General features: G+C 50.1%; 1 protein-coding gene and 1 long non-coding RNA gene across 4 annotated transcripts; both read left to right on the plus strand.

Moving 5' to 3' along the window:
* The first annotated feature begins 5,732 nt into the window (after positions 1-5,732).
* LOC119975251 lies at positions 5,733-13,317 on the plus strand. The gene is made up of 3 exons (XR_005462696.1): positions 5,733-5,774; positions 6,599-6,695; positions 12,205-13,317. It is a non-coding gene; the product is annotated as an uncharacterized LOC119975251 (long non-coding RNA).
* A 39,658-nt stretch (positions 13,318-52,975) lies between these two features.
* On the plus strand, positions 52,976-117,848 carry LOC119975151 (ICOS ligand-like). Of its 3 annotated transcripts, none has more exons than XM_038814730.1 (5): positions 52,976-53,148; positions 60,076-60,144; positions 66,210-66,542; positions 113,459-113,561; positions 116,326-117,847. In XM_038814730.1, the coding sequence occupies exons 2-5, from the start codon at positions 60,078-60,080 to the stop codon at positions 116,501-116,503; spliced, it is 681 nt and encodes a 226-aa protein (XP_038670658.1). In that variant the 5' UTR covers positions 52,976-53,148; positions 60,076-60,077; the 3' UTR covers positions 116,504-117,847. The 3 variants fall into 3 exon arrangements, with proteins under 3 accessions (XP_038670658.1, XP_038670657.1, XP_038670659.1); XM_038814729.1 differs by lacking the exon at positions 52,976-53,148 and adding an exon at positions 53,177-53,415 and having other exon boundaries at positions 116,326-117,848; XM_038814731.1 differs by lacking the exons at positions 52,976-53,148; positions 113,459-113,561; positions 116,326-117,847 and adding exons at positions 53,197-53,415; positions 80,959-81,067; positions 83,293-83,481.
* The last annotated feature ends 510 nt before the right edge of the window (positions 117,849-118,358 follow it).

The following is a 118,358-nucleotide window of genomic DNA, read 5'->3' on the forward strand; positions in this document are numbered from 1 at the left end:
CTCCTCCCTCCCTTTCCTTCCCCCCTTCCTTCCTCCCCCCCTTCCTTCCCCTTCCCCCCCCCCTTCCTTCCTCCTCCCCCTTCTCCTCTCCCTACCCCTTCCCCTTCCTCCCCCCTTCATTCCCTCCCTCTCCCCCCCTTCCTTCCTCCCTCCTCCCCCCCCTTCCTCCTTCCTCCCTCCTCCCCCCCCCCCCCCCCCTCCCCCCCCCCCCCCCCCCCCTTCCTTCCTCCTCCTCTCCTCCCGCCGGTACCCGTCCTCTCTCTCTCAACGCGCCACTTCTGCAGGGCATTAAAATGACGCGTATCGCGTCGGTCCGATGCTAGCCCCTCCGGGAACGGAGATTGGCGGCCTAAAAGAAGGCCCCGACGCCGGAGTCATCTGCACCACTTTTGCTCGCCGGAAATCGGCGTCACGACGGTCCGCGGAGAATTTCGCCCCACATTTGGAAAGGTTGCCTGAAAACCATCACTTAAGTTTAAAAAGAGTTGGATCTGTGTCCTCCTCCTGGAAGAATTCACTTATTTTCTTATTCCAGTGGCTTTTAGCATTCTCATGCAAACTTCTGTCGAAAAGCATGCTAAATAAATCAACCGTTTTCTTCAGAGATTAATTTCTACTCTGCAATTGCACTATTATTGTGTTACAAATAACAGTGATAGCTTCAACGATGATCTCCTCTTTTCCTAACTTCCAGTGCTTTGTATCCTTCTCATCATCGGAAGGACCTGAACTTTTTTGTGAATGTTAGGGCCTCTGCTTCCACTGAGATATAGTCATTTCGGATTTCCATGACCAATGTTTGTGCATTAATTATTTGGAATTAATTATTTGAAGTAAATGGTTGCAGAAACAGCAATATTGTATTTTTAAACCTCCTCTGCTAAAAAGTTTGATTCAGCTTTCACACATGGTTTTTCTGAATTTGTGGCTGTCTGATAAGGCTTCCATTATATCAACAAAGTTCAGTTTCAAAGTCAAAAGAGCATCTGCACGTGCAGACCACCTGATGTTGCATTCTTTGGACCATCAAATGTTTTCTCTGTGCCTGCCCCAAGCGTGATTGCAACATATTCCATCAATACATGGAAAATGGAAAAAAGGCATGCGCATTTTGAAGAAAGTCAAAAAAATATGCAGCCACCGTTGAGGATTCAGTTGCAGTGTTCCAGAGTAAATTCAAGACGTGACTGGAACATGGGATGAATAATGAACAGGAGCATGCATTGTTCAGTCTTGGTTGTAGACCTGAATATTTTACTGCCGTATTTGTGGTATTATCAAAACTCTGCTTATGACCACTTTTGATATCCAAACTTCTGTAATGATTTCCAAAACCGGTGTCTTCAGAAACTCCGAAGTGTGGGCAAAACAAAGAAATTGCTCTCGAACTTCATCATCGCTGGTTACATATCTTAAAATTTAATATTAATTGGTCCACATCAACTATTATGGAATAGGATTTGGCATATTTTTCTTCATTAGTGAATTGCTTTCTGAGCTGCTCCGTCATTATAGTGATGTAGCCATCTTCGGATCTGTGCGTTTAAAAGTTGCGTCTTCCCTGAGCCACATTTTGATTACCTTTCAAATGGTCTTTGAAAACTTCATCAAATTCACTGAGTTATTCAAGCCCAGCTAAGAAGCTACCTCTTCAAGTTGCTAATGATGATTCATCATGTTGTCTTAAGAGAGTCCCAAAGAAGACAACAGTTTGACTGTAACAAGAACAGGTCTGAGTACTTTCCTCCAGTAAGAACATTTGTTTTCAAACTGAGTTGATAATGCAGAATCAATTCTTCCAGATAATTTACACCATTGAATGAACACACACCGCTTTAACATGGGGTTTGGAAGTTTCACGATCAACAAGATGTCTTCAAACATTTCTCCAGTTAGAGCATCCATCAATGAATGCTTGTTTTCCCCTTACTGGGATCAGGGAATAATTTACAAACACAACAGTCGACTGCGTTCAGAGGTTTTCTGGGGGGGGGGGGGGGGGGGGGGAAATCTAATTTCTAGTTTCCGTCATCCCATTTCTCTTTATCCTCAGAAAATGGAGTATATGAATACTTCTAACCTGCTTTCGACCACAAACTCTCCTTAAATTTTCCATGTGACCTATGTTTTCTAGTTTTATTTAGTATGAAATATTCAATATTCTATCATACCCAGAGGAACAGATTTTGACCAAAAGGTAATGTCTTCAGGGTATGTTTCTTCCTTCACTTCAGCCGAAGATTCAGTATCTTGTTCCATTCCCATTTCAGAGTCCATATTTGTTCTTGTTTAACTTCTGCAGATGATGTGGTATCTCCAGAAATCAACAAGTCAAAGTTGTGGTATCTCCAGAAATCACCAAGTTGAAGTTATCAGATAACGCACCATATTTTTGGTGGATGGGGATGAATGTGCAGTTTGTGCACTGCTCAATACTTCAAACTTTCTAAAGTAAAATGACTACTGTCTTTTTGCCTCGCTTAATCCTCTTGCCTTGCATTCAATTTTCTGCGCTTTTGACTGCCAGATTGGTAGTGTCGCTTCACATTCTTTCTTGATTTTAATTAATTAATTTTCTGAAAGGGCAGGCTTTTTTCCCCCTCCTCAGTCCTGGGGTTCAAGTTGCCCCTACTCACCTTGATGACCTTGCCTCTCTGCTAGCTCAGGCTACCTGGCTATGATATGGCCTCGCCCTCAGTTTCCCAGCCCTGGCCTGGGGGTCAAGTCAACCCTGCTGCTGCTCCCCTCGACCATGACGACCTCGACCCACCTTGCTGTTGGCTCAGGCTGCCTGGCTATCTGGCCTCATCTTGCCCTGGGTTGCCTGGCCCACCTTAGCCCCTGACCTACCTTAGCCCCTGACCTACCTTAGCCCCTGACCTGGGGATCAAGTCACCTCACTGTTCCCCTCTGCAGCTGCCGGTTACTGCCAGCACCTCCTCGGCCCTCATGCCTCACCTTGAGCTGTGCTTGACGACGACATCACAGATGTGCTAGCTGACTGGCTGCCTGCCTGGCTACCTAGCCTCCTTAGCCCCCTTGCCCAGAGTCAGAAATTGCTGCTGTTTTTTAAATACTTTTAGCTGACATACTCGCCCTCCTCAGCCTTGGCCTTTGAGGTGAATGTGTAACCACTATAATTCACACTGTACATTACTATGTCCCTGTGCGCTCCATCTATGAGCCGTTGCACGGCTCTGCCCACAGAGGGAGATGAGGAGCATGTACATGGCTCCGCCCTTGGCTCCACCCCCAGCAGGAAGTATAAGTGCTGCGGTCCTGCGAGTCCGCCCTCAGTTCAGCATAGTCACAGGCAGGCTCAGATGTAAGCCGATTAAAGCCACAGTTTACTCCAACTCGTGTCTCTGAATGAATTGATGGTCGCATCAATCTTGGGGTTGAGAGGCGCTCCACTGCCCCCCACCCCCACCAATGACTGCCGACTTTGCAGGTTCGTACCTCCTGAGGCAAGCTCGATGACCTTGCTGACAGCTCAGGCTGCCTGCCTGGCTCTCTGGTCTCCTCAGCCCTGGGTCGAGATGCTCTCGGGATGAGTGTAGGGCCAGGAAGATGGCATCTGCTGTGGACCGGTTGCGGCGGTATGCGAATTGCAGGGGTCCAAGGCGTTCTGGGAGTATGAAGGTGGTGCGCTTCATGACCAGCCTCTCAAAGCACTTCATTATGAATGAAGTCAGGGCCACCGGACGGTAGTCATTGAGCCACTTTGCCTAGTTCTTCTTTGGTACCTGTATGATGGTGGTGGTGGTCTTGAAGCAGGTGGGGACCTCGGAGCGGACAGGTTAAAAATGTCCACTAACACCCCTGCCAGCTGATCCACGCAGGCTCTTAGTACACAACCAGGGATCCTGTCCGGACCCTTTACCTTCCGAGGGTTCACTTTTTCAGGAAGGCCGATCTGATTTGGAAGCTGTGATGGTGGTATGGGTGAATTATGGGCTGCTGGGGGCACTCAGCAGCAAACCGTTGGTTTTCTGCTTGAACCGAGCATAGAATGCATTGAGTTCATTGGGGAGGGGTGCGCTGTTGCTGAGGATACTGCTCGGCTTTGCTTTGTAGCCCGTTATGTTGTGTCGGTCTTGCCACAACCGCCGAAAGTCTGTAAAGCTTGGCTGTAACTCTAGCTTGGTCTGATATTCTCTCTTGGCATCTCGGATGGCTTTGCGGAGGTCGTACCTGGATTTTTTGTATAGGTCAGGGTCGTCTGACTTGAACGCCTCAGACCTGTTCTTCAGTAGGGAGTCAATCTCGCGATTGAGCCATGGTTTCTGGTTAGGGAACGTATGTACTGCTTTCTTTGGCATGCAGTCGTCCACACATTTGCTGATGAAGTCGGTGACGGTGGTGGCATACTCATTTAAGTTAGTCACTGAGTTCTTAAATATGGACCAGTCCACTGTCTCTAAGCAGTCACGAAGGAGCTCTTCTGTCTCCTCGGACCAGCACTGCACAACTTTCTTAGCTGTATTCTCCTGCTTGAGTTTCTGCCTATATGCCGGGAGAAGGAACACTGTCTTGTGGTCTGATTTCCCAAAGCGCAGTCGGGGAATGGAACAGTCGCGCCCTTGATTTTTGAGTAACAATGGTCAATGTTGTCGCCCCTGGTGGGACAGGAGATGTGCTGGTGGAATTTTGGCAGTACACTCTTGAGGTTGGCCTTGTTGAAGTCTCTGGCCATGTTGAAGTCTCTGGCCATGATGAACAAGGCCTCCAGGTGTTCTGGGCGCGATTCTCCCAAAGGGAGACTAAGTGCCGACGCCGGAGTGAAACCCGGAGTGTTTCACTCCAGTGTCGGAGGCCGCTCCTCGCCCCCTATTCCCCCCCCCCCCCCGGGGCTAGGAGCGGCGGCGCGTGAATCCCGAGCGCCTCGGCCTTGACGCTTGCGTCAAAGCGGCCTGTCGAAAAACGCGACACGCCATTTTGGGGGGTGGGAGAATCGCGGGGGGTGCCAGGGTGGCGTGGCGTGATTCACCCGGCCCTCCCGCGATTCTCCCACCCGGCGTCGGGTGCGGAGAATCGCGCTCTCTGTTTCTAACTGTGTACAGTTCGTCCAGCGCCTTCTTCACTTCTGCCTGGGGTGGGATGTACACCGCTGTGATAATGGCTGAAGTAACTCATGTGGAAGATGTGAGCGGCACTTCACAATTAGGTATTCCAGGTCTGGGGAGCAGTCGGTCGCCACATCCAAGCACCAAGAGGAATTGATGAGGAGGCAAACACCTTCACCCTTCGCTTTGCCTGATGACGCGGTGCGGCCTGCCTGATAAATTGACGCAGAATGATCACGAGAGCTGAAAGGAAGACAATTAATGTCTTCAGCTGCCTCAAGCTGTGTGCAGATCTTCGGTACACAAACACCAAGTGTCACCTCGGTTCTGAGATTCTGTCGCTCCCTGTTGTGTAGGATCGACCTACTCATTGTCTAAGGTTCTCTGTCAGAGCATATTGAGAGGCTGGATGCAGTAAAACCACTCCGGCTGTATGCGGCAGAGAATGTTCAACATGAAATTTAAACATATGTTGTAAATATAATTTGTCATCAACGTGTGCAAACCTCACACAGACAGTGACCTGGGACCGGGATCGAACCAAGTCCTCGGTGCCGTGAGGCAGCAGTGCTAACCACTGTGCCTCAGTGTCGCCCAGCTCAATAGAGTCTTTGAACATTTCTGCATTTTGTTTCACACGCAATACTAAACTGATTATGTTTTCTTCAGAGCGAGCTCACACACCTGGTCCGAACACACCTATACCAGGTAAATCTGTTTCTAAACTACTGCATGCGTTTTCAGCTCTTACATTTGATCATGTTGGATACAAAGGCAGTAACATTGGAAGGTTTTAAATACTGTGAGATATTTTACCAAAGAATGATTGTGTGAGAGTGAGGGGTGTGGGTCACTGTCACCTATAACTGGCCCTTAAACTCCCTGGAATTGTTATTTCTGGCGCTGAGCCTCACCTTCCTGTCCCTTAGATACAGCACTCTGAGGATTACTGCTTCCCACTAGCATTAGTGTTTCTGGAATTCAGTGTGGAAAGTCTCAGTACAGTTTTAACCAATCCTTCCTGCTGGGAAACTGACGGGATTGGGTGTGACACTGGTTGAAGTCAGTGGAGAGTAATATTGACCTGAATGTAAATCTGGATTCCCTAAAATCCTGTGGCTTTTCAATTGGCAAATTATTTCAAAATCTCACTCTATTTCAGTGGGCTGTTGGGTTTAATTGAAGGGAGGCTGCTGGGACTTTCAAAACGAGAATTAACGGGACCAATAGAACATTCTAGAACTCAACATCTTAGTGAGTTATCTCTATTGGAAAGCATGTATCGATCACATTTTGGGTCTGTGTGTGTGTGTGTGTGTGTGTGTGTGTGTGTGTGTGTGTAAGGAGCTGTGGGGTAGCCTGGCGTGTGAGTGATTACTGATACCTAATCTTCTACATTCTTCCAGGTCTGCAATTAATCAGGCCGGATCGGTTTGTTATGGGGATGGTTCTGAAACACTAGGTGCTAAATGTCTCTGCTGTTAGCTTTGTTAGTGTGTTCTTGTCTGTTAATGTCTTCATTCTGTCTCTAGGTATTGGACTCTCTGGCAATGAACTAACAGCAATTTGTTTTGCTGTTTTTTTTCTTGGTGTAATTGTGGCTGCCATATCACCAACTCTACTGAGATGGTGAGTTCCAGAATGTTCTATTAGTCCCATTGTTAATTCGAGTTTTGAAAGTCCCAGTCGGCCCAGAATTCTGTGGGGATTGTCTCCACAGGTTGGATATAGGCTGCTGGAAATGATCCTGCTCACGGTAACTCTGGAAAACCTCCTTTCTACCCCACACAGTTGATGCAATCCTGTTGGATTTCTCACTGTCAACCCCGTTCCTGATCAGTTTGAATATCTATAGAATCCCTACAGTGCAGAAGGAAGCCATTCAGCCCATCGAGTCAGCACTGACCTTCAGAAAGCGCACCCTACCTCGGTCCACTCCCCTTCCCTATCCCCGTAGCCCCACCTAACCTGCACATCTTTGGACTGTGGGAGGAAACCAGAGCACCCGAAGGAAACCCATGCAGAAACGGCGAGAACGTGCAGACTCCACACAGTCACCTAAGACTGAAATCAAACCCGGGTCCCTGGCGCTGTGAGGCAGCAGTGCTAACCACTGTGTCAATGTGCCATTTCCCTAAACCCCGATGTTGTCTTGCAGTTTGTTTCACACACATGATGTTTTCTTCAGAGCATCTGCAAGATTAAGGTGAGCTGTCATTTTTCTATTTGTCTGGTGTCTCAATCAGCCCCTGTGGAGTGTCCCTATCTTTCCCATTTCCTCCCCTATAAGCCTCCTCTCCTCTACGCTCCGTGCTCCATCACCGTGCAGCTCCTGTGACCCATTGGCACCCAGTATATTGAGTGGAATTAAATCATGATGTGGTGTTGCCGGCGTTGGACTGGGGTGAGCAGTCTTACAACACCAGGTTAAAGTCCAACCGGTTTGTTTCAAATCATTAGCTTTCGGAGCACTGGTCCTTCCTCAGGTGAATGGAGAGGTATGTTTCAGAAACATATATACAGACAAAGTCAAAGAAGCAAGACAGTGCTTTGAATGCGAGCATTTGCAGGTAATTAAGTATTTACAGATCCAGAGAGAGGGGTAATCCCAGGTTAAAGAGGTATGAATTGTTTCAAGCCAGGATAGTTGGTCGGATTTCACAAGCCCAGGCCAGATGGTGGGGGGGGGGGGTCGATGTTATGCAACATGAATCCAAGGTTCCGGTTGTGTGGAACCTTGACAGGGACCTTGGATTCATGTTGCATTACATTCATCCCCCACCATCTGGCCTGGGCTTGCGAAATCCTACCAACTGTCCTGGCTTGAGATAATTCACACCTCTTTAACCTGGGATTACACCTATCCCTAGGTCTGTAATAACTTAATTACCTGTAAATGCTCGCATTGAAAGCATTGTCTTACATCTTTGACTTTGAAAGGAGCAATGCTCCAAAAGCTAGTGATTTGAAACAAACCTGTTGGACTTTAATCTGATGTTGTAAGACTTCTTACTGGAATTAAACCAGTCTGTGCTTGTTGGGAATATAAACTGTGAAGAGTACATAAAGAAGCTGCAAAGTGATATAGATAGATTCGGTGAGTCGGCAATAAGGTGACAAGAGTGTGATATGGGGAAATGTGACCTTACTCACTTTAGTAATAAGAATAAAAGAGTAGAACATCACTTAAAAGGTGAGAAACCTGTAAACATTGCTTTTCAGAGCCTTGGGTGTATCTGGACAAGGAACACCAAGCTAGCTTGCAGACACAGCAAAGGCACGCTGGCCTATATTGCAAGAGGATTGTAGTACAAGAATAAGGAAGTGATACAAATGTACAAGGCTTTGGTGAGACCACCCCTGGAGATCTCTGCCGAGTTTTGTGCTTTATATTGAAGGAGGGATATACTTGCATTAGAGGCAGTACAGCAAAAGTTAATTCCCATAGGGGAGGTGGTGGCATTATGCAGCGCTGGCCCTAGGGTTGCTGGCGCCCCGGGCAAGCTGAACTTCGCCGCCCTTTTGGGGGGGGGGGGGGGTCGGACGGAGGGGGGGGGGGGGCCCTGGGGAGGGCGGCCACCGCGCATGCGCTGGTTGGCACCGGCCCAACTGTGCATGCGCGGGACCCGAGTCTCTGGCGCCCCCTAGCACATGGCGCCCCGGGCGACTGCCCGAGTTGCCGGTACCTTGGGCCGGCCCTGGCATTATGGTATTATCGCTGGACTAGTAATCCAGAGACCCAGGATCATAATCTGGGGACCCGCATTCAAATCCTACTTCGGCAGGTGATGGAATTTAAACTCAATATCTGGAGTTAAAAGTCTCACGATGACCATGGATCCATTGTCGATTGTCATAAAACCCTATCTGGTTCACCAACGCCCTTTCGGGGAGGAAATCTGCCACCCTTACCCGGTCTGGCTGACATGTGACTCCAGACCCACAGCAATGTGATTAACTCGAAATGCCCTCCTAAATGGCCAGCTGGATTCAGCTGCTACAAAAAGACAAAGGAATGAAACTGGGTGGACCACCCGGCATCGAACCAGGCACCGGAAATGGCAATGGCAAACCCAGCCCTGCCGACCCTGCAAAGACGTCCTTACTCAAATCTGTGGCGATTTTATCAAGGTTAGGAGCGCTGTCTCATAGACTAGTTAAACAACAGCCGGACATAGTCATGCTCACAGAATCATACCTTATAGACAATGTCCCAGACACCACTATTACCATTCCTGGGTATGCCCCGTCTCACTGACAGGACAGACCCAGCAGAGGTGGCGGCACAGTGGTATACAGTAGAGAGTTGCCCTGGGAGTCCTCAACATCGACCCTAGTCCCCATGAAGTCTTCAGGTTAAATATGGGCAAGGAAACCTCCTGCTGATTACCACATACCAGCTGCTGAATCAGTGCTCCTCCATGTTGAACACCACTAGGAGGAAGCACCGAGGGTGGCAAGGGTACAGAATATGCTCTGGGTGGGAGACTGCAATGTCTATCACCAAGAGTGGCTTGTAGTACACCACAGACCAAGCTGGCTGGGTCCTAAAGGACATAGCTGCTAGACTGGGACTGCAGGAGGTGGTGAGGGAATCAACAAGAGGGAAAAACATATTTGATCTCACCTCACCTGCTGCAGATGTATCTGTCCAACAGTATCGATAGAAGTGACCACCGCACAGTCCTTGTGGAGACAAAGTCCCATCTTCACGATGAGGATACCCTCCTTTGTGTTGTGTGGCACTACCACCATGCTAAATGGGGTAGACTTTGAACAGATCTAGCAAGACTGGGTATCCATGAGGCACTGAGGGCCATCAGCAGTAGCAGAATTGTATTCAACCTCATGGCCCGGCATATCCACAATGAACGCATCAGACCTAAGCTCTGTAGTTCTGCCACATTCAGCTTTGAATGGTGGTGGACAATTAAAACAACTCACTGGAGGAGGAGGCTCCACAAATATCCCCATCCTCCCTCAATGATGGAGGAGCCCAGCACATAGTGCAAAAGACAAGGTTGAGGTATTCGCAACAATTTTCAGCCAGAAGGGCCAAGTGCATGATCTATCTCGGTCTCCTCCGGAGGCCCCCAACATCACAGATGTCAGTCTTCAAACAGCACGATTCACTCCATGTGATATCCAGATCCTGCTGAAGGCACTGGATACGGCAAAGGCTTTGGGCCCTGACAATATCCCGGCAATAGTACTGAAGACTTGTGCTCCAGAACTTGCCACACCCCAAGCCAAGCTGATCCAGACAATTACCGTCCTATCAGTCTACTCTCCATCATCAGCAAATTATGGAATGAGTCATCAACAGTGCTATCAAGTGATCAAGCAACACTTACTCAGCAATAATCTGCTCACGGACGCTCAGTTTGGGTTCTGCCAGGGTCACTCAGCTCCTGACCTCATTACAGCCTTGGTTCAAACATGGACAAAAGAGCTGAATGCCAGAGGTGAGATGAGAGTGACTGCCCTTGACATCAAGGCATCATTTGACTGAGTATGGCATCAAGGAGCCTTAGCCAAACTGGAGTCAATGGGAATCAGGGGGGAAACTCTCCGCTGGTTGGGGTCATAGCTGGCACAAAGAAAGATGGTTGTGGTGGCTGGATGTCAATCAACTCAACTCCAGGACATAAATGCAGGAGTTCCTCAGGATAGTATCCTAGGCCCAACCATCTTCAGCTGCTTCATCTATGACCTCCCTTCCATCATAAACTCAGAAGCGGCGATGTTTGCGGATTTTTGTGGATTATTGCACAATGTTAAGCACCATTCGTGACTCCTCAGATAATGAGGCACTCCATGTCCAAATGCAGCAAGACCTGGACAATATCCAGGCTTGGGCTGACAAGTGGCAAGTTACATTCTCCCTCCCAGGCAATGACCATCTCCTAAAAGAGAGGATCTAACCACCCTGTCCTTGACATTCAGTGGCATCACTGAATCGCTACTCCAATCACCATTGACCAGAAACTGAACTGGACTAACCACATAAATACTGTGGCACCCAGGGCAGATCAAAGGCTAGGAATCCTACGGTGAGAAACTCACCTCCTGATTCCTCTCTTCCCCCCCCCCCCCCCCCCCCCCCCCCCCCCCAAAGCCTGTCCACGGTCTACAAGGCACAAGTCAGAAGTGTAATGGAATACTCTCTTTTTTTGCCTGGATAAGTACAGCTCCAATACCACTCGAGTTTTACACCATCCAGGACAAAGCAGCCCCGCTTGATTGCTCCCCCTTCCACAAACATTCAAACCCTCCGCCACCGACCAACAGTGGCAGCCGGGTGCACCATCTACAAGATGCATTGCAGTAGCTCACCAAAGTTCCTGAGACACCTTCAAAACCCATGACCATTACCATCTAGGAGGACAAGAGTAGCAGATACGTGGGAACCCCACAACCTGGAGGTTCCCCTCCAAGTCACTGACATCCTGACTTGGGAATATATCGCCGCTCCTTCACTGTCACTGGGGCAATGTCCTGGAACTCCCTCCCTAACAGCACATTGGGTGTACCTACACCTCAAGGACTGCAGTTGTTCAAGAAGGCAACTCACCACCACCTTCTGAAGGGCAACTAGGGATGGACAATAAATGCTGGCCAAACTAGCGTTGCCCACATCCTGTAAATTAATTCAAGAAATGTGGTCCCTGGGTCGAGAGGGTTCCCCGACAATAAGAGGCTGAATAAATGAGTCCATATCCTCTGGGGTTCAGCAGCTTGGGAGGTGATTCCATTGAAACATACAAGATATTGAAGGGCCTGACCTGGTAGACACTTTGAGGTTGTTTCCCCTGGCTGGATAATCTAGTACAATGGAGCTACCATCTCAGGGGATAAGGAATCGATCATTTAGGATTTAGATGAGAAATGTATTCACTCAGAGTTATGAAGTTTTGGAATTCTCTACACCAAATGGTTGTGGACGTCACATTATTGAATATATTTAATTTAGGAGATTTTTCAACCAAAGGAATTGGAGTGATATGGGGAATGTGTGGAAAGTAGAACTTGGTTAGAGGATGAGTGTGATCATATTAAATAGCACAGCAGGATTGAAGGGGCTGAATAATCTACTGTTCTAATGTGGCCTTCAATCTGCTGGTTTCCTCTCTCCCAGGTATTGTGATTGCAATCAACACCCCAGCAATCAAAATTACGGTGTCTCTTTGGCAGAGGTGACCTGTTCAGGTGAAGCACGGGGCCTTGTGACAAAACACCTGAATATTAACGTGGAGCGACTGGAGAACAAACCTTCTGAGGAAAAGGACTATTCAGCACAAACTGAGATTCCACTACTGAGCCTGGGTCAAGGAGGGTAAAATTCAGCCCAGAATTGTGGATAGTGAGTGATTCCTGGTGGACAATCTGAGCTCAAGATTGGGATGAGCAATCATATTCCACTTGCCTGGTCAGAAAGGTTTGTGCAGAGTCTCAGGAGAGATAAGCTCCTGTTCAACATTATATTTGCTGATTCCACAATGCATGTTGACAGAAAACAAAGAAGCAGTATTAGTCAACCTATCACTTGTTGGAAAACCTTTCACAGAAAGAAGAAATGGCCATTCATCCCCTCAAGCCTACTACCCCATTAAATTAGATCACAGCTATCTTCTACTCCAGCTGCAACTACATGCACTATCCTCAGGTGTCATAAAACCTAACCATCTCAGTGTTGAATATCCTCAGTAACGGAGCACCCACAGCTCTTGAAACAGAGAATTCCAAAGCCTTTGAGGGAGACTTTTCTCCTCATTTTGGTCCAAAATGGCTGCCCCTTATCCTGACACTGTGACCCTTCTCCACAACACCCTCTCAGAGTTTTAGATATTTCAGAGAGATCACCTCTCATTTTCTAAACTCCAGAGAATATAGACCCATCCTATTCAACCTTCCTTCATAGGACAACACTCGTACTCCAGAAATCAGTCTATATTATATCTGCTTTATAAAACAGTATAAAATATATTTTACATTATTGACCTATCAGAACAGAAGGAGGCCATTCTGTCCACCATGTCTGCACAGACTGTCTGAATGGACAATTCCCTTGGTGTCATTTTCTCACCTTCTCCCATAACCCAAGTAACAGGCTAATACCTCATTGAAATCTTCGATTGTAGGATGGCACGGTGGCACAGTAGTTAGCACTGTTGCCTCAATGGACCGAGGACCCGGGTTCAATCCTGGCCCGGGGTCACTGTCCGTGTGCACTTTTCACATTGTCCCCATGTCTGCGTGAGTCTCACCCTCATCAACCCCAAAAAAAGATTTGCAGCGTAGGTGGCTTGGCCGTGCTAAATTGCCCCTTAAAATGGGGGAAAAAAGAATTGGGTAGTCTTTTTTTTTAAAAATGAATTGGGATGGGCGGCACGTGGCACAGTGGTTAGCATTGCTGCCTATGGTGCTGAGGACCCGGGTTCGAATCCCGGCCCTGGATCACTGTCCGTGTGGAGTTTGCACATTCTCCCTGTGTCTGCGTGGGTTTCACCCCCACAACCCAAAGATGTGCCAATTAGGTGGATTGGCCTCACTAAATTGCCCCTTAATTGAAAAAAAAAATAATCGGGTACTCTAAATTTATTTAAAAAAAGAATTGGGTAGGCTTTTTAAAAAAAAAATTCCAAAACAAAAAGAAATCTTCGATTTGAATCTGCCTCCACCCCACCCTCAGGCAGTGCATTCGGACCTTAGCCAATTGTTTGGTGGTAAAAACTTTCTTCTCATTGTTTTTGCTTCTTTTACCAATTACTTTAAATCTGTGACCCCCCTCATTCTTGATCCTTTCACGATGGGAACAGTTTGTCTCTCTCTCTCTCTACTCTCACTAGACCCCGCATGCTTTTGAACATTTCTCTCAGATCTCCTTTCAATCTTCTCTTGTCCAATTTCTCCAATCTATCTTCATTACTGAAATTCCTCATCCCTTGAACCATAAATCTATTATACATTTTATACAACATTACATATGTATTATATTTATACATTAAATCCCAATATTCTTCCTTGGATATGGAGACCACAGTACTCCACATGTGGTCTTATCAAAGCTGTATATAACTTCAGCAAGACTTCTTCACTCATATTCCAATCCCCCTCAATTAAATACCAACATTGAATATGCATGTTAGTTTTATGATTCTGTGCTCTGCCATCCAAGAATACCAACATTTAGTAATTTCTCACTTTCTAAAAAGATATTCCTCTTTATTCTTTACCCAAGTGATTAATTTCACACTTTCATACATTTAGTTCCAATCGGCACATTCTTATTCAGATGTTCCAGTCGGCACATTCTAATTCAATCAGTCTGTATCACTTTGCAGGTTCTTTGCGTCCTCGTCATAGCTTTCTTTCCCACCTAACTTTGTAGCATTAGGAAATGTGGATACATTACACTCAGTCCCTTTTTCCAACCCATTAATATTGATTGTAAATAGCAGAAGCACAAGAACTGATCATTGCAGTTGTCCATGAGTTACGCCCAATGACCCCGACTGTGGCAGGGGTAAGTTGGGAGAGGACCTTTGTCTCACAGTTGTTTACTATGCTATCCAACCCTCAATGAAGGTGTTGACAATGACTTGGAGCTAAGCCTCTCGATTGTGCGCAGACGCAAGCATCGTCTGCACACCGTAGTTCAATAACCGAGGATGGGACGACCTTGGCAGGCAGCGGAGGTTAAACAGATTCTCATTTGTTCTGTGGTGTGACTCCACTCCACTGCTGAGGGCAAGGTGGAGCATTGCAGCTAGGAAGATGGGAAAAAACTATTGTAGTGATGACACAGCCTTGTTTGACCCCAATGAATTGGGTCTGTGATGGATCCATTGGTCAGGATTACAGATTTCAGGTCATTGTGGAGCAGCCGGATGATGGTGACAAACATTTGGGAACAGCTGAAAAGGAAGAGGACGCACCATAATCCCTCATGCAGGATCAAAGGAGGCACTGTCCCTGGATGTCAAAATTCACGATGAGGCCTTGGCAACATGGACATGTTTCCATACCTTGTGCACCTGCCAACAAAGGCAGACACTGGCGAAGAGGTTCAGCACCACCTTCAGTGCGTCAGCACAGCCTTTGTTTGCCTGAAGAAGTTTGGAAAACCAGACCCTCAGACCCAGCACTAAGCTTGTGGTCTACAGTGCAGTAGTGATACCCGCCCTCCTATATGGCTCAGAGTATGGACTACATAGAATGGGCACCTCAAAGCTCTGGAGAAGTACCACCAGCAATGCCTCCACAAGATCCTGCAAATCTATTGGCAGGATAGGTGTACCAAACATCAGTGTTCTTGCTCGGGCCAACATCCCAAGCATTGACCACGCTGTCTCAGCTCTGCTGGGCTGGCTGCATCGTCCACGTACCTGACATGAAACACCAGAAACAAGTGCTCTACCCGGAGCTTTGACAAGGCAAATGAGCCCCAGGAGGACAGAGGAAGCTCTTCAAGGACATCCTCAAAGCCTCCATTGAAAAATTGCAACATCCTCACCGACCTGTGGAAATCCCTGACCCAAGACCAGCCGAAGTGAAGACAAAGCATCCGGGAAGGAGCTGGACTTTGAGTTTCATTCCCAAGAGGAAGCTGAAGATTGTGAAAGGAAGGCACCGCAATCCGAACATTCCATCCATTAATTCTTACAACCACCGTATGCCCCACCTGTGACAGAGACCGTAGGTGACACACTGGACTCCTCAGTCACCCCATTTTTGGTGTGGAAGCAAATCCTCCTCAACCCTGCCCAAGAAAAGAGAGTCATCCTGAAAATATCCTGTTTATTCCATTATCCAATTCGCCATCTGTGTAAATGAATTAACCTCAATTTCATGGGTGTCTCCTTATTGGATGTTTTTGAAAATCCAAGGGTACCATGTCCACTGGTTTCCCTTCTCGATGGACAGGAACAACAGATAGTTGCTGATTATGTTCACAATGTGGGTGATGCTGACAGGGTTCCATTTATTATCCACCTGTATTTAACCCCTGGGTTATTCCTGAACCACTGCAGTCCTCGGCTGGGAATGCCATCAAGAAATTCCAGATCTTGTATTGATATTCCCATGGAATGTGACCATTTGTATTATGTGAGGTCTGGAAGACAGTGTATCAGACTCTCACCTTCCATTTACTAAGTGTGGTGGAGTGAGGGACTGTATAAACCAGCATTTCCAGGGATTAGGGAACTTGGAGGAACAGAACACTGTCTCTGGAGAGGGAACACACGGTTTCTATTGGTAAACTTTTTTTAAAATTTAGAGTACCCAATTCATTTTTTTCCCCAATTAAGGGGCAATTTAGCGTGGCCAATCCACCTACTCTGCACATCTTTGGAAACCCACACAAACACTGGGAGAATGTGCAAACTCCACACAGACAATGACCCAGAGTCAGGATCGAACCTGGGACCTTGGCGCCGTGAGGCAACAGAGCTAACCCACTGCGCCCCCGTGCTGCCCTCTGCTGGTAAACTCGAAGCGCTGTGACTAATGGACAGAGAGGGTGGCAGGTACAGAAAACAAAATAATAATTTTTTAAACTTATCATTTGGAGCCATATCTTCATTAATTCGGGATGTGTACATCCATGTTAAGATGTAGCTCTCTCACCTTATTCATTCATCTTGATCCCTTGCTGTTCTCACCCATCTGATTTGGAAAGATGATACAATGTCATCTCTCCATCCTTCTGTCTCCCCCTGTTTCCTGTTCTTGGCCGTCACTCCATTAATATTTCTTTTGAGCAATATGCCCATCCTCAGCTGAACCATGTCCTTAACTTTGGTTTTCTGGAGTATTTCATTGCATATGTGTAACATCTGTCTTTCGCTCTGAGCTCTGCAGTTTTTGTTTGATATATTTTGCTATTGTCTGTATGTCATGGCTGATAACACACCCTGATTATACACACTCCTGCTCCATAATGCTGGTGGAAAGTCATTATCATACAGAATCTCTCTCTCCTGAAATCCACCCTGCTCTGGTACTTCTCCATTTGTAATCCTCCATTTCTAATTTCTGGCCTAGATATTGATATTCAGTCGCTTTTTCAGTTTCTTGGTCTTCAATTTATTTGGGATCCTCTGTCTAGAAGTTTGTCCAGTACATTTCTTTAAAACGACAAAGGGATAATTCTGGGTTAATAAGAATTGTCAATAGGAACAGACTGTAAGAATGAAAACTGAACAATGATGCTCTTGCTTCTGAAAAATGATCTGTTTGTGTCTGCAAATTTAGACTGAAATTTCCTCGCAATGAGTAGAATATTTTGCGCTCAAACAAATGTAAAGTAGGGCGGCATGGTAGCGCAGTGGTTAGCACTGCTGCCTCTGGCGCTGAGGATCCAGATTTGATCCTGGCCCCAGGTCATTGTCCGTGTGGACTTTGCCCATTTTACGCATGTCTGCGTGGGTTCACCCCCACAACTCAAAGATGTGCAGGTTAGGTGACTTGGACATGTTAAAATGGGCTGGTTTAGCACAGTGGGCTAAAGAGCTGGCATGTAAAGCAGAACAAGGCCAGCAGCGCAGGTTCAATTCCCATACCAGCCTCCCCGAACAGGCGCAGGTATGTGGCGACTCGGGGCTTTTCACAGTAACTTCATTTGAAGCCTACATGTGACAATAAGCAATTTTCACTTCATTTCATAAATAACCTCTTAATTGAGGAAATAATAATTGGGTAATCAAAACTTATATTAAAAAAAAACAAATGTAAAGTATCCTATAGCTAACTGACACTTGTATTGTTTCTGAAGACTAACACCTTTTGTGCTCAACAAATGAAATAATTATTGCAAACTGTAAATTATATTTTGTATTTTATAAAATCTGTATAAATGTTCTCGGCCTTACATGATCGTTCCTGTAATCAGTCTAGAACGTGATATTTGAGAGATTCCCTTGTACGGCTTCATTTGGTGTGTTCGGGTTTATGATGCGGGGAGGTTTTCGGGGGTTTGTGAGGGTGGGGTTCTCACTGGATAAGCACCCTGTGTCACCAGCTGCTCTTGGTGGCCGGGCAGCTGGAGGTGTGGGTGAGGGGGGTGTGGGTAATGGGGGCTGGAGATGTGCGTGAGGGGGGTGAGGGGGATGTGTGCAATGGGGGCTGGAGGGATGGGATGGGATGGGAAGGGGGGTGTGGGTAATGGGGGATGGAGGGGTGGGGTGGGGAGGGGAGGGGTTTGTTGGAGAAACGGTGGGGTGGGGAGGGGAGGGGTTTGTTGGAGAATGGGAGGGGCGGGGTGGGGAGGGGTTTGTTGGAGAAGGGGAGTGGTGGGGGGCTGGAGGGGAGTGTTGGAGAAGGGGAGTGGTGGGGGGCTAGAGGGGAGTGTGGGGGGCTGGAGCGGAGGGGAGGTGCTGGAGGGGCGGATGCTGGAGGGGGGGGGGGGAGGGGGGAGGGCAGGGCAGGGCTTGAGATGTAAGGGAGTCTTGTGGAAATGTCTCCGAGCTGCTTTACCGCCCAGCTGGAGGATTCCGGCCTGAGTTCCTGGAGCACAGCAGCCAGATACAGTGAAACACGTTGAACCCTGGACTCAGTTCTTTCCTCTTCCACACATTTCCACAATCTCACATTTTCACAAATATATGTTGCAACCTGCTCCCATTCAACTCTTACCCTTTCAGGATTAGATTGGATTTGATTTGTTTATTGTCACGTGTACCGAGGTACAGTGAAAAGTATTTTTCTGCGAGCAGCTCAACAGATCATTAAGTACATGGGAAGAAAAGTGAAACAACAAAAATATGTAACAGGGCATGACAAGGTATACAATGTAACTACATAATCACCAGCATCGGATTCAGCATATAGGGTGTAGTGTTAATGAGGTCAGTCCATAAGAGGGTCATTTAGGAGTCTGGTAACAGCGGGGAAGAAGCTGTTTTTGAGTCTGTTCGTGCGTGTTCTCAGACTTTTGTATCTCGTGCCTGATGGAAGGAAGTTGGAAGAGTGAGTAAGCCGGGTGGGAGGGGTCTTTGATTATGCTGCCCACTTTCCCCAGGCAGCGGGCGGTGTAGATGGAGTCAATGGATGGGAGGCAGGTTCGTGTGATGGACTGGGCAGTGTTCACGACTCTCAAGTTTCTTGCAGTCCTTGTGGGCCGAGCAGTTGCCATACCAGGCTGTGATGCAGCCCGATAGGATGCTTTCTATGGCGCATCTGTAAAAGTTGGTAAGGGTTAATGTGGACATGTCGAACTTCCTTAGTTTCCTGAGGAAGTACAGCCGCTGTTGTGCTTTCTTGGTGGTAGCGTTGATGTGGGTGGACCAGGACAGATTTTTGGTGACGTACACCCCTAGAAATTGGAAGCTCCCCTTCGGCCCTGCTGATGCTGACAGGGGTGTGTACAATACTTTGCTTCCTGAAGTCAATGACCAGCTCTTTAGTTTTTGCTGGCATTGAGGGAGAGATTGTTGTCGCTGCACCACTCCACTCGGTTCTCTATTTCCCTCCTGTATTCTGACTCGTCTTTATTCGAGATCCGGTCCACTATGGTCGTATCGTCAGCATGGGAGATGTGGCTGTTACTGATGGGTCACTCTGGAATGGACTCATGATCTTGTTCATTTGATCTGTGAGATATCTGTTAAAACTCACCAAATCTGCAACTGAGGGCGGGAAATAACTGTGTCAAATGATCAAACCTGAACCAATTTGTCCCAAAGAGGAAACTCCACAGATATATTTATGAAACAGGAAACAAATTCAGTCTAGAATCTGATATTGGTGTAATTTCATCTCACAACAAAGGTTGAAAATCCTCTCTTCCATATTGGACTTTCGACATGAGTTTCATCAAACATTTTGGGTGGATTTGGAAATGAAAACACATCAGAGATGGTAGATTGGAGCTTGTCCAAGTGGAATGAACAGTTTTGGTTTGTGGACATTGAGTCTGAGGGTTCCCACAGGGCACTTGTAGAGAATGAACTGATTTAATGATGGAGACTCAACTAAAAGAAGGGACTAAAAGCTGAGCCGTTTGTGTGAAATCAGCTCCTTAATCTGCAAATTCAGGGATAGGGGCCCAATATGAACAGAACTACAAATAAAGCTCAGAGGATTAGCAGCCAGCGATTATTAAATGGGGCAACAGGCAATGAAAGGAGATCAAACTGAATTGGTGGGATTGAAACAAGGATCACAAAGACTGTTTCAGAGTCAGATACATCAGGGAGCGGGATTCCCGCGGTCCTCTGGCGGGACAGCCTCTGATTGGCCCATCCCACAATCAGCTCATAGCATTCATGATGGGGGAGCTCCCTGGTTCACCTAGTCAGGAACTGCAGGTAATGGCAAACCTACAAGAGGTATACTGGTTAAAGGGCAGCATGGTGCACAGTGGTTAGCACTGCTGCCTCATGGCGCCGAGGGTCCAGGTTCGATCCCAGTTCTGGATTACTGTCCATGTGGAGTTTGCACATTCTCCCCGTGTTTGCGTGGGTTTCATCCCCACAACCCAAAGATGTGCAGGCCAGGTGGATTGGCCACACTAAATTGCTCCTTAATTGGAAAAACTGAATTGGGTACTCTAAATTTATATATATTTTTAAAAGTATACTGGTTAAACCAGAAAGAAAACTAATAAACAAGTGAATAAAGCATCAATGCTGAGGCACAGCTTAGGGGTATAGCCCAAGTAGGTTCTGTGTGTGAACATTTATCAAATAGTGATCACAACATGATCGAATTCAATGTTGCTTTTGAAAGTGAAAAGCATGAATCCGCGACTAGAATTTTAGACTTGGGTAAGGCTGAGAGTGGAAAATATTTCAAGAAACATTAAATGAGGCAGAGCGAGTATATAACTCTGAGAGGGAAAAGGCTCCACTTCACCCCCAAAAAAGCCATGGACAACTCAAGAGGTTAGGGCAGCATAAAACTAAAAGAAAGGGCTTACAAAAATACAAAACATAGCACAGATCTAGAGGAATGGGTTAGATACAAAGACCAGCAAATGGTTACAAAGCAGTTTATAAGAGCTATGAAAAGGGATTATGAAAGGAAATTTGCAAAGGACATCAAAATCAATAAGAAGAAATGTTATAGTTATATAAAGGGAAAGCGGATGGTCAAGAGCCCTCTAAAAGCTGAAAATTGAGACTTAGCACAATTAACGCAAGTGCAACATCACTAAGTAGAAAATTAATGGAACTAAAGAGTGACAAATCCCCAGGACCTGACAGTTTCCATCCGAGGGTGTTAAAGGAAGTATGGGAGCACATTGTAGATGCCTTAACCATAATCTCGGTTCCCTCGTGAAAGGGGGCAAAATAAGTAACACACAAGTAGTACATAACCCAGCAGACACCTTTATACTTGCATTGCTCAATAAATAAGACCAACAGGATCAGTAACAAACAAACATAAACCTGAGTAACAGACAACACACTTCTGGGTATGGGCACCGAGGATAGTGAATTGCGCACTCAGCATGATGGGACATGAACCAACCAGACTTGACCACATTCCTTGGAAGGACAAATGCATACAGAATGCAGGCTGGTCAGCTCAGCAGGAATATTCCTTATCCTCAGCTCCAAACAGCCTTGGCTAAATAGACAATGGCAAAAGTCAGAGACAGGAGGAAGGCAACAAGGGATGGATAAGAGGGGCTTGACAACAGCAGCTGGCCATGAACAGCACGAGTTGATCACACAGTACCAAGATGCACAAGGGTTAATTTTACTGGCCAAAGTAGGTCATCGATAGCTAATGATTGGATTACGCCCAATTGAGGAGAGTGGTAGTCATTTTTGCAAATGTATAATAATGAACATACAAATGAGGTAGAGTTAGAGTGATTTGGAAACTGCCCCAAATCACTCTCCCTCGTACGTTGAACAAGCTTGGAGAATAAAATCGTCTTAACAGAGTTGCTGTCTCCGCGAGTCTTTGTATGAGCTGAGCCAGTTTAATACTTAGCCTCTGAAAAACGCTTCAACAATTGGCGCTGGTGAGCAGGATCCTTCACCGGATTCCAGCAGCATGATGCGTCTCCTACATGGGTGAGTACGTTATTATATTTGCCACCCACCTAAAAGAAGCTTTTATATCCCGCCAAACCTCTAGCAGAGTGTGCTGAGATGCGGCGCATAGGAAAAGGATGATGGGGAGCCGCACATAGAGGGTTGACGGCCAAAAAGGAAGGCAGGCAAGGGATGCAGGATCCCAAATAGGGAGCCGGAGACAGATCATTGAGACCATAATGACGGGACATAAGGAGTTGTTCCGGAAAAGGATGGTGAAAGGGTGTGATCCAGAGTGATGGTGAAGGGGTGTGATCCAGAGTGATCAAGAGTGATGGTGATCCAGAGTAATGGTGAAAGGGTCTGATCCAGAGTGATGGTGAAGGGGTGTGATCCAGAGTGATGGTGAAGGGGTGTGATCAAGAGTGATGGTGATCCAGAGTGATGGTGAAAGGGTGTGATCCAGAGTGACGGTGACCCAGAGTGACGATGAAGGGGTGTGATCCAGAGTAATAGTGAAAGGATCTGATCCAGAGTGATGGTGAAAGGGTCTGAGCCAGGGTGATGGTGATCAAGAGCGATGGTGATCCAGAGTGATGGTGAAGGGGTGCGATCCAGAGTGATGGTGATTCAGAGTGATGGTGATCCAGAGTGATGGTGAAGGGGTGCGATCCAGAGTGATGGTGATTCAGAGTGATGGTGAAGGGGTGCGATCCAGAGTGATGGTGAAGGGGTGCGATCCAGAGTGATGGTGAAGGGGTGCGATCCAGAGTGATGGCGAAGGGGTGCGATCCAGAGTGATGGCGAAGGGGTGCGATCCAGAGTGATGGTGAAGGGGTGCGATCCAGAGTGATGGTGATCCAGAGTGATGGTGGTGAAGGTGTGCGATCCAGAGTGATCCAAGGCTGACCAGGAGGCTTGGTGGCCCAGGCAGACTAAGAACAAGTCAGAAATGACAACCATTGTATTGGCTGCAAGGAGGAGGAATCGTCTCCCCAGTGAGGCATATTCCAAACAGATAATTGCTATTGGGGCAATACAGGAGGAAGCAATAAGAAAACCAACAGGTAGAATGATGACGGGATCACTATATCTATCTCTCACATTCCGAGATCACCCAGGTGGGGTGTAATTAAAGCGGCTCCAGGTGGGGTGTAACTAAAGTGGCCCCAGGTGGGGTGTAATTAAAGCCGCCCCAGGTGGGGTGTAATTAAAGCGGCTCCAGGTGGGAGGTAATTAAAGCCGCCCCAGGTGGGGGGTACTTAAAGCGGCCCCAGGTGGGGGGTAATTAAAGCGGCCCCAGGTGGGGGGTAATTAAAGTGGCTCCAGGTGGGGGGTAATTAAAGTGGCTCCAGGTGGGGGGTAATTAAAGCGGCCCCAGGTGGGGGTAATTAAAGCGGCCCCAGGTGGGGGGTAATTAAAGTGGCTCCAGGTGGGGGGTAATTAAAGCGGCTCCAGGTGGGGGGTAATTATAGCGGCCCCAGGTGGGGTGTAGTTGGAGCGGCCCCAGGTGGGGGGGGGTAATTGGAGCGGCCCCAGGTGGGGGGTAGTTGGAGCGGACCCAGGTGGGGGTAGGTGGAGCGGCCCCAGGTGGGGTGTAGTTGGAGCGGCTCCAGGTGGGGGGTAATTAAAGCGGCCCAGGTGGGGGTAGTTGGAGCGGCTCCAGGTCGGGTGTAATTAAAGTGGGCCCAGGTGGGGGGTAATTAAAGTGGCTCCAGGTGGGGGGTAATTAAAGCGGCCCCAGGTGGGGGTAATTAAAGCGGCCCCAGGTGGGGGGTAATTAAAGCGGCTCCAGGTGGGGGGTAGTTGGAGCGGCCCCAGGTTGGGGGTAGTTGGAGCGGACCCAGGTGGGGGGTAGTTGGAGCGGCCCCAGGTGGGGTGTAGTTGGAGCGGCTCCAGGTGGGGGTAGTTGGAGCGGCTCCAGGTGGGGGGGGGTAGTTGGAGCGGCCCCAGGTGGGGGGTAGTTGGAGCGGCTCCAGGTGGGGGGTAGTTGGAGCGGCCCCAGGTGGGGGGTAGTTGGAGCGGCTCCAGGTGGGGGGTAATTATAGCGGCTCCAGGTGGGGGGTAGTTGGAGCGGCTCCAGGGGGGGGTAGTTGGAGCGGCTCCAGGTGGGGGGTAGTTGGAGCGGCTCCAGGTGGGGGTAGTTGGAGCGGCTCCAGGTGGGGGGTAGTTGGAGCGGCCCCAGGTGGGGGGTAATTATAGCGGCTCCAGGTGGGGGGTAGTTGGAGTGGCCCAGGTGGGGGGTAATTAGCGGCTCAGGTGGGGGGTAATTAAAGCGGCCTCCAGGTGGGGGGTAGTTGGAGTGGCTCCAGGTGGGGGGTAGTTGGAGTGGCTCCAGGTGGGGGGTAGTTGGAGTGGCCCCAGGTGGGGGGTAATCATAGCGGCTCCAGGGGGGGGTAATCTAGCGGCTCCAGGTGGGAGGGTAGTTGGAGTGGCTCCAGGTGGGGGGTAGTTGGAGTGGCCCCAGGTGGGGGGTAATTATAGCGGCTCCAGGTGGGGGGTAGTTCGAGTGACCCAGGTGGGGGGTAATTATAGCGGCTCCAGGTGGGGGGTAGTTGGAGTGGCCCCAGGTGGGGGGTAATTATAGCGGCTCCAGGTGGGGGGTAGTTGGAGTGGCCCCAGGTGGGGGGTAATTATAGCAGCCCCAGGTGGGGGGTAATTATAGCGGCCCCAGGTGGGGGGTAGTTGGAGTGGCTCCAGGTGGGGGTAATTATAGCGGCTCCAGGTGGGGGGTAGTTGGAGCGGCTCCAGGTGGGGGGTAATTATAGCGGCTCCAGGTGGGGGTAGTTGGAGCGGCCCCAGGTGGGGGATAATTATAGCGGCTCCAGGTGGGGGGTAATTATAGCGGCTCCAGGTGGGGGGTAGTTGGAGCGGCCCCAGATGGGGGATAATTATAGCGGCCCCAGGTGGGGGGTAATTATAGCGGCCCCAGGTGGGGGTAATTATAGCGGCCCCAGGTGGGGGGTAGTTGGAGCGACTCCAGGTGGGGGGTAATTATAGCGGCTCCAGGTGGGGGGTAGTTGGAGCGGCTCCAGGTGGGGGGTAATTATAGCGGCTCCAGGTGGGGGGTAGTTGGAGTGGCCCCAGATGGGGGATAATTATAGCGGCTCCAGGTGGGGGTAGTTGGAGCGGCCCAGGTGGGGGGTAATTAAAGCGGAGCGGCTCCAGCTGGGGGGGTAATTAAAGCGGCTCCAGGTGGGGTGTAGTTGAGTGGCCCCAGGTGTGGGGTAATTATAGCGGCTCCAGGTGGGGGGTAATTAAAGCGGAGCGGCTCCAGCTGGGGGGGTAATTAAAGCGGCTCCAGGTGGGGTATAATTGTCCTCAACACCGGGGCCCCGCAAGGATGTGCAGTTCAGATCCAGCTTATATGGTTATATCTCATTACTTTATTTCTTGAGTTCGTTTAGCAGTGTCAACCTAATTTATTAGTTTTATCGCTACTTAATAAACTTGTTTACTTTACATCGAAGATTCGTGTATTCTTCAAGATCATCTGCAACCAGTAACGACAGATATTACTTTAACCAAACAATACAACAGTGGGGGGGGTTGCAGTAATGGTGTCCTGACTGGTATTGGGGTTGATGAGACCGGCCGAGGTTGTCGGTGATGTTGGGCAAGGCGGCTAAATCCTCTATGAAGAAAATACCCACAAGAAGCTGTGGATGCTCCTCTGCTTTGTGGGAATCGCTGTCTGTTACTTTTATTCCTGGATTTTATAAGAGACGATGTATGTACTTGGTGCCAAGACAGACAGCACCCAGTGAAAATAGGCCATTAATTGAACGTATACTCTCCCTACGTTTCTCTCCCTACAGATGCTGCCAGACTTGCTGAGATTTTCCAGCATTGTCCCTTTCATTTAAGATTCCAGCATCCGCAGTAATCTGCTTTTATTTATTTGTATACAAAATCTAATTCCACCAAGGATGAATGATTCATTTAAGGTGGAATCTATCGTGCTTCTCTAGTGTGGCCCTGAACAGTGGGCGAAATTCTCCCAAAGGGAGACATACTGCCGACGCCGGAGTGAAACCTGGAGTGCTTCACTCCGGCATCGGAGACTGCTCCTCGCCCCTTATTCTCTCTCCCCCCCCCCCCCCCAGGGGGGGGGGGGGGGGGGGGCTAGGAGCGGCAGCGCGTAAATTTTGTGCACCGGCCCTTGACGCTTGCGTCAAAGCGGCGCGGCCGGAATGATGCGGCCAGCGGCGCCTAAGTGACGCCACCTGCGCATGCGCAGGTTGGCCGGTGCCAACCCGTGCATGCGCGGTTGCCGTCTTTCCCTCCGCTGCCCCGCAAGACATGGCGGCTTGATCTTGCGGGGTGGCGGAGGGAAAAGAGTGCGTCTTTTAGAGAAGCCGGCCCGACGATCGGTGGGCACTGATCGTTGTCCCGACCCCTCCTCAGCACACCCCAGGTGCTCGATCCTCCCTCCGCCCCCCACAGGACCCACATGCAGTGGTCGTGCGATGTTCATGCCGGCGCCGGCGTGAACCGGTCGGGTTCGGCAGGCCGCTCGGCCCATCCGGGCTGGGGAATTGCCGCTTGACCGGAGCGGCGGTTCTCAAAGCGGCCTATCGCACAATGCGACACACCATTTTGGGTGGGTGGGAGAATCGGGTGGGGGTGCCAGGGCGGCGTGGCATGATTTGCCCGGCACTCCCGGGATTCTCCCACCCGGCGTGGGGGTCGGAGAATCGCGCCTAGTGTATTTTCATAGATAGGAGGACATCAATCACAGCTGTGCATCCCTTATCCTGTCTTCACTCAATCCTGGCAGAAATTCAATGCACCAAGAACTACTGTATAGTGATTACGAACAGGAAAACTGTTTTCCTTCCCTCACTGGCCTAGGGCAAGAAAACGTTAGTGTCCTAAACATTGCCTTGACCCAGGATAGACTGGAAAGTGAATGTGGCGTGGGTCTCGAAGGTCGGCCAACGTGGGTCCTGAAGGTCGGCCACTATGGGTCCAGAAGGTTGTCCATCCCTGGGTCCCGATGGTCGGCCAACGTGGGTCCTGAAGGTTGGCCACTGTGGATCCAGAAGGTTGTCCATCCCTGGGTCCCGAAGGTCGGCCAACGTGGGTCCTGAAGGTCGGCCACAATTGTCCAGAAGGTTGTCCATCCCTGGGTCCCGAAGGTCGGCCAACGTGGGTCCTGAAGGTTGGCCACTGTGGATCCAGAAGGTTGTCCATCCCTGGGTCCCGATGGTCGGCCAACGTGGGTCCTGAAGGTCGGCCACAATTGTCCAGAAGGTTGTCCATCCCTGGGTCCCGAAGGTCGGCCAACGTGGGTCCTGAAGGTTGGCCAACGTGGGTCCTGAAGGTCGGCCACTGTGGATCCAGAAGGTTGTCCATCCCTGGGTCCCGAAGGTCGGCCAATGTGGGTCCCAAAGGTCGGCCAGCATGGGTCCCGAAGATTGTCCGTCCCTGGGTGCCGAAGGTCGGCCAGTGTGGGTCCCGAGGGTCAGCCAGCGTGGGTCCCAAAGGTCGGCCTGTGTGGGTCCTGAAGGTTTCTGAACCTGTTAGTGTGTGTTCTCAGACTTTTGTATCTCCTGCCCGATGGAAGAGGTAGGAAGAGAGAATAACCTGGGTCCAGTATTGCCTGTTCCCTAGCGGCTACTCCAAAGAAAACATCTCGTAGACATGCTACAAATTCCTTTTCTTGGGATCCACTACCAAACTAATTTTCCTAGTCCACCTGCATATTGAAGTCCCCCATGTTTATTGTAATGTTGCCTTTTCCATCTCCTGACTTATTTTCTGCCCCAACTGAAGGGAGCCTGTACATAATTCCTATAAGGAGTGTTTTCCTTTTGCGATTTCTCAACTCTACCAACACAGAATCAATGCCTTCCGACAATATATCGCTTCTTGCTATCGATTAATTTCATTTCTTACTAGCAATGCAACCCCGCCCCCTCTGCCCATCTGCCTCTTCTTTCGATCGGACACAGATCCTTGAATATTTAGATACTAGCCCTGATCCCCTTGCAGCCACGTCTCTGTGATGCCCACAACATTGTACCCACAATTTCAATATGAGCCAAAAGCTCATTTACCTTATTTTGTATATTGCGGCAATATATGTACAACACCCTCAGTCCCACTTTGACCACCTCCCCTTCTCATAGTTGTCCCCTTATCCGCAGTGCCTGAAGCGAGATTCTTGCCGCTTTCCACACTCTGTTTTATTACTGTTCTGGAAACTTTACCAAGCTCTCCCGAGCCCTCACCATCAGCAACCCCCCCCCCCCCACCCCAACTTTAACTAATTTAAAGTCCTCATCATTAACCTGCACTCCTATTTTAAAAATAAATTTACAGTATCCAATTCATTTTTTCCAATTGAGGGTTAATTTAGCGTGGCCAATCCACCTACCCTGCACATCTTTGGGGAGAGCGTGCAAACTCCACATGGACAGTGACCCAGAGCCGGGATCGAACCTGGGACCTCGGCGCCGTGAGGCGGTTGTGCTAACCACTGTGCTGCCCGTTAAACTGCACTCTTACCTACTCAAACTTTGATTTATCTAATTTTCCATACAATTGAACTAATGCAACGATAAAGGTCGCAATGTGGCTTCAGCACATAGGTTCGAGATGGGTTGACCTAACATGCCAGTCCCAATCCATGTTGGTTCCCTGAGCCTCAGCTGCTAGGCCTCTGCCCCTCAAGAGGTGGAACTTGTATTCCATTAGCCCCATGGAGAGATTGATTGAGGTATCCCCATAGTTCTCGTAAGAGTTATTATATCCCCCTTGCCCCCCCCCCCCCCCCCCCCCCCCCCACCCCTCCCTAAGTCATAGGTCCCTCTATTGTTGGAGGCAGAGGAGGTTTGGAGGTTTCCTTCACAAAAGAGGACACAAATGAGATACCAGAAATGTTGGAGAATGAGAGGTTTAGTGAGAGGGAAGAACTGAGGGAGATCAACATTAGACTCTGGAACAGTTCCTGCAGATTGGAGGGTAGCTAAAATCATTCCAATATTCAATGGAGAGAAAGCAGGGAATTATAGACCAGTAAGCCCACCATCGGTGGTGGGGGTAATTCTTCACTCCATTATCAAGTACTCTGTAGCGGAACATTTGGAAAGTAATGGCAGTCCAAATGTAGGTGACGCAGCCAAAACTGTCGCTCACATGTCCAGGTCCATCTCGATGGAGCGTCCAGGTAGGTGCTGTTCTGGGGCCAGTCACACACAGCAGCGTTAGGGTTGGCTCCTCAGCTTTCAAGTCCCCCAGGAAATGCGTGTGGCTTCTGGGGGGAAAATGGCGACTTGTTCATGGCCGGGGGAAGGGGCCCTCCCAGGAGCCTCTTCCTGGCCTTGGTTTCCCGCTCGACACTGGAGCATTTGGGAAAGCTGAATTGGAGGCAGCTCCGTGGTCGCTCCAGAGTCGCGGCGGCAGTTCTGGGACCTGCGGTGGCATCCGACCTGAGACGTTCCTGGAACCTCGCTTCTGGCAGTTGTCGGCAAACGTTCTTGGCGACGCCCAATTTTCAGGACCGCCAGTGTTGTCGACGGAGGCAAAGACTGCCAGGCTGGCAGGGTACTGACGGAGTGCTGCACTGTCAGAGGGTCAGTACTGAGGGAGTGCTGCACTGTCAGAGGGTCAGTACTGAGGGAATGCTGTACTGTCAGAGGGTCAGTACTGAGGGAGTGCTGCACTGTCAGAGGGTCAGTACTGAGGGAATGCTGCACTGTCAGAGGGTCAGTGCTGAGGGAGCGCTGCACTGTCAGAGGGTCAGTACTGAGGGAGTGCTGCACTGTCAGAGGGTCAGTACTGAGGGAGTGCTGCACTGTCAGAGGGTCAGTACTGAGGGAGTGCTGCACTGTCAGAGGGTCAGTACTGAGGGAGTGCTGCACTGTCAGAGGGTCAGTACTGAGGAGTGCTGCACTGTCAGAGGGTCAGTACTGAGGAGTGCTGCACTGTCAGAGGGTCAGTACTGAGGGAGTGCTGCACTGTCAGAGGGTCAGTACTGAGGGAGTGCTGCACTGTCAGAGGGTCAGTACTGAGGAGTGCTGCACTGTCAGAGGGTCAGTACTGAGGGAGTGCTGCACTGTCAGAGGGTCAGTACTGAGGGAGCGCAGCACTGTCAGAGGAGCTGTACTGAGGGAGTGCTACACTGTCAGAGGGTCAGTGCTTAGGGAGCGCTGCACTGTCAGAGGGGCTGTACTGAGGGAGTGCTGCACTGTCAGAGAGTCAGTGCTTAGGGAGTGCTGCACTGTCAGAGGGTCAGTACTGAGGGAGTGCTGCACTGTCAGAGAGTCAGTGCTTAGGGAGTGCTGCACTGTCAGAGGGGCTGTACTGAGGGAGTGCTGCACTGTCAGAGAGTCAGTGCTTAGGGAGTGCTGCACTGTCAGAGGGTCAGTACTGAGGGAGTGCAGCACTGTCAGAGAGTCAGTGCTTAGGGAGTGCTGCACTGTCAGAGGGTCAGTACTGAGGGAGTGCTGCACTGTCAGAGAGTCAGTGCTTAGGGAGCGCTGCACTGTCAGAGGGGCTGTACTGAGGGAGTGCTGCACTGTCAGAGAGTCAGTGCTTAGGGAGTGCTGCACTGTCAGAGGGTCAGTACTGAGGGAGTGCTGCACTGTCAGAGAGTCAGTGCTTAGGGAGTGCTGCACTGTCAGAGGGGCTGTACTGAGGGAGTGCTGCACTGTCAGAGAGTCAGTGCTTAGGGAGTGCTGCACTGTCAGAGAGTCAGTGCTTAGGGAGCGCTGCACTGTCAGAGGGGCTGTAATGAGGGAGCGCTGCACTGTCAGAGGGGCTGTACTGAGGGAGTGCTGCACTGTCAGAGGGTCAGTGCTTAGGGAGCGCTGCACTATAGGTGTTTCTGATTAGACATCAAATTGAGGCCCCGATCTGTAGTCCACTTGGGTGTAAAAGGTCTTGCAGCTGCATTTTGCAGAAAGAGCTAGGGGGAGTTCTCCTAATGTCCTGGGACCAATATTTATCCAACAACAAAAATCATAAACAACCCAATGATTTGGGTAATTAATACTTGGATCCAGCTGTACAACAATTGGTTGTTGTGTTACCTCAATTACAAGAAGGCAGGGACCTGACTTGAAGCAGAGCCTTCACACCAGCCTGTGTGAACTGTGGACACTGCTGCCCTCCTGTGGACAATGATCCAATAGCAGTTTGATGGATTTTCACTGTTCCAGTGTTAACTATTGTAATCTTGGGGAAATTAGCAGAATTTAGAAGGTGGGAAGGTGTTTGTGTTCACATGGAAATTCAACAGGGGAAAGATTTGTGTTATCTGGAAAGTCTTAAAATGATGGGCGGGATTCCCCGGTCCCCCAGCCATGTGTTTGTCGGCGACGCACTGTACACGAGCGGCAGGATTCTTTACTCCTGGCGCTTGTCAATGGGATTTCTCATTGAAGCCACCCCATGCTGCCCGGTAACCCGTGGGAGGGGGCGCACTGCTGATGGGTAACCCGTGGGAGGGGGCGCATTGCTGATGGGTAACCCGTGGGAGGGGGAGCACTGCTGGTGGGTAACCCGTGGGAGGGGGCGCACTGCTGGTGGGTAACCCGTGGGAGGGGGCGCACTGCTGATGGGTAACCCGTGGGAGGGGGAGCACTGCTGGTGGGTAACCCATGGGAGGGGGCGCACTGCTGGTGGGTAACCCATGGGAGGGGGAGCATTGCTGGCGGGAAGAGAGAATCCCAACGGCCAGAGAACTCCGGATCATTTCTTCAATTGAACAAAACCACTGATTAAATCAGGGAAATGAATAAGTCACCATCCTGTTTGAATATACAGCACTGTTCCTGTGGTGATGAGTTCCCAATTTCCGGGAATATCACACGACTGCAAAACTTGAACAAGTAAACTCTGAAGTGACAATGAGCAAGAAGATATTGTTGGTTTTGTTAAAGGGAAGAAATTTATCTTTAATAAGGATGTGGGGAGTCCACACAGAGTAAAACTAAAGAAATGTAATTCTATTTACAACACGAGGGCAGCACGGTAGCATGGTGGTTAGCATAAATGCTTCACAGCTCCAGGGTCCCAGGTTCGGTTCGCGGCTGGGTCACTGTATGTGCGGAGTCTGCACGTCCTCCCCGTGTGTGCGTGGGTTTCCCCCGGGTGCTCCGGTTTCCCACAGTCCAAAGATGTGCGGGTTAGGTGGATTGGCCATGCTAAATTGCCCATAGTGTCCTAAAAAGTAAGGTTAAGGTGGGGGGGGGGGTTGTTGGGTTACGGGTATTGGGTGGATACGTGGATTTCAGTAGGGTGATCATTGCTCGGCACAACATAGAGGGCCGAAGGGCCTGTTCTGTGCTGTACTGTTCTATGTTCTATGTTCTAACACGATATATGCACTGCCTGGTATATCCTTACCGAGTTCCTGTTCTGGTTGATGCCCTACTGGCTGACCTTTTATACAAAGGTTAATCGAGATCTCCCATCGCTAGCGAGGGATCTCGCACTCCGTAAGGATCACGGGAAAGATAATCATTCTTGCCCTGTAGGTCCCATGCGGGTTATTACATTCCTCCCCATCCCCCAAAATCTGAACCCGCCCCCCTCAATGGCCAATGAGACAGAGAAGGAGGAGCAGGCGGAGGATGCCAGATTCTTTTCAGCTCTGGAAAATGGTAATGTAGCTGATGTGCCAGATTGGTTGGCATAGACCTTTCTGGTGGACATGTTCTGAGGCAGGAACGTCATGGAGGATGATCAGTGGGAAGTGGCTGATCGGTGTCTGAGACCTCAGATGTCTGTGTCTCCATTTCAGAGTTGGAAGATACTACGCAGGACAAGTTGGCATCGAGAGAGGCTGGAGGCGTCACTGCGGGCTGGTTTGGCAGTGGAATCGGAGGATTCAGGACATGTTTCTTTTGAAGAACGAGGGAGTAATGAACGAATGTAATCCAAATGCTGTCGCATCAGTTGCTCCTGGACCCAATCTTGGGAAGAGGCTGGTTCTGTTTGACGGACGATAATCCCAGAGAGCCAGCAAGCCTCATAGTTGAAGCTTTGAACGAACACCGCATCGTCAGGTGTGTGGTGTCAAACAGGTCAATGTCCAATTGAGCAATGCCCTTGCAAATCTTGGTTATGGCGCACTTTCACACTGATGTCCGGAATAATCAAACTTTGTCGTGTAGAAAGCCTTCGATCCATTAACATCTAGTGGGGGCCGCCCCAGTTACAGCGCGCGACGTGGTTCTATATGAAAATAAAACCTTGCCAGCCTGGTGCCCATCAAGCCCAAAGTCTGTTTCTTCAGCCCTCGTTTAGCTGTCTGCATGGTCTTCCTGCCAAGCCATTCGATCCCGGATGACATGGGGTAGTGCAGACAAGGCGAATCCCCTTGCTTTACACAAAAGCGGCAAACTCATATCTCATGAAAAAGGCTCCGTTATCTGCCATGAGGATTCCATTGGTGGAAAAAGAAATATGCAGTCACTCTATGGTCCCCCAGGAAGTGATCTTTTCGTCATCTTGTGTAGCTCCAGCCACTTTGAGTGGCCGAGAAACATCAAACCCAGGATGGACCGGCGAAATTGGCATGGACATGAGCCGAAGGGCGTCCTGGCCATTCCCAATGATGTTGGGGTGCCTCCGTGGGAGATTCTGGTGCTTTTGACAGATGGAGCACGGGTGCAGGCTGTTCCGGGCCGCCCAATACCCATGTTTCTTTTGCATGAAACACGCACTTCACACAGTATAGGCACACCCCACACTCTGAAAAATGTTTCAACACCGCCTCGAGATTCTGCAAATGTTCTTCATGTGTGGTCCCAGTGACTATCATGTTGTTTAGGTAAACCGCAATGCATGGCAATCGTGCAGCATGTTCTCCATGACACGGTGCACGCCGAGGTTACTCTGAATGGGAGCTGTACATATCCGTGAGGATTTATTGAACTCCAGCTGTAGATAACCATTGCTCAGATTGAGGAGACTTACTTAAAGGGATGACAGTGGATAGGTAATGGCAAAAAATTAAAGGAACGCATGGGGGAACTGTTCATTCCTGTCTGGCACAAAAGCAAAATGGGTAAGAGGGCCAATCCATGGCTTACAAAGGAAATTAGGAATAGTATCCGATCCAAGGAAGAAGCGTACAGATTGGCCATGAAAAATAATAGACCTGAGGATTGGGAGCAGTTTAGAATTCAGCAAAGAAGGACGAAGGGATTGATTAAGAAACGGAAAATACAGTACGAAAGGAAGCTTGCAGGGAACATAAAGACTGACTCTAAACGTTTCTATAGATATGTGAAGAGAAAGAGATTGGTAAAGATAAATGTAGCCCCCTACACACAGAAACAGGGGAATGTATAATAAGGGACAAAGAAATAGTTGAACAATTGAATAAATACTTTGGTTCTGTCTTCACAAAAGAGGACACAAATCAAATCTGGAAATGCTGGAGAATGAAAGGTTTAGTCAGAGGGAAGAACTGAGGGAGATCAATATTAGTAGCGAAATAGTGCTTGGAAAATTGATGGGATTGAAGGCAGATAAATCCCCAGAGCCTGATAATCTGTATCCCAGAGTGCTTAAGGAGGTGGCTCTGGAGATAGTGGATGTATTGGTGGTCATCTTCCAGGATTCTATAGACTTGTTGGCGGAGAGGAAACAAATGGTAGGATTAATGGGTCTTTTTCAAATTGGCAGGCAGTAACTAGTGGGGTGCGACTGGGATCGGTGCTGGGACCCCAGCTATTCACAATATGTATGAATGATTTGGATGAGGGAACAAAATGTAACATCTCAAAGTTTTCAGATGATACCAAGTTGAGGGGGGGAGGGTGAACTGTGGCGAGGATGCAGAGATCCTACAGTAAGGTCTGGACAGGTTGGGCGATTGGGCAAATCAATGGCAGATGCAGTATAATTTGGATAAGTGAGAGGTTATTCACTTTGGAAACAAAATCAGGAAGGCAGATTACTACCTGAATGGTTGTAAATTGGGAGAGGGGAGTGTGCTACGGGACCTGGATGTCCTTGTGCACCATTCGCTGAAGGTAAGCATGCAGGTGCAGCAGGCGGTAAAGAAGGCTAATGGTAAGTTGGCCTTCATTGTGAGAGGTTTCGAGTGCAGGAACAGGGATGTGTTTTTTGCAATTATACAGGGCCTTGGTGAGGCCATACTGTGTACAGTTTTGGTCTCCTTTTCTGAGGAAGGATGTTCTTGCTCTCGAGGGAGTGCAGCGAAGGCTTAACAGACTGATTCCAGGGATGGCGGGACTGTCATATGAGGAGAGATTGATGAGGTTGGGATTGTTTTTGCTGGAGTTCAGAAGAATGAGGGGGGATCTCATAGAGACTTTTCAATTCTGACAGGACTAGACAAGGTAAATGCAGGGAAGATGTTCCCAATGGTGGGTGTGTCCAGAACCAGGGGTCACAGTCTGAGGATTCAGGGTAAACCATTTCCGACAGAGATGAGGAGACATTTCTTCACCCAAAGAGTGGTGAGCCTGTGGAATTCATTACCACAGGAAGTAGTTGATGCTAAAACATTCAATATATTCAAAAGGTGGTGAGATATAGCTTTTGGGGCGAATGGGATCAAAGGTTGTGGGGAGAAAGCAGGATTAGGCTATTGAGTTGGATGATCAGCCATGATCGTGATAAATAACGGAGCAGGCTTGAATGGCCAAAAGGCCTCCTCCTGCTTCTATCTTCCATGCATCTATGTATATCCAATTCCATAAATGTACAGCCACCGGCCAATGTTGCATTAAGATTCTTGATGCGTGATAAAGGATAATGGACCAACCTCAAAGCTGTGTTCACCGTCAATTTATAGTCTCCGCAGAGGTGGGCTGCCATATCAGGCTTTATTACGGGGCCCACTGACGCCACCCAGGCGGCAAAGCGCACAGGCCCACTGATGCCCAAACTCTCCAAACGATGAAGTTCCATACTCACAAAATTAGGCTATCTTCCATAATCAGGATCCGAACACGATGACAGACTCACCAGGGGACCTTCTGCCATATTAAACCAATATCTCTGACCAATCACTGATTGGGTCGGGTTAAAGTGCTGCACCACAAGTGCCACGAGTGGGTCGATTGATTGCCCCGAAGACGTGCACTCCACAGGCTGGCAGCAGTATGACCTTCTGCCACTCCTTCTCCGTGATGTTGTTGGACCAGAAGAAGTAACGCATCTCACCTCCCAAACAGAGGCATGGCAAATTACGTAAATCCAAACCTCGACCCAGGAAATCGGGGACATGGCTCACCTGAGTAGGTTGCAGTGCCGATAGAAAACTAGTTTACTCCTCATCGCCAGTTTAATAAGGAACACGGGACGTCCACATGGAGTAAAAATAAAGAAACATTGCTTTATTTCTAACATGATATACACTGTCCAATAGATCCCTATTGGGTTCCTGTTCTGGTCAATGCCTTACCATCTGTATGGTAGCATTGTGGATAGCACAATGGCTTCACAGCTCCAGGGTCTCAGGTTCGATTCCGGACTGGGTCACTGTCTGTGCGGAGTCTGCACGTCCTCCCCGTGTGTGCGTGGGTTTCCTCCGGGTACTCCGGTTTCCTCCCACAGTTCAAAGATGTGCAGGTTAGTTGGATTGGCCATTGACCTGAGGAAGGAGCTGCGCTCCGAAAGCTCGTGTTTGAAACAAACCTGTTGGACTTTAACCTGGTGTTGTCAGACTTCTTGCTGTGCTCACCCAAGTCCAACGCCGGCATCTCCACATCATGTGTATTATTGACCCCATGTTTCAGTCCCTCTTTGAAATTAATCTGCAATGCTGCAGCTGAATCCTGCGAGGGAGCTACAGTCTTTTGACTTTGTTCAAGACCAAATGCCTCTTTTTAGGGTTTCCATATGTCAGTGAAAAGAATTTGTGTTACCAGGTAGCCTGCTCGAGCAGATGCTGTTTTGGTTTAGAAAATAAACTTTGCTGATACAAAGAAAACTTCATCTCTGCATCAAATTCAGATAAAGCTTGTGAAAACTGAAACAAAATGCTTAGCAGGGAAATTTGAAGATTGCTGTTTTTACTTTTTTTGTGGCACCATTTACTTCAAAGAATTAATGTCATCAGCAAATTGCTGCAAAATTTATTAAATGCTGCATAATTGTTTGCTTTATGCCTCATGGCGCTGAGGTCCCACGCCTCACGGGGCCGAGATCCCAGGTTCGATCCCGGCTCTGGGTCATTGTCCGTGTGGAGTTTGCACATTCTCCCCGTGTTTGCGTGGGTTTCGCTCCCACAACCCAAAGATGTGCAAGGTAGGTGGATTGGCCACGTTGATTGGAAAAAATGATTTGGGTACTCTAAATTATTTTTTCAAAAATTATTATTAGCCTTAGTTAAAAGTTTTGTCATGCAAGTTTAAAATGACTATAGCATAGTGGAAGCAGAGGCATTAATATTAACAGAAATAAGGTTCCTCTGAAAGTGGCAAAGTGGTTAGTATTGCTGCCTCACAGCACCAGGGACCCGGGTCCGATTCAGACCTTGAGTGCCTGTGTGTCTGTGTGGAGTTTGCACATTCTCCCTGTGTCTGTGTGGATTTCTTCTGGGTGCACCGGTTTCCTCCCACACTCCAAAGATGTGCAGGTTAGGTGGATTAGGCATGCTAAGTTGTCCCTTAGCGGCCAAAGGTGAGGTGGAGTTGCAGGGATAGGGTGTAGGATTGGGCCAAGGTAGGGTTGCAGCAGACTCAATGGGCTAAATGGCCTCCTTCTGCACCATAGGGTTTCCATGATACATCTGATGAGAAGCATAAAAGAAGCAGGAAGTTATTTTTCGATTAAACTAGAGACCAGGAAATCAATTCAAAAGGAAAAGTGATGATAATCATTGAGACTGTCGGTGTTACTTATGACACAATAGTGGTGCAATTGCAGAGTAGAAGTGAATCTCTGAAGAATACTGTTGATTTATTTTGTGTGCTTTTTGATAGAGGTATAGATGAAAATGCTAAAACCTAAAGCAGTAAAACATTAAGTGAATACTACCCAAAAGACACAGACATACATCCTATTGAAGGTGAAAGTGAATCAATTTATTCATTCTATCGCTAATGATAAGCTGTGTGCTTTGAGATCAGCAGATGATTTGTCCAGACTGGTATATGATGGTTTGCAGGCACCTTTCCAAATGTGGAAACCAATCTGAAAACATTTTTAACAATAACAATAACTGTCACAAACTGTCACAAATGATCAGCGATCAGCAAAAAAAAAAACCTTTTTTTATTGAAAAGATTAAAAATTACTTATGAAGTTCCATGAGTCAGGAACATTTGACAAGTGATAAAGCAATGATTCTTGACCTTAAGGGAACAGTACATGCAGGAGACAGCTAGTGAAAAGTCGGAAGAGCAGTTAGTGTGAGAAGATTAGACTATAGTTTATTCTACTAGTGAGATTAGCAGTAGATGTGCAGTGTAGCAGTGTAGTTAGATATTATTGATCAATCCTGTATTCTAAAAGGATTAAGTGTTGAAACCCAGTTTAGTAGTGTAAATAAAATCATAGCTTTATTTAAGTAAAAGCTATACTGTGGCCTTTTGTGAAACACTATGCCAATCATTCTAAATAAGCAAGGCAAAGGACACCACAGCTCGTTCTGATCAAATCCTGTTTGCTTTTGCAGGAATCTTTAAAAAAAACAAATTGCTCGGCAATGTTTTTACGAGCTGCACAGGTCTGTGCTGCAGTGATGTCATTGGCTGATTCTTCCAGCTCATTTTCTCGCCTCAAAAACTCACATCGCAATATTGACCACCTTAACCGTCATTCTGACAAGGGGTTAGTTTGGAATTCAACAAGGCAATTATTCATGGAGGCATGTTTTTACAAGTGAAGGCTCCACGATCCCCACAACTTTGCGTTGTGGGGATGGGGAAGGGTGGGGAGTTGTGGGGAGAGTTGAGTTTGGTGGGGAGAGGTGCAAAAATGAAGTTGAGCCCCCCCCCCCCACTTCCCAGTTCCCCATAGAACAGTACAGGCCCTTCGGCCCTCAATGTTGTGCCGAGCCATGATCACCCTACTCAAACCCACGTATCCACCCTATACCCGTAACCCAACAACCCCCCCCTTAACCTTACTTTTATTAGGACACTACGGGCAATTTAGCATGGCCAATCCACCTAACCCGCACATCTTTGGACTGTGGGAGGAAACCGGAGCACCCGGAGGAAACCCACGCACACAGGGGGAGGACGTGCAGACTCCACACAGACAGTGACCCAGCCGGGAATCGAACCTGGGACCCTGGAGCTGTGAAGCATTTATGCTAACCACCATGCTACCCTGCTGCCCCTAATCTCGGTTGATTCTTGGACTGGCCATTTGACTGCACAGGGCTTCACCGCCTCTATACACCCCACCCTGCTCACCCTCATCACTCTGCTATTGTCCTCATTTCCTTATAAACCAGTAGTTTCAAATACTTCTTTCGTTCAAAAACATCATTGTGTTTAAATAAACCTGTTTGGGTGGCTGGAGCTGCGTCAGGATTAGAGATAATGGGTGAGATTTAACAGCTCCATTGGCCGGGACACACATCCTGTTCAGGCCTATGGAGCTCGCATGAGGGCCAAAACAGGATTTGTGCCAGCGAGGTCTCAGTGTTGAATCTACACCACCCTCACACTGATGATCAGGTTCACACTCAGTAAAAGGCATGAACATGGTTTCCAATTATTTGAATACATTTGAATGGAATTAAATAGCTTTGCCCCACAGCGACAGCCCATGACGGATCCTTCATACCCCTGCATTGTGATATCACACCGACGCAAATCACGATTGGCTTTCACTTTTGAACCGCACCCCAGGTGTGGGAGGTGTTTGGAGGCCCCGGGGGCAGGGTGGGAGGGGGTGCGGTTGAGGGCCAAGGCTGGGCATTGCCCCCTGCCACGGGGTCAGGGGTCGTGAAAGGTGGGTACTGAAGTGGGCAGTGTCCCTAACACTCCTCTAATGGGTGTGCGGTTCGCCCCGATGACTGCACAGGGTGGGGGGGGGGGGGGGGGGGGGAGAGCTGGGGAACCTATTTGCATGCCTATCGATGCAACCTTTAGAGGTGATGCCCAGCCACACTCCCAGATTTTTTTGTTCACAAAGTGGCAAAATAAAATGGGGCTGGATTATCCGGTGCCCCCAGCTGCGTGTTTTTCAGCGGCGCGATGTTCGCTGGCGGTTGGATTCGCGACTACCGCCACTTGACAATGGAGTTTCTCATTGCAGCCACCCCATGCTGCTTGGGCGGCGTGCGCTGCCAGGGGCAACAGACTTTTCCAAAGGCCGGGGACTTACACCCATGGCCTGAAAACCCGGCTGTGTTTGTGAAGAGAAACAGCCCAGTGTTCAGTCAAAGCCGGACACTCTGATAAATGTTTAGGACATTCTCCCCCCCTCCCCCACGCCTTTGGTTCAAGGACGAAATTGTGGCCATTACAGTTTTTAACATCCCTGGGAAACTAAGTTATTCTGAATGAGCTAACAATAAACTGATAATTTATCAATAGTTTGAAAGGAAAAGTCCAATTTACTAACTTTAAATTAAGATATCAAATTACATTTTCCAAAAAGAGCTCTTGAACTTAAATCCACTAAATGTTAATATCCTGAAGTAATATCTGATGCATATTTAATGATTTAATTCAGTATCTGTTGAGGTTCCAGGGATGGTATGAACCAAATTGGAGAGATCATCACTATAACGGGTGCTGTGCAAAAAATGTTCTCTTCAAATACAATTAGAATCTATTTAATCAAAGTCAAGTTGAAAAGGTTTCTTAATTATTTGTATATTATGTTAAATTTGGTTTACAGGTGACTGTACTGACTAAATGATATTTAAATTCTCCAGGCTTTATAAAAACGTATGGCCACCCCCTATTGGCGAATGCACAAAGACGCGGCCGATCCTGAGAGAGGGGCAGTGAGTATTATGGGATGTGGGACATTGAAACCAGTCCTAACGGTAATCAATCACTGCAGAAAACGGAGGGAAAAAGGACCATGCGCGGAGGGATGGGGAAACCTGTGATTGTCAGGGTGGCCCGGCACCTGATTGGTCATCTGGTTTCAAAGAGAAGAACAAGCCTTCTTTCTCTTCTGTTCCCAGTCCCACATTCTTCAATGGGGGAGGTGGTGATGTAATGGTATTGTCACTGGACGAGTAAACCAGAGACCCAGAGTAATGCTCTGGGGACCCAGGTTCAAATCCCGCCACTGCAGATGGTGAAATTTGAATTCAATAAAAATCTGGAATTATATCTGAAACTGTTGTCGATTGTCGTAAAAACCCATCCGGTTCACTAATGTTCTTTAGGAGAAGAAATCTGTTGTCCTTACCTGCTCTGGCTGACATGTGACTCCATACCCACAGCAATGTGGTTGATTCTTAACTGCCCCCCCCCCCCCCTTCAAGGGCAATTAGGGATGGTCAATAAATGCTGGCACAGCCTGTGATGCCTACGTCCAATGAACAAATAAAAAAACAACCTCCCAAACCCACAACCTTCAGCCTCTCGAAGAAGGACAAGGGCAGCAGGAACATGGGGAACACCCTGTAAGTCTCACACACGTTCCCGACTTGGAGATATATTGACCATTCCTTCAGCGCCACTGGGTCGAGGGAGCACCACATGGGGCTAAAACAGCTCCAGAAGAAGGCCCTACACCACCTTTTCAAGGATGGACAGTAAATGCTGACCTTAGAGTTACCCACATCTCGAGTATTAATGTATCATTGTAAAGATGAGACAACTCATTCCTTCGCCAGCTTTTACATCAGTAGAATGTGCTCCAAAAGGGGGGGGCGGGGGCCGGGGGGGGCGGGGCGGGGCCGAGGGGGTGGGCGGGGCCGAGGGGGGTGGGCCCGAGGGGGGGCGGGGCCGAGGGGGGCGGGGCCGGGGCCGAGGGGGGAGAGAGGCCGAGGGGGGGGGGGGAGAGGCCGAGGGGGGGGGGGAGAGGCCGAGGGGAGTGAGGAGAGGCCGAGGGGGGAGAGAGGCCGAGGGGAGTGAGGAGAGGCCGAGGGGAGTGAGGAGAGGCCGAGGGGGGAGGAGAGGCCGAGGGGGGGGGGGGGGGGGGCGAGGCCGAGGGGGGGCGGGGGGGCGAGGCCGAGGGGGGCGGGGGGGACGAGGCCGAGGGGGGGCGGGGGGCCGAGGGGGGGCGGGGGGGCGGGGGGGCGGACCCGAGGCGGGGCGGGGGGGGTGGACCCGCGGGGGGGCGGACGCGGGGGGCAGACCCGAAGGGGGGGCGGACGCGGGGGGGTGGACCCGAAGGGGGGGCGGACCCGAGGGCGGGGCGGGGCGGGGGGGCGGACCCAAGAGGGGGGCGGACACGCGGGGGGGCGGACCCGAGGGCGGGGCGGGGGGGCGGACCCGAGGGCGGGGCGGGGGGGCGGACCCGAGGGCGGGGCGGGGGGGCGGACACGCGGGGGGGGCGGACCCGAGGGCGGGGGTGGGGGACGGACCCGAGAGGGGGGCGGACACGTGGGGGGCGGGCGCGGGGGGCGGACCCGAGGGCGGGGCAGGGGGCGGACCCGAGGGCGGGGCGGGGGGGCGGACCCGAGGGCGGGGCGGGGGGCGGACCCGAGGGGGGGCGGGGGGGGCGGACCGAGCCGGGGGGCCGCCCTGGGGGCGGGCGGCCACCGCGCATGCGCTGGTTGGCACTGGCCCAACTGCGCATGCGCGGGTCCCGAGTCTCTGGCGCCCCCGAGCACATGGCGCCCCGGGCGACTGCCCGAGTTGCCGGTGCCTTTAGCCGGCCCTGTTAAGGTAAGGCCCCTGCACTACAGGTACGGGGGTAGATCCGTGCCTGCTGGTTCCACCCAGTATAAATGTGTGTGCTCTCCGTACAGCAGCCATTTCGCCAGCTGCTGTAGGAGGCCACACATCTCTGTGTAATAAAGCCTCGATTACATTCTACTCTCGTCTCATTGTAATTGATAGTACATCAATTTATTACACAGAGGTTTTTCAAAGATGGACCTCCGCATCAAGCCGGATCGCCTGCAGCTGCTTCCTCAAGCAGACAACGGCAAAAAGGACTTTGAACATTGGCTAGCCTGTTTTGAAGCGTACATCGGGTCTGCGCCAGACCCAATCCCAGAAGCACAGAAACTCCAGATTCTGTACACACAGCTGAGCTTCAACGTCTTTCCCCTCATCCGGGACGCGCCTACCTACGCAGAGGCCATGGCGCTACTGAAGGAGAACTACGCTCAGCAGACCAACAAGATCTACGCCAGGCACCTCCTGTCCACGCGGCACCAACTTCCCGGTGAGTCTGTGGAAGATTTCTGGCGTGCCCTGCTGACCCTGGTGAGAGACTGTGATTGCCTGGCCGTTTCGGCCACTGAACATTCGAACCTGCTAATGAGAGACGCGTTCGTTATGGGCATAGAGTCGAACTACATACGCCAGCGCCTCTTAGAAGGGGCCACGCTTGACCTCACGGCGACCAAGAAACTACCGCTCTCACTCACAGTCGCCTCACACAACATACAGGCTTATGCCCCCGACCGCACGGCCCACCCCTCCTGTGCATCGTGGACCCAGCCAGCGGCCACCTCATCGTGGACCCTATCAGCGACGGCCCCCAGCCAACCTCACGCCTGCGCCGCGCGGCAGCCAACCAACCCCGGGGGACCCAAGTGCTACTTCTGCGGACAGATTAAACACCCCCGGCAGCGTTGCCCAGCACAGAGTGCGCTCTGCAAGGCCTGTGGCAAGAAGGGGCATTTCGCTGCAGTGTGCCAGGCTCGCTCAATCGCCGCTATTGTCCCTGCACCCCCCACGTGCAGCCTGTGGGCGCTGCCATCTTGCTCCACCCACAACACGTGCGGCTCATGGGCGCCGCCATCTTTCTTGCCTCAGAACCAATGGGCGCTGTCATCTTGCCTGCCCCAGGACACGTGAGGCCTGAGGTCGCCGCCATTGTGCCTGCCACAGGACATGTGCGACCCGTGGGCGCCGCCACCTTACCCGCCTCAGGACCCCTGCCCATCGGGCACCTTATCGGGCCACTCATCACCTGCAAACGCCGATGATCAGCCGCATCTTGCCTCCGTCATGATGGATCAGTCTCGACCGCACAACCTCGTGACTGCGTCGACAAAGGTGAAGGTCGACGGGCACAAGATAGCCTGTCTTCTGGACTCCAGGAGCACTGAGAGCTTCATCCACCCTGATACGGTAAGGCGCTGTTCGCTCACGGTACACCCCGTTAATCAAAGAATCTCCCTGGCCTCCGGATCCCACTCCGTGGCGATCCGGGGGTACTGCACCGCCACCCTCACCATCCAGGGCGTAGAGTTCAGCGGCTTCCGGCTCTACGTCCTCCCCAACCTCTGCGCTGCCTTGCTATTCGGCCTGGACTTACAGTGCAACCTCCAGAGCCTAACCCTGAAATTCGGCAGGCCCCTACCATCCCTTACTGTTTGCGGCCTCACGACACTTGAGCTTGACGCGCCTTCCCTGTTTGCAAACCTCACCCTGGATTGCAAACCCGTCGCCACCAGGAGCAGACGCCACAGTGCCCAGGACAGGGTCTTCATCAGGTCTGAGGTCCAGCGGCTGCTGCAGGAAGGTATTATTGAGGCTAGCATCAGCCCCTGGAGAGCCCAAGTGGTCGTGGTGAAAACCGGGGAGAAAAACAGGATGGTCATTGACTACAGTCAGACCATCAATTGGTACACACAGCTCGACGTGTACCGCATCCCATACATATCTGATATGGTCAATCAGATTGCACAGTACCGGGTCTTCTTGACAGTGGACCTGAAATCTGCCCACCATCAGCTCACCATTCGCAAGGCAGACTGCCCATACACCGCATTTGAAGCAGACGGCCGCCTTTATCATTTCCTTAGGGTTCCCTTTGGCGTCACCAACGGAGTCTCGGTCTTCCAGCAGGAGATGGACCGAATGGTTGACTGGTACGGACTGCGGGCCACCTTCCCGTACCTGGACAACATCACCAACTGCGGTCACGACCAGCAGGACCACAACGCTAACCTTTCCAAATTTCTCCACATCGCCAAACTCCTCAACCTAACTTACAAGAAGGAGAAGTGTGTGTTCAGCACAAACCGATTACTACGAATGGAGTTCTAGAGCCCGCCCCGATCGCATGCGCCCCCTCATGGAACTCCCCCTTCTCCACTTCCCCAAGGCCCTCAAACGATGCCTGGGGTTAACATAGAACAGTACAGCACAGAACAGGCCCTTCGGCCCTCAATGTTGTGCCGAGCCATGATCACCCTACTCAAACCCACGTATCCACCCTATACCCGTAACCCAACAACCCCCCCCTTAACCTTACTTTTTTATTAGGACACTATGGGCAATTTAGCATGGCCAATCCACCTAACCCGCATATCTTTGGACTGTGGGAGGAAACCGGAGCACCCGGAGGAAACCCATGCACACAGGGGGAGGACGTGCAGACTCCACACAGACAGTGACCCAGCCGGGAATCGAACCTGGGACCCTGGAGCTGTGAAGCATTTATGCTAACCACCATGCTACCCTGCTACCCTAAATTGTTCTTTTTGTACTACGCCCAGTGGGTCCCTAACTATGCGGATAAGGCCCACCCACTCATCCACTCTACCGGTTTCCCACTGACAGCCGAGGCTCACCAGGCCTTCAACCGGATCAAGGCCGACATCGCCAAGGCCGCGATGCACGTGGTCGATGAGACGGTCCCCTTTCAAGTCGAGAGCGATGCATCAGATGTCGCTCTGGCCGCCACTCTCAACCAGGCAGGCAGGCCCATGGCATTCTTTTCACGCACCCTCCATGTCTTCAAAATTCGGCACTCCTCCATCGAAAAGGAGGCCCAAGCGCTCGTTAAAGCTGTGCGGCATTGGAGGCATTACCTGCCCAGCAGATTAACTCTCCTCACTGACCAACGGTCGGTTGCCTTCATGTTTAACAACACACAGCGTGGTAAGATCAAAATGTTAAGATCTTGCGGTGGAGGATCGAGTTCTCCACCTTTAATTACGAAATTTTGTATCGCCCCAGTAAGCTCAACGAGCCCCCAGATGCCCTGTCGCAAGGTACATGTGCCAGCGCACAAGCGGACCGACTCCGGACCCTGCATGACGATCTCTGTCACCCAGGAGTCGCCCGCTTCTACCACTTCATTAAGGCCCGCAATCTGCCCTACTCCATTGAGGAAGTCAGGGCTATCAGCAGAGACTGCCAGGTCTGCGCAGAGTGCAAACCCCACTTCTACCGCCAGACCATGCGCGCCTGGTGAAGGCCTCCCGCCCCTTTGAACGCCTCAGCGTGGACTTCAAAGGGCCCTTCCCCTCCACCAACCACAACATGTATTTTCTCAATGTGGTCAACGAATACTCCAGATACCCCTTCGCCGCCCCATGCCCCGTTATAACGTCTGCCACCGTCATCAAAGCCCTCAACACCATCTCCGCTCTGTTCGGTTTCCCCGCCTACGTCCACAGCGACCGGGGATCCTCATTTATGAGCGATGAGCTGCGCTAGTACCTGCTCAGCAAGGGCATTGCCTCGAGCTGGACGACCAGCTGCAACCCCAGGGGAAACGGGCAGGTGGAGCGGGAGAATGGGACGGTCTGGAAGGCCGTCCAGCTGGCCCTACGGTCCAGAAATCTCCCGGCCTCCCACTGGCAGGAGGTCCTCCCCGACGCACGTCACTACATTCGGTCGCTCCTGTGCACTGCGACTAACAAAACCCCCCATGAACATTTCTTTGCCTTCCCCAGGAAGTCCACCTCTGGGTTTCGCTCCCAACGTGGCTGGCAGCTCCAGAACCCGTTCTCCTCCGCAAGCACGTGCGGCTCCACAAGGCGGACCCATTGGTTGAGAGGGTACAGCTACTCCACGCAAACCCGCAGTGGGCCTACATAGCGTACCCCGACGTCCGCCAAGACACAGTCTCCCTCAGGGACTTGGCACCAGCTGGGTCCCCACACACCCCCCCCCCCCCCCCCCCCCCCCCCCCTGCCCCGGCGCCACCCGCCCTCACCACAGCTTCCACTCCAGGGCAATCCGCCCCCCCCCCCTTGGTCCCACCCGGGGATGAAGAGGATGTCGACATGCTCCCGGAGTCAACGAAGCCCAAACCGACGTCTGAGTCGCCACCAGCACTGCGGCGCTCTCAACGACAGATCAAGGCGCCCGATCGTCTACATTTGTAACCTTCTCTGTCATTTTAAAGCCAGTCTGTATGTAAATAGTTTTCCCACCACCCCCGCTGGACTCATTTGTAACAGGGGGTGAATGTGGTAGTCACCACTGTTGTATTATATTGTATATACTGGTATTACGGTAAGGCCCCTGAACTACAGGTACGGGGGTAGATCCCTGCTTTCTGGCTCCGCCCAGTAGGCAGAGTATAAATGTGTGTGTTCTCCGAACAGCAGCCATTTCGCCAGCTGCCGTAGGAGGCCACACATCTCTGTGTAATAAAGCCTCGATTACATTCTACTCTCGTCTCATTGTCATTGATAGTGAATCACTCAATGAGTCTGTTCTTCTTGCCTCTTTCTGTTCACTGGTTTAGAGATAACAAACATGGAAGTAAAATTGTATCTGTTGAAATTGCCACAATTTTTTCTTGGATACAGAAACAAGCCAAACAGGAACTAAATGGATACCCTGTATGTCTTGAGTAAGGTAGTTGAGATAGAAAGGGAGTGCCTGTTTAATATTCTAAAGAAGTATCCAAACCAGTTCTACTACATTTTATGAGGAAGTTCACTATGTCTCCCAACACTGAAATAAAGCCAACAGAAACTGTTCAAATGCCCTGTGTAATACAAAATGGACATTTAAAGGGAGATTATAATTTCAAAGAAGAATGGTCCAAATCAGCTGAATCACAGGTGCGAGGAAGTTCAATGTGTCTTCAGTAGAGAAAGAAACCCAACAGTAACACAATGCTGTGCTCAAGTGGGTGTGATCTGACCCCTGTTGCTCGACAATGATGGTTCTACAGAAGTTGCTTACCCTCACTGGGGTGTGCATGGTGCCTGCAGCCATTTCCAGCCCTGTGCCCACTGTGTGTCATGTTGGAAAGGGAACTCACATGGATGACATCTGCTTATCATAGAATTTACAGTGCAGAAGGAGGCCACTCGGCCCATCGAGTCTGCATCGGCTCTTGGAAAGAGCAGCCTACCCGAGGTCAACACCTCCACCCTATCCCCATAACCCAGTAACCCCACCCAACACCAAAAGCAATTTTGGATACTAAGGGCAATTTATCATGGCCAATCCACCAAACCTGCACATCTTTGGACTGTGGGAGGAAACCGGAGCACCCGGTGGAAACCCATGCACACACGGGGAGGATATGCAGACTCCGCACAGACAGTGTCCCAAGCCGGGAATCGAACCTGGGACCCTGGAGCTGTGAAGCAATTGTGCTAACCACTATGCTACCGTGCTGGCACTGCTTGTGCCAGTCGGGTCTGAACTCTGAAGATCTCAGGAGATATAGCCGTGCTTGGGCCGCAACCATCAACTTCATTGCCGACCCCCCACATCCCCACCATCGGCTCTGCTCCCTGATTTTATGGGTCACCCTGACCAGCAGGGGAGGGGAGAATGCTTGTGATTGTATAGCCCAGTGTCTGGGTGATATGCCTACCAGATTTGAATATCTGGAAAGATGTAGAGGCAGCTAGAGGTTGCTGTGGCTTTGGCAGCATTAGTAAGTGTGTGAGGGTGGTGGTGTTGTGCATGATGCAGCCTGGGAGCTGCTGAAAGGGGCCCCTTTCTCATTCTAATGGAATTGCTGCTCCCTGTGTGAACAATTTATCTTGCTTTAAGGTGTGTGTACTGCAAGTGAAGCCATCGAGGGAGTGGACATTGTCCTTTCATATTACTCTAACCTTTTATGTTCCCAAGGATCAATCCTTGACCCCCCCTCCTATTTCTTATCTATATGCTGCCCCTCAACAACATCCGAAAGCACAACTTTAATTTTTTGCCAATGACACCCAGCTTTACCTCACCATCACCTCTCTCAACTTATCCAGGTTGCTAAGTTATCAGACAGCTTATCTGACATCAAGCACTGGATGAACCAGAATTACACAGCACAGAACAGACCATTCAGCCCAACCAGTTCATGTTGTTAGTTATGTGCCACTCGGGCCTCCTCCCATCTTTCCTCATCTAAATTAATCATTGTAACCCACTATTCCCTTCCCCCTCTAACTTCCCCTTAAATAAATCTTGTATGCTTCATCCGATGCCAATGCTTATGTAGTTACATTGTATATCTTGTGTTGCCCTATTATGTATTTTTTAAATTCCCTTTTCTTCCCATATACTTAATGATCTGTTGAGCTGCTCGCAGAAAAATACTTTTCACTGTACCTCGGTACACGTGACAATAAACAAATCAAATCCAATCTATGCTATTCACTTCAAACAGCCCTTGTGGGAGCGAATTCGACATTCACACCACTCCTGAGTTTCCCACTGGATTTATCAGTAACTATGCGATATTGATGGCCTGTAGTTCTGCTCTTTCCCACAAGCAGAAACATTCTCTCTGTACCCACTCGATCAAAACATCGACAAGCTCAGTCCTCAGCCTTCTTTTTAAACAGAGACTCAGCGTGACAATCTTTTCCTGGTATGTAAACCCGTACATTTATGGTATCATCCTTTTAATCCTTCTTGGCACCCTCTCTAGTGGCCCTATATCCTTTTCATAATATGGCGATGAGAACTGCACATGGCAGAATGGCCTGGTTTATGTCTGGTCCAGTCAAGTTTAAGTACAGGATTAGAACTTCCTGATCCCTCAATTCTGTTCCTCTAGATATAAAACAGGGGGCTTGGTTTGCATTTTTATGCCTTTGCTAATCTGTGGAGCAACTTTCATTGATTGATATGTTTTTAACCTGAGATCCCTTTGTTCCTTTATCGTACATAAACTTTCACATTCCACGCTTCCACTACTCTTGAGGTAAAGTGATTTCTTCTGAACTCCCTGTTGGATTCTTGCTGACGCCTCTGAATTCTGCTCGTCTCCACTTTCCTGCAAGATGCAGCAAAGCACCTGGAGTTTGTTGCTTCAGATTTAAGAAAAACCTGAAACATTTTCAGGTCATTGCTGTGGCCTTTCATCCAGCTGACTTCTACTGAATTCACAGAGTCATTCGATACTTCACAAATAGCATCTTACATTGTCGTTCTCATCTTCTGGCCTCCGTAAAACAAAACAAAAAGTCTTTTATTTCCTTATTCCACACATACCAAATTGTGTTCTGTTCCAGGAGCTTTCTGCCTGAAGGCAGGTCCTTGGCTCATATTCTACTGATACTTCATCCTGAGCAGGGCTGAGCCTGCCCCCGTCATTTAATACGATCATGGCTGATCATCCACTTCAAAGCCTTTTTCCCACACTATCACCATATCTCTTTAGGCTATTTGCATTCAGAAATCTGACAATCTCTACGTTAAACATACTCAGTGACTGAGCTTCCACAGTCCCCTGGGGTAGTGAATCTGAAAGATTCGTAACCCTTTGAGTAAATAAAATGATCCCCCTTATTCTGAAACTACATCCCCTGGTTGTAGATTCCCCATCCAGGGGAACCATCTTACCTGCATTTACCCTGACTATCCCGCTTGTATAGAAAGATGATTTAGGTTTGAAATGTTGGGTGCGATTTAGCAGAAGAAAAAACAGAGTCCCATTTTGGACAGGTTTAGCAGGGTCAATCCCAGCATTTGTGGCATTGAGAAAAACCCTGCTATCGACAGGGAATGCCCCCTAAAGCCGCACCTCGCATCATATCCTGCACGGAGGAGCTCTGCTCGTCAATGCAGGAAGAGATCTAGCCACTATTTTTAATCTCTCGTTCTTCAACAGGACTCATGGACCCCCTCCCCCAACTCACGGGCAGGCCACCCCCGGACGCAATCCCCAGCATGGGTTAAATGTCAGCTGAGCATCTTGGAAATGCCATGCCGCCTGTTCGATCTCGCGGGGCGTAATGAGTGACAGGAATCCTGCAAGGCCTCTCGCGGGATTTACTGGCCACGTCCCGTCCTGATTCTGGCAGGACGGGGCAGGTAAATTGCGCCCATAAATGTCTTTATCCAGCATTTTCTGTTTTTATTGTCCCTTTAAGTATTTTGTAGACTCCGATGAGATCACCTCTCATTCTTTGGAACTCCAAAGAACACAGGACCAATTTCCACAACCTCACTTCACAGGCCAGTCCTGCCATTCTGGGAACAAGCTGAATGACTATTGTGGGAGAGAGTAGAACTAGGGGACACAGTTTAAAAGTAAGGGGTCTCCCATTTGAGACAGAGATGTGGATGATTTCTTTCTCTCATAGGGTTGTGAGTTTGTGGATTTCCCTTCCCCAGAGAGCAGAGTAGGCTGGGTTATTGAATATTTTTAAGAGCGAGTTAGATAGCTTCTTGACTGACAAAGGAGTCAAAGGATATTAGGGTAGACAGGAAAGTGGAGTTGAGCCAACAGTTGGATCAGCTATTGTTGTATTTTATATTTTCCCCGCGTCTTGACTGTGATAGAGAAATTCAAACAGCATTCATTAGGTAAGCAAAACTGAACTTTATTTCCGAATTTGAACTGACTGCTAGCAGTAACGGCTGAGACTTTTGAAGTCGGAAGGCAGTCAGTACAAACTGCTGAGTCCGTCTCAAGTCTGCGATAGTACAGAAAAGAAGGCGATTCTTATACATTATAGGATCAAGATAACATGAATACAGCTTGGTCAGGAATTTGATTGAAAGTAAAACATAAGTAATAATCGTTACAATGGCGTCACCTTCTGACCTTTAGGGGACTTGAGTTTCATATCATTATCTTGTCTTTGTTTTAAGAAAGGGAAGAAGTTGTTTACATACAGGAAGAGACAGTTGTTCAGCTTGTTATGTATTGAGACTACTTCTAGTTCCAAGCCTTATCTAGACTCTCAGGACATGCTGTCTATGTGTATTCTGAATCTGTGTCTTAGGTTAAATTCAATTGTACCAAGAAGACTTGACTAGTTTTCCCATCATGCCATTATTTGCTTCACACAATACCACACTATGATCATACATAATGACAGAGCAGGTTCAAGGGCCGAATGGCCTACTCCTGCTCCTAACTCGTTTATTTATAATAATAATAATCTTTATTGTCACAAGTAGGCTTACATTAACACTGCAATGAAGTTACTGTGAAAATCCCCCAGTCGCCACACTCAGGCGCCTGTTCGGGTACACTGAGGGAGAATTCAGAATTTCCAATTCACCTAACGAGCACATCTTTTGGGATTTGTGGGAGGAAACCGGAGCACCCGGAGGAAACCCACTCAGACACGGGGAGAACATGCAGACTCTGCAAAAAAAGTGACCCAAGTCAGGAATCGAACCTGGGATCCTGGCGCTGTGAAGCAACATTGCTAACCGTTGTGCTACCCATATAGTTGCTTGTTTAACTCCTTAGCAGTGGGATGCCATTTCTACTGCTGCGGCAATTTTCTATCCCGCTATGGAGGACGAGACTCCAAGCTTTTTAATCAGTAATTGGTTGGGAGTTTCATTCCTGTTTTAGTCCTGAGCAGTTCCTTTTGGGGGATTGGATAAATACTTGAAGGAGAAATATTTGGAGGATGAGGGAATATTTGCTGAACGAGCAGGAGGAGGGTGGGACTAATTAGATAGATCTTTCAAACAGCCAGCACAAGCACAAAGGATGCACATTCCGAAGATCCTGTTTGATTGGTTCTGATGGATGCCATTCCTTCCTCAATTCTGACTTTACATATTTACACCTCCCAAGTGTACAGGGTGAGTGCAGATTGATGTTCTTGTCATTCAGCTTATTTACAAATTTCACAACTCAGTAACAGCCAATCTGAAGAAGGTGCCGTGACCTGTTCTCACTGAAACTGTGATGTTATTGCTCAGTTTGGTGGAGGAGGAGCTTGGTTTTCTCATGTAAAAGTCAAGACGTATAATCACTGGTGTCATTCTCCAACACAAACCGACAGCATGACACCTCAGGCATAGTCTTGCAAGGAAAGGAAAGCGCTACATTTCTGCACGGCATTTCCTGTCCTGAACAACAAGGAGATAAATACTCAGGTAATTCAATGTTGTCTTCATGTTAAATCTCAACCCCAGGACACTGGGGAGAATCCTCACCTCTGTGCCTCGTGAAATAGTGATCATGGCTGAGGGGCCGGCGAGGGTCTGGGTAAAGAGTGAACTAGAGGAAGAATGATCTGTTCTGCTCCAGATTTTCCTCATGGTGTAACTCATCTTCCACCTGCCAACTCTCTGGGAAACTCAATCTGTAGCGGAACGGAGATTGGATGACAGAGGGAGGAGCGGGGCTGAAGAGAAGAGCGAGTAAGTAGAATTTCTTGACACAAAATGGAGAGGAAATCTGGAACTTGCCTCCCCAAAGGGCAGTGGAAGCTGGGAAGGATCAATGAAAAACTTTCAAAACTGTGATTGATCAATTTCTGTTGGGTGAGGAGCTTAAGGGTTACGGAACCAAGCTGGGTTCATGGAGCTAAAATACAGATCAGTAATGATTTAAATCAAAAGGCAGAAGAGGCAGCAGGATTCTGAAAGGATAATATTGTTTTATTGCTTATTTGCTGCACAGAACTTCTGCGTTTGGCGACTTGTATGAGTTGTGGTTCCAGGGATGAGCGATTTCAGTTACAGGGCTGCATTTGAGAAACTGAAGTTGTTTTCTTGGAGAACAGAAGACTATGGGGGGATTTAATCGAGGTGTTCAAAATCACGAGGGGTTGGACAGAGCAGAGGGGGAGAGAGAAACGGTTCCCCATTGGTGGAAGGATCAGGAACCAGAGGGACACAGATTTGAGGCAACTGGCAAAAGGTGCAACGGCGACCTGAGGAAAAACCTTTCCACGGAGCACATGGTTAGGAACGGGAATGCACTGCCTGAGAGTTTTGGGGAAGTCATATTCAATCGGGCCTTTCCAAAGGGAACTGGATCAGCCTCTGCAGGGCTACAGGCAGAAGGTGAGGGAGTGGGAGTAGGTGAGTTGTCCTTATACAGAGCCAGCATGGACACAATGGTGGGTTGAATGGTCTCCATCGTGCTGTAACCATTTCTACGATTCTGTGACTTTGTAATCTCATTGTGCTGAACAGTAATCAGTTCATTATTTTAAAATACAGTTGATTCAGAATCAACATTCCCTTGTTTGTCTTCTGAAATCACTATCAGATTTTATCCGGTCATAATTATGAAATATTGTTCTTGTAAAAACCACTTCAAACAAACGAATACCTGTTTACAGCCTTTGCATGCGTCACAGAATAATACAGCATGAATGAGGCCATTTGGCCCATTGCGCCTTACCTACTGTTTGAATGATTGATCCAATTTGTCTCCACTCCCCCCCCCCCCCCCCCCCCGCCCCCCCAGGGCTCCTTTTCCAAATTTTTCCCCTTCCAGTATTTCTCCAAGTTCCCCCTTTTGAAAATTCCTATTGAATCTGCTTCCACCACCCTTTCAAGCAGTACCTTCCAGATCACAACAACTCACTGTGTAAATTAAAATTCTCCTCATCTCCCCCCCTTCCCCCCCCTCCCCCCCCCCCCCCCCCCCCCGCGGTTCTTTTCCCTCTGGTTACCAAGCCTCCTGTCACTGGAAACACTTACTCCTCATTTACTCTCTCCAAACCCCTCATGATTTTTAAAAGTCTTCCTCTTAACCTTCTCTGCTCAAAGGAGAATAATCCCAGTTTCTCCAAATCTCTCCACATTAACTGAAGCCACTCGTGCAGGACCATTCCAGTTAGGAGCTACCTAAAGTGTGTGGTGCCCGGATTTGAACACAATCCTCCTGCTGGGGCTGAACAGTCATTAATATTCACTCATCAAGGTGGCTCCCCAAGTTCCTTCACAGCTTCCTGCCAATCAGTAATCAAGAGACTTTGCTTAAAGGAGCTGTATAAAAACTGGACTTATAATTTTTTTCTTTTATAATCTTTATTATTGTCACAAGTAGGCTTACATTAACACTGCAATGAAGTTACTGTGAAAATCCCCTAGTCGCCACACTCTGGCGCCTGTTCGGGTACACTGAGGGAGAATTCAGAATGTCCAAATTACCTAAGAGCACGTCTTACGGGAGTTATGGGAGGAAACCGGAGCACCCGGAGGAAACCCACGCACATATGGGGAGAATGTGCAGACTCCGCACAGACAGTGACACAAGCCAGGAATTGAACAGGGGTCCCTGGCGCTGTGAAGCAACAATGCTAACCACTGTGCATTACCCCTGTCAATGGACAGGACTCCATTGGGATGTTGGATAATCACATGAGGGAGAAGTAATAATAAACATTACAGAAAAAGTTAGAGTACCCAATTCTTTTTTTTTCCAATTAAGGGGTAATTTAGCATGGTCTATCCACCTACATTGCACATCCCTTTTTGGGATGTGGAGGTGAGACCCACACAGACACAGGCGAATGTGCAAACTCGACAAGGACAGTGCCCAGGGAGCCAGATCAAACCCGGGTTCTCAGTGCTGTGAGGCAGCAGTATTAACAATTGCACCACGGTGCTACCCAGTAATAATAAACATAGGCTGACATGACGTTGCTATGAGGGAGGTCAGCGCTGTTTGTGGATCAGTACTGAGGGAGTGTGTTGCTAGGTGTGCTTTTACTTAATTGCTCTGTTTTAATAACCATTGCTCTAGAGTCGCCAGGTATCTTTCTGATACCACTACGTGCTCATCAATAACTCAATACACCAGTTAGTAAGTTTCAAATCAAAACACATTTATTATACACACAGTCAATCACTACTCATGCACAAATTCTATTTACTAGACTATCACTAGAACTAAAGGCCTATACTTAGCTTTCGAATGGCCCACCAGGTCAGAGGGACAATGACCTTGGCCCGGTTCTGAATCTGCTGGCTTCAAGCTGGTAAGGAATAGTAGCTAGGAGCCTCTATCTCGTAGTGTGCGTTGACTGGAGACTTACTTGGTTGATACAGCTGCTAGGCAGGTCTCTCCTCGTTGAGAGTCACGGTCAAGAGTTCTTTGAGAGCTGCCAAGAGAGCGAACTGAACTTGGGGACTACTTTATAGTCCCCAGGGGCTTCGCGCCCTTGTGGACGGACCCCGGACCTGGTCCCAATTAATTGGACCATGTCCCAATCGGTTCAATCGATTTCTCCAATACTGGAGCTGTTCCCCTATCGCTGGGCGGTTCCTATGTGTCCGTTGGGCTTCCTTTGTCCTGGCTCCTGCTGGCACTGGGGAGACTGTCTTGGTCCCGATCGCTTCAATGTATCTAATTGTTCCTGGGGATTGCTCATTAATATGTAGATGGCTTTTGGTATTGGTTCTATCTGGGTTCTGCAAGTCTTAATACAGAGTAAACCTTGCACCTGCTTGTTTTCCTGTGGCTGGCCGTTTTTCCCTGCGTTCTTTGCCAGCCCCCATTTTGGAATCGGGAAGTGGCCACCCCAGGTGGCTACAAGTGTTGCACTCTCAGAGGGTCAGGACTGAGGGGGTGCAGCATTGTCAGAGGGTCAGTACTGAGGGAATTGTTGCTGTTGGATGGTCAGTACTGAGGGAGTGCTGCACTGTCAGAGGGTCAGTACTGAGGGAGAGCTGCACTGTCAGAGGGTCAGTATTGAGGGAGTGCTGCTCTGTCAGAGGGTCAGTACTGAGGGAGTGCTGCACTGTCAGTGGGTCAGTACTGAGGGAGAGCTGCACTGTCAGAGGGTCAGTACTGAGGGAGTGCTGCACTGTTGGATGGTCAGTACTGAGGGAGTGCTGCACTGTCAGAGGGTCAGTACTGAGGGAGTGCTGCACTGTTGGATGGTCAGTACTGAGGGAGTGCTGCACTGTCAGAGGGTCAGTACTGAGGGAGTGCTGCACTGTCAGAGGGTCAGTACTGAGGGAGTGCTGCACTGTCAGAGGGTCAGTACTGAGGGAGAGCTGCACTATCAGAGGGTCAGTACTGAGGGAGTGCTTCACAATTTTTGCTTAAGTACTGAGGGAGCATCACACTGTGGGGTGGTCAGTTCTGATTGATTGCCGCACTGTTGGAGGGTCAGTACTGATTTCCTGCTGTCATTGGAGGGTCAGTTCTGACGGAAGTGCTGCACTGTTGGAGTGTCAATAATGAGTATGGGTCACTGTCGGTGGGTCTGTACTGAGGGTGAGTTGCAGTGTCAAAGGGTCAGTACTGAGGGAGTGCCGCACTGTCAGAGGGTCAGTACTGAGGGAGTGCAGCACTGTCAGAGAGTCAGTACTGAGGGAGTGCTGCACTGTCAGAGGATCAGTACTGAGGGAGCGCCGCACTGTCGGAGGATCAGTACTGAGGAAATGTTGCACTGCGAAGGGTCAGTACTGATCCTGGACTGCAATGTCAGAGAATCAGTACTAAATAAGGTCTGTACTCTCAGAGGGTTAGCACTGAGGGAGTGATGCACTGTCGGAGGGTCGGTACTGAGGGAGTGCCATACTGTCGTAAGGTATTTACTGTGGGAGTGCTGCAATGTCGTTGCTTCTGTACTCAGGGCGCATTGCACTGTTGGAGGGTCAGTACTGAGGACGTGCTGCCCTATTGGCTCAGTACTGAGGAGTGTGATGATAAGTAGATTGTCATCTGCATTGTCATCTACATGTAAATAATAATATATGCATTACTATTGTAGTTGCAGAATCTGACCAGCAGGTGGTGTGAGTATGCAGACATGCGGCCGGGATACAATGGGCGGGATTCTCCCAGACAGGGAGAAATCGTAAGGCTGGCGTCAAATCCGGGCGGGTTTGACGCCAGCCTCCCCCTCCCCGACCGGGAACCGATTCTGGTCCCCGGTCGGGGCTAGCATGCCGCGGCCGTGAACTCCGGCATCGCGGGCTTAACGAATTTCGTTAAGCCCGCTTGCCAGAGTTTGCACCGGCTGACGCGTCACATGACGTCAGCCACGCATGCGCAGATTGGAAGACTCCAACCCGCGCATACGCGGATGACGTCATCGCGCATTTGCGTGAAACCCGCGCATGCGCGGGCCGGTATGGCCCTCAGCCGCCCCGCGAATTGATACAGCTGTGCGGCGGAAGGACAAAGAGTGCGCGGGAATTGGACCCGCTGCCCGCGATCGGTGCCCACCAATCGCGGGCCCATGGCACCCTTGGCACGGCCGTGGTACGGCCGTGCCAATCGGTGCCATGGTTTTCAAAATCGGGACTTTACGGCCGTTTTGACGAACGGCCAGACCAGGTGTGTTTGCCGTTCGTAAAAACGGCCGTAAAGGGCTTGGACTCTGGCCCATCGGCCAGCTGAGAATCGCTGCTGACCGTAAAAAAACGGCGACAGCGATTCGTGTCGGGAGTCGGGCGTGGGGGGGGGGGGGGAGAATAGCGGGAGGGCGTCAGACTAGCGTGGCCGTAAAAATTTACGAACCCCGCTATTCTCCGCACCGTCGTGAGTGCGGAGAATTGCGCCCCATGTGTTCCAGGAGAAGGTGTCAGTAAGGAGTTTGTAGCAGTTGGAGATCAGAGCAGCTCTGTAGTATCTTAGTTAGTGTTAGACCATTATTTCCAACTGTATTAGTCTCAGACATTTTAGTAATTTGTTAGTGTTGTCTTAGTTATAAATAATTTTGTTCATCAAAAATAGTTTAATGTTCTTTGTTCACACTACAATATCAAGATTCAACATCAGCCCATTACAAGGGGTGGCTGCACTGTCGGAAGGCCAGTCTTGAGGGAGTGCTGCACTGCAGAGGGGTAGTACTGAGGGAGTGCTGCACTGTCAGAGGGTCAGTACTGAGGGAGTGCTGCACTGTCAGAGGGTCTGTACTGAGGGAGTGCTGCACTGTCAGAGGGTCAGTACTGAGGGAGCGCCGCACTGTCAAAGGGTCAGTACTGAGGGAGTGCTGCACTGTCAGAGGGTCAGTACTGAGGGAGTGCTGCACTGTCGGAGGGTCAGTACTGAGGGAATGCTACACTGTCGGAGGGTAAGTACTGAGTTAGTGCTGCACTGTCAGAGGTTCAGTACTGAGGGAGTGCTGCACTGTCAGAGGGTCAGTAACTAAGGGAGTGCTGTACTGTCAGAGAGTCAGTACTGAGGGAGTGCTGCACTGTCAGAGGGTCAGTACTGAGGGAGTGCTGCACTGTCAGAGGGTCAGTACTGAGGGAGTGCTGCCCTGTCAGAGGGTCAGTACTGAGGGAGTGCTGCGCTGTCAGAGGGTCAGTATTGAGGGAGTGCTGCTCTGTCAGAGGGTCAGTACTGAGGGAGTGCTGCACTGTCAGAGGGTCAGTACTGAGGGAGTGCTGCACTGTCAGAGGGTCAGTACTGAGGGAGTGCTGCACTGTCAGAGGGTCAGTACCTGAGGGAGTGCTGCACTGTCAGAGGGTCAGTATTGAGGGAGCGCTGCACTGTCAGAGGGTCAGTACTGAGGGAGTGCTGCACTGTCAGAGGGTCAGTACTGAGGGAGTGCTGCACTGTCAGAGGGTCAGTAACTGAGGGAGTGCTGCACTGTCAGAGGGTCAGTATTGAGGGAGTGCTGCACTGTCAGAGGGTCAGTACTGAGGGAGTGCTGCACTGTCAGAGGGTCAGTACTGAGGGAGTGCAGCACTGTCAGAGGGTCAGTACTGAGGGAGTGCTGCACTGTCAGAGGGTCAGTACTGAGGGAGTGCAGCACTGTCAGAGGGTTGGCCCTGAGGGAGCGCTGCATTGTCAGAGGTGCAGACATTCAAATGAGACGTTAAACAAAGTCCCCCATCTGTCTTACCATCGCTTGATCAGTCTGGGCAGTGTGAGTTTACCCCAATATCCTGGAGTCAATGGTAAATCAATATCAGTAAAATTAATTATCTTATGATTTTGACATACCTCTCTGTGGGGTCCGGCTGTGTGCTAATTAGCTGTTGAGTTTCCTCTAGTACAGCAGCGATCACACTTCCAAATTCCACTTCATTGGCTGTGAAGCTCTTTGGACTGTCCTGAGGTTGTGAAAGTCACTCTATGAATGTCTCTCTTTCCCACAGACATGTACGTGCTCGGGATAACAATTACTTTGGCTCTGATTCAACCAACTGTGTCTGCTGGTGTCGCAGGTAAGCTGTATTATCAGGCTTGGTGTGGCAAAATGCTTTTTGAAACAGGGTTACCTTGAGGTCAGGTGGTATCTGAGGAATCCACGTCCTGAGAAGTGGAGAAGTCCATTAGAATGCAAAGTAGCTGGGGGTTTTGATAGCGTCTAGTTATTCGAGTTGCCAATATACATAGGGCGGAATTCTCCGCAAGGCCCGACGCCGTCGTGAAACCTGGAGACGTTCCCGGCCCCCTATTCTCCCCTACCCGGGGGGATATGCGGGCCGTACCGGGAAACTCGGCGGCCGGGCCTTGTCCCTGGCTTCAAGGCCCGGCGTGCCAAGAATGACGCTGCGGCGGAGCCTAATGACGTCAGCCACGCATGCGCGGATTGGACAGCTCAAACCCGTGCATGTGCGGTTGCCGTCTTTCCCCTCAGCCGCCCCGCAAGACGTGGCGGCTTGATCTTGCGGGGCGATGGAGGGGAAAGAGTGCGCCCCCTTGAGACACCGGTCCGACGATCGGTGGGCACCGATTGCGGGCCAGTCCCCTCCCGAGCACGGTCGTGGTGCTCGATCCCCTCCACACCCCCTAGGCCCCACACTTACCTGGCGCACCATGTTCACGATGGCAGCGACCAGGTGTGGCCGCTCGGCCCATCCGGGTCGGAGAATCGTGGGCCGCCGTGAAAAACGGCGGCCCGCGTTTCTCCGTGCGGCGTGTCGGAAAACCGGACTTGCCATTTTGGGGGGGGGGTGCGAGAATAGCGGGAGGTGCGGGAGCAGACCTCCCGCTATTCTCCCACCCATCATGGTTGTGGAGAATTGCGGCCATAAACTCTGAGCATCTGAGTTCTGGGTTGGCCATAATTCCCATGGTCCTTTGCAGTTGGCCATCTGAGATGGCTACAGGGCGATGTGAAGAGTAGGTGAGAGAAGGTTTGTGTGGATCAGGAGCACCGGTACAGAGCAGGTGGGCCAAGTGACCTGTTTCTGTGCTGTCAATGTAATTTGAGGAAAACCTGTGAGATTCTAGTGTCTATGGTGGGAAACATCTGAAATTGGGATATGTGCAAAAAAGATGGGCTATACTGTGTTGAAACATACTGTGACATTTTGCAGCTGGAAACATTGTCGTAATAAATCCTACTAATTAGAAAAAGAAAATTCTGGATGTTACACTCTTTATATTAAAAGCAATTCCGAGGAGATGTTGGCCGTTATGACTTTGAATGCTGTGGAAATGGGTCAGAAGGTGATGCTGGACTTAGTGAATGAAGCCGGACAAGTGGTGAAAATTTCACTGGGGGAGCATTTTGGTGACAGTGACCATAATTCAATCAGACTTAAGGTTGTTTTGGAAAGGGACAAAGATATACCGGAAATAAAAGTTATGAATTGGGGGAAGGCCAATTTTAATAGGATAAGACAGAATCTGGTAAAAGTTGACTGGGAGCAGCTACTTGTAGGAAAATCGATAGAGCAGTGGGATTCATTTGAAAAGAAATAGAGGGAGCGCAGACATGTTCCTGTAAAAGTGAACGGTGGGAGCAACAAGCCCTGAGAACACTGGATGTCAAGGGACATTCAGGGTTGGTTTAGGAAAAAAGGGAAGCTTATGGCAGATAACGAGGACTCAAAACAGTGGAAGCCCCAGAGGAGTACAGAAAGTGCAGGGGGTTACTTAAAAAATAAATTAGGTGAACGAAAAGGGGTTGTGAAAAAACACTGGCAGGTAAAATGAAGCAAAATCCAAAGGTGTTTTATAAGTATATTAAGTGGAAGGGAATGACCAGGGAAAGAGTAGGGCCCATTGGGCACAAATGTGGCAAACTGTCTATAGAGCCAGAAGACCTAGGGGATGTTTTAAGTGAGTACTTTGCATCTGTGTTCATTATGGAGAAGGATGATGTAGGTATAGAAATCATGGCGTTTAAGAAAGCATATTGGATACTTGCCTTTATTAACCGAGGCATAGAATATAAGAGCAGGGAGGTTATGATGGAGCTGTACAAAAAATGCTGGTTAGGCTCCAGTTGGAGTACTGTGCAGAATTCTGGTCACCACATTATGGGAAGGAAGTGGTTGCACTAGAGAGGGTGCAGAGGAGATTCACAGAGCTGTTGCCTGGCTGGAGTGTTTCAGCTTTGAAGAAAAGCTGGAAAGGCTGGGCTTGTTTTCCCTGGAGCAGAGAAGGCTGAGGGGTGACCTGATTGAGTTATATAAATTTATTGGGCCATAGACAGGGTGGATAGGAAGTAATTTTTTCCTGAGCAGAGGGGTCAATAACCAGGGAGCATCGATTTAAGGTAAGGGGCAGGAGATTTATGGGAAATGTGAGGAAAATCCTTTTCACCCAGAAGGTAGTGGAAATCTGGAAGTCACTGCCTGAAAGGCTGGGATAGACAAGAATCCTCACAACATTTAAGAAGTACTGAGATGGGCATTTGAAACACATAGCATGCAAGGCTAAAGGCCAAGTGCTGGAAAATGGGATTAGAGATGCTTGAAGGTTGGCGTGGACACTACGGGCTGAAGGGCCACTTTCAGTGCTGTAAAACCCAAGAATCTATGGGGAGAATTATTTTACAGAGCGAGTTGTTGTAATCAGGAAGGCGCTAGTTGAAAAAACAGTCGATTCAGATTTGATAGGAACATTCAAAACTGAGAAATAATATAGTAAAAATTTCTTTAAAAAATTTTTCATCCTTGTTTACAAATCACTTACCACCAATAGAACATAGAACATACAGTTCAGAAGGAGGCCATTCAGCCCATCCAGTCTGCACCGACCCACTTAAGCCCTCACTTCCATCCTATCCCCATAAACCAATAACCCCTCCTAGCCTTTTTGGTCAAGAAGGGCAATTTATCATGGCCAATCCACCTAACCTGCACGTCTTTGGACTGTGGGAGGAAACCGGAACACCCGGAGGAAACCCACGCACACACGGGGAGAACGTGCAGACTCGGCACAGACAGTGTCCCAGCGGGGAATCGAACCTTGGACCCTGGCACTGTGAAGCCAAAGTGCTATCCACTTGTGCTACCGTGCTGCCCACCCCTTCCCTCTGCCTGTTACCAATCACCTGCAGCACCTACAGCCCTCCCTATCTCTGTAATTTCCTCTAGCCCATGCAACCATTCTTTTTCTGTAACCTTCTCCAGTCCCTACACCCTCCTTATCTCTTTAACCTCCTCCAGCCCCTACAATCAGCCATATCGTTGTAACCTCCTCCAACCCTACAACCCTCCCTATATTTGTAAACTCCTCCATCCCTATACAGCCTTCCCTGTCTCTGTAACCTCATCCAGCTTCGACAACCCTCCTTATCTCTATAGCCTTCACCAGTCTTTCCAGCCCTCCCTAACTCTGTAACCTCCTCCAACCCCTGCAACCCTCCTGATTTCCAGGAGTGAGTTACAGACTGGAATCGAATCGAGATGTTTGTGGTGGTTTATATATAGAATAACAGATAATTAGGAGTTACAGATTGGGATCTAATCGAGAAGTGTCAGTGGTTTATCTATAGAATAAAAGATACCCAGGGTGAGTTACAGACTAGAATATAATCAAGGGGTTTGGGTGGTTTATATATAAAATAACATAATCTAATTTTGGGATTCGGTGGTTTATATATAGAATGACATACCCGGGAGTGAGTTACAGACTGGAATCTAACTGAGGGGTTCGGCTGGTTTATATATAGAATGACAGATACCTGGGAGTGAGTTACAGACTGGAATCTAATCGAGGGGTTTGGGTGGTTTATATATAAACTAAAATAATCTAATTGAGGGGTTTGGGTGGTTTATATATAGAATGACAGGTACCTGGGAGTGAGTTACAGACTGGAATCTAATTGAGGGGTTCGGATGGTTTATATATGGAATGACAGGTACCTGGGAGTGAGTTACAGACTGGACTCTAATTGAGGGGTTCGGAGAGGTTCATATATAGAATTACAAATAACGGGTATGAGTTACAGACTGGAATCTAATCGAGGGGATCGGGATGGTTTATACATAGAATAACAGCTACCCTGGAGTGAATTACAGACTGGAATCTAATTGAGTGGGGGGGGGGTTGGGGGGGTTGGGTGTTTTATATATAGAATAACAGATACCCGGGATTGAGTTACAGACTGGAATTGAGGGATTCCTTGTGGTTTATATATAAAATACAGTTACCCGGGAGTATTTACAGACTGGAATCCAGTTGAGAGTTTGGGGTGGTTTATATATAGAATAACAGACACCCGGGAGTGAGTTACAGACTGGAATCTAATCAAAGGGTTCAGGGGATTTATATCTAGAATAACATGCACCTGGAAGTGAATTACGGCTGGAATCTAATCGAGGGATGTGGGGAGAACTTTGGGGTGGGCGGAGGGGGACTGGGTTGAAGGAGGAAGAGTGTGGGGGAGTAAAGGGGAGCAGGGAGGGAGATGGATGGGGCAAGATGAGGGTGGAGTGGCTGAGAGGGAGGAGAGGAAGTGGCTTCTTGGGGATCCAATGGGACTGGGATGGGGTCCTGAGCTCTGGAAACAGGAGTCTAGGACAGTCCTGGGATCAGATAGAACAGTTGTCTTGGACTATGGGCATAGGGTCATCAGGACTGGGGATTGGGCTTTAGGTCCTGGGAGGGGGCCGAGTCTGGCTGTATTGAGGGGAGGAGGGATGCCCTTTTGATGATGAGGCTCTATTTATAATATGATGTTATGTCCCAACAGCGTCGCCAATACTGTGGGTATTTCTATTTATCTCGGTGAACCACAAGTCTTTCCATTATATCGGTCAAATGATCACACAACCAGTTAGTCAGTTCAAAAGATGTTTTATTTACACACACAAGAATTACTTCGACATGCAAACACAATATCTAATACGAGTTAAACTACACATATCAGCGACAATAACCTATACTTAACTTCAGGGTGACCGGCACTGTGCAGATGGATAAGGCCTTTATCTTGATCTCACGTGGCTGGTTTGAAGAAGTTGATCTGTCTCTGCTGGGCTCATCCGTCAGGTAGCGATCGTTGGTCTTGAACTTGGCTGGCTGTTCCTGCAACAGTTGACTGGCAGAGGCCGGATCCAGAAGACGCTGGCACAAGCCGAGTCCAAAAGAGGCAGAACACATGGCTGTGTCTCTTTTTATCCCTCTGGGATTTTGCACTCTTTGGGGTAGTCCTTGATCTTTGACCCAATAGATTGACAGGGCTCTGATCACTGCCTTCGATTCCGGCCAATAAAGGCTGGGAGGGTCCTTAGCGGTCATTGTTGGGAGTTGGGCTCTCTGAGTAAAGGGAGTGGCACCGATCAGTCTGTGGCTGTACCGGCTTCTTGATTGGAGTCCTATTGTTCTGGGGAATGGGCCATTAAAATGCAAACAAGCGGGGGTTTCGATCAGGTCTAGCTACCTGTGTTTCAAATACACAGAAGCTCGGTATCTGTCTGAGTCCTGGATTGGCCATAATTCCCATGGTCCTTTGCGGTGGCCATCTCAGATGGCTACAGGAGGAAGCCCTGACAGGTGAGTGGTGGGAGGGAGGTGAGGATGCACATTGCCTCGAGCCTTTTCAGGCCATCAGGTGTTGCCTCATCTCCTACACAGTAAACTTTCCCGTCAGTGCCCCACCTCCCCCCAACCCTGTCAAAAAACGTTTCCACATCCCCTCATCCACAATTCCTGTTTTTACATTTCAGAGTCAGTTCAGTTTTCTGCTCCTGAGCTCCACCTCACATTGTGCCCCCCCCCCCCCCCCCCCCCCCCGTCTGTGATCTCTCTCCCAAGGAGAGATGAACAATATCCTGATGTGTTCTCCCAGAATGTGTACAAATGGACCATGTGGCTCAAAGTGCTGTCCAGCTGCTCTGTGCTGAGCTGACAAATATCCAGCACAAGCTGGTTTTAGTTGAGGGCCCTTAATACCTGAGCTTTAAACTTCCAACAGAAATAAAAACAGTGAGTTCCTGATCAATGCTTCTTGTAAGTCCAGCATCCCAGTGTAACCATGTGAAGCTTGTGATTTAATGTACCAGCAGGGAGGTTATATCTGTGGATAAATATTTTTAATCTTTTCCAGGTGATTCACCTGTCCCAGTTTCTGGGTTCGTTGGGGAGCAGGTTGTCCTGCCCTGTATCTTCAAAGGGAATATCACCATCTCAGATTTGCTGGTGGTTTGGCGGATATCAGAACGTGAAATTTTGCTCAAGTTTATTAATGGAAGCAATGATTTGACAGAACAAGACGCACATTTCAGAAACAGAACCACCCTGTTCAAAGATAAACTGGAACAAGGAAACTGGTCAGTTCTAATCTCTGACCTCAGGGAGTCAGACCAGCACCAGTTTGCGTGCCAGATTTCTGACAGGACGGGTGTGCGATTTCATCAACACGTTAATCTCTCTGTAACAGGTGAGAGATTCTGTTTCAGGTATTTTGTATTTAATCTCTGATTTTATGGGTTCAGTAGTGCAGTGGTTATGTTACTAGATGAGTAATCCAGTAACCCCCCCCCCCCGGTCAGGTCAGAGAATCCCCGCGGGGCGGCGCAAATCCAGCCCCGCCCCCCCAACGCCGGCTGCCATATTCTACGGCGTCGGTTTTCGTGTGGGGGTGGGATTCACGCACGCCAGTGGCAGTGGCCCCCCCCGGTAATTCTCCGGGTCCCGATGGGCCAAGTGGCCATCCGTTTTTGGCCAATCCCGCCGGCGTGAATCACTCACCTCTGACACCAGCAGGACCTGGCAGGTAAGTCAGCATGGCATTCCTCGGAGGGGCGGGGGGGGGGGGGGGGGGGGTGCGGGGGGATCCAACCCCGGGATGGACCCCCAAGGTGGTCTAGCCCGCGATTGGGGTCAACCGATCTGCGGGTGGGCCTGTTCTGTAGTGATGTGTTGGGTACTCTGGATCTGTGGAGACTGCGTTTACCTTAGCAGTAACACATACAGGCTACCAACACTTGAACTAGTACAACACTATTTTATTAAGCTAGGAACTGTTGAACATACTTTCACTGTGGGTTGACACTATGTTAGATTAAACTAAAGACCTATGCCTATCCTCACCAGTCTATACTATCAGCACATGGTAAAGATCTGTGCTACAAGCTGTGAGCTCTGTCCTTCTCAGAGGCTGCATCCCGAATGACAGGGAAAACTAGTGTCTTCTGGCTTTATAGTGAGCGTGCTCCAAATGGCGATTGGCTGCTGTGTTGTGTGTGTTGATTGGTCTAGCAGTCTGTCAATCAGTGTGTGTCTCCACCATTATATACTGATGTGTATATTATGACACGTAGGACACTTCTTCCTTCCGCGCCGGCGCCTGTAGGGCTCCGCCATGGTCGGCACGGAGAAGAGAACCCCCCTCCCCCCCGCATGTGCCAAAATACACTTGCCGGTCTGCGCATGCGCGGGACCACGGCGTCGGTTCCGCACAAGCGCGAGATCATGCCTGCCCTTCGGTGCATGCGCAAAGTTGCGCAGTCCCTTCGCCGCCAGCTGGAGCGGCGCCAACCCCTCCGACGTCCACCTAGCTCCCGAAACTGCAAAGAATTCCTCATTTTCGGGGGCTGTTGACGCTGGAGTGGTTGGTGCCGATTCTCCTGCCGCATGGAGAAGGAGAATCCCGTGCTTGGTTTGCTAATCCAGAGAATGTGCACAGATATGCGCTCCTAAATCGGGTGTGCACAGTTGGGAGAATTCCCGGCTCTGCAAACCCAGCCTGCAAAAATGGCAGGTCAAGGATCTGAATTTTGTTCCGGGCTGGATGAAAAGGCGAGCCCGCTTCCCTGGGTATGACTCTGGAGACTTCAGGGTGAGGAGGAGGGCCGGGGGTAAGGCCTACATCTGTGACTTGGCAGTTTGTTGAATTTAATTTGAAAATGATTAAAACAAAAATAGCCCATTACCTTTTCACCTCCCTCACTCTCCCATAACCCTCACGTGCTCCACCATGACAACCGATGGCAACACATGCCCCCCCCCACCCACCACCCCACAGCTCCTCAAACCCCAAAGCCACCTTATGCCTCTCACCCAACCCACATGGTCCCTCATGCACCTTGTGTCAGCCCATGCCCCCAACCCACTACCCTTTACTTTTATCCCCTTCATGTCAAATCATCTAACGTCCGCCATGAGAAAATCTCATGAACCTTGCTGACATGAAATAAAATTCTGTGTCTAAATCATTTATGAGTAAAACACTGAATTCATAAAAATTCCTTTCTCTTATCTTTAATGAAAACAAACATTTGGGGCGCGATTTATTGGTTGTGTCCAGCCAGAATCGGGATGGGATGTGATTGGTAAATCCCGGGAGAGACTTCTGCAGGGGCTGGTTTGTAATGCAGAACAAGGCCAGCAGCGCGGGTTCAATTCCCGTACCGGCCTCCCCGAACAGGTGCCGGAATGTGGCGACTAGGGGATTTTCACAGTAACTTCATTGAAGCCTACTTGTGACACTAAGCAATTATTATTGTTATTATTATTCTGGGATTTCCAACAGTCGTTTTGCCTTGCGAGGTCTAATGAGATCGAACCGGTTTCTGGAATCTACCAGCCTCTTCGAGGACTCTGCAGCTGGGTGCCATTCAGCAATGGCCTTCACAAATGAGGACCAGTGGCCCTTGGGAGGTCTTCCAGGCGATTGGAGGCTCCTGGGTGGCTGGTTTTGGGGCAGGGTGGTACCCTGGCACTGCTGATGTCACCCGGCACCGTGGTACTGCCAGACTGTCACCCTGGCAGTGTCATCTGGGCACCCTGGAAGCGCCACCTGGGCGCCAGCCTGTTACTGTCAGGGTGCCCAGGTGATACTGCAGGGATGGCAGTGTACCTCCAGGATGCCAAGCTGACAGCGCCAAGCTATCGGTAGCATTTTGCCCATGCTGAGGATCGGCCTCTGGGTACCCTGCTGGGATGAGATGGAGTGCAGGGGGCTCGAGGATGCCCAACAGGTTACTGGGGGTTCGGAGGTGGCATCAGGGCTCGAGTGGTGGCAGCGCTAACTAGAAATGGTGCTCCGATCTCTTCCTTCACAGACAAGCAGAGCTCCTGGGTGTAGGAAATGCAACTGAGTGTGCCCTTGGGGGCAGGGTTCCCCGTTAAGGCCTGAACAAGGAAACAGTGCCATTAGCTAGCAGGGTAACGCTGGGAATGATCCCTCTAACCTCCCTCAAAATGGACGCTTATTCTTTTGGTTTGATCATGTCCTTCAAATCTGCAACAAATTGGAGCTGTCAATCAAACTCACCTAACAGGCACTGTGATAATAAAAGTTTGTATGAGCAATCATTGCATCACAAATCCTATGAGGCTTAATTCAACAGACAGACTGAAATATTAAGCCCTGAGTTTCTTTTGAACTGCTGAATGCTTTGTTTTTAATTTAGAGCACTCCAGATTTAAATCCATTCAAGCTTTCACAGTTCCAATGCGTTTTGACAGTTCCAATTAGTTTTAACTCTTCTTCGACAGCTTGACTGTTGTTTGACAAATTCGACAATTGCAAAATAAATCCACCAAGTTCAGACCAGCGCTTACTTTGTGTAATCTGCACATTCGAGACCGACCAATATTCTACTTCAGTGGAGATGGCTGATGATTCAAATGGCCAGCTGCCTCTGTAAACCACTCCCCTTTGAATCCTGGCCTGATTCCAGCTCTGCCCTTGAGAAAATAGGAAGAGCTGTGTTTGGGGCATGGCTGAAGATTTCTAGTGTCATTTTCACCACAATGGAGGGCCACTCCATCATGGCAAAAATCTGGGCCTATAAGTTTAAATCTGATCACAGTACTTTCAGAATTAAAATGTATTTTGTTAAATAAAAATCTGGAAACAAAAAGTTGATCTCAATAAAAGTGACCATGAAACTATTGGATTGTTATAAAAGCTCAACTGGTATCCCTTTAGTGAAATAAACCTGCCATCCCTACCCAGTTTGGTCTGTATGTGGAGTCACATATTAACTAGGTTGAATTGTACCTGTCCTCTGACTTGCTTGGTCAGTTTCTATCAAGCTACTAGACAGAAAAAAACAAGGGGCGGGATTCTTCAACACCCCGCCGGGTCGGAGAATCGCCCTGGGCTGGCATCAATCCCACCCCCGCCGTGTCCCGAATTCTCCGCCACTCAAGATTCGCCGGTGGCGGGAATCGCACCGTGCCGGTCGGCGGGGCTCCCGCGGCGGTTCTCCGGCCCGCGATGGGCTGAAGTCCCACCGCTGACAAGCCTCTCCCGCCGGCGTGGATTAAACCACCTACCTTACCGGCGGGCTTCGGTGTGCAGGAGGGCACCGGGGTCCTGGGGGGGAGGGGGGGGGGGATCTGACACCGGGGGGTACCCGCACAGTGGCCTGGCCTGCGATCGGGCCCACCGATCGGCGGGCGGGCCTGTGCCATGGTGCCACTCTTTTTCTTCCGCCGCCGCCACGATCTTCACCATGGAGGAGGCGGAAGAGACCCCCTCCCCTGCAAATGCGCTGGTATGACGTTAGCAGCCGCTGATGCTCCGGCGCATGCGCGGAATTACTCCGGCCAGCGAAGTCCTTTGGGCTCCGGCTGGCGTGGTGCCAAAGGCCATTCATGCCAGCCGGCGGAGTGGGAATCACTCCGGCGCGGGCCTAGCCCCTCAATGTGAGGGCTTGTCCCCTAAAGGTGCGGAGACTTCCGCACCTTTGGGGCGGTCCGAAGCCGGAGTGGTTCACGCCACTCCAACACGCCGGGACCCCCCACCCCGCCAGGTTGGGGAGAATCCCGGCCAAGAAAACATGAACCGACTACTGGCTGTGACTCAGACATAGAATCAGGACATAGCACAAACACACCCAGCCGAGTCAACACTGCAAAGCTCCCTCACTAATGTCCGGGAACTGGTATCTGTCGTTGAGATATAACATCTAAGTGCAGCAGTGGTTAGCACTGAAACTATGGCGCTGAGGACCCGGGTTTGAATCCCGGCTCTGGGTCACTATCCATGTGGAGTTTGCACATTCTCTCGATGTCTGCGTGGGTTTCACCCCCACAACCCAAAGATGTGCAGGTAAGGTGGATTGACATGCTAAATTGCCCCTTAATTGGAAACAAAAAATAATCTTTATGAGGCTATCTTTCAGGCACAGCCAGAGAGTCTATCAAAACAATATAGAATGTTGTATAGGAGGCACTGATATTTTCTTCTCAATTCATTGCAGGGAAGAATTTAGAATTGGTGGCTGGGACATGAAAGAAACTGATCACCTCAGCCAGTGATGGGCAACCTGGGCTAGAGAGTGGGCCATATGAGTGGCCCCCTTCATCTCAGTAGGCCGCAAGATTAAAATTGGGCATTTTCACAAACCATAACCCCACAAATAAAATTAAATACATTTAGTACACACAAAACATTTCATAACCAGTTACAGAAGATGCTTAAATAATCATTCATATATGAATAGAACTGTCATCAACATCAAATGACAAAAACAAATTAAATATTTGCGCTTACCTTCCCTACATTGATGCAACTTCTTGTATCTCTCCTCTGTGTTTTCATGGCTTCCTACAAATTTGAAAGCTGTCCAGCATATTGGGCAGAGCCTACTGGAATGATTGCCATGTGAGAGGAATGGCATGTTTCATATGAATCCGAACGTTGTATTTTTTAACAACTGCTACCAAATAGTTATGAAATTTAAAAAACCCAAGTACCCAATTTTTCTTTTCCAATTAAGGAGCAATTTAGCATGGCCAATCTACGTACCCTGCGCGTCTTTGAGTTGTGGGGATGAGGCCCACGCAGACACCGGGAGAATGTGCAAACTCCACATGGACAGTGACCTGGGATCAGGATCAAACCCGAGTCCTCGGTGGCGTGAGGCAGCAGTGCTAACCACTGCACTACCGTGCCGCCCTAACCTTGTTGCAAATTAAGTGCTATGGTCTCCCTTTCTGTTGAGTAAAAGAGTAATCCAGCTCCCAGATCTTTTACCATACTTTCCTCATCCTTCTTGGATTTTGCTTTGATTCACCTTCTTCACCATGCTATTTCAACACAAATCGATTCATTGCCAGGGGCAAAGTAAATAACAACAAACAAAACCATCAAAAAGCACATCCTTACACATGTTCACATTTGTCGTGAGCAAGGCTCACTACGCTTGCATACTCAGAATGCACAGGGCGTGCTGTTTGAACTATATCAACTGTGATGCTGCAGGAGCTAGCAGAGATATCACGGCATGAACTAACATCCCAACCCCGGCATGAACTGGTAGCTTGATCCTGGCATGACGTAGCAGGCTTATCCTGGCACGAACTAACAATGTGACCTCGGCATAAACTAGCAGTGTGGTCCCGGCATGAACTAGCAGTGTGATCCCGGCATGAACTAGCAGTGTGATCCCAGCATGAACTAGCAGTGTGATCCCGGCATGAACTAGCAGTGTGATCCCAGCATGAACTAGCAGTGTGATCCCGGCATGAACTAGCAGTGCGATCCCAGCATGAACTAGCAGTGTGATCCCGGCATGAACTAGCAGTGTGATCCCGGCATGAACTAGCAGTGTGATCCCAGCATGAACTAGCAGTGTGATCCCGGCATGAACTAGCAGTGTGATCCCAGCATGAACTAGCAGTGTGATCCCAGCATGAACTAGCAGTGTGATCCCAGCATGAACTAGCAGTGTGATCCCAGCATGAACTAGCAGTGCGATCCCAGCATGAACTAGCAGTGTGATCCCGGCATGAACTAGCAGTGCGATCCCGGCATGAACTAGCAGTGTGATCCCAGCATGAACTAGCAGTGTGATCCCGGCATGAACTAGCAGTGTGATCCCAGCATGAACTAGCAGTGTGATCCCAGCATGAACTAGCAGTGTGATCCCAGCATGAACTAGCAGTGTGATCCCAGCCTGAACTAGCAGTGTGATCCCGGCATTAACTAGCAGTGTGATCCCAGCATGAACTAGCAGTGTGATCCCGGCATGAACTAGCAGTGTGATCCCAGCATGAACTAGCAGTGTGATCCCAGCATGAACTAGCCCTGTGATCCCAGCATGAACTAGCAGTGTGATCCCGGCATGAACTAGCAGTGTGATCCCAGCATGAACTAGCAGTGTGATCCCAGCATGAACTAGCAGTGTGATCCCAGCATGAGATAGCAGTGTGATCCCGGCATGAACTAGCAGAGTGATCCCAGCATGAACTAGCAGTGTGATCCCGGCATGAACTAGCAGTGTGATCCCGGCATGAACTAGCAGTGTGATCCCAGCATGAACTAGCAGTGTGATCCCGGCATGAACTAGCAGTGTGATCCCAGCATGGACTAGCAGTGTGATCCCAGCATGAACTAGCAGTGTGATCCCAGCATGAACTAGCAGTGTGATCCCAGCATGAACTAGCAGTGTGATCCCAGCATGAACTAGCAGTGTGATCCCAGCCTGAACTAGCAGTGTGATCCCAGCATGAACTAGCAGTGTGATCCCGGCATGAACTAGCAGTGTGATCCCAGCATGAACTAGCAGTGTGATCCCGGCATGAACTAGCAGTGTGATCCCAGCATGAACTAGCAGTGTGATCCCAGCATGAACTAGCAGTGTGATCCCGGCATGAACTAGCAGTGTGATCCCGGCATGAACTAGCAGTGTGATCCCGGCATGAACTAGCAGTGTGATCCCAGCATGAACTAGCAGTGTGATCCCAGCCTGAACTAGCAGTGTGATCCCAGCATGAACTAGCAGTGCGATCCCGGCATGAACTAGCAGTGTGATCCCGGCATGAACTAGCAGTGTGATCTCAGCATGAACTAGCAGTGCGATCCCGGCATGAACTAGCAGTGTGATCCCGGCATGAACTAGCAGTGTGATCCCGGCATGAACTAGCAGTGTGATCACGGCATGAACTAGCAGTGTGATCCCAGCATGGACTAGCAGTGTGATCCCAGCCTGAACTAGCAGTGTGATCCCAGCCTGAACTAGCAGTGTGATCCCAGCCTGAACTAGCAGTGCGATCCCGGCATGAACTAGCAGTGTGATCCCAGCATGAACTAGCAGTGTGATCCCGGCATGAACTAGCAGTGCGATCCCGGCATGAACTAGCAGTGCGATCCCGGCATAAACTAGCAGTGTGATCCCAGCATGAACTAGCAGTGTGATCCCAGCATGAACTAGGAGTGTGATCCCTGCATGAACTAGCAGTGTGATCCCAGCATGAACTAGCAGTGTGATCCCAGCCTGAACTAGCAGTGTGATCCCAGCATGAACTAGCAGTGTGATCCCGGCATGAACTAGCAGTGTGATCCCGGCATGAACTAGGAGTGTGATCCCAGCATGGACTAGGAGTGTGATCCCAGCATGGACTAGCAGTGTGATCCCAGCATGAACTAGCAGTGTGATCCCTGCATGGACTAGCAGTGTGATCCCAGCATGAACTAGCAGTGTGATCCCAGCATGAACTAGGAGTGTGATCCCAGCATGGACTAGCAGTGTGATCCCAGCATGAACTAGCAGTGTGATCCCAGCATGAACTAGCAGTGTGATCCCGGCATGAACTAGCAGTGTGATCCCTGCATGAACTAGCAGTGTGATCCCAGCATGAACTAGCAGTGTGATCCCAGCCTGAACTAGCAGTGCGATCCCAGCATGAACTAGCAGTGTGATCCCAGCATGAACTAGCAGTGTGATCCCAGCATGAACTAGCAGTGTGATCCCAGCATGAACTAGCAGTGTGATCCCGGCATGAACTAGCAGTGTGATCCCAGCATAAACTAGCAGTGTGATCCCGGCATGAACTAGCAGTGTGATCCCAGCATGAACTAGCAGTGTGATCTCAGCATGAACTAGCAGTGTGATCCCAGCATGAACTAGCAGTGTGATCCCAGCTTGAACTAGCAGTGTGATCCCAGCATGAACTAGCAGTGTGATCCCAGCTTGAACTAGCAGTGTGATCCCGGCATGAACTAGCAGTGTGATCCCAGCTTGAACTAGCAGTGTGATCCCTGCATGGACTAGCAGTGTGATCCCAGCATGAACTAGCAGTGTGATCCCAGCTTGAACTAGCAGTGTGATCCCAGCTTGAACTAGCAGTGTGATCCCAGCATGAACTAGCAGTGTGATCCCAGCATGAACTAGCAGTGTGATCCCGGCATAAACTAGCAGTGTGATCCCAGCATGAACTAGCAGTGTGATCCCGGCATGAACTAGCAGTGTGATCCCAGCATGGACTAGCAGTGTGATCCCAGCATGAACTAGCAGTGTGATCCCGGCATGAACTAGCAGTGTGATCCCAGCATGAACTAGCAGTGTGATCCCAGCATGAACTAGCAGTGTGATCCCGGCATGAACTAGCAGTGTGATCCCGGCATGGACTAGCAGTGTGATCCCAGCATGAACTAGCAGTGTGATCCCAGCATGAACTAGCAGTGTGATCCCAGCATGGACTAGCAGTGTGATCCCGCCATGAACTAGCAGTGTGATCCCGCCATGAACTAGCAGTGTGATCCCTGCATGAACTAGCAGTGTGATCCCAGCATGAACTAGCAGTGTGATCCCGTCATGAACTAGCAGTGTGATCCCAGCTTGAACTAGCAGTGCGATCCCGGCATAAACTAGCAGTGTGATCCCAGCATGAACTAGCAGTGTGATCCCAGCCTGAACTAGCAGTGTGATCCCAGCATGAACTAGCAGTGTGATCCCAGCATGAACTAGCAGTGTGATCCCGGCATGAACTAGCAGTGTGATCCCAGCATGAACTAGCCCTGTGATCCCAGCATGAACTAGCAGTGTGATCCCAGCATGAACTAGCAGTGTGATCCCGGCATGAACTAGCAGTGTGATCCCGGCATGAACTAGCAGTGTGATCCCGGCATGAACTAGCAGTGTGATCCCGGCATAAACTAGCAGTGTGATCCCAGCATGAACTAGCAGTGTGATCCCAGCATGGACTAGCAGTGTGATCCCGGCATGAACTAGCAGTGTGATCCCAGCATGAACTAGCAGTGTGATCCCAGCATGAACTAGCAGTGTGATCCCAGCATGGACTAGCAGTGTGATCCCAGCATGAACTAGCAGTGTGATCCCAGCATGAACTAGCAGTGTGATCCCAGCATGAACTAGCAGTGTGATCCCGGCATGAACTAGCAGTGTGATCCCAGCATGAACTAGCAGTGTGATCCCGGCATGAACTAGCAGTGTGATCCCAGCATGAACTAGCAGTGTGATCCCAGCATGAACTAGCAGTGTGATCTCAGCATGAACTAGCAGTGTGATCTCAGCATGAACTAGCAGTGTGATCCCAGCATGAACTAGGAGTGTGATCCCGGCATGAACTAGCAGTGTGATCCCAGCATGAACTAGCAGAGTGATCCCAGCATGAACTAGCAGTGTGATCCCAGCATGAACTAGCAGAGTGATCCCAGCATGAACTAGCAGTGTGATCCCAGCATGAACTAGCAGTGTGATCCCAGCATGAACTAGCAGTGTGATCCCGGCATGAACTAGCAGTGTGATCCTGGCATGAACTAGCAGTGTGATCCCGGCATGAACTAGCAGTGTGATCCCAGCTTGAACTAGCAGTGTGATCCCGGCATGAACTAGCAGTGTGATCCCAGCCTGAACTAGCAGTGTGATCCCAGCATGAACTAGCAGTGTGATCCCGGCATGAACTAGCAGTGTGATCCCAGCATGAACTAGCAGTGTGATCCCAGCATGAACTAGCAGTGTGATCCCAGCATGAACTAGCAGTGTGATCCCAGCATAAACTAGCAGTGTGATCCCAGCATGAACTAGCAGTGTGATCCCGGCATGAACTAGCAGTGTGATCCCAGCATGAACTAGCAGTGTGATCCCAGCATGAACTAGCAGTGTGATCCCAGCATGAACTAGCCCTGTGATCCCAGCATGAACTAGCAGTGTGATCCCGGCATGAACTAGCAGTGTGATCCCGGCATGAACTAGCAGTGTGATCCCAGCATGAACTAGCAGTGTGATCTCAGCATGAACTAGCAGTGTGATCCTGGCATGAACTAGCAGTGTGATCCCGGCATGAACTAGCAGTGTGATCCCAGCATGAACTAGCAGTGTGATCTCAGCATGAACTAGCAGTGTGATCCCGGCATGAACTAGCAGTGTGATCCCAGCATGAACTAGCAGTGTGATCCCGGCATGAACTAGCAGTGTGATCCCGGCATGAACTAGCAGTGTGATCCCGGCATGAACTAGCAGTGTGATCCCGGCATGAACTAGCAGTGTGATCCCGGCATGAACTAGCAGTGTGATCCCAGCCTGAACTAGCAGTGTGATCCCAGCATGAACTAGCAGTGTGATCCCAGCATGAACTAGCAGTGTGATCCCAGCATGAACTAGCAGTGTGATCCCGGCATGAACTAGCAGTGTGATCCCGGCATGAACTAGCAGTGTGATCCCAGCCTGAACTAGCAGTGTGATCCCGGCATGAACTAGCAGTGTGATCCCAGCCTGAACTAGCAGTGTGATCCCAGCATGAACTAGCAGTGTGATCCCAGCATGAACTAGCAGTGTGATCCCGGCATGAACTAGCAGTGTGATCCCAGCATGAACTAGCAGTGTGATCCCGGCATGAACTAGCAGTGTGATTCCAGCATGAACTAGCAGTGTGATCCCGGCATGAACTAGCAGTGTGATCCCGGCATGAACTAGCAGTGTGATCCCAGCATGAACTAGCAGTGTGATTCCAGCATGAACTAGCAGTGTGATTCCAGCATGAACTAGCAGTGTGATCCCAGCATGAACTAGCAGTGTGATCCCAGCATGAACTAGCAGTGTGATCTCAGCATGAACTAGCAGTGTGATCCCGGCATGAACTAGCAGTGTGATCCTGGCATGAACTAGCAGTGTGATCCCGGCATGAACTAGCAGTGTGATCCCAGCATGAACTAGCAGTGTGATCCCAGCATGAACTAGCAGTGTGATCCCAGCATGAACTAGCCCTGTGATCCCAGCATGAACTAGCAGTGTGATCCCAGCATGAACTAGCAGTGTGATCCCAGCATGAACTAGCAGTGTGATCCCAGCATGAACTAGCAGTGTGATCCCAGCATGAACTAGCAGTGTGATCCCAGCATGAACTAGCAGTGTGATCCCAGCATGAACTAGCAGTGTGATCCCAGCATGAACTAGCAGTGTGATCCCAGCATGAACTAGCAGTGTGATCCCAGCATGAACTAGCAGTGTGATCCCAGCATGAACTAGCAGTGTGATCCCGGCATGAACTAGCAGTGTGATCCCAGCATGAACTAGCAGTGTGATCCCAGCATGAACTAGCAGTGTGATCCCAGCCTGAACTAGCAGTGTGATCCCAGCCTGAACTAGCAGTGTGATCCCAGCCTGAACTAGCAGTGTGATCCCAGCATGAACTAGCAGTGTGATCCCAGCATGAACTAGCAGTGTGATCCCAGCATGAACTAGCAGTGTGATCCCAGCATGAACTAGCAGTGTGATCCCAGCATGAACTAGCAGTGTGATCCCGGCATGAACTAGCAGTGTGATCCCAGCCTGAACTAGCAGTGTGATCCCAGCATGAACTAGCAGTGTGATCCCAGCATGAACTAGCAGTGTGATCCCGGCATGAACTAGCAGTGTGATCCCAGCATGAACTAGCAGTGTGATCCCAGCATGAACTAGCAGTGTGATCCCAGCATGAACTAGCAGTGTGATCCCTGCATGAGATAGCAGTGTGATCCCGCCATGAACTAGCAGTGTGATCCCGGCATGAACTAGCAGTGTGATCCCAGCATGAACTAGCAGTGTGATCCCTGCATGAGATAGCAGTGTGATCCCGCCATGAACTAGCAGTGTGATCCCAGCATGAACTAGCAGTGTGATCCCGGCATGAACTAGCAGTGTGATCCCAGCATGAACTAGCAGTGTGATCCCAGCATGAACTAGCAGTGTGATCCCAGCATGAACTAGCAGTGTGATCCCAGCATGAACTAGCAGTGTGATCCCAGCATGAACTAGCAGTGTGATCCCGCCATGAACTAGCAGTGTGATCCCAGCATGAACTAGCAGTGTGATCCCTGCATGAACTAGCAGTGTGATCCCAGCATGAACTAGCAGTGTGATCCCAGCATGAACTAGCAGTGTGATCCCAGCATGAACTAGCAGTGTGATCCCGTCATGAACTAGCAGTGTGATCCCAGCTTGAACTAGCAGTGTGATCCCAGCTTGAACTAGCAGTGTGATCCCGGCATGAACTAGCAGTGTGATCCCGGCATGGACTAGCAGTGTGATCCCAGCATGAACTAGCAGTGTGATCCCAGCATGAACTAGCAGTGTGATCCCAGCATAAACTAGCAGTGTGATCCCTGTGTGAACTAGCAGTGTGATCCCAGCATGAACTAGCAGTGTGATCCCAGCATGAACTAGCAGTGTGATCCCTGCATGAACTAGCAGTGTGATCCCAGCATGAACTAGCAGTGTGATCCCTGCATGAACTAGCAGTGTGATCCCAGCATAAACTAGCAGTGTGATCCCGGCATGGACTAGTAGTGTGATCCCGGCATGAACTAGCAGTGTGATCCCGGCATGAACTAGCAGTGTGATCCCGGCATGAACTAGCAGTGTGATCCCAGCATGAACTAGCAGTGTGATCCCGGCATGAACTAGCAGTGTGATCCCAGCATGAACTAGCAGTGTGATCCCGGCATGGACTAGCAGTGCGATCCCGGCATGAACTAGCAGTGTGATCCCAGCATGAACTAGCAGTGTGATCCCTGCATGAACTAGCAGTGTGATCCCGGCATGAACTAGCAGTGTGATCCCAGCATGAACTAGCAGTGTGATCCCGGCATGAACTAGCAGTGTGATCCCGGCATAAACTAGCAGTGTGATCCCGGCATGAACTAGCAGTGTGATCCCGTCATGAACTAGCAGTGTGATCCCTGCATGAACTAGCAGTGTGATCCCGGCATGAACTAGCAGTGTGATCCCAGCATGAACTAGCAGTGTGATCCCGGCATAAACTAGCAGTGTGATACCAGCATGAACTAGCAGTGTGATCCCGGCATGAACTAGCAGTGTGATCCCAGCATGAACTAGCAGTGTGATCCCGGCATGAACTAGCAGTGTGATCCCAGCATGAACTAGCAGTGTGATCCCAGCATGAACTAGCAGTGTGATCCCAGCCTGAACTAGCAGTGTGATCCCGGCATGAACTAGCAGTGTGATCCCAGCATGAACTAGCAGTGTGATCCCAGCATGAACTAGCAGTGTGATCCCAGCCTGAACTAGCAGTGTGATCCCAGCATGAACTAGCAGTGTGATCCCGGCATGAACTAGCAGTGTGATCCCGGCATGAACTAGCAGTGTGATCCCAGCATAAACTAGCAGTGTGATCCCAGCATGAACGAGCAGTGTGATCCCAGCATGGACTAGCAGTGTGATCCCAGCATGGACTAGCAGTGTGATCCCAGCATGAACTAGCAGTGTGATCCCAGCATGAACTAGCAGTGTGATCCCAGCATGAACTAGGACATGTACGCGTCATTTAGGACAGGAAGTTTAATGGAGCAATTACACCATCTCGTTCTCAAATTGACAGGCATTTTATGTCTCCAGAAATCGCAGTTTACATCAGCCTCGATTGGAAAGCATGAATCGCTTACAGTGTGGGGCAGTGTGTGTGTGTGCAAGGAGCTGTGGGGTAGCTGGTCTGTGTGTGTGATTATTGCTACCTAATCTCCTACATCCCTCCAGGACCAGAATTAACCAGGGATCTGTAAGTTCTGAGAATGGATCTGAAACACTAGGTGCCGAAAGTCTCTGCTATTAGTTTTGTTTGTGTGTCCCAGTCTGTTAACGGCTTTATTCTACCTCCAGGTGCTGGACACTCCACTGGAGCAATAGTTGGATTGGGAATCATAATTCTTGTGGTTGTTTTTCTTGTTACTGGAATTGGGGTTTTCATATTCCGAAAGACCCAAAGACGGTGAGTTCCAGAATGTTCCACATTCCCATTGTTAATTGTAGCTTTGTGTTATTATATTTGGTGTTGTGGAAATGTTGTGTACAGCGATACACTCTGAGCTGTGAGGGATGTTTCAATGATGCATTATCCAGTCACTTCCAGCTTGTTGTCATCTTCTAGCTGCTGAACTGAGGGTGAAGAGCAGAAATGTGCGACTCCGTCTATCACACAGTTAATAGACACTCACCTAATCTCTGTACCAAACATCTCACCAGCCAACACCTAAAATCCCAGAGTCCCCTCTCCACTGACTTTTCTCCACCTTCTGGCCCTTGCTCTGTTCCCCAGTCACTGACCCCATCCCCCTCCCTGGTCACTGTCTGAGTCTGAACCAGAAGGTTCACAACCTCGGGGTCCTATCTGACCCTGAGCTGAGATTCTCATCCCATATCCTCCCCATCTCCAAGCCTGCCAACTTCCACCTCCATAACAACCTGTCTCAGCCTATTACCTGAAACCTTCATCTGTCCTTTTATTATCACCAGACTTGACTACTTAAATGCTCCTCTGACCAACCAGTCGTCTTTCACTCTTTGGAAACTTGAACTTCCGAAGTTCTGCTGCCCTGTACTCTAACTTACACCAAGTCCTGGTCACCCACCGCCCACTGTGCTTACCTGACTTGCATTCATTCTCCTGTTCAAACCCCTCTATGGCCTCACTCCTTCCCTATCTCTGTAACCTGCTTCAGCCCCTGCAACCCTCTGAGATCTTTGTGCTCCTCCAATTCTGGGCTATGGAGCATCACCCAATTTTCATTGCTTCACCATTTGTGGATGTGCCTTCAGCTGTCAGGCCCCTAACCTCTGGAATTCCCTCCCTCAACCCCTCGATCTCTCTCTGCCTTTTCAGACACTATCTCCATTTGATCATCTGTCCTAATAAAATTCCTCAATGTCTCAGTCCATACATTTTATTTGGTATTTGCTCCTGTGAAGCACCTTGGGACAATAAAGGTGCTATACAAATGCAAGTTGTTGCTCAATCTCCACTTGTGTGGTTGAACTTGTGGGGCACAATAACACAGTGGTTAGCACTGTTGCTTCACAGCTCCAGGGTCCCAGGTTCGATTCCTGGCTTGAGTCACTGTCTGTGCGGAGTCTGCATGTTCTCCCCGTGTCTGTGTGGGTTTCCTCTGGGTGCTCCGGTTTCCACCCACATATCCTAGAAGACATGGGGCAGGATTCTTTGACCTCCGTGGGATCGGAGAATCGGCGGGGGACGGCGTGAATCCCTCCCCGACGCCGGCTGCCGAATTCTCCGACGCCAGGGTTTTGGCGGGGGCGGGAATCACGCCACGCCGGTTGGCGGCCGCTGGCAACACCCACACCCCCCCCGGCGATTCTCCGCCCTGCGCTGGGCTGAGCGGCCGCCCGTTTTGGGCCGGACCCGCCAGCATAAATCAGACCAGGTCCGTACCGGTGGGACCTGGCTGTGCAGGCGGCCTGCGGAGTCCTCGGGGTGGCGCAGGGGGATCTGACCCGGGGGGGTGCCCCCACGGTGGCCTGGCCCGCGATCGAGGCCCACCGATCTGCGGGTGGGCCTGTGCCGTGGGGGCACTCTTTCCCTCCGCACCTGCCACTGTCAACCTCCGCCATGGCCGGCGCGGAGAAGAACCCCTCTGTGCATTTGCTGGGATCACGCCAGCACATGCTGGCACTCCCGCGCACGTGCCAACTCGTGCCGGCTGGCGGAGGCCCTTCGCGTGCCGCCAACCCCATCGGCGCCGGCCTAGCTGGTTAGGTGAGAATCCCGCCCATGCTTGTTTGGTGAATTGGACATTCTGAATTCTCCCCCCATGTACCTGAACAGGCGCCGGAATGTGGCGACGAGGGGATTTTCACAGAAACTTCATTGCAGTGTTAATGTAAGCCTACTTGTGATAATAATAAAGATTATTATTAAACCCACCCTATTAATAAACCCACCCCCTGTGACTCAGCCATCAATTGTTTCAAACATTGGGATGGCCATCTTAGATTTCCTTATCTCCATCAACATCCCCATCTCCCTGCCCATCTCTTCCCCAACCAAGCTCCTGTGACTAATTTTCCAGCTGCTATTGGTAACCAGGATGTTGAGTGGAATTTAATCGGCCTGTGCTCCTGAACGGCTCTTTTACTCTCTTGTCCAAAGCCTTGCATTCTTTTAATGTAACCTGAACTCTGCTGGCTTTTCTCTCCTAGGACTCAAAATAGACATGGGATCAATCAAAATGAAGCATTTAATGAAGACCCTTCGGCAATGGAGCCTTTTTTGGGATAAATCAGAGAGGCCCTTGGACAACAGCACTTGAGCAATCAGGATGGAGCGGCTGGAGAACAAAACCTTCGGGGAATGAAACTGTTCAGCGCAAACTGCACTGAGCCTGGGTCGCGGGGTGGTGGTGGGAGGTGGGCCGGGGGGGTGCTGCGGTAGAGGGGGGGGGGGATCAGCTCACTCTTGTTGTTTAAGAAGTAATTCCAGACAGTTAGAGTTCCGAACTGGGATGGATATTCATTTGCCAATCTGACCAGCACAGTCCCCAGTTCTGTGATACAACAGCAATTCCCCGCTGATCTGGACGAGAGCTGCCCACAAGCACCGAGTGATTTCTGGTATTATTTTCTATTTTGCCAATGGCAGTGTCAATCTCCAGCCAACGCGAGGGGATCTTTTGGAAGGCGAGAATGGACGGCAACTGATCACAGCAGACCAGGAAGTTAAAAACACTTCATCCTTCACTTTTAATTGAAATCATCATGTCGTGAAGTCAATTAAAGGAACTTAAATTTGTTTTAACGTGGATTTTTAAAAAAACCGTTACAGAAATTTGACATTTTGCAGATACAAAATCCACTTTGAAGGGTCAGTATATTTGTTTAGCACCAGTTTGCACGTTGATTCTGTTTACAAACCCAGCTACAACTCACTCAACGGATGCAACATCAAGGGTATTTAAACCTTCAAGGCTCTCTGCAGCAACACCAACAGGGTGTCATGTGAGAGTACCTTTAAGAAATGTACCTTTAAGAAATGGGTGTTTATCAGTGATGTCAGAGTGTGGGTGGAGCTGGGCTGTCTGTCAGCTTTTTACTTTAATATCAGGCTGTTTGCTGCAGGGTGTGTTTTAGTTTTGTTTTCAGTGTTGGAGCTGAAGCCAGACCAAGCAGGTGTACTGCTGTTCCCTCTGCCATCAAAAGACTGTCTCTTGATCATTTGGTGAATTCAGAATTATAAATGTCATCAGTAGTGAATGTAAACCGAATGTGCTTCTGTTTAAAGGTGTTTCTTAAGTCTTCTGGATGTTAAAAGGACAGCTTACGGATTACTTAGTGTTGTATTCTTTGGGGGTTGTATTTGAATTGATGGTTGCTCAGATGTTCACTGTATGTTTCAAAAAGGTTAACTCGAGTTCATAGAATAAACATTGTTTTGCTTTAAAAATTACTTTCCCTTTTCTGTTGTACCACACCTGTACAATGGGTCGTGTGCTCCCCATACCACAATCTATTAAAAGTTGTGGGTCAGGTGAACTCCATGATAGGCTTTGGGGTTCTCTAAACCCTGGCCCATAACAAATTGGAGGCTCGAGGGGGATAAAAGTCTATCTATTGGATTGGCTTAGTGAACTTAAAGACATATTGTGAGCATATTGTGGTTGCTTTTCAGGTGTGGTATTTTAGTTTAAGTGCGGAGTGTGTTGTGGACAATGGCTCTTTCAGAGGCTCAGACGTTTTTGGGGGTGGAGACGGTCACACGCAGTACCTCACGGACAGAGACTAAAAGCAGACTGTTAGATTTGGCGAAAACATTGCAGTTAACATTACCTGACAAAATGCAAGAAGATGAGGTAATTATGGTGGAGGCTAAGCATTTAAAGTTGCCTGTGGTACAGTGTAACTCATTGGAAATAGCAAAAATTCAGTTGCAAATTAAACAAATGGAACATGAGAAAGAATTAAAGCAGGTTGAATATGAAAGAGATGGAGAGGAAAAAGAAAGAGAAAGGGAGATACAGATCAGGAAAAAAGATAAAAGAGAAAGTTTGAACTTCAGAAAATGGCCATGAAACATGACAGTCAGTTAAAATTGTCAGGCATAAAGGGAAACGTACAGTTGGATGATAGTGATGAGGATAGTGAGAAAGAGCATCATAGTCGAAGGCTTGGTGTGGATTTATTTAAATATGTCCAAGCATTGCCAAGGTTTGACGAGAAGGAAGTGGAAGCCTTTTTCATTTCAATTGAGAAGGTAGCTAAACAAATGAAATGGCCACAGGACATGTGGGTATTACTGATTCAAACAAAACTGAAGGGCTAGTGAAGTGTTTGCATCGCTGCCGGAGGAGGTATCTGAGTCGTATGAGGAGGTGAAAAAATCCATCTTAGGTGCATATGAATTAGTGCCTGAAGCCTACAGACAAAGGTTTAGAAATTTAAGGGAAGAACCTGGTCAAACATACATGGAGTGTGAAAGGATCAAACAGATGGCTTGATAGATGGATAAGGGCTTTGAAAATAGACCATAGACCATAGAAAATAGAAACTCTCAGAGAAATTATACTTTTGGAGGAGTTTAAAAATTCAATTCCTGATGTAGTGAGAACTCATGAAATGAAATGAAATGAAAATCGCTTATTGTCACAAGTAGGCTTCAATGAAGTTACTGTGAAAAGCCCCTAGTCGCCACATTCCAGCGCCTGTCCGGGGAGGCTGGTACGGGAATCGAACCGTGCTGCTGGCCTTCTTGGTCTGCTTTAAAAGCCAGCGATTTAGCTCAGTGAGCTAAACCAGCCCCTAATGTGGAAGAGCAGAGGGTTAAAACTGCGAGATTAGCAGCAGAAATGGCAGATGATTATGAATTAGTTCATAAATAAAAGCTTGTTTCCGACATCAGTTTCAGCCTGTGAGGGATAGAAACTGGGGACATGAGAAATACTCAAGAAGGAAAGGTAAAGGTGATCTGATGGGAGATAATAAGGAGAGTGTACCTCAGATTAAAAAAGAAATCCAAGAGAGCGGAAAAGAAATGAAAAATTTCAAATCTTTTCACTGTAATAAACTAGGCCACAGTCACAGTGTTGGTGGTTGAAGAAAAGCACTGGGAAGGCTGATGTGTTAAAACAGGATAAGACAGCGGGGTTTGTTAAAGTGGTAAAGGAAAGCCCAAGTGAAGCGAAGGAGGTGCAAAATATTGTACAGCCTGATCAAGAGGTGATTGATAAGAAGGTGCCAGATCTCTTTAAAGAATTTACTGGTGTGGGTAAAGTTTACTCATGTGTATCAGGAGGAGCAGGTAAAGAAGTCACAATTTTAAGAGATACGGGAGTTAGTCAATCTTTAATGGTAAGAGATGAGGACTTGTGTAGTTTGGGAAGAATGTTGCCAGAAAAGTGGTAATATGTGGAATTCAGGGTGAGAGGAGTTGTGTTCCATTATTTAAGATGAGGTTGGAAAGTCCAGCGAAGAGTGGTGAAGTGGCAGTAGGAGTAATAGAGAAACTATCTTGTCCAGGAATACAGTGTATCTTGGGTAATGATATAGCTGGATCGCAGGTTGGAGTGATGCCTACTATGGTTGATAAGCCAGTGGAAAATCAGACAACTGAAGTGTTGAAGGACAAATATCCTGAGATTTTTCCAGATTGTGCAGTAACAAGGTCGCAAAGTCACAGGTTAAGACAAGAGGAGAAATCAAAGAGTGAAGATGAAGTTGAAGTGCAATTATCACAAATGATTTTTGATCAGATGGTTGAAAAAGAACAAGAACAGGTGGAGGATGAGGTGGATATTTTTAGTTCAGTAAAATTGGCGGAGTTACAACAGAAAGATGTAGAAATAAAACGGATGTATCAGAAAGCATACACGGAAGAGGAATCTGAGTGTGTACCAGAGTGTTATTACCGTAAAAGTGATGTCTTGATGAGAAAATGGAGACCTTTACATTTGCAGCCAGATGAAAAGTGGACAGAAGTTCATCAAGTAGTATTTCCAGTAGGGTATAGAAAGGAGGTGTTGCGAGTTGCACATGAGGTACCAGTGGGAGGTCATTTGGGAATAAGGAACACTCAAGCTAAAATACAAAAACATTTTTATTGGCCTGGACTACATAAAGATGTGGTTAGATTTTGTCAATCATGTCACACATGTCAAGTGCTAGGGAAACCTCAAGCAGTGATAAAACCAGCGCTCTTAATACCCATTCCAGCATTTGAGGAACCTTTTACAAGGGTCCTAATTGATTGCGTAGGGCGCTTCCTAAAATGAAAAGTGGGAATCAATATCTTTTGACTATAATGGATGTGTCTGCTAGGTTTCCAGAGGCCATTCCAGTGCGTAATATTACAGCTAAAAAGATTGTGGAGGAGTTGCTTAAATTCTTTACGAGATATGGACTACCCACAGAAATACAATCGGATCAAGGATCAAATTTTACCTCAAGGTTATTCAAAGAAGTAATGGATAGCTTAGGAATAAAACAGTTTAAATCAACTGCGTACCATCCAGAATCGCACGGAGCATTAGAAAGGTGGCATCAGACATTAAAGACAATGTTGAGGGCTTATTGTCATGATTATCCAGAGGATTGGGATAAAGGAATTCCATTCGTACTGTTTGCAATTAGGGATGCACCTAATGAGTCAATCAAATTTAGTCCTTTTGAACTAATTTTTGGTCATGAGGTAAGAGGACCACTTAAATTGATTAAGGAAAAATTGGTGAGTGAGTAATCGGAAATTACATTATTCGATTACGTGTCAAATTTTAGGGAACGATTAAATAGTGCAGGTGAATTGGCTAGATAACATTTAAAAGTTGCACAAAATGAGCACGGTGGCCTAGTGGTTAGCACAACCGCCTCACGGCGCTGAGGTCCCAGGTTCGATCCCGGCTCTGGGTCACTGTCCGTGTGGAGTTTGCACATTCTCCCCGTGTCTGCGTGGGTTTCGCCCCCACAACCCAAAAATGTGCAGAGTAGGTGGATTGGCCACGCTAAATTGCCCCTTAATAGAAAAAAATAATTGGGTAATCTAAAATTAAAAAAAAGAAAAGAAAAAGTTGCACAAAATGTGATGAAATGGGTAGCGGACAAGAAAGCAAAAGTTCATAGTTTTGCCAGTGGAGATAAAGTTTTAGTGTTGTTACCAGTGGTAGGTGAGCCTTTGAAAGCAAGGTTTTGTGGACCTTATCAGATTGAAAGTAAATTAAGTGAGGTGAATTATGTGGTAAAAACGCCAGATAGAAGGAAATCTCACCGAGTGTGTCATGTGAATATGCTTAAAAGGTACTTTGAAAGGGAAGGAGAGGAAAAGGAGGAGGTTTTAATGATTCTAACTCAAAGTGACGAACCAAATCCAGATGGCTGTGAATGTGACATACCTCAAATTAAATTGGAACATGAGGATCGGGCTGGTTTAGCACACTGGGCTAAATCGCTGGCTTTTAAAGCAGACCAAGGCAGGCCAGCAGCACGGTTCAATTCCCGTACCAGCCTCGCCGGAATGTGGCAACTAGGGGCTTTTCACAGTAACTTCATTGAAGCCTACTCGTGACAATAAGCAATTTTCATTTCATTTTCAAATTGTTGAGTTACCTTCCAGAGGAAAAACGGACTGACATGAAAGAGTTATTGATATCACATGGGCAAGTTTGTAGAGATAAATTGGGATGTACTAAAATGGCTATACATGATCTTCCGATCAAACAACATCCATACAGACTTAACCCTTTAAAATTGGCACAGGTTAACAAAGAGATTGAGAGTATGTTTAAAGTCTCATAACTGAAGTGGGTTGCAGCCAATGGAGCTCACCCATAGTGATGGTACCAAAACCAGGCGGTACCCAACGGTTGTGTGTGGACTATAGAAAGGTTAATGCAGTTACAAGAACGGACTCTTATCCTATCCCACGTTTGGAAGATTGCATTGAGAAAGTGGGACAATCAGCTTTTATTTCCAAACCGGATTTACTTAAAGGTTACTGGCAGGTATGTTTGTCTGAAAGGGCAAATGAGATTTCAGCTTTTGAAATGAAATGAAATGAAAATCACTTATTGGCACGAGTAGGCTTCAATGAAATTACTGTGAAAAGCCCCTAGACGCCACATTCCGGCGCCTGTCCGGAGAGGTTGGTACGGGAATCGAACCGTGCTGCTGGCCTGCTTGGTCTGCTTTAAAAGCCAGCGATTTAGGCTTTTGTGACTTCAGATGGTATATACCAATTTAAAGTTATGCCATTTGGCATGAAAAATGCCCCAGCCACATTTGAACAGTTAACTAACAAAGTTGTTTCAGGATTACCCAATTGTGCGGTATACATCGACAATCAGACAAGGAAAGAACATTTAAAACATCTGATGGAGATACTTGATCGACTTCAGGAGGCGGGTTTGGTGGTAAACCTAGCCAAAAGTGAATTTGGTAAAGCCCAAGTCATTTTCCTTGGCTATACAATTAGACAGGGTCGAATGGTCACATGGGATGTGAACCCAAAAGTTATTGAAATGAATGAAAATCACTTATTCTCGCAAGTAGGCTTCAAATGAAGTTACCGTGAAAAGCCCCTAGTTGCCACATTCAGGCGCGTGTTGATAGGGTGGGTGTAGTGGGGTGCGGGGTTGATGGGGTGGAGGGTGGGGTTGGTGGGATGGGGGGTGGGGTGGAAGGTGGGATGCGGGGTTGGTGAGGTGGAGGGTGGGGTGGGGGGTGGGATGCGGGTTTGGTGAGGTGGAGGGTAGGAATGGTGGGGTGGAGGCTGTGGTGCGGGGTTGATGGGGTGGAGGGTGGGAATGGTGGGGTGGAGGGTGGCTGCGTGGTTGATGGTTTGGGGTTTGTGAGGTGAGGGGGAGGGTGGTGTGCAGGGTTGGTGGGGCGGAGGATGGGGTGCGGGGTTGGTGGGGTGGAGGGTGTGGGGGAGGGTGGGGTGCAGGGTTGGTTGGGCGGAGGGTGGGGGGGAGCGTGGGGTGCGGGGTAGGTGGGGCGGAGGGTGGGGGGGAGTGTGGGGTGCGGGGTTGGGGCGGAGGGTGGGAGGGAGGCTGGAGTGTGGGGTTGGTGGGGCAGAGGGTGGGGTGCGGGGTTGATGGGGTGGAGGGTGGGAATGGTGGGGTGGAGGGTTGGGTGTGGGGTTGGTGGGGCAGAGGGTGGGGTGCGGGGTTGATGGGGTGGAGGGTGGAAATGGTGGGGTGGAGGGTGGGGTGCGAGGTTGGTGGGGTGGAGGGTGGGGTGCGGGATTGGTGGTGTGGAGGGTCGGTGCGAGGTTGGTGGGGTGGAGAGTGGGGTGGAGGGTGGGGGGAGGGTGGGGTGTGGGGTTGGTGGGGTGGAGGATGGGGTGCAGGGTTGGTGGGGTGGAGGGTGGGGGGAAGGTGGGGTGCAGGGTTGGTGGGGCGGAGGGGTGGTGGGGTGGAGGGTGGGGGGGAAGGTGGGGTACAGGGTTAGTGGGGCGGAGGGTGGGGTGCGGGGTTGATGGGGTGGAGGGTGGGAATGGTGGGGTGGAGGGTGGGGCGGAGGGTGGGGTGGAGGGTTGGTGGTGTGGAGGGTGGGGTGCCGGGTTGGTGGGGTGGAGGGTGGGGTTTGGGTTTGGTGGGGTGGAGGGTGGGGTGCGGGGTTGGTGGTGTAGAGTGTGGGGTGGAGGGTGGGGTGTGGGGTTCGTGGTGTGGAGGGTGGGGTGCGGGGTTGGTGGGGTGCGGGGTTGGTGGGGTGGAGGGTGGGGTGTGGGGTTCGTGGTGTGGAGGGTGGGTTGCGGGGTTGGTGGGGTGCGGGGTTGGAGGGGTGGAGGTGGGGTGGAGGGTGAGATGGAGGGTGGGGTGCGTGTTTGGAGGGGTGGAGGGTGGGGCGCGTGGTTGGAGGGGTGGAGGGTGGGAATGGTGGGGGGGAGGGTGGGGTGGAGGGTGGGATGTGGGGTTGGAGGGGTGGAGGGTGGGGTGTGGGGTTGGTGGGGTGGAAGGTGGTGTGGAGGGTGGGGTGTGGGGTTGGTGGGGTGGAAGGTGGGGTGGAGGGTGGGGTGTGGAGTTGGTGGGGTGGAAGGTGGGGTGCGGGTTTGGTGGGGTGGAGGGTGGGGTGGACGGTGGGGTGGAGGGTGGGGGTGGTGGGGTTTGTGGTGTGGAGGGTTGGGTGCGTGGTTGGAGGGGTGGAGGTGGGGTGTGGGGTTGGTGAGGTGGAGGGTGGGGTGGAGGGTGGGGTGCAAGGTGGGGTGCGGGGTTGGTGAGGTGGAGGTGGGGTGCGGGGTTGGTGAGGTGGGGGTGGGTGGAGGGTGGGGTGGAGGGTGGGGTGCGGGGTTGGTGAGGTGGAGGGTGGGGTGCGGGGTTGGTGGGGTGGAGGGTGGGAATGGTGGGGGGGTGGGGTGGAGGGTGGGGTGCCGGGTTGGTGGGGTGGAGGGTGGGGTGGAGAGTGGGAATGGAGGGGTGGAGGGGGGGGTGGGGATGGTGGGGTGGAGGGTGGGGTGGAGGGTGGGGTGCAGGGTTGGTGAGGTGGAGGGTGGGGTGGAGGGTGGGAATGGAGGGGTGTAGGGTGGGGTGCGGGGTTCGTGGGGAGGAGGGTGGGGTGCGGAGTTGGTGGTGTGGTGGGAGGGGTTCGGGGTTGGTGAGGTGGAGGATGGCGTGCAGGGTTGGTGGGGTGGAGGGTGGGGTGCGGGGTTGGTGGGGTGGAGGGTGGGGTGTGGGGTTGGTGGGGTGGAGGGTGGGGTGCGGGGTTTGTGGTGTGGAGGGTTGGGTGCGTGGTTGGAGGGGTGGAGAGTGGGGTGTGGGGTTGGTGAGGTGGAGGGTGGGGTGGAAGGTGGGGTGCGGGGTTGGTGAGGTGGAGGGTGGGGTGGAAGGTGGGGTGCATAATGGGGTGCGGGGTTGGTGAGGTGGTGGGTGGGGTGGAGGGTGGGGTGCGGGGTTGGTGAGGTGGAGGGTGGGGTGCGGGGTTGGTGAGGTGGGGGGTGGGGTGCGGGTTGGTGGGGTGGAGGGTGGGGTGGAGGGTGGGTGGAGGGTGTGGGGGTGGGTTGGTCGGGTGGAGGGTGGGGTGCGGGGTTGGTGGGGTGGAGGGTGGGTTGGTTGGTGGGGTGGAGGGTGGGGTGAAGGGTGGGGTGTGGGGTTGGTCGGGTGGAGGGTGAGGTGCGGGGTTGGTGGGTGCGGGGTTGGTGGGGTGGAGGGGGGCGGAGGGTGGTGTGGAGGGTGTGGTGTGGGGTTGGTCGGGTGGAGGGTGGGGTGCGGGGTTGGTGGGGTGGAGGGTGGGGTGGAGGGTTGGGTGGAGGTTGGGGTGGGGTTCGTGGTGTGGAGGGTGGGTTGCGGGGTTGGTGGGGTGCGGGGTTGGTGGGGTGGAGGGTGGGGTGGAGGGTGAGGTGGAGGGTGGGGAGCGTGTTTGGAGGGGTGGAGGGTGGGGCGCGTGGTTGTAGGGGTGGCGGGTGGGAATGGTGGGGGGGAGGGTGGGGTGGAGGGTGGGATGTGGGGTTGGAGGGGTGGAGGGTGGGGTGTGGGGTTGGTGGGGTGGAAGGTGGTGTGGAGGGTGGGGTGTGGGGTTGGTGGGGTGGAAGGGGGGTGGAGGGTGGGGTGTGGAGTTGGTGGGGTGGAAGGTGGGGTGCGGGTTTGGTGGGGTGGAGGGTGGGGTGGACGGTGGGGTGGAGGGTGGGGTGGACGGTGGGGTGTAGGGTGGGGTGGAGGGTGGGGTGTGGGGTTTGTGGTGTGGAGGGTTGGATGCGTGGTTGGAGGGGTGGAGAGTGGGATGTGGGGTTGGTGAGGTGGAGGGTGGGGTGGAGAGTGGGAATGGAGGGGTGGAGGGGGGGTGTGGGGATGGTGGGGTGGAGGGTGGGGTGGAGGGTGGGGTGCAGGGTTGGTGAGGTGGAGGGTGGGAATGGAGGGGTGTAGGGTGGGGTGCGGGGTTCATGGGGAGGAGGTGGGGTGCGGAGTTGGTGGTGTGGTGGGGGGTGTCGGGGTTGGTGAGGTGGAGGATGGCGTGCAGGGTTGGTGGGGTGGAGGGTGGGGGGTGGTGGGGTGTAGGTGGGGTGTGGGGTTGGAGGGGTGGAGGGTGTGGGTGGAATGGGTGCGGGGGTGATTTGTGAGGTAGAGGGTGGTGGTGGAAGGTGGGGTGCATAGTGGGGTGCGGGGTTGGTGAGGTGGGGGTGGGGTGGAGGGTGGGTGGGGGTTGGTGAGGTGGAGGGTAGGGTGCGGGGTTGGTGGGGTGGAGGGTGGGGTGGAGGGTGGGGTGCGGGGTTTGTGGTGTGGAGGGTGGGATGCGTGGTTGGATGGGTGGAGAGTGGGGTGTGGGTTGGTGAGGTGGAGGGTGGGGTGGAGGGTGGGGTGCAAGGTGGGGTGCGGGGTTGGTGAGGCGGAGGGTGGGGTGCGGGCTTGGTGGGGTGGAGGGTGGGAATGGTGGGGGGGTGAGGTGGAGGGTGGGGTGCGGGATTGGTGGGGTGGAGGGGGGGTGGAGAGTGGGAATGGAGGGGTGGAGGGTGGGGTGTGGGGATGGTGGGGTGTGGGGATGGTGTGGTGGAGGGTGGGGTTTGGGGATGGTGGGGTGGAGGGTGGGGTGGAGGGTGGGGTGGGGTGGGGGTGGGGTTGGTGAGGTGGAAGGTGGTGTGGAGGGTGGGGTGTGGGGTTGGTGGGGTGGAAGGTGGGGTGCGGGTCTGGTGGGGTGGAGGATGGGGTGGAGGGTGGGGTGGAGTGTGGGTTGCGGGGTTGGGGTGGAGGGTGGGGTGGAGGGTGGGGTTGTGGTTGGTGGGGTGGAGGGTGGGGTGGAGTGTGGGTTGCCGGGTTCGTGGGGTGGAGGGTGGGGTGGAGGGTGGGGTTGTGGTTGGTGGGGTGGAGGGTGGGGTGGAGGGTGGGGTTGTGGGGCTGGTCGGGTGGAGGGTGGGGTGTGGGGTTGTTGAGGTGGATGGTGGGAATGGTGGTGGTGTGGAGGGTGGGGTGCGTGTTTGGTGGGGTGGAGGGTGGGGTGGAGGGTGAGGTGGAGGGTGGGGTGCGGGGTTGGTGGGGTGGAGGTGGGGTGGAGGGTGGGGTGCGGGGTTGGTGGGGTGGAGGGTGGGGTGGAGGGTGAGGTGGAGGGTGGGGTGAGGGGGAATGGTGGGGTGGAGGGTGGCTGCTTGGTTGGAGGGGTGGAAGGTAGGGTGCGGGGTTGGTGGGGTGGAGAGTGGGGTGTGGGGTTGGTGGGTTGGAGGGTGGGGTGGAGGGTGAGGTGCGGGGTTGGTTGTGTGGAGGGTGGGGTGCGGGGTTGGTGGTGTGGGGGGTGGGGTGCGGGGTTGGTGGGGTGGAGGGTGGGGCGGAGGGTGGTGTGGAGGGTGTGGTGTGGGGTTGGTCGGGTGGAGGGTGGGGTGCGGGGTTGGTGTGGTGGAGGGTGGGGTTGGTTGGTGGGCTGGAGGGTGGGGCCGAGGGTGGGGTGTGGGGTTGGTCGGGTGGAGGGTGAGGTGCCGGGTTGGTGGGTGGGAGGGTGGGGTTGGTGGGTGGGGTGGAGGGTGGGGTGGAGGGTGGGGTGCGGGGTTGTTGGGTTGGAGGGTGGGAATGGTGGGGTGGAGGGTTGGGTGTGGGGTTGGTGGGGTGGAGGGTGGTGGTAGTGGGGTGCGGGGTTGATGGGGTGGAGGGTGGGGTTCGTGGGTGGGGTGGAGGGTGGGGTGCGGGGCTGGTGGGGTGGAGTGTGGGGTGATGGGTCCCAATTGGCCGGTGTGACTCTGCACAACCATTGGCCACGATGGGTGGTAAGTGGGGTTCGCAGCATGGTGGCTGACATACGGCCCATCCCCTGGTTATTCTCATCTACCCACCTACAGGGCTTGGCAGGGGCCCCCTACCGGCAGACCATGGTCATGCCTCTGCGTGTCCTACCTCCATCCTCGCCCTCACCAGCCACGGTGCCTATTTCCTGATTTTCAAAACTGTGGTGAATGTGATTCACACCGGATTATAACCTGTATATACATGTGTCTATATTGTAAGTGCAGTTGCACTATCTGACCTCCACGGGGAGTAGCTCTGGGAATACTTGAGAGTTGTACGGGGCTTCTCCCTTGGCTCCGCCCAGGACTCCTCCCCCGGGAGCTGGTGTATAAAGATCAGTGCCACAGGGTCAGCCGGCCAGTTCACCGAAAGTTCAACGGCTAACAGGCTGGCTCTGTTGTAAGTATATTAAAACCGCTATTCTAATCCTACAAGCACGTTTCTGTTGAATTGTTGGTTCCAACAATTTAATATACTTAGGAAACAGTCGAAGAAATCATGGAAGCAGCCCTCAAGCCCGGACGCCTAGAACTCGACCCACTGGATGCAGAGGCTAAGGAAACTTTTTCCCACTGGCTGAGATGTTTTAAAGCCTACCTGGCAGAAGCCAGCACCGCCGGAACAACGGAGGAACAAAAACTCAGCCTACTGCACGCGAGGGTAAGCCACAGAATCTCCACACAGCTGAATCCGGCCGGTTCTTACACCGCAGCGCTGGCAATACTGGACAAAATGTACGTTAGGCCCATTAACGAGGTTTATGCACGCCACGTGTTTACGACTAGCCGTCAGCGGCCTACAGAAACGTTTGCCGAATTTGTAAGGGAATTGAACAATTTTTCCAATGACTGTAATTATCAAGCCGTTAACGCGGCTGAACATAGGGAGCTTGCTGTGCGGGACGTTTTTGTTGCGGGCCTTAGGTCTAACTATGTGCGCCAAAGACTGCTAGAAAAGGGGGCCCAGGACTTAGACACACTGTGGAGGCTGCTACCATTATGGAAGTCTCCTTCCGCAGCCTCACCTCGTTTCCCGCGTACCCCGCGACCCCATCGTGGACCCCCGACCAACAGTCCCCCCAGGCCTGTGCCGCACGGCCCCCCAGCTACCGCGCTGCCAAAGCCAGTTACTCTGCTGCCCCAGCCAGCTACTCAGCTGCCCCAGCCTGCCATTTCTGTGGACAAAGCCAGCACCCGCGGCAGCACTGCCCAGCCCGATCCGCGACCTGCAGCAGCTGCGGGAAGAAAGGTCACTATGCCAGAGTGTGCATCGCGAAAAGGGCCCCAGTTTTTAACTCCCCTGCAGAGAGAACAAATCGCTCCAAACACCAGCGGGCCTGCGGGGCCAGAAACGCTGCGGCCTACGCCTCGACTCCGCCCCCTCCTGCCACGTGTGATCCATGGGGGCCGCCATCTTGGCAAACCCCTACCATGCGGCCGGCCATGTGCGACTCATGGGGGCCGCCATCTTCCTCGCTGCTCACCACGTGCGATCCACGGGCCCCATCTCCATCGGCATGCTCAGAAAGCTCATCTGAAGGCTACGACTTCCTCGGGCACTCATCACGCGGCCCGCAACTCAACGCGGTCACCCTGGATCAATCCCGCCCCAAGCACCTACGAAGTTCGATGGCTGAGGTCCAGATCAACGGGTACAGCACGCCATGCCTCTTTGACTCCGGGAGCACCGAGAGCTTTATACATCCAGAACTGGTAAGACGCTGTTCGCTTTCTATTTTTCCGGTGAGCCAAACTATCGCCCTCGCTTCGGGCTCCCACTCAGTCCAAATCCAAGGACACACCGTCGCTACGCTCACAATTTGAGGCGCTAGTTATTCTAAATTTAAACTTTATGTCCTGCCTCACCTCTGCGCGCCACTCTTATTAGGCCTGGATTTCCAGTGCAACCTCAAGAGCCTCACCCTCAGCTTTGGCGGGCTCCTGCCCCCACTCACTATCTGCAGCCTAACCACACTGCGCATCTCCCCCCCTCCTCTCTTCGCCAATCTCACTCCAGATTGCAAGCCAGTAGCTACTCGCAGCAGTGATACAGCCTACAGGATAGGGTCTTTATCCGATCGGAGGTCCGACGGCTGCTCAGTGAGGGGATCATAGAGGCCAGTAATAGTCCCTGGAGAGCTCAGGTGGTGGTCGTCAAGACCGGGGAAAAATTTCGCATGGTCGTCGACGATAGCCAGACCATAAATCGCTTTACGCTCCTAGACGCGTGTCCCCTCCCCAGAATTGCAGACATGGTTAATCAGATCGCCCAATATCGGCTATTTTCCATGGTGGATCTGAAGTCTGCACACCACCAGCTCCCAATCCGCCTGGAGGACCGCCACTACACGGCGTTCGAGGCCGATGGCCGCCTCTTCCATTTCCTCCGGGTCCCTTTCGGCGTCACTAATGGGGTTTTGGTGTTCCAACGAGCGATGGACCGAATGGTAGACAAGTACGGGCTGCGGGGCACGTTTCCGTATCTGGACAATGTTACCTTCTGCGGCTATGACCAGCAGGACCACGACGCCAACCTCCACCGTTTTCTCCAAACGGCACAGAAATTAAATCTCACTTATAACAAGGAGAAATGCGTTTTCTGCACAAACAGACTGGCCATCCTCGGCTACGTCGTGGAGAACGGAGTCCTGGGCCCAGACCCGGACTGCATGCTCTTAGAACTCCCCCTCCCTCATTGCCCCAAGGCCCTCAAACGGTGCTTGGGGTTCTTTTCATACTACGCCCAGTGGGTCCCTCAATATGTGGACAAAGCCCGCCCACTCTTTAAGGCCACACGATTTCCCCTGTCTGCTGAGGCGTGCCAGACCTTCAGCTGCATCAAGGAGGATATCGCCAAAGCGGTCATGCGGGCGGTGGATGAATCCACTCCCTTTCAAGTTGAGAGCGACCGGGGAAGCTCAACGAGCCCTCAGATGCCCTATCCCGCGGGACATGCGCCAGCGCGCAGATCAGCCATCTGAAAGCCATCCACGTGGACCTCTGCCATCCAGGGGTCACCCGGCTCGCCCACTACATCAGAGCCCGAAACCTGCCTTTCTCCAACGAGGAGGTAAAAGCGGTCACCAGGGACTGCCCGATCTGTGCGGAGTGCAAACCGCACTTCTATAGACCAGACAGGGCCCACCTGGTCAAGGCTTCTAGGCCCTTTGAACGCCTTGCGATCGATTTCAAAGGGCCACTCCCCTCCACTGACAAGAACATCTATTTCCTCAACATCATTGACGAGTTCTCCCGATTCCCTTTTGCCATTCCATGCCCTGATGTGACCTCCCTCACAGTCATTAGGGCCCTGCATAGTGTCTTCACCCTATTTGGTTTCCCCAGATACGTGCACAGCGACCGGGGTTCGTCCTTTATGAGCGACGAGCTGCGTCAGTACCTGCTCGACAAGGGCATCGCCTCGAGCAGGACTACCAGCTACAACCCCAGGGGGAACGGACAGGTGGAGAGGGAGAACGCGACCGTCTGGAAGACCGTCCTACTGACCCTCTGGTCTAGAAAACTTCAAGTCTCCCAATGGCAAGAAGTCCTCCCAGACGCGTTCCATGCTATCAGATCCCTCCTCTGTACAGCTACAAATCAAACCCCTCACGAGCGACTCTTCATTTTTCCTAGGGGCACTACCACGGGAGTCTCACTTCCGGCGTGGCTGAGGACACCAGGCCTGGTCCTCCTGAGGAAGCATGTCAGGGGGCACAAAACTGACCCCCTTGTTGAAAAGGTGCGCCCCCTCCATTCCAACCCCCAGTATGCGTTCGTGGAGTTCCCGGACGGTCGCCAGGACACAGTATCCCTTCGGGACCTGGCACCCGCTGGATCCAGCCCCCTCCCTACCCCCACTGAGGAACCCCTTACCCCGTTCCCTATGCTGCCGCCCCCTCGCGCCCCCGATTCCACAAGCTCACCCCACCGGTTCCATGCGCCAGAACCAGCCCGCCCCCAGCGCCCCCAGTCTCCGGTCGAGCCAGAGGTGTATAAAGCTCGGACAAGACCCGCCCCGGAGTCTACCATCGTACCCTAGCTCTCAACACCCACCCAGCCACCGCAAGAGGCTGCAACCCCAGTGCTCCGCAGATCGAAAAGAACAATTCGTCCACCGGACAGACTAACTCTGTGAGCCACCACCTCCGCTGGACTCGATTTTTGTCACAGGGGGTGAATGTGGTGAATGTGATTCACACCGGATTATAACCTGTATATACATGTGTCTATATTGTAAGTGGAGTTGCACTATCTGACCTCCAGGGGGAGTAGCTCTGGGAATGCTTGAGAGTTGTACGGGGCTTCTCCCTTGACTCCGCCCAGGACTCCTCCCCCGGGAGCTGCTGTCTAAAGATCAGTGCCACAGGGTCAGCCGACCAGTTCACCGAAAGTTCAACGGCAAACAGGCTGGCTCTGTTGTAAGTATATTAAAACCGCTATTCTAATCCTACAAGCACGTGTCCGTAGAATTGTTGGTTCCAACAAAAACCACAAGTGAAACATGCCATTCGGAATTCTTCCTGGCGGAGGTGGAGCATAGCGGAGACCCCGGAGAATACCGAGTCAGTCCTGCTAATGATATGAAGACAGCGTTTACTGTAAGTGTGGGGTAGAACGCATTGACGCCTCTGTCAATGCACCGCCGCATTCTGTTGGGTTCCCAGCCCTGATTTTGGCCTCATGACTGATTCTCCGCCTTTCTCAATTCCGGCGTTGGCCAACGACGAATCCCGTCTGTAGTTTCTGTTCACTCTTTCTTAGCGATAATAACCTTTGGAAGAAATTCTAAAATGTGTTGATGTGGGAGGGGCGGGTCTGGACTGTCCCATTGTGAGAGTGAGTCAGGGGAAGTGAGGAATAATGATCCAGCCTCTTGTCAGGAAAAGCCATGTTAAAGACTGCTTTTCCCGGAAGGGATTTGAGTGAAACAAGAATCCAAGTGCCGGCTCCTGGGGAATTGTTCAGCTCACACCCGGGGGAGAGGAAAGAGAACTGGGTTGATCCACAACTCCCCCATATCTCCCTGCATGCTGCAGTTTTTGACCATTTCTCCATATGTATCATTCACAACACCAGCTTCAGTTGAGCAACAATTTCATCTCCTCCTGTTCTCTCTGTGTCCTTCTGTCTTTCTGGTTCAGTGCTGTTCCCTGTGTGGAGCGAATGGATGGAAAGGAGCTGCAGGTACTGTCAGTGTCTCACACCCGGGGAGGAGGGGAGATCTGGGGGAAACTTTCCTTTATCTTCACCACCATTCTGCTCTTTACCCGGGCGAGTGGATGGAAAAGGAGCTGTGACTCCCTCAGTAAAGGCAGATCCAATCCCAACATCGAGCCCGCTGTCTCCCTGACATTGTGAAATCCCATCCGCAGATTCCATCCTTGTGGTGAACTGGTGTAAAGGGGGTAACTGTGTTTTCTTGTTGCAGGGCCACAATTTAGACAAACTACTCCTGCTGCTGCTGAATGTTGTTGCTGCTGTTTCAGGTAAGAGCTGTGACTGCTGGAACATTTCAGCAGTGATCAAAGGGTGGGGGGATCAGGAATTCATCTTGCTTTAAGGTGCTGTGTGTACCGCAAGTGGACCCATTGAGAGGGTGGACACGTTGAGCCGGATTCTCCTTCCAATGATGCCGGAATTGGGAAACGCGATAGGGCGGAGAATCGGTTTTGACGGTAAAATCGTGCCGGTGCTGTTTTCACCAGATTGTAGTTGTCCGGTGCCCCGACAGTCAATGTGTTCCAGTCCGCACCTGCAGTAAATGCCGTTGGAATATCATTAGGGGGCCTGACCCGGTATTCTCCAGGGTCTCCGAGATTCTCCGCCTCCACTGGGGGATTTTCCAATGGCAAGGTTCACTTGTACTTTTAAAAATTGAGAAACAGGCACGGTGGCTGATGAGGGAGAGAGGGACGTAGGACACGAAAAGGCGTGGCCGTGTGCTGCAAGGCTGGCAACTGAGGCAGGGAGGGGGCCCTGCAAAAGCTGGGGGTGACATGGGGCGGGTGTGGGGCTGGCATGGCCCCCAACAGGATTGGGTGGTGTCCATTGCCACGGCTCCCCCCACCCCTTGCCACCCTCAACCCCACGGTCCGCCCTACTACCCTCCGCTACACCAGCGCACCCCCTCCCCCCCCAACCACCCATCACCCTCCGGCAGGACATCATTAGGGTTAGAGCAACACCCACAGTAGCCTCTACTGGGGGGCACAAGACAGGGACCGCAGAGTGCACAGCTGGCAAGGGCCGCGCAAGCTGAAGGTACCCCTGGCAGCAGGCATGGGTGCCAGGGCCGGAGCCCGCCCCCCAGTGCTCTGCAGCAATGGAGCCAGGAGTGCGGTGGACAGGGTGCCGGGGGGAACGGCTGGGGGTAGGTGTAAGGATGGCGGAGGAGGGGGGCATGCGGGGGCAGAGTTGGGCATGGGGTATGCACCATGCTAACATGTCGGCCTTTCTGCAGACAATGGATATTGGAATTTAACCAGCAATGATGGTCTTCCATCATTATACATTAATTTGTATATTCATCCATTAATTTACATAGTTATCCATATTATCTCTGACAGCGGGTGGCGTTAGAGATCCACTATGTGCCTCCAGAGAGCCGACAGTTTGTCGTAAATCGTACGAGAGGACAGTCACAATCGAAGTAGCCCCAGGAGAATTCTAATTATCCTACGAGTCAAAGAATGAGATGTTCTGTGTGCATCTTTACCACGGCCACAAAACAGAACATAACAAAGTACCAACAGTGCAGATAACCACGGAGAAGATGGGACAAAACAGACTGAAGAAAGAAAAAAGAAAATTCTTACACTTACCTGGTAAGCGACTGGCAACTGGAACTCAACACACGGATGACTGTGACGTTAGAAATGGAAAGTCTGAAGGCACTTCACCAGCTTCAGGTCACCGGTAATGTGGACGAGAATTGGCGTGTTTTTCAGCAGCAATTCAAACTCTTCATTGCAGCCCTTCGCCTGCAGGGACAGCCTGGGGAGAGGCATATTACGTTGCTGCTCACGGTAGCAGGACCTGAAGCCATCAAAATGTTTAATACCTTCACGTTCGACAGCGAAGCAGAAAGCAAAACCTTTAATGAAGTAATTAAACACTTTGATCGGCATTGCTTCACGAAAAAAAAGAAACGTTTGAGCGTTTTATCTTTCACACGCATACTCAGGAGGCATGCAAATCTTTTCATTGTTTTCTCACCGACTTGGGATTGAAGGTGTGGGGTATTATCATAACTATCAGCATTGCAATGGTTAATGTAGTGTCAAGGTTAGCCACTAGAGGGAGCTACAGTTACAAGTATATTATAGAATTTACACTGCAGAAGGAGGCCATTCGGTCCATCGAATCTGCACTGGCTCTTGGAAAGAGCATCCTCCCAAGACCACACCTTCATCCCATCCCCATAACCCCACCCAACACTAAGGGCAATTTTGGACACTAAGAGCAATTTAGCATGGCCAATCCACCTATCCTGCACATCTTTGGACTGTGGGAGGAAAGCAGAGCACCCAGAGGAAACCCACGCACACACGGGGAGAACGCACAGACTCCGCACAGACAGGGACCCAAGCCGGGAATCGAACCTGGGACCCTGGCGCAGTGAAGCATTTGTGTTAACCACTTTGCTACCATGCTGCAGGCTGTGATGCTGGACCTTAGGAGAGGAGTAATAAAGAGAGGCGTGAACGTATCATGGCAACGAAAAAGAAACAACAATAGACAAATCAAACCGCTGTCAAAACTTCGAAAAGGCGACTTTGTGAGAATTCAGAATCCAGAAGGAAGCTAGCAACATGTTGCAAAAGTTCTGAAACAAGTCGCACCAAGGTCATACTTAGTAAAAACAGAACAAGGATCGCTGTTAAGGAGAAACAAACGAGCGTGTCAAACATAGAGTTCAACCTCAGCTTTCAAATGTTGTACCAGGTAACATATTCAAGGAGCTTGCCTTTCCAGATCCTTACTTAGCACAGACACAGGAAGAAGATGTGGCAAAGCAATCAAACATCTTGAATATTCCATTGAGACGATCTACGAGAAGAAGACTGCCAGTGAGACTTAATTTGTGACGACTGTATAATGAAACATTTGCTCATCTAAGTGATGTTTACAGTTATTTACGAATTAATGTACAGGATTATACTGAGTTTATGATTGTTACTAGCTAATAGTCAGAATTACACCTGTAAGGTAAGGGTTAAAAAACAATAATAATAATCATAATGTTTTTTATTGTCACAAGTAGACTTACATTAACACTGCAATGAAGTTACTGTGAAAAGCCCCTAGTCGTCACATTCTGGGGCCTGTTCGGGTACACAGAGGGAGAATTCAGAATTCTCAGCTGGTACGGGAATTGAACCCGCGCTGCTGGCCTTGTTTTGCATTACAAACCAGCTGTCTAGCCCACTGAGCTAAATCACAATCAATGTTTTAATAATTTTCTTTTACAAAGAAAAGGGGATGTGGTATTATCATAACTTTCAGCGTTGCAAGAGGTAGCTAGTGAAGGTCAGAGGAGCAGATAGTGTAAGCGAGTGTAGGTCATAGTTTAAACCAGCAGTGAGATTAACTGGAGGTGAGTGTAGTTTAGATGTTATTAATCAACTGTGTATTCTTAAGGAGTACCTGTCGAGTACAAGATAGGAGTATAAATAAATTAATAGCTTTGTTTAAGTTAAAGCTATTTTGTGGTCTTTCTGAACACTATGCCAACCATCCTGAAATAAGCAACACAAAGAACAGCACAGAAGGCGCATTCATGCAATTTTAGTACTTTAAAATCGTCGATGATCTGCGATCTGTGTTCGGGATATTGGCTGATAAGGTCTGTGAGAGGCCATTGAGGGAAGTAGAGCTTCAACAAGAAAACGCTATCAATGTTTGTCATGCAAGCGAGCTCCCTGCACAGCAGATTAGCACGCTCAATCTGAAACATTTGTTGCCAATGTGGCAGAAAACGCCAGCGCCAGAAGCACAGTGAAGCAGTCAAAGAAGAAACGTGGTCTCAGTGCGGGCGACCATTTTAAGGGGCCGGCCAGTTCCGCCACTTTGTGCCAGCGATGCAGCAATCGACATTTGCCACGCCAATGTCCTGCATTCGGGAAGGTCTGTTCCAAATGTGGAAGTCTTTGCTAGGCAATGTTTGTCACGTCCAAAACAGGACCAGTTAACTTAATTATTGAGATATACATAGAAGACCTGGCTGCTATTGATATAATTTCAACTGAGGACACGAATAATACGAACAGGCAAAATGGAAAAATTTTCCTTACAATTTGCAGCCATAGTGGTGTGGGTGCGAATAACATAGTAGATAGACGGACCATTCCATTGTTGATTAATGGCACACTAATCAAATGCAAGCTCGACACAGGAGCAACGGCCAACTTTATCACTTTGGCAGCTTTAAAAGGGTTGAAAACTAAACCGAAAATGGTTCGTCGATCAGCACTACTGAAAGACTATAATGGTAATGAGATCACAACGTTAGGAGCATGTGAGCTTGCAGTAACAGTAAAGACATAACTCGCATGATTAAATTTTCCACAGTGGAGACAGAGCGCGAATCGCTCATGGAAGTGGAAGCGTGTGAAGCACTTGGGCTCGTTAAGTGGGTTTATATTGCAGAATGCATGGTATCCCACCAAGCTGCATCCATAGAGTCCATCATATAGGACATCCGGAAATATTTCAAGACTTTGACAATCTGCCTTTTATGTATCGCATCCAATTGAAGGAGAATGCGACATCAGTCAGACACACAGCTCCATTGAAGGACAAAGTGAAGGCCGAGTTAGATAGAATGATGGCTCAAAGAGTCATCGAATGCATAGACAAACCTACAGACTCGGTTAACTCTGTGGTGTGCTTCAAGAAGTGGAATAATGACCTACGAATATGCATGGCCCCAAAGACCTCAACCCTAACATTAAGAGAGAGCACGACCCAATTCCGAAGAGGGAGGAAATAGCATGCGAGACGGCTGGAGCGACATGTTTCAGTAAGTTGGATGCATCACACAAGGCTTCTAGCAGCTCAAACTGGACAAAGCAAGCACAAAGCTGTCGACATTTAACACACTCTTTGGGCGCTATTGTTTCCTTTGCACGCCATTTGTCATAATATCTGCTTCAGAAATTTTCCATCGTGCCATGGAGCACATAGCTGAAGGGTTACCAGCTGTCCAGGTCTGTGTGGATGACATAATAATTTGTGGGTCCACATGCGACGGGCATGACAGAAGGCTTTTCAGGGTCTTAAGAAGTAAAAAAAGAATGGCCTAAAGCTTAACAAAGTAATTGGGGTTGAGAGCATCACCTTCTTGGTGGATAGGCTCTCTGCACAAGGTGTGCAGCCGGATCAAGGCTATTTTAACAATGCCACATTCCACAGATCAAAAAGGCATCCTACGGATGTTAGGGATGGTCAACGTTGTTGGCAAATTAATTCCCAACCGAGCATCCAAAATGTCTCATATCCGAGATACAATCAAAAAGGATGCAGTGTTCCAATGGCCTCCGAGACATTAGTAGCAATGGCAAGCATTGAAAATCTCCTTGACTACAGTGCTACGGTTCTAACATTTTTTTGATCCGGAAAAAAGACAAAAATTTCAACTGATGCATCTAAAGGTGGCCTGGAAATGGGGTTACTGCAGCATAATGCAGAAGCCAGCTGGCTCCCTGTGGCATACACATACAGAGCAATGTCAGAGACGGCGCGCAGGTATGCACAAATTGAAAAAGAATGCCTCAGGTTAGTCAACCGTTTGGTTCCATGATTATGTGTATGGTCTTCCGATGTTTCTTGCGGAGACAGACTACAGGCCACTTGCGTCAATTGTATAGAAACATTTGAGCAAAATATCCCTGAGTATCCTGTGCATGATGATGAAGTTCCAACGCAATGATTTTGACCTAATATACACACCAGACAAGCATTTCATTGTTGCTGGCACGCTTTCTCAAGCCACGGGCATTAAAGAAATACACCTGATTGAGGAGGACATGCAAGTCCATGTCAATCTCGTCACTGCATTTCTTCCAGTCTCTGATGATGTCGTGTCTAATCAAGGAAGAAGTGGCCAAGGACACAGTTCTCCAAAAAGTAATAAAATATCTCCATGAGGGATGGCCTAAGAGCTCCTGCTCGAGCAATTACAATGTGAAGGCAGAGTTGAGTGTGATGAATGAAATTCTACTGTGGCTGCAGAGGATTGTGATTCCACCACTCATTCTCAAAAAGCTCCATGAAGGGCACCTGGGCAGTGAGAAGTGCAAGCACAGGGCCAGGAATACAGTTTATTGACCTGCGTCACTCAAGACATCACAGCCATGGTTGATAGCTGTGACACTTGTCAGAAGTTCCAGTGCAAGCAGAAGAAAGAGCCGATGTACATGGGTGAAATCATCGCAACTCCTTGGCAGAAGGTGGCATGGATCTTTTTCACTTCAATGGAAAAGACTACCTTTTGGTCTTCGACCACTTCTCTAATTATCCAGAGGTAGCACAGTTAGCGAACTCAACAGCTTAGTGTGTTATCCAACATGCGAAAGAGATTTTTGCCCAGCATGGGATACCAAACACTGTTATGACTGATAATGGTCCTGCCTTCCATTACGGCTCACCCTGTGGATAGAGAAATGGAGTGGAAACCGCTTCTTCAGAAAAGGAGGCAGAAGGGGTTCTATGACAGATCCGCCAGGAAGCTCCAGCCACGGCATCCAGGCGACACGGTTAGACTGGAGGATGCCAATGGAAATGGAGGCATGCAAAGGAACTGCAACAGGCAGGTCCATATTCGTTTCTCACCATCACAGAGGATGGCTCAGTCTTGCGGAGAAACCGAAGACCGCTGTTGAATGTTCAACATCCCTTTGTTTTGAGTCCAACAGAAGAGTTGGTAAGTAATCCGAAAACACTTGAAGAGGATGTCGCAGGCTTGCAGTACCAAGGTGCCCAGTTGGCATTTTGCCCGCACTGAGGATCAGGTCCGGGGGGTGCCATGCCCTTATTAGGTGAGGTGCAGGAGGGGGCTTGAGGGGTCCAGAGGTTGGGTCAGGGGTTCGAGAGAGCGAGGTTCCTGCATTGGCCAGCGGAGCTCCTCCGTGCAGGAAATGTGACTGAGTACGGCCTCGGTGGGACCTTCCCTGCAGAGGCCCAAAAAACTAATAGAGTGCCGTCCCATAGCGGAGTCGTTCCGATGCTTGTAGTGCAGTAGGGATTAATGAAGTTGTGAAACTTAATTGGGTTTAGAGTCAAATTTCAGGATTCCTGGTGTCATTCAGTCCAGCGCACACTCTTCAGGCGGTGGGGATCAGAGCACCTCTCAGGCAGCCTTTACAAGACCCTGTGTACTTAGCTTGATAGTGTATCCCAGTAGCCCCAGGGTCCTGTGGGGATTTTCTCCACAGGGGGGATGTAGGCTGCTGGGAATGATCCTTCTCAGGGTAACTCTGGAAAACCTCCATTCTACCCCTGTTGGAATCCTGTTGGATTTTTCACTCTGCCCACCCTGTTCCTGATCCTTCCTGATCAGTTTGCCGAGTCTTATTCCTCCCTGGATAAAAATAAATTACTGTGGATGCTGGAATCTGAAACGTTTCACAAAAGGGAAAATGCTGGAAAATCTCAGCAGGCCTGGCAGCATCTGTCGGGAGAGAAAAGAGCTAACGTTTCGATTCCGGTGACTCTTTGTCAAAGCTAATAGACAAAGTGGGAAACATTTATACTGTGGAACAAGAATGAAAGATGAGTCATAGCCACAGAAACCCAGGGAAACTTGGTGCTAATGGCCACAGAAACCAAGGGGAAAGTGTGCTAATGGCAGTCCCCAGGGAGGACAAAAGAAGTGAAAGGTCAACCAGCAGGGAAACTAACATCAGAGGATGAACTGTAGATGTGGGAGGAGGGGAAGCGGGAAGCAAAGAGGAGAAAGGTGCAGGAAAGGTGGATAAGATTAGGGGGGGGGGGGGGGGAATTCATCAACTTTGCTTCCAGTTTCCACCTCTCCATCACTTTCACCTGGTCCATCTCAGACACTTCCCTTCCCTTCCTTGATCTTTCTGTCTCCATTTCCAGCAATAGACTATCCACTAATATCCACTACAAGCCCACTACAGCTATCTGGACGACAGCTCTTCACATCCTACACCCTGTAAGGACTCCATCCCTTTCTTTCAACTCCTTCGCCTCCGTCGCATTTGATCCGATGATGCCACTTTCCAAAATAGTACTTCGAAACTGTGTTCCTTCTTTCTCGACCGTGATTTTCCACTTACAGTTGTGGACAGGGCCCTCAACAGTCTGTGGTCCATCTCCCACGCCACTACCCTCGCCCCCTCCACTCCCTCCCAGAACAAGGATAGCCAACTCCAGCATGATGCCACCACCAAAAACATCTTCCCTTCACTCCCTCTGTCAGCATTCCACAGAGACCGTTCCCTCCGAGACAATCTAGTCCACTCCTCCGCCATACCCAGTACCTCTCCCATCACCCATGGCACCTTCCCATGCAATCGCAGAAGGTGTAACACCTGCCACTTTACCTTGTCCATGCTTAACATTCCAGGCCCAAAACACTCATTCCAGGTTAAGCAGCGTTTCACTTGCATCTCTTCCAATTTGATCTACTGCATTCGCTGCTCCCAATGTGGTCTCCTCTATATCGGAGAGACCAAATGCAGACTGGTTGATCGCTTTGCTGAGCATCTTCGGTCTGTGCCCATTCAGGACCCTGACCTACCTGTTGCTTGCCATTTTAACAAAAGACCCAGCTCCCATGCCCACATGTCTGTTCTTGGCCTGCTGCAATGTTCCAGTGAAGCGCAACGCAAACTGGAGGAACAACATCTCATCTTCTGGTTAGGCACGATACAGTCTTCCGGCCTGAACATCGAATTCAACAACTTCAGATGATCAGCCCTACCTCGACCCATTTGTTTTCATTTCATTTTAACTGTCTTTTACCATTTCTTTCTTTCTTAATATACATTTAATTTTTTCCCCCCCAATCTTATCCACCTTTCCTGCACCTTTCTCCTCTTTGCTTCCCCCTTCCCCTCCCCCACACCTACAGTTTATCCTCTGATGTTAGTTTCCCTGCTGTTTGACCTTTCACATCTTTTGTCCTCCCTGGGGACTGCCATTAGCACAATTTCCCCTTGGTTTCTGTGGCCATTAGCACCCGGTTTCCCTGGGTTTCTGTGGCTATGACTCATCCACGGTATAAATATTTCCCACTTTGTCTGTTGGCTTTGACAAAGAGTCATCGGACTCGAAACGTTAGCTCTTTTCTCTCCCGACAGATGCTGACAGACTTGCTGAGATTTTCCAGCATTTTCCCTTTTGTTTCTTATTCCTGCCTGGATGTGTTTCCCTAAAGCTCGATAGAGTTGGGGCTAGATTCTTCGCCACATTTCTGTTTCAGCACGCCGGCAGGATGCTCCATTACGCCGGCTGGTCAATGGGGTTTCCCATTGTGGGGCAGCCCACGCCGTCGTGAAACCCCCGGGCTGCCGGCAAAACGGAGCTTCCCGCCGGTGGAGAATCCAGCGCCTGCAGTTTGTTACACACACAATACTAAACACATGCGGCGTGATTCTCCGTTGGTGGGATCCTCCACTTGGCCGGCAGCGCACTCACATCCGCGGATTTCCCGACGGCGTGTGTTGGCCACAGTGGGAAACCCCAATGGCTGGCTGCTGGGACAGAGGAGCCCGCGCCAGAAAACGGATCTGGTGGGACAGAGAATCCCACCCCTGATGTTTTCTTTAGTGCGAGCTCGTACACCTGGACCAAACACACCTGTACCAGGTAAATCTGTTTCTAAGCTACTGCTTGTGTTTTCAGCTTACATTTGGTCATGCTGAATAGACAAGTAGTGACAATTGAAAGTTTGAAATGCTGTGTGATATTTTAACAAAGAATGATTGTGTGAGAGTGAGGGGTGTGAGTCACTTACCTGTAACTGGTCCTTAAACTACCTGGAATTGTTATTTCTGTTTCTGAATCTCACCTTCCTTTCCCTCAGAAATAGAACTCTGAGGATTTCTCTTTCACTAGCATTAGTGATTCGGGAATTCTGTGTGGAAAGTCTTGGTACAATTTTAACCAAACCCTCCTGTTGGGAAACTAATGGGATTGGGTGTAACACTAGTTGAAATTAGTGGAGAGCATATTGACCCGGATGTAAACCGGCATTCCGCACAATCCTGAGGGAAAAATTAATTTCACAATTTTTGCAATTTACTTGGTTCAAAGTGTGGCACTGATATATGTTCATTTAAATTTGATAACCAAAATTGTTCTCGCTGCACAGGGAACTTGTCATTCTAAATAGTACATGCCCGAACTTTAACCTTCCCTCAAAAATGAAAACAGAGAGTTACTGATCAGTGCTTCTTGCAAAGCAATCATGGCAGTGTGTAAACATGTGAAGCTTGGGATGTAATGTATTGGCAGGGACGTTATATATGTGGATAAATATTTTAATCTTTTCCAGATCACTCGCCTGTTCCAGTATCTGGGTCCCTTGGGGAGCAGGTTGTGCTGCCCTGTACCTACATTGGGAATGTCCCAGTCTCCGATTTACACGTAATCTGGGAGACTCCCGAACATGAGGTTTTACACAGCTTTGTCAATGGGAACGATAATTTGACAGAACAACACCCACAGTTCAGAAACAGGACACAGCTGTTCAAAAATCAACTGGAACAAGGAAACTGGTCAGTTCTGATCTCTGACCTCAGGAAATCAGACCAGAACCAGTTTGTCTGTCGGATTTCTGATAGAACCAATGTGTACTTTCATCAACATGTTAATCTCTCTGTAACAGGTGAGTGGTTTCTGTTTCAGGTATTCTGCGTTTTATCTCTGATTTTATGGGTCCGGCCCTCTAGTGGTTATGTTACTAAACTTGTAATCCAGACACCTGAGCTAATAAGCCAGAGAATACATAGATACACATAGATACATAGAACATACAGTGCAGAAGGAGGCCATTTGGCCCATCGAGTCTGCACCAACCCACTTAAGCTCTCACTTCCACCCTATCCCCATGACCCAATTACCCCTCATAACCTTTTTGGACGCTACGGGCAATTTTTCATGGCCAATCCACCTAACCTGCACGTCTTTGGACTGTGGGAGGAAACCCGAACACCCGGAGGAAACCCACACACAGTATGGGCTGAATTGTCCTTTTGGGTGACTATGTTCCCTTGCTGGAGATGAATCATATCTGATTTGCGCTTGCGCCTGACCACATCAAAAACAGTAAGGTGTTCTCACATCCTCTTCTTCTCTGCAGAAAACACTTTACTGCTTTTGATGTGGTCAACAGCTGACAATCATAACTAGATTTGTAGTGTGGGTGGAACAGTAACACAGTGGTTATCACTGTTGCTTAACAGTGGCAGGGTCCCAGGTTCGATTCCCGGCTTGGGTCACTGTCTGTGCGGATTCTGCACGTTCTCCCCGTATCTGAGAGGGTTTCCTCCGGGTGCTCCAGTTTCCTCCCACATGTCCCGAAAGGTGCTTGTTAGGTGAATTAGCCATTCTGAATTCTCCTTCAGTGTACCCGAACAAGTGCTGTAGTGTAACGACTAAGGGATTTTCACATTATCTTCATTGTAGTGTAATGTGAGTTTACTTGTGACACTAATTTAAAATTTTTTTTTAGAGTGCCCTATTCATTTTTTCCAATTAAGAGTAAATTTAGCGTGGCCAACGCATCTACCCTGCACATCTTTGGGATGTGGGGGCAAAACCCACACAAACACGGGGAGAATGTGCAAACTCCACACGGACAGTGACCCAGAGCCAGGATCAAACCTGGGACCTTGGTGCCATGAGGCAGCAATGCTAACCACTGCTCCACTGTGCTGCCCTGCTAGTGACACTAAGATTATTATTATTAAGCATTGTGTCTCGTTACACAGCAGGATACTTGAGATCCATTGAAGTATGATGAGAAAATAAATGAACCAATCCAGACAGCTGGCTGTATGCAAGCTGTTAATCACAGCCTAGTACCATAAATGTCCCATTGTTGTGAATGAAAGCCTTGCTGACCAAAGACCTGTAGGGATTTAAACCCGAGAAATGTTGTTTTTTGTTTCCTATGAATTCACAGCTTCTGCTTTCTCTGCCTGAGTCAGCAGCAGGAGTAGGGCACAGATGAGGTTTTAAAGCAGTGATTTTTTTTCACTGTCTATCTGCACTGTTGTCTGGCTTCCAGGTAGGCAGATCTGTTGTGGTGGGTTGGGAAGGGGCTGTAATGGGGGATTTCTGAAGGAGGGGGCTCTGTTGTGGGAGTCTCAAATGAGGGGGTCTCTGGTGGGAGGCCTGATAGGGGTGAGGTGGGCATGATTTGCATTATGGGATGGGGGGTCATCCAATGGACTTTGGGGGCACCCACCTTGAAGACTTAGCCCCTTGGCCCACCGGGAGGTCCACCGCGCCAGGGCCGCACTGGGAAATACCTGCACCAATCTATGCCCACGTGAATCCAGGCCCAGAGGGATGGAGAATCTGATGCCCAGCCTGTTAAAAGAAAGAAATGGGTCAATTTGACCTATTTGCACCCTTCAGCTGACACAGGATACGAACCTCGATTTCGCCAACAGCGGGAGATGGGAGAATCGGAAACGGCCGATCCCATTTTTTCCCTGAAGTTGGATTCTCCGCTGCATTGGAATCTCCGCTACTGGCAGAGGGCAACAGAGAATCCAGCCCTGGGAGTTCAGATGCCACCAGGGCATTTTCAGAATTTAAATGCAGTTTACTGAATAAAAATCTGGAAATATCAAGTTTGTCCCAAGTGATCATGAAGATGTTGTGTTATTGGAAAACCCCAATTGGTTCACTAATGTCCTTCAGGAAAAGACATCTGCCGTGCTTATCCAGTCAGTTCTGTATGTGACTCCAGTCCCACCTTAACCTGGGTGACTTTTAACCGTCCTCTGACTGGCTCGGCCACTTCACTCCGTTTGTATCAAACCACTAGGCAGAAAGACCAGAATAAAATTGAACGGATCAGCAGCTGTGACCCAGGTATTGAATCAGGAAACAACACAGACACACCCAGCCCAGTCGACACTGCAATGTCCCCTCACTAACATCTGGGGACTGGTGTCCAAGTTGGGAGAGCTGTGTGACATAGTCATACTCACAGAATAAACCCTACATCCCAGATTCCTCGATCACCATCCCGGGGTATGTCCTGTCCCACCGGCAGAGGTGGGGGCAAGTGGTATACAGTCAGGAGAGAGTGGTCCTGGGAATCCTCAACATTGAACTCAGTGGAAAATAGTGATCCCAGTGTAAATGATCCAAGGTGAAACTTAATTTATATTTATTCTAGATTTCAGTGGGCTATTGGGTTTAATTGAAGGGAGGCTGCTGCTGGTCAGTGTCCAGTTGTCTCTATTGGAAAGCATGTATCAACCACATAGTGGGGCAGTTTGTGTGTGCACAGAGCTGTGGGGTGGCCTTGTGTATGTGTGATTACGGGTATCTAACCTCCCACATCCCTCAAGGACCAGAATTAACCAGGGATCTGTTTGTTCTGGGGATGGTTCTGAAACACTAGGTGCTAAAGGTCCCGACTGTTAGTTTTCTTCATGTGTCCTCGTCTGTTCAATCCCTTTGTTCTGTCTTTAGGGCGTGGACTCTCTACTGGAGCAAGAGCTGGATTGGGAATCGGAATTCCTGTTTCTGTGGTTGCTGGAATTGTGGTTTTCATAATTCTAAAAAGACAAAGCCGGTGAGTTCTAGAATGTTCCACTGTTTCCATTTCAACCTGTGTTTTGTTTTACAATGCTTAGTTCAATGTTGCCGAACTCGATGGGCGGGAATTCGGCCAACACCGAAATTGGGAAAGGCAATTGGTTTGAGAAGTGGTCCTGATGCTGAAATCATGGCCAGCGCTGGGATCATGTCAAGTTGCAATTCTCTGGTCCCTCCCAATGCATCCCACTCCGCAGGTACAGTAAACGCCTTTTGCATATCATTAGCGGGCCTGGCCCGGTATTCTCTGGGGCCTCTGCGAATGCTCTGCCTCTGCCGGGTTGATTCCCAACGGCGAGGTTCATTTGTGCTTTTTAAAATCGGGAAACCGACGCCGTGCCTGATGAGGGAGAGAAAGAGAAGGTAGGACATGCAGAGGAGCGATTGTGGGCTGCCTGACCTGACATTGGCTGGGCTGGCTGGGGGGGTTGGGGGGGCCCTTCCAAGCCTTGGAGGGGAGGGCGACCAGGGGAAAGGCTGTAGGGCCAGGGTGTCTAGGCATGGACCACCATTGCTGCAGCCTGCATGACAGCCATCTTTCTACGCACTCCACTGACCACCCACAGTAGCCCGTGGTTCTGCAGAGTGACACTGGCCATATGGGTGCCCCAGTTAACTGACAGAGTACCCTTCATCGTCCAGTATTTCCCCAAAGCGAATGAACTGCGACATCCTCTTTGCAGCCTTCAACACGTCATCGATCAAGCCAAACATCTTGCCAAGGTCATCCCCACACCCCCACTACTTGCCTTCAAACAACCGCGCACCCTCAAACAGACCATTGTTTGCAGCAAACTACCCAGTCTTCAGAACAGCGACCACGACACCACACAACCCTGCCATGGCAATCTCTGGATATTGACATGGATACCACCATTACACGTGAAAACATCACCCACCGGGTACGTGGTACATACTCGTGCGACTCGGCCAACGCCGTCTACCTCATATGTCACCCAGGCCCACATCTCCACCCTATCCCCATAACCCAGTAACCCCACCCAACACTAAGGGCAATTTTGGACACTAAGGGCAATTTACCATGGCCAATCCACCTAACCTGCACATCTTTGGACTGTGGGAGGAAACCGGAGCACCCGGAGGAAACCCACGCATACATAGGGAGAACGTGCAGACTCCGCACAGTGACCCAAGCTGGGAATCGAACCTGGGACCCTGGAGCTGCGAAGCATTTGTGCTAACCACTTTGCTACCATGCTGCCCAAAGGATGCCCAGGAAAGGATGTCCCTCGGCGTGGTATATTGGCGAGACCATGCACACGCTGCGACAATGGATGAACGGACATTGCACGACAATCGCCAGGCAGGAATGTTCCCTTCCAGTTGGGAAACACTTCAGCAGTTAAGGGCATTCAGCCTCTGATCTTCAGGGAAGCGTTCTCCAAGGCGGCCTTCAGGACGCGCGACAACGCAGAATCGCCGAGCAGAAACTTATAGCCAAGTTCTGCACACATGAACACGGCCTCAACCGGGACCTTGGATTCATGTCGCATTACATTCACCCCCCACCATCTGACCTAGGCTTTCAAAATCCTACCAACTCTCCTGGCTTGAGACAATTCACACCTCTTTAACCTGGGATTGTCCCTCTCTCCACTTGCTCCATCTGGAGCTGTAAAGACTTAATTACCTGCAAAGGCTTGCATTCAAAGTATCGTCTTGCATATTTGACTTTGTCTACATATATGTTCCTGGAACCCACCTCTTCATTCACCTGAGGAAGGAGCTGTGCTCCAAAAGCCAGTGATTCAAAACAAACCTGTTGGACTTTAACGTGATGTTATAAGACTTCTTACTGTTGTCACCCCAGTCCAATCCAGCATCTCCACATCATATCTCCCACAAGTGACGATCTAACCACTGCCCCCTTGACATGCAATGGCATTACCATTGCTGAATCCCCAACATTTAACATCCTGGCATCCTGGGGGTTACCATTAATCAGAAGCTGAACTGAACTCACCACATTAACACTATGGCAACCAGGGCAGGTCAAAGGCTAGAAAACGTACGATGAGTAACTCACCTCCTGACCCCCGAAAGCCTGTCCACCACCTATAAGGCACAATTCAGGAGTGTAATGGAATATCCTTCAAGGAGCAGTGCTCTGAAAGCTAGTGATTTGAAACAAACCTGTTGGACTTTAACCTGGTGTTGTCAGACTTCTTACTGTGCTCACCCCAGTCCAACGCCGGCATCCCCACATCATGGTCCCTTAATCCAGACGGAGGATTCAATCTCTGGGAAGGTTCTCAGATTTCCCGTTTTACTCAATATCTACATCTCCTTGCTCACCACCCATCATAAGATCATAAGACATAGAGCAGAATTAGGCCACTTAGCTCATCGAGTCTGCTCCGCCATTCAATCATGGCTGATATTTTTCTCATCCCCATTCTCCTGCTTTCAGCCTCATATTCTCCCCTCACAGTGGGAGGAGGAACTATTGCAGGGTTCTCTAACTCTATCCTCTGACCCTTCCCCTGTTGGTCAACGCAGCTCCTGTGGAGTGTCCAGCTCTTGCCCAATGCCTCCCCTATGAGCCTCCTCTCCTCCACACTCTGCTCCATCACCATGCAGCTCCCGTGACCCATTTTCCAACTGGTTTTGGTACCCAGGATGTTGAGTCGAATTTAATCGGTCTGTGCTCCTTTACACACTTGTCCAAAGTTTTGGATTCTTTTAATGTAACCTGAACTCTGCTGGTTTTTCGCTCCTAGGAAACGAAATAGACACCAGATCAATCAAAATGAAGCATCTAACGGCGTCTCTTTGACAGAGGTGACCTGTTCAGGTGAAGCACGGGGCCTTGTGACAACAGCACCTGAGCATCAGGATGGAGCGGCTAGAGAACAAAACCTTCTGAGGAGTGGGATTGTCCAGATTCCACTGAACTGAGCCTGGGTCAGGGAGGGGAAAATCAGCCCAGTTTTGTGGCTTGTGAGTAATTCCTGGTGGGTAGTCTGAGTCTAGGATTGGGATCAACAATCACTTCCCACTTTGCACAAACCCTTCTGACCAGCACAATCTGATGAGGGAGACTCCCAGTGGAGGTGTCACTCATTACCAGAAAAACGTTTCCAACTATTTCAATCTCTGCCTTATCTGTCGGCATTCCTGTGATAGACTGTGCCCAAACCCAATCTCAGGAACATACACCTCTAGCCGTGTAACCCACTAATCACTGCCTGTGTGAGATGGTAACTTTCAAAATATCCTATTTGATGAGTGAGTGGGAACATCGAGTAGTTTCTGATGAATTTATTAACTCGTTCGCAGTGTGAATGATGCTGCCAGGGCTCCGTTTATTGTCCATCTCTATTTGACCCACTGCAGTCCTTGTAGTGATGATGCTCCCACAGTGCTGAACGTGGGCAGAGGCTACAGAATCTCCCTCTGCAGCAGCATTCACTTGTCAAAAACCATTGGATGCTTGGCAGGGATTTATCATCAGCAGTACCCTGAAGTCCCGCTGGTGAGGACAACCAGAAAATCCCACTTTACAATATTGTTAGCAAATCCTTTACATCCAGATTCAGATTCTGGATGGTTTTCAGATTTAAATAGCATTGATCCTTGCAACACTGCGCTAATTACATCTTACCATTCTGAAAATGTCAAGTTTGTTCCTACTCTGTTTTCTGTCTGTTAACCGATCACAATCCATGTTAATATTATAACCCCCAATCTCTGTGCCTCATTGAAGACTTTCTGAAAATTCCAAAGTACTCATGGTTCCCCATATCAATACAAGGGAAGAACAGGTCCTGAAACTTTCTGGACAAGTAACTTGAACATGTTGTGTTGAGAGAGATAACATTGTTTCAATTTGTACCAGGCCGATGTATCGTATGCTGTGCCAACTGACATTAAATGTCACAAGAAATGTGTCTGAGCCAAAAATAGACACTATTTTGTACTGAGCAAATTCAATAATGTGTTGACATGCAGGCATTTTGTGTTGTATTTAATTCATGTGCAAGTTGCTTGCCTGTCATGATCACTCCTATCATTAGTCTACCCTACAATACTTCACAGTTCCCCAGTGCAGCTGCACCCGGTGGGTTTGGGGGGATTATGAGGGTTGGGGCTCTCACTGAATGTGTAGCCTGTGTCACCAGCTGCTATAAGGCTGGAGGATAGCAGGGTGACGTGTGCCTCCTTCCACCACAGGGTGGGACCGGTATTTATCACACAGATATCACAGAATTTACAGTGCAGAAGGAGGCCATTCGGCCCATCGAGTCTGCACCAGCTCTTGGAAAGAGCACCCTTCCCAAGGTCAACACTTCCACCCTATCCCCATAACCCAGCAACCCCACCCAACACTAAGGGCAATTTTGGACACTAGGGGCAATTTATCATGGCCAATCCACCTAACCTGCACATCTTTGGACTGTGGGAGGAAACCGGAGCACCCGGAGGAAACCCACGCACACACGGGGAGGATGTGCAGACTCCGCACAGACAGTGACCCAAGCCGGAATCGAACCTGGAACCCTAGAGCTGTGAAGCAATTGTGCTATCCACAATGCTACCATGCTGCCCTCTTCACTTGAGCTGTCCATCCGTCAGTCGATGGACTCAGCGAGGTATCTGATAGGAGTAACTCATTATTTCAACAATTACAAAAACACACCCCATGAACTTTGTTTGCATGTGGTGGTGTCCTTTTGTTTACGTGGAACAAAAATAGTAAGTGAGACATCCAGAATAAGCATAACTATTCTAACACTTAGGAACGATGAGACTG

The sequence above is a fragment of the Scyliorhinus canicula genome, chromosome 12, assembly GCF_902713615.1.
Source record: "Scyliorhinus canicula chromosome 12, sScyCan1.1, whole genome shotgun sequence".
NCBI classification, from domain to species: Eukaryota; Metazoa; Chordata; class Chondrichthyes; order Carcharhiniformes; family Scyliorhinidae; genus Scyliorhinus; species Scyliorhinus canicula.

Coding starts and splice junctions, on each gene's coding strand:
- LOC119975151 (XM_038814729.1), top strand. CDS start 53,379: ATGACAGAGGGAGGAGCGGGGCTGAAGAGAAGAGCGA. Junction 53,416..60,075: donor GGGGCTGAAGAGAAGAGCGA/GTAAGTAGAATT, acceptor TCTTTCCCACAG/ACATGTACGTGCTCGGGATA. Junction 60,145..66,209: donor TGTGTCTGCTGGTGTCGCAG/GTAAGCTGTATT, acceptor AATCTTTTCCAG/GTGATTCACCTGTCCCAGTT.